Source organism: Nuphar pumila, chromosome 12, assembly GCF_984573655.1.
Source record: "Nuphar pumila chromosome 12, dmNupPumi1.hap1.1, whole genome shotgun sequence".
In the NCBI taxonomy this organism is placed as follows: Eukaryota; Viridiplantae; Streptophyta; class Magnoliopsida; order Nymphaeales; family Nymphaeaceae; genus Nuphar; species Nuphar pumila.
This window is the reverse complement of record NC_143260.1, coordinates 1,482,756-1,626,934: the sequence shown is the minus strand read 5'-3', so window position 1 is coordinate 1,626,934 and position 144,179 is coordinate 1,482,756. Positions and strand designations below refer to the sequence as shown.

The 144,179-nt window shown below is 37.6% G+C and overlaps 5 protein-coding genes across 8 annotated transcripts in view; 1 reads left to right on the top strand and 4 right to left on the bottom strand.

The window, feature by feature from the left end:
- Positions 1-8,962, bottom strand: part of LOC149819599 (protein DETOXIFICATION 21-like) — a 12,974-nt gene extending 4,012 nt beyond the window's left edge. Inside the window, exons 1-4 of the mRNA XM_089982894.1 lie at positions 8,681-8,962; positions 3,843-4,384; positions 3,461-3,547; positions 3,316-3,372 (exon numbers count right to left, since the gene is read on the bottom strand). Of these exons, the coding sequence (XP_089839020.1) occupies positions 3,316-3,372; positions 3,461-3,547; positions 3,843-4,384; positions 8,681-8,926 (932 nt within the window). The 5' untranslated portion in view covers positions 8,927-8,962. The remainder of the gene's footprint in view (positions 1-3,315; positions 3,373-3,460; positions 3,548-3,842; positions 4,385-8,680) is intronic.
- A 14,224-nt stretch (positions 8,963-23,186) lies between these two features.
- LOC149819598 (uncharacterized) lies at positions 23,187-42,748 on the bottom strand. Its single transcript, XM_089983013.1, has 13 exons — positions 42,331-42,748; positions 41,756-41,847; positions 41,579-41,604; positions 41,162-41,420; positions 40,980-41,075; positions 40,784-40,899; positions 40,598-40,678; positions 32,455-32,578; positions 30,311-30,360; positions 26,406-26,496; positions 24,569-24,604; positions 24,390-24,487; positions 23,187-23,437 (listed from the first exon to the last, which is right to left on the bottom strand). Exons 1-13 carry the CDS (start codon positions 42,639-42,641, stop codon positions 23,321-23,323), a joined length of 1,497 nt encoding a protein of 498 aa, XP_089839139.1. The 5' UTR covers positions 42,642-42,748; the 3' UTR covers positions 23,187-23,320.
- A 3,055-nt stretch (positions 42,749-45,803) lies between these two features.
- LOC149819597 (uncharacterized) lies at positions 45,804-50,791 on the top strand. Of its 3 annotated transcripts, none has more exons than XM_089982964.1 (5): positions 45,804-45,977; positions 46,233-46,381; positions 48,741-48,834; positions 49,518-49,622; positions 50,401-50,791. In XM_089982964.1, exons 2-5 carry the CDS (start codon positions 46,269-46,271, stop codon positions 50,668-50,670), a joined length of 582 nt encoding a protein of 193 aa, XP_089839090.1. In that variant the 5' UTR covers positions 45,804-45,977; positions 46,233-46,268; the 3' UTR covers positions 50,671-50,791. The 3 variants fall into 3 exon arrangements, with proteins under 3 accessions (XP_089839090.1, XP_089839092.1, XP_089839091.1); XM_089982966.1 differs by lacking the exon at positions 50,401-50,791 and adding an exon at positions 49,836-50,369; XM_089982965.1 differs by lacking the exon at positions 45,804-45,977 and having other exon boundaries at positions 46,027-46,381.
- Positions 50,792-56,966: 6,175 nt separating this feature from the next.
- Positions 56,967-64,376, bottom strand: LOC149819596 (ADP-ribosylation factor 2-like). 2 transcript variants are annotated; one of them, XM_089983148.1, is made up of 7 exons: positions 64,280-64,376; positions 63,814-63,972; positions 60,674-60,744; positions 58,882-59,001; positions 58,536-58,654; positions 57,491-57,572; positions 56,967-57,182 (listed from the first exon to the last, which is right to left on the bottom strand). In XM_089983148.1, the coding sequence occupies exons 2-7, from the start codon at positions 63,959-63,961 to the stop codon at positions 57,177-57,179; spliced, it is 546 nt and encodes a 181-aa protein (XP_089839274.1). In that variant the 5' UTR covers positions 63,962-63,972; positions 64,280-64,376; the 3' UTR covers positions 56,967-57,176. The 2 variants fall into 2 exon arrangements, with proteins under 2 accessions (XP_089839274.1, XP_089839273.1); XM_089983147.1 differs by lacking the exon at positions 56,967-57,182 and having other exon boundaries at positions 57,449-57,572.
- Positions 64,377-71,530: 7,154 nt separating this feature from the next.
- Positions 71,531-140,798, bottom strand: LOC149819595 (DNA gyrase subunit A, chloroplastic/mitochondrial-like). Its single transcript, XM_089982963.1, has 27 exons — positions 140,218-140,798; positions 139,434-139,503; positions 139,166-139,231; positions 136,701-136,802; positions 136,155-136,199; positions 135,025-135,123; positions 134,817-134,903; positions 134,356-134,426; positions 134,134-134,242; positions 133,754-133,816; positions 129,227-129,292; positions 128,988-129,076; positions 128,748-128,796; positions 94,359-94,445; positions 94,196-94,289; positions 88,828-88,898; positions 88,660-88,749; positions 81,360-81,485; positions 80,624-80,781; positions 80,210-80,291; positions 79,933-80,097; positions 79,725-79,826; positions 74,256-74,371; positions 73,813-73,933; positions 73,243-73,297; positions 73,047-73,146; positions 71,531-71,939 (listed from the first exon to the last, which is right to left on the bottom strand). The coding sequence occupies exons 1-27, from the start codon at positions 140,622-140,624 to the stop codon at positions 71,846-71,848; spliced, it is 2,784 nt and encodes a 927-aa protein (XP_089839089.1). The 5' UTR covers positions 140,625-140,798; the 3' UTR covers positions 71,531-71,845.
- Positions 140,799-144,179: the final 3,381 nt, after the last annotated feature.

The following is a 144,179-nucleotide window of genomic DNA, read 5'->3' as shown; positions in this document are numbered from 1 at the left end:
ATCACATAAAATCATAATGTATTATCATACATCACAAGGAATCAAATAGACTCAGCCTCATTACATGTTAAGAATACAATCCCGGTGCCAACCCTTTAGTAATAGGATCTACAGTCATTTCCTTCATGCCAATTGCATCAATACATACTAAATGATTCTCTGTTCTTTCTTTAACAACAAACTTCATGTGTCAATACGAAGTAGAGCTCTTATTGTTATTAGAGAAAAACACAACAACTTCATTATCATAAAAAGATATTCAATGGCCTCTCAATAGAGTTCACAATATCATAACCTTAAATGAAGTTTCTAATCCATATGACTTAAGATGAAGTCTCATATAGAGCAATAATTTTCACTTCAATGGCTTTTAGAAATTTCTTCACGGTTCTGCAGTGGGGTATGTCGCTTCGCATATTCTTAGTCACTCATGATTGTAAAACCAACATGCTAAGCTTATTTGAGCGCTTTCACTTCTCATAGTCAACCTCATGACCCTTTGTGTTATTCTTTGTAGGAGTGGGATAATTGCTCATATAAGATTCATATGGAAAAATTAAACATGAAACCCTTTATTATTCACATTTTTTAAAGCAATCATAATAGGGTCATTATCGTTCTACTTAATTTAATGAAAACAATAACATTTTGAGTTGCTTTTCCTCCTCAAATCTTAAAGAATTGAACACTCAATTGGTGAAACTAGCATATCATGTAACCAGAGATAATTCAGCACTATATCTTTTGGTATGAATATGCTTCATGGGACGGTGTACACACATATTATTATACCCTGTGTGAATTTAGAACACAATGGCCTACCTTTGGGTAGAATCATTTCTTCGTAAAGTCACACACAATTACAATACCAAATTTTGATCTTAATATGGTCCAAAGAACCCTCAATCAACACAACTCAGAATACTTTGGTGATTGCAAGAGTGAGTTCATCGAGATATTTTACTGTAAGTATATTCATATTGCAAAGCATGCCACAACAAACATGTATTGTTTTGAATTCAGTCATAATCTCATACTTAAATATCATGAACAACTCAAAATACACATGAAATAACACATAATATTATGCTAAAGTCACCATCCATGATAAGAAATACCATATAAAAATATGAGAAAAATGACTAAAACATACTTTTATAAGTATTACTCGTGATTGAGTATGAAAAACGGCTTGAACGAGTCCTTAAAGACCCTGAACCAGTCATATAAAGCCCAAAAATAGTTACAAAAAGCCCTAAATTGCTCCCAAAATGCATGAACCAATTCCAGAAACCCCAGAACCAATCTCAAAAACTGCTGAAATGGTACTAAAATACTTGAAACTAGTTTCAGAATGCCCTGAATCGACTTTGAATCAGTTTTTGAACTAGTTCACTTCCATAATGGTTACATGGTCCAGTTCAGGACCTGATCCAACCCAATATCGGACCAAGACACGGTTAAACTGGGTATCAGGTCCCTCTAGGTTGAACTTAGACCTAGTCCACCTGAAAACCATCCGGGACTCGGACTGGGTTCACTAGGTTTGGGTTTGACCCGGTCCACTCAGAACCCCATATAGGATCCGGGTCCTAGGCCAGGTCCAACGATTCGATTTTAGACCCAGTCCACCCAAAACGGGGCCGAGTTTGGCTGAGTCAGGCACCTACCCAGTCCACCAGGAACCCCAAAATGGGTTCGGGTCCTGGATCGGGTCAAACACGAGCAACCCCGATCCACTTAGAAACTTGCTAATGGGTTCGAGCTCGAATCGGGTCGAGTGCAGACTCGATCCACCCAAAAACCCATTAATGGGTCCAAGGCTAAATCGGGTCCTGCTAGGTCGGGTGCAAATTCGAACCACTCAAAAACTCATTAATGGGTCAAGGCTTCGATCGAATCCCCCCAAGACAGGTGCAGACTCGAAACCTCATTAATGGGTTCAAGCTCATATTGGATCTCCCTCGGGACAGGTGCAGACCCAATCCACCTAGAACCCCGAAAATAGGTCCGAGTTTGGATCAGGTCCCCTCCCTTCGGGTCAGGATTCACTATAGTTATTATAGTAAAACCCGACCCCTCCCCTCCTTGAATGGATTTTTTTGTTGAGAGTTATGCTCTCCTCCTCCTCCCATTGTCTTTCATTGCCAGTAGCCTCCACTAGCAATGGGCTTCAGTTGCAGCAGCGAAAACAGAAACATGTAAAGAGGGAGGGTTCCCTGCCTTCGCCACTAGTGGCGACGGCAGCTGGCCAAACTGCCTACTGTGGCCGATTGTGGCTGTTTACAGCCACAATCACAAACATCACTCTACAATCGCCATGGCTGACCTCAAGCAGCCAGTTGCTGCTTGTCGTGGCAGAGCCAGATCGGTTGCAACTCCTGGCTTATGGTAAGGGGGGGGGGGGGGGGGGGGGGCAGCGATAGTTGTCGACCTGCAGGCGATGGGTCATTGGTCAACGCCTTCGCCCTCACCGCCGACTTCCTACAAACTGAACAGGAGTCTAGCAAGGAAAAAAAGAAATGTACCAATGACTTTTTTTGCGAGTGTCGCTTGAACGCCAATACACCCATACCCCGAACATGCGCAACGAAAGCGTGATGAACTCATAACCCAATGTTAGCTTAAATGGATCAGGAAGAGCCACTTATCAAAAGCGATCATAGACGATCTGAATGACGCTTCAGTGAAAGTGGTTGGTTGGCGACCTCTTCAGCCAATCGACGAACTAAATGAGCCCAGGCTACAATGTCAAAAGGTGAGCAAGACCCTTTAACCCCAAAGAGTGATAACACATATGTAGTATCCATCACACTACCATGAGTCTCCTATTTATAGTGAGATATGGTGGAAGACTCATGATGGGTGGTTATAACACATAAAGGCCCACAGCTATTTGGACCCTTGATGTGTCGAGATCAATATGGGTCACATCAAAGTTGAATCCGACCCAAAAATCCTTGGGTCACGTTCATTCCATATAATCCATGACAAAAATAATTATTTTTTGACAGATGACCTTAGGCAAGGATCTCGACCTTGATTTTTGGAAAAAGATCATCTCAAATGTGTTGCTGCACTTAAAACACCCATCATCTGTTGTTTGATCTGACAGGCTGCATTGAAAAGAAAGATGGAGGGTTGTCAGGTGCAACAACACATAAAAATGTGCAATGTGATTGCTCTTGATCCAGCCTCTTGGTTTTTGGACAAAGAAATGTAATGATCATCATGATTAATATTGTTTACTTTAAGTTTATCCATAAAGAAGACAAGTTTACAACTTTCTCAACCACACATGCAAATTGATGGTACCTGGCTGCAGCAAGGAATCCCAAGGATATCATCATCTCCCATCCACTTATGTTGAGGTTGTACATTGACAAACACATGATGATTGTAATGTGGAGAGGAGGGTATTGTGATAACAAATGAACAAGGGAAAAATAAGATTTGATACCATATAGATAAAGCATCAATGGCAATCATAGAATCTCTCATGTTTCCAGTCAATAGGATTAGCACGGAATTGTACCACAGCTCCAAACTGCTTATATAAGCAATCAATGCTAAGAAATATCATAACTCATGAAACAGAATTTGGAAGCATGTTGAAACATAGAAGCAGGCCCATCTATACATATTAATGTACCAAAAATATATTTTTCATCCATTATAAAAAAAATCTGGGTCTAGTAATAAAAACAAATGCATAACCGCGCGTTGTTTTTGTAGCAGTTGACATCCATGTCTGCGTTGATGTGATTTGGTTAATCAGGGCTATACAAAACCATTAATCATGTGTTACAAGTTAATGCAAAATAAAAGGTGAAGGACCTCACCAGATCATTATGCCAGAAGAAGCAGATAGCTTAACCACAGGCCACAGATTGGAAAATGCACTTGCAGAGAAACCAGTCCACGTCTTTGGGCAGCCACCACAGAAAACAAATAGAATCTGTCCAATATTCGGTATCCAATAAGCAAGATTCATGGAAATCATTACCCCATTTAGTCCCAAGCCCAGCTTGGATGAAAGAAGCCATGAAAGAGATACGTGAAGCAATATGGATAGAGCCGCCAAGTAGCCAATGATCAAGTTTTTACTCTGTGCCTGCAGATACATTTGTAGAGTGAAAGAAAAGAGGAAAGCATATATGGATGGGATGAACCAGAGAGCGATGGTGCGCGAGGCCTGTGCTATTTCTTCTGTCTGTCCGAGCAGAACTAGGATAGTTGGCGCAAAGATGAACAAAGGAAGGAGGAAGGTTGTGGTGCCAAAGAGCACAATCCATGATTGTTGAAGGTAGATGCCTAGCATCTGGTATTTTCCAGCTCCATATCCCTGCCCACATAGAGTTTCCAATGCACTTGACATGCCCAACTGCAAGCAATGAACATTTCAATCGTCACTGCTTATCTAGCACAAGTTACATGTACTATACAATTAACAGATATCAGTTTGACCATACAATTAACTAACATATTTAAGTAGTTCATGCAAGCAACGATGCTTACGTTCCATGAATGTAAACATTGGTTGTACACAAAAACAGTTTTTTTTTAAAAAACTCGCCTCGCTCACTGAGTTCGTTGGCGTAAAACCTTAGGTTTCCTTGCCCGCAGGGAGTACACCCAACTTCAGCCTCCCCGTGTGTTTCGAAATTGTGACATCTTGTCAACTTGGTGACATACTGACATTTATAAGTTACCTCTATAAGATGAATGAATCCCTTGTGGCTATACACACTCATAGTAGCAATATGCGAAACTGAAAAAAAACATTAAACTTAAAAAACTTTTCTATTGAAAAAAAGAAAATTTTCAAATACCCATCAACCTTTTAGCATAATTCATGTGCACACAACTTTGGGACTTTTCATATTACCGGCAAAGTTTACGCTTTGGTTAAGCGAGTAACGCTTAACGAATAATAACTTCTGTCATTTATCTATTAAAATAGTCATGCACGTGTCCTTGTCTCTCTCTCTCTCTCTGTGTGCTGGTTGGCTCATACGTCACAGGATGCTTGCGCAAACTTCCTCCGGCTAAAATATGGTCTAATCGATTCGCTTGCTGTTCGTCGGGGGGCTCGTGGACCATACACATCGCATTTGAGGAAAATGTGGTTTAGGGCATTGCGTTTGTTTCTTGACAGGGATTTGGACGTGGGGGTAGACGGATCTTGGCTTCAATGGGCAGTCTCGAATGCGGGAGTTTTCCAAGTCCACAAGGTCTACCGTTCTCTTTTGCCTCCAGGTCAGGGCTGGATCTTCAACAATGCTTTATGGGCGAAGGGACCATCTCCGAGGACCAAGGTATTGGCTTGGTTGATTCTTCATGACCGGATACAGACCCATAACAATATCAAGAGGATGGGTTTTCAGTTTCCCAGTTGGTGTGTGCTTTGTCGACAGGCCGAAGAAACTACACAACATCTCTTCTGGTCGTGTGAAGTGTTTCAAGAATTGTTTTCAAAAACTTGGAGGGCTCCATCAGTTGTTGTGCGAGAGGGTTGCTTTGCGTTAGATCTTATCCTCGGCCCTGCTATAATTAGACGCGAAATGAAGTGGAGGACTATTTGGAGAGTTTGGTTATTTACAGGGTGGTGGTTCATATGGATGGCCAGAAATGATGCTACTTTTCGGGATGTCCCGTTCAACCTTAACTGGTTGACCCATAGGGTCTTGGCTGATGTGTATGCTATCTTACGCATATATCTCAAAGACCTGCCTCTGCCACAAACCGATCCTCATATAGATGTTTGTGGTCCTCAATGAGTGTTCTGTTTTGTGTTATTGGTGTTCTCATGTTATGCTGTTGTGTTTGTGTTTGTGCTTGTGGGTCTCAACGCTTTGTTGAGTTTCACTTTTAAGTAACGTTGATCGCTTTTCGGCTCTCTCTCTCTCTCTCTTCCTTCTGAACAGCCATTGCCTCCAGCGTGCCACCTCCCGAGCCTCCCCGTTGCTACCTCCCTCATCGACGAGCTCCCTCACCGTCGAGTCACCTGCCTCCCTCATCGTCGAGCTCCCTCACCATCGATACACATCCGCTGCTGCCATTACCTCCTCTCACGTCGGTGTCTTCTCCTAGGGTTTCCCCTCTCTCGTCGATCTCCTCCTCCTGAACAGCCATTGCCTCCGGCGTGACACCTCCCGAGCCTCCCCGTTGCTACCTCCCTCATCGTCGAGCTCCCTCACCGTCGCTAAGGCCTCCCCTGGATCTGGACTGATCGCCTCTGTTTCTGATTTGTATTTTGTGCCCTTTTTTTGGCTTATGTGTTCTTTGTCGGTCTGGGTCTTGTGTGTTTTGTTTGCCGATTTCAACATTTGTTGAACCTGTCGTAATGTTGAAATTCTTAGTTCGGCTCTCTCTCTCTGCACTTCTGGTTCCACAAGGGCAATGTGGTTTGGACTGGAAAATAAGTCGAGCCACTCGTGTCTCGGCTCATGTTCGACTTGCAAAGAGGTCGTTCAGACTCATAAAATAAGCTTGGGAAGATGAATGTGAATAATAGGTGCTCGACTCATACAAGCTCGATAGTTCCTTTAAAATTTGGTAAGGGTAAACCAGTAATTTTGATCAATCATAAAAAAAAATCCCTTCTTAGAGTTGAATTGTCTTAAGGGTAAATTAGTAATTTCAAAAACAATAGTTAGTGTTGAGCCAAGGACAAACTAAGGCAATGGCTGGAGGCATTTGATTAACGGTAACAGACCTTTGGTAGGAACCTGAAAAACCCTAAAAATTTTTGGGGTGCACATGAATTATACCCAAATCAGCAAACAATAATACGAGTTAATTCGGTTTTAATTTTTATAAAATGAAGTGCTTATGGGATTTTTCCTTGAAAATCAAGGTACCGTATAGGAATTTCAAGATTCAATGTGTTCAGAACCCAAGGTGTATTTTATTTTCAACATATATTTTTTTTGTGTTCTGAATGTTTTTTTTCTATATTTTGACAAAGTTGAAGTTTCTTTTCTTTTCCTTTTGCTTTTTTTTTCTGTTTTTGGTGTTAAAAGTTGTATTAAAAAAAGGAAGTTTGGCTAAATATGCATGCATGGGTGAGCGAGCAGACACGCACACACACTTTGTACATAAGGGCGTGTGTGCACACACACACATGCAAGCATGCTTATACATTATCTCCCATGTGATTTGCATGAGGCCGTACCAGGATGTGCAGATCAGGACAGGTCCTTTGATATCAGGGGTCCATTAGAGATGCTCTAGATGCCGTTCATCTAAAGCATCGACAGCTCTGGAAATTCTTGTGGGACCCATCTGGGTCATAATTAAAGAATTCAGATTTGGTCGTTGGGGCACTTAATTGCCATTCACGGATGAAAGGCATCCAAGGTTACCCTTGATCTGGCTGGCACTCTGGACACCCAGTACGGACGCAGATCAGGTTATGCTGAACATGCGCGTTTTTGCTCATGCCGACATCGTGGCCGTCTGTTTGCATTTTGGATGAATGACACGTGGTTTTGTTGACTAAATCTGGATGGCCATGATGTCCGGCATGAGCAAAAACGCTCACGTTCAGCATGACCTGATCTGCTTCCCCCAGTACAGCTTGATCGACTGTGTTCGGTCAATGATACCTAGGAGAAAGACATGGCCAAGACTTTTGAGTGAGGAACCACCTTCGACCCAGTCTATAATTAGGCAAAGACAAAGGCTTGACCAGTTTCTTGAGCACTGGTTGTGACTTGACTCTTTGGCAACTCTAAGAGGTTCTGCTACCACATTGGCCCGGGTCACCCGAGCGGTAGCAAGCTTAGAGAAAAGGTGCCGACTCCTTCATCTCAGGTTCGACTCCCATCAGATGTGTGGGTGCCTTTCACTGGTGGGCTCAGCCAAGGCTTGGGTGTTGGTGATCCCATACCCTAAGATTACCTGCTTCTGTGCGAAACTCGAGCCCCCTGGTCCCATAGTAATTCCATGTATGTTTTTTTTTCTGGGCAAATTGTTAAAAGTGTCTTATGAAAAAAGGAATTTAGCTTCTTCTTCTTCTTCTTCTTCTTCTTCTTCTTCTTCTTCTTCTTCTTCTTCTTCTTCTTCTTTGTAATTTATACTTTTAACAGAGTAGTAACTCTATCTACATAATCATCTCATATTTGTTTGTTAAGATCTATTCCATGTCAACTTATGAAAATAGAAGGAAAATTAATTCAATTAGGATCCTGTCCAACACTCCAAATCATCCTTCCATATATACCAACGCGATTGAATTTTCTGAGTTACAATAATCTAGAAACCTTTTTGCCTAAAGTGATCAAACAGAGATACAAGCCAAATGTTAGATTAAAAGTCTATCAAAAGTATGATAAAAAGGTATGTGTTGATATCACCAAAAATCCAGAATATCCTAATCTCCCTCCTAGTGACAGCAGGATTTGTGGCAGTTTAGAGTTTAAGATCCTGGAAGCTGTGGATTTTCTAGGATGAAGAGTTAAAATCCTTGACTTGTCCATGGAATCCAAACATGGCCGCAAGATGTTTAGACATTGTTGGACAAAATTAATGCTTCCCATGTTGATGCTATGCCTTATGGAGCCTGGTTAGGCGACTCGAATTAAGACTTCAAATTAGCCAAGCCTATGGTGCAATGAGCTGAAAATTGACGCATACATTGAATCAATGGTATAATTAAGATCATACCATCCCATACAAGGATTCCATTGCTGAACCGGACGAGGACTGTCAAGACCAGCGCGAAGGCGGCGAGCTCGGTTTCATTGATGTGGCCGACATAGGCTTGGCTGATAATTGTGATCCCAAATGTTGTAAACCTTGTAAAGATGGCCGGAGCAGCCACCACCCATAGCTTTTTGGATTCCTTCCATAGCTTCTTATGCAGAGAATGCCCTTCCTCATCAGCTGATCCAAGAAGCCTTGCGCCTAAGTTGCTCTCCATTCCTTTAACAAGCCTTCTCTTCTAAGCTTAATTTCTTGAGAGAGATGTTAAAAAAAAAGAAAGAGAATGCTGGTTTTGTTTGGAAAGTTTTTGAATGGCCGGAATTGCCTTGTGTACAATTACTTGCATGCCCTTCAATCCAAGCAAAAAATTCTTAATGAGGCTTCATTTTTTAAGCTGTTACTTGGGATATGGGACCTCTTATCTTTGATACGGATGACACCCAAAACTTTAGTTCATCGAATAAATCATGATAGACAGAGCAGATCAGGGCAGAAGACTGCCAAGGCTACCATCAAGAAAATGAACGATACCCAAAAAATTAATGTATTAAAAGCTTCATACATAGTGCAGTCACATGTACAAGAGGCGGAGTCAGAAGAGTCACTTGATGGAGGTGTGATTAGGGTTTGCTGTCAAATTAAGGGTCCGATTTGTAAGGGGGTATCCAACCCTATCCGAACCCAAATTCCTAGGTATGAGCATGAAAAATATCGATTTGAATAATATTAAGGTTGACCCTACCCAACTTGAGCAATCTGCAGGACAGGTTTATGTTTCTGTTATTACTCTCTACTGCAGTCTACAGCGACTTTTGCACCTTTAGCACCAGCCTTTTCAAGTCTGCCATCAAATCCTAGGGCTTCACCGTAGACAGGCGGTGGGCAGAGGGAATTTTCGGTGAATTTGAACTTGTTAATTTTATTATTATTATGATTATTATTATTTATTATTCAAGAATTTCATTGCTCACGAGATTCATTCATTGGTAATCCTTTTCAAAACCCCTCAAGTGGCTTTATATAGACTATTAATCTAAAGGATGAATTTTAGTCAGTACATGGGCTTTGAAGAAGATAAACCTGAGAGTGCTGGCTAGCCAAGAAGATAGATGTGAAACTTGCTTTCACTTCCCTCTTGTCATCTGTAAACACATAAGCGACGCTCCCACGTAATACCATGAATAACATAATCAGTACAAAACCAATGAAAAATGAAGTGACAGGTCAAACCATGGCCTTGATTTTTGGAAAAATATCAGGTGCAATCACATTGCACATTTCAAATGTGCTCCTGCACTTAAAACACCTATCATCTGTGGTTGGGTACCACAGCTGGCACTGGCAGTCTTCATTAAAAAGATGCACCACAACAAAATAGACTTTTAGTGTTAGCCTTTTCTGACACTAAAGGCCCCAAGATCTGTCGCTAAAGCCCCAAAAAGCCATTACTAAATGTCCTCTCACTAAATGTTTTAGTGACAGGTCAAACCATCACTAAATAAAATCTCTAGCAACTGTTACTTCCATCGCAGGGTACCTATAGCAACAGCTTTGGCTGTCACTATAAGTCTTTGCTTTGGAAAACAATATTTTACCAATGGTGACAGTTTCAGCCATCACTAATAGCATTTTTTTGCAATGTGCGTGCTTTTTCTGTAGGAGAGTGGGTTGTAAATAGCAGCAGTGTGCGTGCTTTTTCTGTAGGAGAGTAGTACGCATGGTTCTGCTAGCAAGGAGTGCGTCTTCACTTCTCTTGGGTTGCTTCGTGTGGTTTGTTCTTCAGAACATTCAGTGAGGTATTTCCTCTTATTTTTCGTTACACCTTTGTGTGTTTGTAAGGCTTATGTCATTTGGCTACTTTGTAAACTTTGTTTGAAGATAGTGCAAGGTGTTGACCTATCGATCGTCGTGGACGTACCTCAGTTTGAGGGAACCATGTAAATCTTGTGTGTTTCTTTTATTTGTGTTGTTATATTTATATTGTTTTCATTAATTTATACTTGGGAGAAAATGCTTGCTTTTCTCAATATCTGGTATCAGAGTCACGCTAATCTAGCTCTGATTCATTATATTTTTGTGTATGAAAATTATAGAAAGCAATATTGGGCGTATGATTAGTTTGAATGGCACAAATTGGATGACTTGAAAAACAAAAATGGAAGATCTTTTGGTTTGTAAAGATTTGGATGAACCCATAGAGAGTGATAGCGGCAAACCGAAAGAGATGAAAGATAATGAGTGGAAAAAGTTAGACCGAAAAGTTGTCGGTTTTATTCAGCAATGGATTGATGATAGTGTTTTTCATCACGTCTCTACAGAAAATTCAGCACATGATCTTTAGACCAAATTGGAGAGCCTTTATGATAGAAAAACGACAGTGAATAAAGCTTTCCTATTTTGAAAGCTTGTGAATCTCAAATATAAAGAAGATACTTCTATTGCAGTGAATCAGTTGGCCACTATGAAAATTACCTTTGATGATGAGTTGCAAGCCTTGTTATTTCTTAGTTCACTTCTTGAAAGTTGAGAAACCTTGGTGGTCACAGTTAGCAACTCCGCACCTGATGGAATGGTAACAATGAACCAAGTTACCAGCGGTCTGTTAAATGAAGAGACAAGATAAAAATCATCAGGTCCTTCTCTCTCTAAGGCACTTGTGATAGAAAATCGGGGAAGAGGTAGGAGTAAGAGTAGGGTTCCGCACAATCATAACAAATCTAGAGGTCGTTCAAGCTCGAGTTCAAAGAAAGATGTCGAGTGCTATTATTGTCAAAAGAAAGGACACATGAAACGGGAGTGCAGAAAACTCAAGTTCAAAGAGCAGAACAAAGAGAAAAATTTAGAAAAAAAGCAAAATAATACAAATGCAGTCACAGATGGTGAACTCATGATTATCTGTGATGATACTAGCATTAATTTTATTGGACAAGAGACAGATTGAGTAATTGATTCTGGAGCTTCATTTCATTTTACCTAGCGGGTTGATTTCTTTACTTCTTACTCGCAAGGTGATTTCGAGAATGTTCGAATAAAAAATAAAGATGTGTCAAAAAATATCAGTATAGGTGACATTTGCTTAGAAACAAATATTGGCTGCAAATTGTTGCTTAAAGATGTGAGGCATGTACCTGATATTCAACTAAATTTAATCTCTGCTGAAAAGTTGGATGATGAAGGCTACAACAATAATTTTAGTGATGGAAGGTGGAAGCTATTCAAAGGTTCTCTAGTGTTAGCAAAAGCAAAGAAGACTTGTTCTCTTTACACTATGCAAGCAAAGATTTACAAGGGTGTTGTGAATGCTGTTGAGAATGACTCATCCACCATTCTACGACATAGAAGGCTCGGGCATATGAGTAAGAAAAGATTGCAAGTTTTGTTCAAGAAAGAGCTTCTAGCGGGGATAAAAGGTATATCTTTGAAAACATGTGTTCATTGCTTTTATGGTAAACAAAATAGAGTATCATTTCGTAGAAACATTGCATCTAGAAAATCTCATGTTCTAGATTTGGTACATTCTGATGTATGTGGTCCTTTAAAGGTTAAGACACTTTGTGTTGCTCTATATTTTGTTACTTTTATTAATGATCATTCTAGAAAAGTTTGGGCTTATACACTGAAAACTAAAGATCAAGTTCTAGATGTATTTAAGCACTTTCAAGCCATGGTTGAAAAAGAAACTGGTAGACAGTTGAAATGTGTTCACTCGGATAATGGTGGTGAATACATTGGGTCATTTGATCAGTATTGCACCAATCATGGCACCAGGCATGAAAAGACAGTAAAAAGACACCTCAATAGAATGGAGTTGCAGAGAGAATGAATCACACCATTCTTGAGAGAGTCATATGTTTGTTGTCACATTTTAAATTGCCAAGATCTTTTTGAGGTGAGGCAATGAGGACAGCAGTTGATCTTATCAATTTGTCTTTTTCTATTCTGTTGAATGACGATGTTCTAGAGAAAGTTTGGATAGAGAAGGAAGTCTCCTATGATCACTTAAGAGTATTCGATTGTAGAGTTTTTGTTCATATTCCAAAGAATGAGAGGTCCAAGCTTGATCCAAAAGCAAAGCAATGCATATTTTTTGGCTATGGGTATGAAGAATTTGGCTACAGATTATATGACCCAATTGATAAAAAGGTTGTTAGAAGCTGAGATATTATTTTCTTGGAAGATCAGACAAGTGAAGACATTGACAAGCTTGAGACAACTGTGTCTAGCACTGGAGATCTTGTTGACTTAGATTCTTTTGATTCACTTGTTGTTCAGGATATCATTAAGGAGATGCAAGCATCTCATGATAATATAGAGGGAAAAAATATTGAGCCAGAGATTGAGGGGGAGCAGTTACCCCAAGAGTCACCTCTACAGTCACCGTTAAGTTGATCTACCAGAGAGAAACAACCGTCTAAAAAATACTTTTCACATGAGTATGTGATGATAATAGATCAAGGAGAGCCAGAGACTTATCAAAAAGTTTTGGAGCATGAAAACAAAACTGAGTGGTTTAAGCCAATGAAAGAGGAAATGAAATCAATGCATGAGAATCACACCTATGATTTGGTGAAGCCACCTAAAGGGAAGAAGATTTTAAAAAACAAATGGGTCTTTAGGCAAAAGAATGATGAAAACAACTCTCAACCTAAATTCAAGGCACGACTTGCTGTGAAAAGTTTTGGTCAGAAGAAGAGAATTGATTTTGATGAGATCTTTTCACCAGTTGTGAAGATGTCCTCCATCCGAACTATACTTGGTATAGCTATAAGTATAAACTTAGAAGTTGAGCAGCTTGTTGTGAAAATCATTTTTTTGCATGGTGACTTAGAAGAAGAAATTTATATGGAACAACCTGAGGGTTTTATTGAGAAGGGTAAGGATTAGTTGGTTTGCAAACTGAAGAAGAGCTTGTATGGATTGAAGCAAGCACCGGCACTGGTACAAAAAATTTGATTCTTTCATGACTGAGCATGGGTATTCAAGAACCGCCACAGATCATTATGTGTTTGTGAAAAAAATTCCAGATGGTAATTTTACTATTCTTTTGCTTTACATTAATGATATGCTAATTGTGGGCCAAGACATAAGCAGGTTTAACAAGTTGAAGTTAGAACTGAGTAAGTCCTTTGCCATGAAGGACTTAGGTCCAGCAAGATAAATTCTTGGGATGAGAATTGTACGTGACAAATCACATGGACTGATTTGGTTATCACAAAAGAATTATATTAAAAAGGTTCTTAAGAAGTTCAATATGGACAGAGCAAAGCCTGTTAATTGTCCACTTGTAGGCTATTTCAAACTTAGCTCAAGACAATGTCCTATAAGTGATGAAGAAGAAAATAAGATACAAAAAAATCTCTATGCTTTAGCAGTTGGTTCTTTGATGTATGTCATGGTTTGTACTCGATCAGATATTGCTCATGAAGTTGGAGTTAGTCGATTTCTGTCAAATCCGGGAAAAAAACATTGGGCAGCAGTGAAATGGATTCTGAGGTATCTTCAGGGCACTTAAAAGATGAATTTGTGTTTTAGAAAAGGTGAGTCAATTCTTGATGGGTTCACAGATTCTGATATGGTTGGTGATGTCGATAGTAGGAAATCTACTTCTGGTTATTTGATTACTTTTACAGGGAGAGCAGTTGCATGACAATCAAGATTACAGAAATGTGTAGCTCTCTCCACAAAGCAGCCTCATTCACCTGGTTTATTGAAACTCCAAGTCTGCTAGAGGGAGGAACAGGGGGAATGTGATTGCACACTTCTAGTGTGTTGTTGCACCTGATAACCCACCATCTGCGGCTGAGCCCCACAATTGACAGGCCATATCACAAAGATGGTTGGTGATCAGCTGCAGTGGCACAATAAAAGTGTGCAATCACATTGCAATCTAATCCTTCCTCGGGATGCTACTAGAGGAAGACCATCCAATTATCGTGGCTATCAGCCATCCATAATAGATGCTCTAGACGGCATTCATCTAGAGCATCAATGGCTCTGAAATTAGTTGTGGGGCCCATCTGGGGCATAAGGGAACAAGCAATGGTGACTGGGTGCCCTTAATCCCAATAAATGAAAAGGCATCCATGGGAGAGCGGATCAGGTCAAGGGTACCTCTGACAGTAATCCATCCAGGGTTCCTCTAATGTCATTTATCGGTGTGATGAACGTTTGAATGCTTATTTCATAGATTGTTCACACAATTTTTTTTTTCAGGGCCGTTCATGCTCTAGATGAAAAAGAATGGATGGTTGTAAAACAAAGGTAAATGGTTGTCATTGTTAAGTTTGGTTTCACTCATACCCTTCTATTAAGTTTTATAATGTAAGCTGTTTTGATCGAAGCCGACCTTATTGATAGATTCGTCATGGTTGATTTAATAAGAATCAACCTTTAGATCTTATTTTTTAGACCAAAAGATATGGCTTTTAAATCATAAGATTTTGTACTTTGTCAACCGTTGCTTTTTTATAACTAAAAAAACCTAAATACAAGTCAGATTTGAGCTATTCTGGAGTCTGATTTGATCAAAACAAGTTGCATGATGAAATCCCAATGAGGGTACGAAGATACGGGTGACTTTGGGGATGAGTGAAACGGATTTGGTGTTTGGATGTCATTCATTCGCATGGATGAACCGCATCAGAGGGATCCACTACGGTACCCCTGACCTGATCCACCCCGGTACCATTGGGACCATTTATAGCTGTCTATCCCACGACGATTGATTGTCAGTGGCAGGTCAGACCTGGACAAGGTTTAACCAAGCGTTGAGTACTCATGACCAACATGTCAATTCTATTGCAACCTCAGACTTAGGTGTGTCTGATCCTGGTCTTGTTTAGCCAACGGCCATAAACAGGGGCAGCCCATGTAAAGAGGATCCATGTCAAAGTCTGGGTACTCCCAAAAGTTGGTCGGACTCAAGGACTAGGTGAACTCCAAGACCCAGTACAACTTGGTTGACTGTGTTTAGTAAAAGACCACGGCTTGACTGGTATCCCAACTAACCCGCAAGGGGTGTTTGAATGCGCAGGATACCCATCAGGTGGGGCCGATATGCCCACGCAAATGAGAGATGTATGGATGCCTGGGACACCACGTCCCACATGTCCCTTTGGGAAGTATTTTGGTGTCCAGGGAAGTTTCTCTCTCCCACTTGGAACAGAAGAAGACAGGACACCATAGACACCTTTAAAAAAAAAGTGTTTATGAGTGTCCTTATCCAGGGCAGTCGGCAGAAAAGACAGGACATGGTGTCCTTTTTCATGGCTGGATGTGATTCAAACCCCCCTTAATGAGCAAATGGACAAAAACATAATTGATGCTCTGTGCAATTGGAGACATCAGCAGCACTGGGCATCTTTGAAAGCGAGAAAGATGCAGGAAAAGTGATGAAAAATAAAAAATTGATATGGATTTTCCAACCCTTCCAAACTAAAATGAAAATTTCTCTGAAAGTTGTTTTTAAAAAGTACATTTTTTTGATAGAAAACATTCCTCCATGAGGGGTGGAGAAATGTTTTCCACCAAGATAAACTTTATTTTTACACTCCCCACCACCCATCTCACCATATCTCACCACCACCCTCCTCCTCCTCTCTCTCATTTTTTCACTCTGTTTTTCTCATGCTACACAAACAAGCGAAAAACTTTCTTTTGAAAAACTTCTCGTATCAAAAACTCTCATAAGCAAAACTTTCTTTTCCTATGAGAGTTTTTCTCTCTTCCAAACATGCTCTCGGTGTCAACGGATCGGGTTTGATTCGGACCCAGGTGGAACAAGACTTGGACCCAATTTTTGGGTATGGTATCGGGTCCATACCCGAGTCTAATTGGGTCAATTATAATAAAAACCATACCCAGTCCCGGTAAGAACTACATGAACCAGACCCGGATCATACCCAGTAAAACCATATTTTTTATCATTTTTACATTGAAAAATTATGGGTCTTAATCAGAACTCCGGTTGGGTTCGTGACTGGTATAAAATTTTACAAGCTATACCCGGGTGTATGTATTAATCGGACCTTCGGGTCCGAACCTGGGTTTTAATCGGATCTTCATAATACCCAGACCCTATATTGTTTGGTTCGGGTCTGGCAAACCCGACCCGTTGACACCCCTACTCAAAAGTGAAAAAGGACGCATAGAATTTGATGGAAACCCAATTAAAACATGAGAGTTCTTATAATAACTTATTTTTGTTAGTTATGGACACATTGAAAGCAAAAAAAAAATGCACATATAATCATGCTTCTGTCTCTGTGTTGCCTTCTGATTCCAACTTCGTTGGACAAGAAACACCCGTGACCGTTACCATTACCATGACCCCTACCCAAATGAGCAGAGACCTTGTGGGTATTTTTTTATAATTTATATTTTTAACAGACAGCAGTAACTATGTGCAGATAATCATCTCTTATCTGTATGTTAAGCTCCAATCGGTAGTTTTCTATGTTATGAAAATAAAACCAAAATTAATTCAATGTAATATAGTCGGGTCCAAATTTCTTTCTCATATCAACATTATTGAATTTCTTGAGTTATTAAATAAGCTAGAAATCTTTTTGCCTAAACAGATCGAACAGAAATATGTGAAAATTAATGTTAAATTGGAGTCTATTTCAAGTATGATACGAAAGTATGTGTTGGTATCATTAAGAAACCAAAATATCCTAGTTTCCAACTCCTACAAACAGAAGTTTTTTTTTTCAGTTTATAGTTTAAGATCCTGGAAGCTGTGGATTTTCAGCATCATTACTAGTAGGATGAAGGGTTAAAATCCATTAGATTCTTGATTTTCTCATGGAATCCAAGCATGGTCACCAGATGCTTTAGATTGGACAAAATTAAGGCTTCCCATGTTGATTATACTTCAATGGAGCCTAGTTTGGCTACTAGAGTTAAGTCTCCAACTTGGTCAAGCACTCAAGCCTTTGGTGAAAATAAGCTGCAAATTAACACACCCATTTGATCAATGTTATAGGACGATATCACCATACTTACCAGGATTCCATTGCCGAACCGATGACCGTAAAAACCAGCGCGAAGGCCGCGAGCTCAGTTTCGTCGATGTGGCCAACATAGGCGTGGCTGATAATTGAGAGCCCAAATGTTGTAAACCTTGTAAAGATGGACGGAGCTGCCATCAACCATAGTTTTTTGGATTCCTCCCGTAGCTTCTTATGCAGACCATGCCTCTTTTCCTCATCAGCTGATCCAAGAAGCCTTGCTCCTAAGTCTCCCTCCATTCCCTCGAGAAGCCTTCTGGTCTAAGCTTACTTGAGAGAGAGAGTGTTGGTTTTGTTTGGATAGTTTTTAAATGTCCACAATTGTCTTGCATGCAATTACTTAATTAACCTTCAATTCAAGCAAATCTTAATGAGGCTACATTTTTTAAGTTGTCACTTTGGAACCGTTCATCGTTGAGATCGATAACATCCAAAATGCGGTTCATTTTTTACAATACACTACAAAAAAAAACCCACCTTTGTCGGCACAAAAATCACCCCAGTAAAGACAGAGAAAGCGCCAATAAAGTGATTTACTGGCGCTGTCGATATGTCAGTAAGTATGCCAGAGTAGGTCCTGTCGATATAGTCTTTACTGGCACAAAAATGGTTGAGACAGTAAAGATTTTCTTTGCGCCAATAAAAATATCTTTACTAGCACTGATATGGTGACGGTAAAAAGAATTTATGGTAAAAAAATATCATCTTTACTGGCACAAAGTTTTTTGCGCCAGTAAAGATCAGTTCTTTGTTCAAGACCCTTGGAGCTGATCTTCTCTTCCCAAACTGTACAAACTTCCAAAGCCTATGGGTTGATGTAGATATCTGAGTCACTTAAATAGTGTGATTGATTTTCAAAAGGACTTCTGATATTCTTATTTTTTCTTCCAGCCAAGGTTGTCCAATCAGGTAGCTCGGAGAAAAACCATTTGGGGTTCAATTCGTGAATCAGCAAGTCAATTCGTAAGACCCAGATGACTTGAAAATTTTTTATTTGTATATATTTTAAAACAAAGTTATATAAAACTAGAAAACTTATTCAAAACATCCACATAATTAAGAAAAAAGAAAAAGAAAATATGCTTAATATCTTAGAGTGGATGATTTTGGATGTCACTGGTATTTCGGATGTACGGCATCTGGATGGTTTAAAATGAACGGCTCGCAACGAGCATAGTTCACTGTTTGATGGGTGTAGTTCATTTTTTAAGATGAACCGCATCAAACGCATCCCTGACGGTGCCTCTTAACTTATCCTCTCTAATTAAAAAGGAGCCTCGAACTCTGGATCACATTCACGCCTCCCCCAAACATGCATGGAGTAAGCTTGAGTAAGTTCCATAAGCCTATTGCCTGCATCATTTTCTCGTCTAAGCTTTCTTGAGGGATGTTAAGGAAGGAATAGCAATGTGAGAAAGGTGGTGGAGTCTTTCCAAATCCCAATGTTGGTGTTCTCACTTTCCACGCAAAGTAGAGTGGATGCTTGTTTGTTTCAAAGGAATGGGCACGGATTTTTCAACTTAGCCTTTCCATGTGAAATCTTTCATAAGAATGAAGTACGAAAAGATTTACATATAAAGTGGTAGGTGATGGATGGGTTCACTTGTGTCAGCACTATAATGATTTGAAGTACATTTTGTTCAAGGTGAGAAAGGATTACATCAAGGTTGCCAGATTGTCCCTTTTTAATATAAGTTGCATAAAACAAACAAATAATGTTAAGCTTGGCTACCACCGAGGTGGTATCCCATGTGGTAAGCGGGGTCATGTGTCAAGGGATTGAATCCCTATGCCTCAGGGGGGGGGGGGGGGGCTGTTGTTCTGGTAGGGGTCCGCCTAACACCAGCTTGCCTTTCAACAACAAAAAGAAAAAGGTTAAGCTTGGCTGGTGTAAATTTTACCCGAGAAAGCATTCACCTTGATAGCCCCATTAAAGGATCATATATTTTGAAAAAATTACATCCTCAAATCCCTTTTTTTCCTTGGCTTGTAAACAGTTGTTTTGGTACTTCAAAAAGGATAATTGTGGCCAAAATATATTAAGTGACATGTTCCCTTAGGAAGGTTCCTCGTCATTAAAAAAGAAAAATCGGACTATAGATGACTGAATCAATGGTATAAGGCCATATCATCATATTGCCGAATCAGACTAGGACCAGAGCGAAGGCGGCAAGCTTGGTTTCGCTGATGCGACCAACATAGGCTTGGCTGATAATTTATATATATAGCTCAAATGCTGCAAACCTTGCAAGGATGACGGGAGCAGCCACCACCCGTAGCTTTTTGGATTCCTCCTACAACTTATTCCGACCATGCCTCTCTTCCTCATCAACTGATCCACCAAGAAGCCTTGCTCCCAAGTCACTTTACATTCCTTCAAGAAGCCTTTCGTCTAAGCTTTCTTGAGAGGCTAAAAAATGAAAAAAGAAGAAAGAACGCAGCTTTGTTTGGAAAGTTTTGGAATGGCTGGAATTGCATTTTGATGCAATTACTTACCCATCAATCCAAGCAAAAAGTCTCAATGGGTTTACAGTTTTAAAGTTGTTATTCGGAGAGCAGGTCTGGGCCAACGAACCCTGGAAACCGTTTATCTTTGAGTAGGGCTGGTAGCTGAGCAGAACGAACCAAGCTTTGGCTGTTCAGGCTCAGCTCGTTAAGGGTCTCGGCTCGTTAGCCCATCATGAGCCGAGCCCGAGCTCGTTAAAGAGACAAGCTTTCCGAACCGATCAAAAGTTGGATAATTTAAAAAAAAAATGTGTATAAAATATATAATATGTAAAACGAACCTACACGAGTTGAGCTTGCCATGTTTACCTAAATGGGCTGGCTTGTAGCTCAGCTTGCTGAGCTCAATTTCTGAGCCGAGCTGAGGCAAGCCAATTGGTGAGCTGCTCGTCCTGTTTCCCAGACCTATCTTTGAGATGGATGACACCCAAAACTTCAATTTATCGAATAAATCCTAACTGTCCATATTGTAGTCGTTGAGTGAACTGCATCACCGCACCTTTGTGGAGTCCATCCACATGTGGGGGATTCAGCTAAGAGGGGTTTTGGGTGTTGTCCATCTTGAGGAAGAACAGTTCCCAAGGTGATATTTGGTCACCATTTTGAAATTAGAAAATGATTGAACTGTACGGGTAATTTGACATATTTTTTTAAATAACCTACAATTTTTTATATTATCCTTATGTCCAAAATTACAAATATCTATATTAAAAAAAACTTTTTTTACCCTTTACACGTGCAAAATTCCTCTTATATATATATGAACTTCTCAAATATACAATTGTTGTATCTCTTCAATCATATATTGAAAACTTGTATTTTTATAATCGTTGAAAAGCTGAGAAGAACAAAAAACAACACTGCCACCAAAATCACCTTGATCTGATTAGTGGTTGGGAAGAAACATCATCTTGAAGATAAATTGTTCCTCCTAAACATACAAACAACGAATATTGGCGAGGATTAGAAATTCTATATGTAGACTTGAGGAAGTCCGCATATATTTTATGCAGACTTCAGAAAGTTGAAATATATTTTATGCGAACTTGAAAAAGTTCACAAAATATATGCGAACTTGAAAAAGTCCGCATAAAATATGTATGAACTTCCTAAAGTCGGAATAAAATATATGAAGACCTGATGAAGTTTGCATAAAAAAATGTGTGGACCTCATTTTAAGTGAGAGTTTGCAGCACTTGATAAAGGAAACAATATTTTGTGTGAACTTCATGAGTTCCGCGCATGCAAAGGGTAAAAAAGACATTCTAAAACTAGTTAAACGTGATTTTGGATATAAAAATAATATCAAGAATTATAGAGTTTTTAGAAAAATGCATCAAATTAGTCATTCGTTTTTAGAAATATAGAGAATTCCAAAACTAGTTAAATGTCATTTTCTGTTTTGAAATTGGGTGCAGTATACTCCCTTCAAGAGTTTTAACAAGCCACACACACAAGCTAAATTTCTTAATAAACAAAATCCATTTTGACAAGATTTATGGTAGAATCTGATTCAAATGAATTCAGCCGATTCGGCAGAAAAATCTGACATTTTTAATAGGACCAAATCGACCCACAAAGGGCCGATTTGATGCTAATCAGGCCAATTCAGATTGATAATAACATTGCTGTATAATGCTCCTCTATTTAGCCATCTCCGGCACATCTGACGCATCAACATGTCGGAAATCTAGAGATCCTCGTCTCTTGGTACGCTGCATAACCCAAGGGAAGGACAGGTATAACTGTATAAGGTTTCTTTGTATGCCGTTCATCATCAAGATGAACGACATGCAAAGCCTTTATAATCGATTGCCGTTAATGTGGATGGGCCCCACAAGACCTTGCAATGCCTATGAACAGCATCTGCGGCTACAAAATATGGACAGCCATGATGCTCTTAAAAAGTGAATGTCTTAGATGGGATTTTGGGTGTTCATCGTAGTGATGAACCACAGACAATAAGGCAAGGTTATTGGGACACAAGAACCTCTGACCTGATCCACTCTCGAGAAACCAAGAACAAAAAAGGAAAGATTTTGAACCAACATAAAGTCATTAAGTCTGTATGGGAGTCGGTTTCGGGAGGGATATGAGAGGAGCGATGGAGGGGCATCGACATCCACGGATTCAACAACATCCCCGCATGGACGTAATCGAAATCCACAGATTTTAAGGATGACGCCCCTCCAATCTCCACTCCTCGTCCCAAAGCAGTGACACCAAACAGCAGAGCCAATTGGGGTTTGGTGAATCCCCGTCAGCCGCTTCCAACTCGGACTCCCGAACAGAGCCCAACCCTCAAGTGCGAGTCGAGTCCAAAGCACCCTGATTGCCGTTGATTGCTAAGATGAACGGCACCCAAAAACCCACCCAATGAAAGGTCCTCAACCGGATGGAGTCCACAAACCTTTGTGATGTTGTCCACTTTCTAGATGAACAGCATTGTGGGTTAAGAAATGGATGCCTATCCCTTAATAACAATAGTTTGCATGTGCTTTTAAATAGTATCCTTAGTTCATTTGAGTTTCTGTATCAAGAGATCTTCTCAAGCATTTCATAAATCTTCACTGGTATTATAAATGACATAGTAATGACTTGTGCTAGTGGTGTGACTTGTAGCATAGCCATCTCTTGTATCAGTTTCCTATTTACATATATTAGAAAAAAAATGGATTGATAAAACAAAGATATATACAAAGTCTGATGCATGTAGGCCATTTTAACTTTTCACCTCTCCGGTACATCAGTTAAACTGATGCATCATGGTGTATACCCTAATCAAAGGGGTAATGAATTATACCTGCAAAGTTTGGTTATAGATTGCAGGAGTATCAAACCAAACAGCTAGGAGTTTCTTCAGATGATGGCATAAGCATAATGACAGCACGAATCATCATGATGAGGGGTCAGTTGTAGCTTTGGGTTACCGTGTTCGCTTCTTTTTTTTAGATAGGCAAGCTGGGGTAAGGCAGACGCCTACCAGATATCTCTTAAGCCCCATGTGGCATAGGGATTCCAACCTGGGCCTTCAGCTTGGCACAGGACCCCGCTTACCACATGGAATACCACCTCGGTGGTACCGTGTTCAGTTCTTAATTGGACCCAAATTCCCTATTCCATTGTTCAAGTTCTTCCCACTTGCTCTTCACCATGCTCGGTCTGATGACAGCCATCGCTTGCTGAAAATCTCTGTATCTCAGAGGCCGCACCTATAAGTGAAATAAACATCAACATTTGTAAGCTAGGTTGAAGGTCCACAAGGTGCCACCAAATTGTAAAGTGGATATCAGTTCAGCATGAATAACTAAAATGCATTTTAGGAAAAAACAAACACTTTTTAGAACAGAAATTATATCATGTATGATGGCATCCGAGATGTTGGGTCCTGTGTAGTGCACAAAAAAAATCATTTTTATGAGCTTTCTGAAGAAGGATCAGCACAATTATCATCTAAGTCACGCTGGCATTTTATGGTCGCTTCAAGAGGATACAACTTTTGAGGAATACAAGTCAATTAACATAGAAAAGAAAAGTTTTGGCTCTCATAAAGCTGTAGGCCCTCTTTGGAAACAAAAGCAAGAGAAACATTGAACTTAGCAGTTAGCAATACTTCCAGATAGCATGACAATTCAGTGATGCTCCAGCAAAACAATAAACAGTGTTTTAATTTACCGGAATTACAGAAGACTATCACTTGCTTGTAATATGTGAACGCAGTTAGTAATCATGTTAATTATATGCATTAAACCTACACAAGTACTACCATACAAACATCTTGTCCACAACCAAGCATGACCAGAAACCATAAGCACCAATCTCATTCTTGGGAATTTCTCAGCTGGGTTTTGATGACAAGTTCAAGAAAAACATACATAGTGGTGTTGGATAGTACTTTGGAAGAGGAAATTGGAAAAACTTCACATAAGAAGTTTATATGATCATGACCCAGTGATCCAAAGAAGAGCCATCACTTCAATCAAAGAATTCAAAACAAAGGCAAAGAGCATAGCCAAGAGCTTCAGTTGGAAATCCTCCATGGATCAGACTAAACAAATAATGTGACCCATATAGAGCATAGAATCAAACTGCACAAAAGATTAAAGCAACAAAATTTCTTCCATGAAAATTTTGTCATCAATAGGAAAGGGCAGAGTTACCTACCTCATTTGCCTTTACTTTGAGAATCTGTGGACCAAGTTCTCTAATAGGCATCAATGCAGCTTCTTCACACAATGCTTGTAGGTCACTACCAGAATATCCTACACATTTGGAACACAAGCATTTCATTACTAGAGAGAAATAAGGGAGATACAAAACATGGTATTTGCAAAGTGACGTACCTTCTGTCTCCCTTACAAGTCTTTCGATATCACCATCTGATACAGAAATCAAAAACATGGACAAATAAGTAAGATCATTCACATAACAATAAAACATATAATCTATGACAAACAGCTATTAAGCATGACCATCAAGAACAAGTCAGATTAAATAACATAGAGCTTATTAAGTCACCTTAAAATTAGAATTCTCTGTCAATTTATGATGTCCATGGTAAAAGCATGCAGTTAATGAAAATCACATTTTGTTGATAAAAAATTAAAAATAGTGCAAACATGCAAGACAAATGTACCTGCACTTCATGAGGTTCATTGCTGAAAGAATTAAAAACATTGAGTATTTTCCTGTATATTTTAATTCACTGTGTATTAACGAAAGAAGCAAAAAAAACTATGCCCACAACATTTAAAAGGTGAAATATGCTTTGACCAAGGTTTTTTTTATTTCCATTCATACAAACACCTCAATTAAAGGAAAAATCAGATATTTGCTTGCAGTCAAATCCTATGAGTTAAAATCCATTTAGGATCAGTCCCTCACCATTTCATCCATATGAACAGAAAGTTGAAGCTCTGGATACCATTGATCTAACCTAATAGAGCTATGAAAACTCTCTGATTTCTTTCCAGCCAGGTATACAAATAGGGCAGAGTATATTACAAGCATGCATCAACATCCAGAATTGAACATCATCTAGAAAAGCAAATAAAGAAAAAAATGAGATTCTTGTTCTAGATCAGATGCCCATAGTCTTTTCTGTCAAGTGTATCCTTTTGTAATTCACTGCCTTTTGTCTTTCTTGGCTTATGTGATGCAGCTTTATCAAAACTAATTCTGGAAGAGCAAGAAAATGTATTACAAAACTACCACCACGATGCAGGCTGTGTTTGGAAGACGGTGTTATCACAGAGATTCACAGCAATATAGAGAAGTTTTTTCCCTTGTCTGTAGCATCATCCATATGCGCTTCCTTTCTTATATATTATGTAGAAGAGATTCACAGAAATATAGAGAAGTTTTTTCCCTCGTCTGTAGCATCATCCATATGCTCTTCCTTTCTTATATATTATGTCGAACACTGACAGAGGTTTAATAAAGTATTAATGAGGGAAGCTTCCTACTGCCAGATATTCTCCCATAAGGTACCAACTAATTAAATTAACGCTCCTGCCCAGAGCTTACAATTGACAGAAATAGGAAAATCCATGCTGGAATGTTCTCTGGAATAGAGGATGTTATCGATTGACAAACCCATTCTAAGTCATAATCATGAGCAACCATCATTGGTGTATCATTCCATTATTCAAATCCTGGAAAGCAGCAGTTAACACTCCAAAAGCATTAACAATCTATGTAGAATCATCAAATACGCACACAGTCAAATGTTGGCATAGCCTCATAATTAAAGCCATCCATTTACAGGGACATGATAGAACTATTTACATGTTTTACCACTTACACAAACCAAGAATTCCTCATTAGCAAGGGAAAGCATGAATATTTACACTCCCAACCATTTTGGATACAGATTCCCACCATACAAAATGCAAATTTCAGCAAAAGAAAAAAAACGGTCAATGTACATCTCCAAACTACATCAAGTTTATCACTTCCTTTCCGGCAAGATTATATTTCAGTACATTAAGATTAGCCACAGCACTATTCCGAAAGGATTCTTGCTTTCAGTAGTGTAAATCTCACATTTCACTACAATCATACAATTCTAGCAAACTGTGTCATTTTGATGGAAGCTAGCAACAATCATCCTGATAGAAACCTACATGAGAACCGAAAATAGTAAGATATGCCCGATTAAAGGTAAAAGTATCATTTTACCAGGTAAAGAAAAAGCTTGACCCATAAGCTGATGTTTGAGAAGAAGCCTTCTAACTCTTTCATCGGGTAGGGGAATGTATATTCTCTTCACCTGGCCATATTCAATATGCAATTAGATCTGTTTAATGTTGAAGGCTCGAGACTTCCAAAACAAATAGAAGAATTCAAAAAAAAAAAAAAACAAGGCCACTTGTTGTAGGAGTCATGGATTTGGGGAGAGAGAGAGAGAGCATAGTCATGAATATCGCAGCCAATTTTGAAAATATTGCAGTATTGCCACAATATAACAAAAATAGATAAACTATTGTGACATTTTCAAAATATCAAAAATTTGAAATGGAGTCCACATTGGAACAAACAAAACTTTCTTAAAGAATGCATACAAAAATGAAATACATATTAGAACCTATGTAGTCAAAAGCCCCAACTAGGCACCGATTAGTCCGCCTAGTCGGTCTAGGATAAGTAAAACGCCCAGGCTTTGCAATTTCTAGGTGAGTACCTTAAAAGGTACCAATTTTTCCGACTAGGCACGAGGGCAGTTTAGTTATTTATCATTCATATATATATTGTTATTTTTTTGTATATATATATAATTATATGTATGTGTGTGCGTTTGCGTGATTCGTTCTGTGAAATCATGAAAACATGCTTAGTTATTATATTTATGTGTGTGTGTTACTTTGCTTTTGGGATTTTTCTATGAAACATTGAAAGCATGCACAATTAGTTTTAATTGATTATGTTTTTTATGTATGTGTGTGTTACTTTGTTTCTGATAAATTTTTCTATAAAAGCCTGAAAGCATGTTTAGCATTATGAATTATGTAATATGTTATTTATATGTGTGTGTTATTGTGCTTTTGTGAAAGGTTGAAAGCATATTTTGTTGATTATACTGAATATGTTATGAATAATTGAATATATATATATATATATATATATATATATTTGTACAATTATATATATGTATATTCTGGTTATGTATATTAATATATTTTGTGAAAGCATGCGTAATTTTGTATTTGTGTAATGAAATCATCTTATTAGTAAAAGAACTAAACATATTTTTATGTATATTTTGTGTACTTTTTTTATATTTAATTGGGGTACAAACTAGTCCCGCCTAGTCCTCAACTAGTCTTTTTTAGGGGTCTACCGACTAGGCATCGCCTAGCGCTTTTGACTACATAGATTAGAACATACACAGGATCTTTTCAACGAAATAAGTCATCACATGCTATTTAAAGGCACCACAATGATCAGGTTTGGATTCATAAACAAAGACACTGATGATTATCTAAGACCATAAATAGACCGCTCCAACACAATAAGCATACATTCATAACTTCATATCTAGCAAATGCTCAAGGAATATTACAACTACATTCAACTAATAATCTAATACTTGCACACAAAGAGTTTACTAAAGAACAATCTAACTCTAACCTTCATTTTATCGAAGCCTTCAATACACTATAGATACAATCATTCATGTAAGAAAGCATAATATTATGCAAACAACCAAAATATGAGTTGTACATAGTGTGATTTGCTCTGTTCATACCAGAGTTACGGAAAACACCTAGGTAAGTGGGGAAGTGTGCTTCCCCGAAGCGCAATTTTTTATGGGAAGCGTGTTTCACTTTTATGGGAAGCTCGCTTCCCCCATTTTTTCATTTTTTTTGTATTTTTGTTTTTGTTTTTTTTTCTCTTTTTTTGCTTCCCCTCGCTTCCTAGGTCGCTTCCGAGACGATTCCTGATTCGCTCCTAAGTTGTCCCACGCTTCCCGCTTCCTAAAAATTTTGAAAGTGCCTCGCTTCCGCTTCCCATATCGCTTCTCGCTCCCGCTTCCTCGACTGACAACCATGGTTCATACAGTACCTCATTTAATTAAATAATGTTGGTGGGCAGGGTTACCCTTATCAGACATGTTTCCCAAAATACCTAGCTTCTCTTTAATGAAATTTCCAAAGGAATGTGGAGAAAAGACTTGTGAAGTTGTTTGCCTCCTATCAAGGAGAAGTGGGGGAACAAGAAACCTTCAGCTTCAGCTTCAGCTTCAGCTTGGAATCAGGTCTTTCTCCCAGCTACTTTGGGTGGCCTCAGAATCTTTTTTTGATAGCAAGGTTGGGCTACTGGTTCTTGTTACCCTAAATGACACATTGCACTTTGAGACTCACTAGGAGTTTATCTCATGGTTGCCAGTTGAGGAACCGGGAGCGGGAAGTGAGGCACTTTCAAAATTTTAGGAAGCGGGGAAGCGTGGGACCACTTAGGAGTGATTCGGGAAGTGTCTCGGAAGCGACCTAGGAAGCGTCTCGGAAGCGACCTAGGAAGCGTCTCGGAAGCGAGGGGGAAGCGAAAAAATAAAAATAAAAAATACAAAATACAAAAAAATGAAAAAAATAGGGGAAGCGAGGGGGAAGCGTGATGGGAAGCGCGCTTCCCATTAAAGGGAAGTGTGTCCCCCATTAAAGGGGGGCGCGTCCCCCATTAAAGGGGGACGCATCCCCCATTAAAGGGAAGTGCGCTTCCCAAAAAAGGGGGACGCTTCCCCCCACGCTTCGGAAGCGCGACGTTTCGCGCTTCCGAAGCGCGCTTCCCTTTTTAGCTAGGCGCTTCCGGTAAGCCTGGTTTATCTAGTTGCATCCACTGCAGAGGATGGATTCTGGTTCTCGAGGATTTTAAGGAAAGAATTGGAGTTCAACTGGGTGAAGGTTGGCATATCCGAATTTGGCCAAATCTACAGATTAACTCCCTTCTTCTAAAGGTATCTTTTCCTTTGATCTGTGTTTGGTGAGATGTAAGGAACAATTTGTTGCTGAACACTGGTTGGGAAATTGGGGATTGGGATGCCAGATTAAGAGGCAGAGTGTAAGGAACGAACAGACCTTATGGTTCTTTTCAGTAAGTGGAGCCCAATAAAAAATGAAGATGGTACTGTGTGGAGCGTAGGATCAATTCTTCGGGTATGTTCTCTGTAAATTCTTGTTATTCATCTCTTTGGAATCCTCAGATCTTGCATTTCCCAGGAAAGTAAAATGTAGCCCTGTTCTGAATCCATAATCAGCAGATTTTTTTTTTTTTGAGAAAATATAAGATCAATTTATATAGGTAACAACAGGCCACCAGAACTAACATCGACAACAAAGAGTTAGAAATAGATAATGATTTCCTACTATAGATGGCACAATCCAATTTAGATCCAAACCATGCCACTTTTCTTTTGCACAAAGATAATTGTCGGCCTGGATCCTGCCATAGTCAGAAGACTCAGAACTACTATTTGAAAAGTTATCTTCAAAGGTTCTTGTCTTCATTTCTGCCTAGCACTATCACTACGACACTACCGGCATGCTTAAAATAACCACCAATGACACAGTGTCACCACTCCCCATCCAGAGAAAAAAAATTGAAGAAAAGTAACAGCTTGAGAAGTTGCAGCTTCTAACAAGTCTTTCTTTTTGGTTGCTGGATAAGTTTTAACACTTGACACTTCCTATAATAATGGAAACTATCTTAAATACAATACTACTTATATTGCTAAAGTAACAAATAGCAGAGTTCTAGGATGACAACATTTTTAATATGAATCTTTGATATAAGAAATCCTTGCAGTTTATTGCCTATCCAAATATTTGAAAATTCCTAAAGTGTTTCCTCTGGAAACAAATCATGCTAATGGCACACGTCCACTAACACTAAATTTGAAAATACAGATTGCCTACAAATCAGTATATGCATCTCCATCAAGGAAAACCTTTTCATGTAAAAGAAACAATAAGACATTGTGTTTAGGAATTTAAGCAACAGATCACGTGCCACACATGCATAACTGGCTAATGATATGAATGCAGACACATTTGAATTTAAGTTCAGCATGCAAGATAGCCAATTCTTACCAATCTCCTGAGAACAGCATCATCCAATTCTTGAGGCTTATTAGTCGCACCTGAACAACCACACAAGAAGATCCAACAAGAACAAGCATTTAGTTACTAGGCACCAAAAGCATGAGTTACATCCTGCTACAGAATAATCAGCAATAATATCAAACAATATGATACAAAGTTTAAGCTACGAAAAGGCAGTATAAATTTTATAAAACAATAAATGAAATTTAGGCCAAGAATTCTAGTGATAAACAGTGGCAGAAACATTATATGTAAACCAAAAACTCTCTAGAAAAATCAAGATACTTCAATATTAATCAGTACAGAAAAATAAGCAAGCTATGACAAAAGAAGCAAACTTTTACAGAAAGGAATCAGTAGTGAGCCATTAGTTTCCACTGGGGAGAAGCAATGACTTTAAGGGTTTTTTTTTCAGTTGCAATCACATGCAAGCTCCACAGCTCTCCCAATTCTTCATAGATAACCACAGAGTTAAGCCAAGAACTGCAGATAAAGACAAGATCCATACCATCAGACTCTAAGGGTTGATCCTCTTTTCTATGTGTTAACATCCTGAGTAGGACACTACAATTTTCTGAAATTTTCTTCCAATATTCAAAGATATTGGTATATTTGATGCTATGGATATAGGAAGCAGCTAGACTGGTAAACATCGAACAGTGGTAGTGAACACCATAGTCAGATAGGGAAGCCAGGGCTGCAAGGTTAGTTCTTCACGTATGTAGCACCAAAAAAGATTTTTTTTAAATTTCACTGGAAGGCAATGAGAAATTACAGATATCCCTATTATTAGTTCCTCAGATTTGTAGGGCATTTCTATGTTGCTGACGTATTAAACAGGTACATCAACCATTGCACTTGATGTATCTGAAAACTCATCTGCCAAGAAAGCATAAAGGTGTCCCTTGCCCATGATTAGACAATTCTGTTTATCTACTGTTGATGAAAACAATTTCATGATGGCCAATCTGGCTAATAGAATTGCATTTCCTAGTTGTTAGAATTGATAGGTGCTCAATCGTTAATTTGAATAAATTGAAACCTTTCTTATTGGATGATTATGATATTTCCCAAAGGTCGAAATTCTTGATCAATGGAGGAACAATATCAGCATTTTTGTTCAACAAAATACCAAAGTGGATGATTGACTCACTTTATACTAGGAATAATCACAGGAAATTCTTTGATAACACTGATTCCTATTTCTCAACGATATCCCACAATCAGGACAATTGGCTGAATCCCTTGAAACCATTTTATAGAATTTCATTGATATATTCCTTTTATAAAGAAAATCTACTTTGATTAACACACATCACTTTGGCTTCTATTCTAACAAAAGATTCCCTTTTTATGCAGAAAAGACCTGTATCAATTAATGAAATAAATCAAATGGACAGGCATGTTGACAAACATATAACACTAGAAAATGCCAACCATGAATTTCATAAAGAATAAGAACAAAACATATAAAACTTCATGCTAAGAATAAGGAAATCTCATTGAACAAGGATATATAAGTGGAAACACACATTATAACAATATGTTGAACTTCTCCAGAAATAGGAGGACAATATAATGACAAAACAAAATTGGAGGTGAGACATGTGAGGTTAGTACAGGAGAAGAAGCATATACAAAGAGAACATGCTCCTTGACTCTTGATGCAAAATTTGTCAAGTGTTAAAAGCTACAAGCTAAACTTTCTAACCTTAAGAACCTACATTCAGTGTAATTGCACAGCCCATGCCCAATTCTAGTCCATGAAAGCAATAGGTAGAAATTCATCTAGCAGCTCAAAAAATGTGTTACCAGATGCATGTGAAAATGCATAGGTAAACCAGCATTTCTGAAGATATTTATATTTTTTCAGTGAATACATATCTAACATAATCATACAATTAAGAAGCATTAGTTGCAATATGCAGCAGGCCTCTGTTATTGTGCCATGAAACCTTACTCAATGTAGAGGAAACATTTGGTTAATAAAGGTTGGTTCACATATGATCATAACGATATTACACTCTGAGGCTCTGAGCTTTTTAATTAGGAATTGCATAACATTAAGCAAAAAACGTGAAAAAAAGTAGAGCCAATACTTCATACTTAGGGGAATGAGTTAAGTGGCTTGCCTATGACAATTACAAGATCATTTGAATTAGATGCCACACCATCAAACTGAACTAAGAACTCTGATTTCAATCTTCTGCTTGCCTCGTTCTCATTGGCCACTCTTGCAGACAAAACACTATCAATCTGCACGATTAGTATCAAACATAAGATTTCTGCAAGGTAGTTTAATAGCACTGGGAATGTAAGATTCTCAAGACACATAAGATTTAGAGCAAGCAAATAAGCATGTTTTTGGGTATATACTAAGCAGATAAGAAAAAAGAATTCAACAAATCACACAACAGAGCAGCAAAACCTTTTAATTATTGATAAGCATAATCTAGACATCAGCTGATTATTCTCTTAAATTAACTTATATATATGAGAAAATATATGGCGGTTCTGCACCATGATACCTTATGGTGGTATACACTCTTGTTTGTATGGATCTAACCATCAAATGGTAAATCTAACCACACAGGTGTTTAGTATGGTGTATTTAATATGTTAGAAGGTTTTATCATGTCTAATACACCATCAGATTCATTTTTTAGATGGTGAAAAATCAACCGCTCACAATTCATGAAAATAGGGGTGGTTTAGAAATGGAATAAAACATCCCGTTTGAGTCAACTTTAACACATGAAATAGTAAATAGGACATGCTACACATCATCCAAAGGTTAGATTTCGTGTTTGGAGCTTAGATCTATGTAAATCAAGTCTGTAAGCACCCTATATATATAACCACTAAGAGGCGTTTTTGGGTGTTTACCTGGTTTATTACAGAAAGCCCGGTTTTGTGCACTGGTTGATTGCCACAAAACTGAGTTTTACATAAAACCCGATTTGTGAAAAACTGCCTTCCCCCAGTTTTTTTGCCCCAAAACGAAGTTTATCAAGGAATGGGTGCCCACATCCCCCCTCCCCTTCCTCTTCTTCCTTGTCACCACGAGACTCACTATAATGCAACACCATCCAGCCATTTTCTGGAAGAACAGTAAGAAATGAATCAGATGGCACCATCTGACAAGGACAGTACCATCCTGGCCATTTTTTAACTGGTCGGTGGCTGGAGGACATCCATACATTTTCTCTCTTTTTTACTATAACCAACCAGTGGCTGGCAAATGACGCAGTGGTGTCATCCACTGCTGACAGCATGAACCCATCTGTTTTCCTTGGCCAGAAAATGGCCAAACTTATCTCTTTTTCTTTTCAGTTTTCTGGCAATAACCAGCCACCCCACAAACATATTATGGCCAGAAGGTGGCTGATTAGTGAGAGACAGTAGCCACAAAGACTGGAAAACGGTAGGACGGCACCACCCATGGGTCTGACAATACCTCCCAGATATTTTGTGACCATTGGGTGGCCAGGAAACAACTGGAACAAGAAAAATATAAAAAGACCTAATTTGAAGGTTTTGTCATCCAAACACAACTCTAAAACCAGGCTTTGGTAAACCTGAGTTTGTCAAAACCTGGGTTTGGTAAACCCAGGTTTTGGAATGTGTCATCCAAACAATAGTGCCTAACTTCTTATTAACTTATCCAGCAGAACAAGAGTGATATGCAGACTCATAAACTAAGATGCAAAAGATATAAGCCCTTGCAATATATTAAATTTCATAATCTTCATTCTTCAAAAAGTGTAGAAGCATCATGCACGATGCTTAAAATTGAAGAGATAGGATGAAGAATATATAACTCCTCATTGGACCTTTTCTCTTTTACTTCTGAAAAAGCCCATGTTAAGAAGAGAAGGAAAGTCCTAAAACATGAAAGCTGCTTACAATTTGAACAAATTTGCAACAAAATCAGCTTTCAAATGTTTATTTCTCAAAATGGACACAAAGCATTAGATATGTGGCAAAAACTGTCAGATGAAATATATAAAAATTCTCCAAGTTGATCAAAAATAAATTTTCCAATTTTTTGGTTTTCGAGTTACCACTCTGTAGATCTAAGAGATCATGATATCAATCATATACAAGTTTTCAAGTTACTATCTGGAACACATATGAAATGATAAAATACAAATCTTATTACCAGTGAAAACCACAAATCCATCCAGGTGATTAAGACAAATGCACAAGCAGTTGTTAAAATTGTAATCTCATAGCTAATCTCATATGTAATATACCACTATCATATGTAATCTTATCTTTTTAGTTTAGTTTATCTTTTTAGTTTAGTTAGCTTTTCTTTTTTCATTTTTGGACATGTAATAGGCCTTATGCCTTTTTGACTAAGTCAAAAAGCATAAAGCACCATTTTTATTTTTAAACATGTAATAGGCTTTATGCCTTTTGACCAAGTCAAAAAGCATAAAGCACTAAGAGAGTAGTTGGACTCCCAACGGCTCTGTCCGTTGGGAGCCCAACGACTCCCTCTCCCTCTTCTTTATTAGTTGTATAAATATGGGGGTCTCACCCCATTGTAAAGTAATCTTTTAGTGTGGGTTATATCCCACTTGAATAAAATTATATTTTCATTTGCATTCTTTCATGGGTGGTGTTTCCATAGCCTTATTGGTTCTTGTGAGTGAGCTTTGCTTATGAACCTTTATGGTTCTTGTAGGAGATCTTTTGTGAGAATCATTTGAGGATTCGGATTGTGGGATGCATCTTCTTACATGGAATCAAAGCCGTTGGTTGAAGAGATCAAGCTAAGTTCTTTTGGTGCATCGGGAAGCGTGTCATTCGAGATTTTGAAAGAAAGTAAAGTTTCTTTGAAGTTATGATCGTGTGAAAGCTTGGAGGAATACTTGTACTCACCGTTTGTGGTAAAGTATTCTCCTCTTTATCGGCTTTTCTTGCATTTGATCTCTTTCTTCTCCTCTTTATCTCTTTCTTCCTAAAAATTGTAAAATGGATGACAATGATAATGTCACCGTTAAGCTCATCAAACTCAACCATTCCAACTATGTCACATGGGCTTCAATCATAAAGCATCTTATATGGAAAAAAGGATTATAGAGATTAGTAAATGGACCGATGTAGAACTTACCCTAATCCTTACAAAAGATGAAGGAGAAAAAGAAATATCTCTCACGGAGGTAGAAAGAATTAAAGTCATCTCTACTTACGAAAAAAAATAGAAGGAATGAATAATAGGACATGTCAAGATCATGTCTTGGCTCATAACAAGTGTCGACATAAAGAAATGCTCAAGCCTTGAAAATGATGCATGGGATTACCTTAAGAGAATGTATTATCTTAAAGATATTGCACATGTGTGCAATCTACAAATCAAAGTTAAAAATATGGTTCAAGGAGACAAAAGTATTAGAGAATACTACAATGGCTTGTCGGAATTATGAAAAAAATTGAACCAAAATGGCATTGCTCACAAGATATAGAACTCCACCAAAACCAAATAAATGCGAAACATTTTTTTAATTTATTAATGGATTAAGATCGGAGTTTGAATCCACCAAGTATATTATTCTCCACCATGGAAAGGTGTCTTCAATAGAAGACACAATAGAAGAACTAAGTATGGGAGAAAATAGACTGAGAGTAGAATTACCAAGTGTGACGATGACTCTGTTTTAGTTTTAACCATGTCAAAACCAGAAAATTATGTTAGAACTTACAAACCCCTTAACTATGGAAGGAGAAATGATGAAAGACAAGGGAATGATTTTGAGAAAAGAAAAATCATTTGTTATTATTGTCGGGAATCAGGACATGTGAAAACTTACTGTCCAAAATTGAAGAGACCTTATGAGAAAAAGGTTGCCTCAGTCATACCTCCACAAGAGTCAAATGAATCTTCCATTGGAAGTATGTCTTTGGCACAATTGGTGAAAGCGCTTCAACCTCTACTCAAGGGAGCATCTTCATCTACTGGAGCCACAATCTCTTCAGTTAGCACAATTAATCCAGGTAAATCTCTATGGCTTCTTGACTCAGGTGCTTCTTTTCATATAACCCCAAATATTAATATATTATCTGAATGCCATAACTCAAAAGGGTCAAATGTTTTTACTGTTGATGGAACATCATTAGAAAACAAAGGGATAGGAAATTTTGAAAATATTTCTCAAAACTCAAAAAAAGTTTTTATTTCACAAATTAGGTATATTCTCAAATTAAACCTCAATCTCTTGCCTATTTTCCAATTATGTGACCATGGATATAACGTTTCTTTCTCCTCTCGTGGTTGTCGAGTGCAAGATCACCAGTCAGGGAAGTTGATTGGAGAAGGAGGCCTATACTACATAGATTTTTTGAAAATTCTCAAGAATACTTTATGTTGTAATGTTCAAAAAATGGACTTGTATCTATGGCACAGGAAACTTGGCCATCCTAGCATATCCAAGATTCATTTTTTTCCAAATATAGAAAATTTTTGTAATTATGAGACAATCAAATATGAAAAATGTATTCTTGAAAAAATGAAGAGATTACTCTTTCAAGAAAGAAATTTTGTCTCTACTCGACCTCTTGAGTTAGTACATTCGGATGTGTGGAGTCATCCACCTGTCATATCAGAAGGAGGTTTTTCATACTATGTCATTTTCGTAGATGACTTTACAAGGCATACTTGGATTTATTTTCTCAAACATAAATTCGAAGTATTTTTTCATTTTCAAATATTTCATAATCTGGTCAAAAACCAATTTAAAAATGATATTTTAATTTTTCGCACTGATTCAGGGGGAGTATAAATATTAAAAGAATTTTACGATTATTTAAATTTACATGGCATTACACATCTAAGATCATGCCCATATACTCCACGGCAAAATGGTTTAGCAGAAAGAAAACATAGGCATATTATAGAAACAACAAGAACTCTACTCATTACTCATCAAGTACCAACAAACTTTTGGGTCGAAGCTACTCTAACTTCAGTGTATCTCATTAATAGAATGTCATCATCTTTGTTAAACAATATATTATCTGTGGAAAAACTTTTCAAACAAATTCGGAATTATTCAAGATTAAGGGTATTTAGTTGCAAATGTTTTGTTTTTTCTAACAAAAATGGCAAACTTTCCCCTTATGCTATTCCACGTGTGTTTCTTGGTTATACAAACCATAAAAAAGGTTATAGATTCCTTGATCTCAAAACTATAAAGTTATATGTATCACGAAATATATCATTCTTAGAAAACGAGAGTTCTTTTGAAATTAAGAATTCTAGAGAAGTAGATGAATACTCTTTCTTATTGGACTTAGTTCCAAAGATTAATGAAGTTGAAATTGATCAAGAAAATCAAAATGATATTATAAGCACCAAACCATCTCATAATAACCAAGACTGTATTCAATATTTCAGACGAGGTAATCTAGAGCAACCTTGTGCTCTAGAAAAATATTCTAAAGCACATGATCAAATAGAAATAAGAAAATCTTATAAGGTGTCAAAAGTACCCGAAAAAATTATATCCTATGAATCTTTTTCACCAAAACATCAAGCATATATTGCCTTATTACATTCCTACATAGAACCTTCTAATTATGATATAGCAAAAGAACAATCAGAATGGGTCGAAGCCATGACAACAGAATTAAATGCCTTAGAAAAGGCAAATACGTGGACTGTTCAAGATATTCCACTAGAAAAAAAACTCATAGGATGTTGATGGGTATACAAAGTTAAAACCAAGAGTGATAGCACTCTTGAAAGGTTTAAAGTCTGACTAGTTGCCAAAGACTATTCCCAAGAGTATAGAATAGACTATGAAGAGACTTTTGCACCAGTCGTTAGAATGACCACCGTAAGAACCTTAATAGCTCTTGCCTCGATAAAGAAATGGCATATTTTTCAGATGGATGTCAAGAATGCATTTCTCAATAGGAGCCTAACTGAAGAAGTATATATGAAACCACCACCTGGTATTAAGATTCCCCAAGGAAGAACCCTTCATTTACATAAAGCTTTGTATGATCTTAAGCAAGCCCCAAAGGCTTGGTATGATAAATTCAGTCAAGTTATGCTTGATTTTGGTTTTCAATTTTGTCTTACTGACACAGCTTTTTTTATTAAAAAATCTAATGCAGGTATTATTATTATTTTTCTCTATATGGACGACATGATCATCACTGAAAGTGATAAACAAGGAGTTGACAATATCAAAAAAATTCTCAAAGACAACTTTGAAATGAGTGATTTAGGATTTTAAAAAAAAAAATTAGTATCGAAGTAGTGTATTCTACCAAAGGTTATTTACTAACTCAATCTAAATTTGCTCTTGATATTGTTGATAGGTTAGAAATCACAGATGAAAAACATGTTGGCACTCCTGAAGTTGTGAATATTAAAATGAAGATTGATGATGTAGAACTGCTTGAGAACTCAACACCTTACAGACAACTTGTTGGAACATTATCTTACCTCTCCATCACAAGACCTGACATTGCACATGTTGTCCACACAGCAAGTCAATTCCAGCATGCTCCTACCACTGTTCATATGGGAGTTGTATTATGCATTATTAGATATCTTAAAACTTTCATCTTTCGAGGACTTTTCTTGTCTGCTTCTTCCTTATTAAAATTAACTATTTATACTAATGCAGATTGGAGAGATAACCTTAATTATCGACACTCAACTACTGGACTTTATATGTTTTTAGGAGAATCAATGATTTCTTAAAGATGAAAGAAGCAACAAAAAGTCTCTCTTTCGTCAACTGAAGCCGAGTAAAGAGTCATGGCTACAACTACCATGGAAGTAGTTTGGTTAAGGCGATTACTTCAAGATATGGGTGTTATGAGTACGGGAGCATCACAACTATGCTGCGACAATAAAAGTTCTATTTATATTGCTAGCAACTGGACATTCCATAAAAGGACTAAGCATATCAAGATGGATTGTCACTACGTACGAGAGAAATTTTTATACGGCACCATTGATCTTCCATATGTCTCATCAGAATATCAGCTGGCAAACTTCTTTACTAAACCTCTCGTTGCTCCCCAATTTCATTTTCTCTTAGATAAACTTTTGGTTGTTCAACCATAAGTTTGAGGGGGAGTGTTAAAATTGTAATCTCATAGCTAATCTCATATGTAATATACCACTATCATATGTAATCTTGTCTTTTTAGTTTAGTTAGCTTTTCTTTTTTCATTTTTGGACATGTAATAGGCTTTATGCCTTTTGACTAAGTCAAAAAGCATAAAGCACTAAGAGAGTCATTGGACTCCCAACAAATCTAAATAGAGCCATTGGGAGCCCAACAACTCCCTCTTTCTCTTCTTTATTAGTTGTATAAATATGGGGTCTCACCCCATTGTAAAGTAATCTTTTAGTGTGAGTTATATCCCACTTGAATGAAATTATATTTTCATTTGCATTCTTTCTTGGGTGGTGTTTTTATGAACCTTATTGGTTCTTGTGAGTGAGCTTTGCTTATGAACCTTTATGGTTCTTGTGGGAGATCTTTTGTGAGAATCATTTGAGGATTCGGATTGTGGATTGCATCTTCTTACAGCAGTCACCCACCTTGTACAAACATTACTAACTTAGATAGGATTTGTAACCTTGTTGATATTTCAATGTGCTTTGAAAATGAGGGACTAGGATTATTTTATTCTACTCCAAATCAACCTATTGATTTAATAAATTTAATCTTATTTCAAGAAATAAACCACTATCTCTTCATTCAGTAAAGAAATCCTTATACAATTTTGAACAAAGACAATTCTCACATATCTCAAAAACAAGCATAGATCATCAATCCATGTGGACAGAAACCATAACACAAGACCAACAAGCTTTCTCACACATTTTGAAATGCAGTAGGGTTTGAAAAGTAAGTTCGCCAAATTTTGATTTTCTGCTCTTTAGCCATTCACAAAATTGATTTCTGAAGCTTAGTATGTAAGCTCTTGATCAGATATAGATTCAGGGCATTCTCCATGAGATCCAAGTAAGAAATGCATAAATTGGTGGGTAGATATGAATTATTGATGGCCTGGAGAACCAAGTAGAAATGCCTCTATTGGTAGCCTTGTAATATTACCAAAACATGCAACACATTCTCAGGAATAACTCATGAATTCAATGACTTGGGTTTTTTTTTACCAACAAAAGAAAAAAGATTATTAACATTCAAGCTTCGATGTTCAACACAATTGAAGTTGGTAAACTACATGGACATGCTATCATCAGGAATAAAAAAATAAAAAACGACATGGACACACCTCATCCATAAAAATAACTGACGGTTGCCTAGCAATGGCAACTGAGAAAAGAATCCGCATAAGCTTTTCTGCCTCTCCCACCTGTTTCAGTGCCATAAATCTAATAAAATATCTGTACATAAGAAATAACACTCTATACATCAATATTCAGAGATAAAGGGAGTGACTATGCAGTAAATGCCGCACCCATTTTGATGTCAAGGAAGATGCTGAAATATTGAAAAATGTTGCCTCTGCCTCAGAGGCAACAGCTTTTGCAAGCATGGTTTTTCCGTTTCCAGGCGGACCAAAAAGAAGCAATCCTGTATGTGGAAAAGGAATCTTGCTTAGAAATGTAAATCAAAACAGACTTTTCTGCAAATATATATTTGACATTGAATACCTCTAGCCGGCCTCCGCAGGCCAATAAATAAGTCTCTTCTCTTTGTTGGAAGGATAACCATTTCTAACAATGCTTGTTTTGCTTTATCAAGACCAGCTGTACAGAAATGGAGAAGAGAGAGTTACTACTAGTTTGATCTCCACATCCAACCAGTCATAGCAGACAACATGCACGTTACTCACCAACATCATCCCATTTGACGGCAGGACTTCTGTCCATGATCACGCTATTTATCATTTCAACAAGTTTAGCATCATAGCCATTAAAAGATTCTTGTTTAGAATGCGAGCTCCCAATAGAATTCACATTTGAGCTCCTAGTGGTATTAACTGATTTTGGAAGAACACCTGATGTGGCATCAATGGGTTTCTTCAATGAAGTATTCCTTGGGGTAGACTTTGTAGATGGAGCTGTACTTGAGGATGTATGGCCAGAGACTCGCTGCGATAGGAACTCCCAAAAGAATTAAATCAACAAACTATTGAGATGAAATTTCCATAAAGAAGTAAGAAATTTCCATATTACACGAAGAAAGTCTGAACTATACGGCCATAGTTTACACACAAATCTCAAAATCAAAGAAAAAAAATTCTATGTACCTTGTCTATCCTTGTGCCACCACGAACTAATAATCAACACATGAAAACAAGAAAAAGTAAAATAAGTTTAACTCCTGTAACCAGAAACTAAGTAAACAAACAATAAAATCATCCGGGAAAAAAATAAAAAGGTCTTTTGTTTTCTAATGGCGGAAAGATGGAAGATTAATCCAAAACCTGTCCGTTTACTAAGAACTTTCAGCCTGTCTAAAACTTGTCCTTCCCACTTCAATATCTTTTGATAATAAGAGTTCACCTTCTCCTGCTCACTTCACCAAAACACCATTAATGAACTTCAGTGACATGAAACTTATGCTTAAACCCTTAAACAACAAAACTGAAACAGAAACTCGGATTAATCTATATAGAATCTACAGCCTCCGAGACAGGAAGAAACTGTAAACGGTGAAAACCAAAACCCTAATGGTATCTTTGCATTCGTCACAGTTGATGAGAACGGAATCCAATTCCACCAAAACTCTTCATCACAGGGAAAGAGGAATTTCGATAGAATTGGAGTCCGATTCCACCAAACTCCGCAAATTGGAACGCGATCGAACCGTCGGATTACTTAGAGGAGTGAAAACCGAAACCTTTAGGATGTCTTTGAATTCGTGGCGTTTGATGAGATCGGAATACAATTCCATCAAAAAATTTCATCGCAAATGCGAGGAAAAGAATAATTCGATCGAATTGGAGTCCCATTCCGCCGAATTCCACAAAAACGAAACGCGATCGAACCGTCGAATTACCTAGAGGAGACGAAGGAGGAAGCCCTCGCGGACTTGGCCTCGGAGAGGATCGATCGCGCGTTGTTGTAATGAACGACCGCGTCGTCGACCAGACCCCATTCCTCGGCGCGGACGGCCTTGTCCATCTCCTCCTTCGCGAGGTCGAAGTACCCCTTGAGCTTGTACGCGACCCTCTCATTCGAGACGGGCGGAGGGACGCCGTCCATCCTTTGATCGTGCGCGGGGGGGCGCTGCTCATCCGAGACCGGATCGGATCGACTGGAGAGTAAGGAACCCAGGGAGTCGACGAGGCCTCTGAGATAATAGCTCATCCCTCACAACGCAAGCATACCGAAACAGACGCCCTTCTCTTCTTCTTTTTTCTTCTTCTTCACGCAGGCGAAGACGAAGAGGAGAGTTTGATTCTCATAATTACGCGAAATGTAAGACGTGTTCTTGTAAAATTTTCATTTTATCTTAAAAGAAATATAAAAAAACACGCCTAACTTTGGACTATTCACAAACACACAAAAAAGTTTTTAAGTATTACACATACATGCCTAACTTTTTAGAATTGCTTTAACTGGGCGTGTATTCGTAATATCTCAAAAGATGAGCTTTTGTGCTGATAAATAGGCCAAAGTTAATCATATTTTTGCAAGTGTTTTTTGGTTATTCAAGTGTATATATATATATAAGGTAAATATTAGTTAACGGAACTAATGAGCTAAAAATTATGGATGCAAGTTGTATCGATTTTGAGTTATAAAATTTTGGCACATTGCGGGCCATTGATTTTTGGACCTCTTTAAAACTTGATTACTTGTCATTGGATGTTTTTGAAGAAAACAGTGATTGGATTTACAAAAGTAGATCATAGATCATATGTATATGGTATTGTCGGACACCCATCTCTTCCGACAGTAACAGGCACAATTGTGCCGCTGATCAGGCATGCAATCAGTGGTAAAAAAAAATTGTAAAAAAACAACCTTTAGCGGCGATTGCAACTGTCATTAAAGGTCATTTTTGCAGAAAAGAATTGAGGTTAAGATTTGTTACAGTCGTTTGTATGTGCAGACAATGATCTACATGTTTTGTTTAGTGGGAACCAGCTTTTGGATTGTTGAAATCCGATTTTTTGATGATCAAAAAAATCAATGGCTATGACGGCATCGATTTTTTCTGGCTCATAAAAATATATTTTCTTGTCGAAAAAACATTATCCAATAGTCGAGTCCTACTAAATTACGTTGTGAAATTCAAACTAGACTGTAGGACTGAAAATGGATAGGATATGGTCGGATATCCAATCCAAGTATGACTTGTTATTTCTAGATATGGATCCTTTAAGTAAAATCCGAATGTAGATTAGGATAAGATTCAGATCACTTTCAGATTCAGTTCAGCATTTTAAGTTAAATATGAAGTTAATCTGAATCAAAATCTGAAATGCATTTTTTACATGTAAATAGCTTGTTAGGTTCTATTATTTTCTGGATCTAGCATTACCAAATGTATTTTGGATTCGGATTCAATTTAACCTCCTTGGATATGATTTGGATTGGGATCTACTGTTTGCATTTCAAATTCAGATCTAAAAGGATCCGACCCGAATTTGACCCATTTGCAGCCCTACTAGGTTGTAGGTAAAATCTTTTGTACCAAATATAAACCTGTGTATATATATATATATATATATCATTCATGTTAAATGAGGCGCCCGTCCTAAATGGGACATGCTCTTGGATTTCCTATATTTTTTTCTTAATTTTGTGTTGTACAAATGTGTTCAGCATGATTGATTTACCATATATCGCCACTTGGAACATGCATTTTGGATAATAAAAAAAATGGTATTTAGAGTCTCAAAATTTTGTAAAAATTGTAGGTCACTGATTTTTGAAACCTTATGAAAACTATCCATGCATCGGAATTAAATGCTCCAAGAAGTGATTCCTATAAAAACAAGCATATAGATCATGTATATGTATGTTCAGAATTTTGAAAAAACATCAAAAATTCAATAGCATATGAAGAATGAAATTAAATAGAAGCAAAGGTCTACAATTATGTGGCTGTCTCTTGGGAACCAGAATTCTAAATTTTTTCATCACTATGCTTCTCATAGGCGTTTAACTAATCACATAATGACCAAGTCCGTCAAGGTCCAGACGTTCTTCCTGCTCTTAACACATTTCTTCCATTCTAAATTCAATGGTCGACCGGCCATCTCTGTGTGGCTCATTCATTCACCATTACATCCCTTAGCTCCTAAAGAAGCGTTCCTGTGTTTTGGAAGAATTGAAAGTGACGGTTTGGTCTCTTGATTCGGAGAAGGCACAGCCTTGATGGTTTCTCGATGCATTTTTTTTCAAGGATTTGTGAGAATGTTGCAAGGAAGAACTTTTCCGTAATTTTTGCATAATGGTGTCCTCCTCAAGGTCTTCAACAAATGGGATATGATACTCATTCCCTAAGATAACTCGACTTGGGGATGTTGGTAGTTTATTGGGCAGTGTTTACATACTTGTGGCCAAACTATTGGCTAATATGCTCAAGCCAATAGGATTCATGACTGTGCAGTCTTTGAGAATGAGATTGCCCCATTCTTTTTCGAGGTCGGGTCATCCATTTTTCGGCCTATTAACAAGGCTTTTGAGTTGGTTAACTCAGCTTCTCTTCTTCATTCAATGGAGTTTATGGGTTTCTACTGCCCAACTTGTTTTTGAGATGAGTCCTTTGGGCTTAGTCGGAGCCTCTGTCAGGGCTGTCCTCTATCCCCGGCATGGTGGGGAAATCTTTTGTCATGACACTTTTTTAAGAGATCTCTAGAAATGGGTTTCAACACGACGATTTGGTGTTTTGGGTCTCCCTTATTTTTCCACTTTACAATATGTAGACGATTTTTTCGTAATGGGGCAAGGCTTCTGTTCAAGAGATGGCTACAATTTGGTTGGTCATCAAGATTTATAAAGCCATCTCTGGTCTCTTTATCAGCGCGAGGAGAAATGTCAATTACTCCTTGTTAAGTTAAAGTTAGAACCACACAATAACATGGTTCGGCCAAGGTTGGTTTACGTCCACGGTGCATGTTTTTTATCCGTATTTTGCATTCAATAAATCGTCTCTCTCTCTCTCTCTCTCTCTCTCTCTCTCTCTCTCTCTCTCTCTCTCTCAAAGAAATAGAGAGAGAGAGAGAGACGATTTATTGAATGCAGCCGGTAATGGGGAAAGGGGTGTTCCCTAGGATTATCCCAAAAAAAAAACTTTCGTCTTGAACGCCAGCAACAGCAACTTTAGGTTTTGATAAATCATAAATCATGGACCTTAGGTGTCAATGGATCACATAATGTACTTGTTTGATAGGATCCAAACCAACTCTCTCTCCAAACCCGAACTGAATATGAATCCATTGGATAATTTGACCCGGTTACTTATAAAAGATGTTGACTAGCTAATCGCATCATCCGTATGAATATTCGAGACTTGAGCTGGTTTCGACTCTACCCGTTAAACATTCCCTGGTTCCGATCCATCGACGTCCCTCCCACTGCTCAAGCCAACACCCTTTGCCTCCTACGCCGTTGAGCCCACCAAGCGACTCTCTCTCGTCTTCGTCACCGCCATCACCCCTCTTCTTTCTCCATATCCGCAGTCGATCAAAGGTCCCTTCTTTCTTCTCCCACTTTTCAATTATGGCAAACGGTTGAGATTTCTGGGTACATCTGAATCATTGTTCCTCTCGTCTCTTTTCTGGACGATGAAGATTTGGTTGTGGGGTTATGATCGATTGCGATTTTCTTTCGTTTCTTCTGTGACTTCTTCACCCTCGAATCCCCAATCGTGTATTTCTTCGTTAGTTTTATAAGCATGTGTTGAACAAATTACGGATACTCTGTTGGTTTTGGAACAATAAGCAGGCATAGGTAGGACCATCCGGCAAGGTGGAGGAGAAAATGGAGGTGGGTGGGGAGGAGATGAGCTCTACATCGTCCCGGCTGATTGATTTGCTTCGTCGATTCCTCGGCGTCCAACAACGCAGGGCAGCTGCATATGAAAGACTTCGGAGGTATTCAGAGCACAAGCTGTAGCTAAGATTTTTTTGTACTTAGTGGTTGTTTGGAAGCAACCCCACTTAACCGAAAAAACGGCATAAATTTGTAAATTGCATTGTGGAGCTCAATGCGAGTCTTAAACGTATCCTGGCTTCTAGGATAAGTGGGTGCACCCAAACAGGAAATCTTTTATTGAGGAGTATTTGAGGTGCAAGATGTTAGCTTTAATTTGGATTCTTACTGGTGATGAAATTAATGGGAATGTTAGGAATGTTATTTAGCTTAAGATCCGATTCTTTCTGGTGATTAAATTAATGGGTATGTTGATTCTTATTCATTCTGTGTTTTTTTTGGGGGGGGTATTAAATCCGCTATAGTTTTGCTTATTGATGTTCACATGATAAGCAACAGACTCACATGATCTTGTAAAGCTCATAATTGATGGGAATGAAGGTCGGTAAGTTTGGTGCTAGCGGCTTAAGCTTAAGGGGTGTGCCCTTGTTGCACAATTCTTTCAAGAACAGATCAGCAGCTCACATCGTTAGTATGTAATGAATTACTTAAAGTACTGACTTTATGGAATTAAAGACAGCTACTGAAAAGCTTAGGTATATGCTGATGTCCCTGCATCTTAACTTGAATCCTGAATTGAGCCGACCTCGGCCATATGTAGATGAGGCCTACAAAATTTTATCATTTGACATGCGAAGAGACTTTGAATAATTCCTTACCCATCCTGAGTTTTTTGTATCAACCTATCGAATTTCATGAGTAGATGCCTAATCAATAACTTTTGAAGAAAATTCTGTCTGGGTATTGTTCATCTTAGCACAACTTCTGCATAACCAACAACGTCCATGTTTTTTCCATCTGAGCCATAAAATTGTTTAACTGTCCAAGGTCACCGGTAAGGTGAGGTCCAATGATGTAAAAGTCCAAGTTACAGTGGCATGGACTATGAAATAATTCACAAATCAAACCTTTTCTTTGATTGTTGTGGCTTTTGTAGTCTGGAAGTTGAAGATATACTCTTGCAAGAAGGGAAACTTTTGCATAACTGGTTGGAGGGTTTCAACCTAATGAAAACAATTGGTTGTTGGCCACGTCGGAATCATTTATAGTTTTGGTTCTTCTAGAATTTTCCTCTTTGGAATTCCACCTGATATTAAGGTATGCTGAAATTACCTGATTGGGCCACACTGAGCTGGTCTAAGTTATGCATTCCAAAGCCTTGATTATAGTAAGCCTTTTTTCATCTTTTGCCATGACTGGCAGCCACACTATAGCGTATGCAAGCATATCAAGATTCATCTAGTTGAAATGATCCTAGCACCTAGCAACACAACCATTTTTTCATGGACTTGATGTCCTTACACTTTTGTTTAAGCCTCTCCTTTTCTCATTTCCACTTTTCATTTTTCTGGTGCTTGTCAAGAATGAAATTATTGCTGAAATTTGTGTGCAGGTCTTAAATATCTGTCTAGTAGTTGTGCAAAAAAAATTGATAAGCCATTCCTTGAGGTTCCTTTTTTTTGTGATGCCCATTTAATTATTTTGGGATTGGATTTTTTTTCTCCCTTTATGTGTTTTCCTTTTTCTGTGTGTGCATGTGTAAGTCTCTGTGCATCTTTGTATGGCAGCGTGTGTTTCCTCGAACATATCACTCCCCTATTGTTTGATTATTACCTTTTCAGTAATTTGAATCGGGAAACAATTTTCCTATGGGAATGGAATATGGTATCTTGTCTTACGCAATTTCTAGATTGTAGATGTAAGATGTGCAAATAGATTAACAATTTATGCCAATTGTTTAAAGGGAAAGGAAAAAATCACTAGCTTTATCATAAAAATTATGTGATTGTTTTCTCAAGATAAATCTTCTCATACCAATCGTTGAAGGGGAAAGGAAAAAATTGCTAGTTTCATCATAAAATTTATGTGATTGTTTTCTCAAGATAAATAAAGCCTCTCATTCTTCTCAAATTTTATTCAAGTGATGCTTTGGTTAATTGTGAGAATGTTTATATTGAGCAATGTCACAATTCTTGGAATCGGGATTTTCTCAGCAAGGGAAAATCTCATGATAGGTCTTAATTTTTTGGGGAAAAACTCAGAAAATATTAGCACACATAAGATTTTAAAGATTTACGAAAAGATGTAAAACATAAAGATTTCTTTTTGTGTATTAAAACTTTAAGTGTTAATACCATGATAATGTTGTAAAAATAGTTGTTACTTTGAATTATTGTGATGTCAGGATTTTATCATTTTCCAAGTATTGTGATAAAATCATGATAGTTCCAAAATATCTCTGATATTTATGGACTATTGTATCCAGACCTCAATTTGTTACTATATTGGAGTTTTTGGCAGGGGTTTTGCTGAATATATGGTGACCGGAGGTGATGCAACCTATCAACAACTTTGCAATGAGATCACGCTGGAGTTTAATGATTGTTCAAAACAAGTGAGTGGTTCTATTTTCTCATGTTATTGAATGGGTTGGAATTTTTTATCTTTGCAAGGCCCAAAGGCTGTTTTGGCCAAAGCGTTTGGAGTTGTATTATATTCAGGAAGTTGGTTTACAAATCCATCAGCAACCTATTTCTTTATTCACATACACCTCTGAGACTCAAGTACGCTAGGTAGCAAGTATCGATACCTAGGATTCTGTTGTTTCCCATAGACTTTGCATAAATGTTATTAGGTTCACCAGGCCCTTGTCCATTAAAATTTCTTAAAATATCCTTGGTTGCACCTGCCATCAAGAATAACCAACGTGATTTCTGTGAAGTGTCAGGGTTAGAAATTTAGTGAATCTCTTATATATGAAGATGTGAGAGTTAATAGGCGTTTGTGCATGCATGTCCATGAGTACACTGCTTGGTTTTAGTGAAAGGACTGCATCAACCATATCAACAACTTGAGGATGACCCATTAATTGCCCCAAGATTTTTACTCCACTATTACTGGATTATCGACTTGAACACTTCCGATATACGACAAGCAGCAGCAAAGAAAGTGAGTTGCAAGATTGTTTCTCCATCATTGTGAGTAATTGTGTTTGTATCAAACTTCATAATGTGTGCGTATGTGATTGCATTTCTGTTGGTGTGTGAGAGGAAGAATGTAAGAACATGTATATTTCAGGTCCTTGAAATGGAATCACTGCTTTCAGATCCAGTGTTCCGGCGAGATGATCTTGCTGATCTGCTGAAAGCAGTTCAGGCACATGAAAAACAGAAGTTGCACCTGGTATGCCTCTTACACTGCTCTGGCTTTTAGTTGCATGTCTGCAGTAGTATTGTAAAACTCAAAGCATGCTAATATACTATGACCTATGATACTTTAGTTCTTTTCTTTGTACCTAGTGTAAGTATACTCTTAGGTGCCAAGTGATGGCAACAATAAATTTTTTATTTTTTTTTTGACGTGTGCTAAACATACCATTTTGCCTTTTTGTGGCAGTGAGCTGCATTCGCTTGAACTGGCTTTCAGAGTTTGTTGTTTTCCTAGAATTGTAAACACAATGTAAAAATCTGCTCAAGACTCGGATCAATTACCAAAGTATCTTTAATTTGCATCAACGATGAATGATCTAATTATTTATGATCTCTAGTGATCTTGATGAGTAGATTTCTCATTTCCTTTTATGATAGGGTTTGTTGTCATTGTAGCTTCCATGTATTTTCAACCATTACTTTAGGGTATCTTTGTGCATTGTGGAAGACGTCTTTGTGGCAAGTTTCGCAGCAGAAAGAAAATAGTGCCTGCACGCACCCCTCCCCCCTCTCCCTCGGGCGTTGAAATTTGGGGTTACTTTCTGCAGGAAATTGACCTCCACATTTGCATTGCCACACTGGGGCCCATGAAAATGCATGGATTTCCTGCATTTCTGCAGGAACCTTCAGATTTACACGTCCCACAAATCTTAGTCCTCTAAGATTATATATTTATTGCTATCTAGAGAGAAACTATTTGTCTTCCAAGTAAACTTCCCTGTTGTGATCTGTCTTTTATCTTTCATTCGAAGACAGCAAGAATACAAGTGCTAAAGAAGGCTGGCAGACCATCAGAGCGGCTAATAAGCCATGAAAACTGTAAGTTTACCAAGCCCATGGAGCATGAGTGCGTACATGTTCATGAGATAACAGAAGCCACTGGAACTGAGGATGCTGAGGCTGATGCTGAATATGACAATTCTTTGAACGAAGCCATAAGGGGTGTGCAGGATGTTGTTACAAATATCAATGAACACTTGGAGGAAGTCAGATATGAAATCGAGGCTCTAGAGGCCATTTGATTACTCTATCTAATAGCCAGAATGTAAAGTGACTTTCTGAATTTGGTTCACAGTGGTTGAATGATTGAGACCCATGTATTCACCGGTTTCAAAGTTAGCTAATACAGATGCATTTTCATCCTATCATTGTAGTAATTGTGTTACCAGCCGTTGCATACCTTGTAATGAAATGGTGGTCTTCCACAAAAGCACTTGAATCCACTAGAAAGACACTTCAAGCAAGATCCATAAAGGGTATAAAAGAAAAAACATAATGAAATAAATAAATCTTTATTACTAACAAAAATGCTTAAAAAGCATTGAGTACAAAGGAGAGGAGATTACCCCTATTTATACAAGAATAGAGAAAGGGGAGAAGAGCTCTTGAGGAGCTCTTCTCAAAGAGTCGTTGGACCTAGTCCAACGGTTCTATTTGTAGTTGTTGGACTAGGTCCAACGACTACTTTTCTAGTCAAGATCTAATGTGATCTTGACTAGATAAATAGTTTAGTTCAAAATGAACTGGATGAAAAATAAAAATACAAAAAAAATAAAAATAAATAATATATTATTATATTATATATATTACATTTTAACACTCTCCCTCAAACTTACCGTACAATGAGCGAAAGTTTGTTTAAGAGGAAGTGAAATCTGAGAGCAACGAGAGGCTTGGTGAAGAAGTCTGTTAATTGATGCTTTATTGTAACATACGACTGATCAATAGTTCCATGCAAAAATTTCTCTATGAAATAGTGGCAGTCCATCTCAATATGTTTGATGTGTTCATGAAACGTCTGATTGCTTGCAATGTAGATCGCACTCTTGTTGTTATAGCACATTCTTGAAGCTTGTGTTGTTTCAGCTAGCAGTCGCCTAAGCCAAACAACTTTCATTGTAGTGGTCGTCATGGCTCTATATTCGGTTTTGTGGAGGAAAGAGAGACCTTCTGCTGTTTTTTGCATCTCTACGAAATTAAAGACTCATCTAAGAAAATACAAAAATCAGTGGTTGAGTGCCTATTTATTAGGATCACTTCCCCAGTCAGCATCAATATAGGCAATTAAATCTAATAATGATGATGCAGACAAGATTAGACCTCGTAAGAGAGAGGTCTTTTAAGCATTTAATAATATACAAAATTGCTCACATGTGTATAGCATTTGTTATATCTAGTCTAGTAATGAAAAGATAGAAAAGTACTCCAATAAGCTGTATGTAAGAAGTAGGATCATTAAGAAGCTCTCCCTCATCAATTTTCATTTTAACATTGACAACTTCTAGAGTATCCGCTTTGTTATCATTTGTAATGTCAGACCTGGAAACAATATCAAAGGAAAATTTAGATTGAGATATCAAATACCCACGAGGGGAATAAGCAACTTCAATTCCTAAAAAATATTTTAAGAAACCTAGGTCAGTCATGTCAAATTGAGTTTTAAGAAGAATTTTAATATTTGCAACTCTTTGTTTATTGCATTAGGTGATGATCATGCCATCCACATAGAGGAGAAGAAGAAGAATCCATGTATTAGAGTTCTTAACAAACAAAGCAGTGTCAGTCAAACAGGGTGAAAAACCAATATCATCCATTACATGACTAAACCTATCATACCAAGCTTTTGGTGTTTGTTTAAGGCCATAAAGAGTTTTTTCTAGACGAGGGACTTTACCTTTGGGAATGTTAATGTCAGGTGGGGGTTCTATGTACAATTCTTCAACTAGGTTTCTATTCAGAAATGCATTTTTGACATCCATCTGATATATAGGTTATTTTCTAATGAAAGTCAAGGCAATTAAAGTTCTAACAGTGGTCCTACGAGCCACTGGGGCGAAGGTTTCTTCATAATCGATGATGTATTCTTGGGCATAGCCTTTGGCCACTAATCGGGCTTTATATCTCTCAAGAGTTTCATCACTCTTGGTCTTAACTTTGTAAACTCATCGACAATCTATAGGTTTCTTACCTAGAGGAAGATTTTAAATAGTCTAATTTGAAATCTTTTCAAGTGCATTTAACTCAGTTCTCATGGCTTCTACCCATTCTACATTATTTTTGGCTTGAGAGTACGATGATGGTTTCTCATATGAATGTATTAATGCAATAATTGTCCTATATGTGGGTGAGAAGGACTCGTATGACACAAATTTTTGCAGGAGGCCTCGATACTTGGGATGACCTTCTGGTTGGTACTTTAGAATATTTTTCAAGTGCACATGAAAGATTCAACTCACTTCATCTTGAATATTGTAATCTAATATCCCTATGCATTTGCTCTTCATTGTCATCATTGTGTTCAATATCAATAGTACTTTGATTATTGTCAAAGTCATATTCAATATTAGGTTTTGATGTTAAATTTATCTAAAAGGAGTATTCAGTGATTTCTTTAGGTTTTTCAAAATCAAAGCTCTTTTTTTCTAAGAAAGAGACATTTCTTGATACATACAATTTATCATTTTTAAAATCAAAACACTTATAGCCTTTTTTATTATTAGCATATCCGAAAAAAGCACAGGGAATCGCACGGGGAGAGAGTTTGTCATTTTTGTCAGTGAAAACAATCATAAGTTTTTCAATAGGAGTTATATTTTTCAAAGAAGAAGATGCATTCGATTAATTAAATAGGTAGCAATTAAGGCAGCTTCTGCCCAAAAATCCTTTGAAACTTGGTTTGCTATCAATAATGTCATAGTTGTTTCCATAATGTGTCGATGTTTACGTTCAGCAAGTCCATTTTATTGTGGTGTATATGGACACGACCTTTGGTGTGTAATGCCATGTAAATTGAGATAATCCTTAAATTCTTTGGACATAAATTCTTTCCCTGAATCCGTGCGAAAAATAGAAATATCATTTTGAAACTTGTTCTTAATCATGTTATGAAATGTTTGAAAGTATGAAAAGACTTTAGATTTATGTTTAAGAAAATAAATCCAAGTATATCTAGAAAAATCATCGACAAAGATGACATAATATGCAAAACCTCCATTTGAAATAATTGGTGCAGGACCCCAAACATCCGAATGTACTAGTTCAAGTGGTCTAGAAGTAATAAAGGTTCTAACATGAAATGGTAACTTTTTCATTTTGTTAAAAATACAATCTTTGCAAGTGAAATTCTCATAATGACAAAAATTTTCGAAACTTAAAAAATATTGGATTTTGGCCATATGAGGATGATCAAGTCTTTTGTGCCATAAATTCAACTTTATTTTCTGAACATTATAACAAAAAATATTCTTAGGCAATTCTAAAAAATCCATGTAATAGAGTCATCTTTCTCTATGGTTTTTTCCAATCAGCTTTCCTAATTGGTGATCTTGTACCCAACAACCATGAGAAGAAAAAAAGATATTGCATCCATAATCAGATATTTGAGAAATAGATAAAAGATTTAAATTTAGCTTAAGAATAAATCTGACTTCTGAAATAAAAAACTTCTTGGTTTTATGGATTCTTTCAAAAATTTCTGTTTCTTTTATTTCAAGAGAAGTTCCATCAGCTTTAAAAACTTTTGACACACTTGATTTATTTTTAAAATATTTAGATAAACTATTGTCATTTGGGGTCATGTGGAAAGAAGCACCATAGTCAAGAAGCCAAGAAAAGTTATCTGTTTTGAAAAAGGATGAAACCGTTGCTCTAGTTGAGACTTCTGATGAGGAGGAAGCTTCTTTGATAAGAGGTTGAAGAATCTCCATTAATAAAGCTATACAAACCGATGCATCTTGATCTTTGAGTTCTGATCCAGTAGTCGTAGCTCTCTTTTTCTCTGAGCTCTTTTAGTTTAGGACACTGAGGCCTATAGTACCCTGGCTCATGACAATGGTGGCAAATGACTTTTTTGTTGTCAAAGGCACCATTCTGTCTGTTGAAATGAGCAGGCATGTAATAGCGTACATGATTACCCGGTGTAGATACAGCTAGAACGGAATCATCTTCGAGTTTTAGAGTATTCTTTCTAATTTTGTTTTCCTTCATAGTTAGTTCCTCTATAGTATCAACGATAGAAGGAACTTTTTATCGATGAAGAAGAGTCGATTTAGTTGACTCGAATTTCGGTCTTAAACGGCTTATAAATTGGTAAAAATGCTTCATATCAAGTTGTTTTGTACGGAGCTCAATATCTTCAAGGGAATGTCATTTTTGCTCTAAAAGAGCCAATTTTTTCAAAGTTTGGACAACTCATTATAATATTCTTGAATGGTTTTGTCTTTTTGAGTCATTGTCCAAACTTTGTCTTGTAAATTGCACACATGTGCAATATCTTTAAGGGAATACATATTTTTAAGGTATTCTCAAGCCTTATCGGTGTACTCAAACTTAGCAAGGCTAGAGCATTTTTCAATATCTACGCTATTGATTAGCCATGACATAATTTTTGCATGCCCTATCCTCCACTCTTTTCATTTCGTTTTATAAGTGGCTAACGCCTTGTTCTTCTCCTATTTTGTTAGAGAAACTTCTTTACCATCCTCTATTTTGGTGAGAGATAGTTTAGATTCTGAATCGGAACCATCCACTATACCCCACAAACCTTTTTTCTAAATGTGGTGCTTCATAATCGAAGCCCACATCACATAATTAGTATCGTTTAACTTCATGGGTATGATGGTGATCTTATCATTGTTATACATCATTTACAAAGGTGAGAAAGAAATAAATAAGAGAAGAGAAAGAAACAAAAGAGGATAAAAGAACATGAGAGGAAAAAATACAAATTGTAGCAAAAGTTCTTTCAATACCTTCATTTCTTCAAACGAATCATTGTGAGCCAAGAACAAGGTGATAAAACACCTATTTGCAAGGAGGGCATGAAAAACGAGGCGAAATCTCTTAAGACTCTGATATTATGTAATGAAATGGTGGTCTTTCACAAAAGCACTTGAATCCACCAAAAGAGTGTCTAGAAAGACACTTCAAGCAAGACCCATAGAAAGGTATAAAAGGAAAAACACAATGAAATAAATAAATCTTTATTACTAACAAAATTGCTTAAGAAGCATTGAGTACAAAGAAGAGGGGATCACCCCTATTTATACAAGAATAGAGAGAGGGAGGAGCTCTTTTTAAAGAGTATTTGTAGTACTTTTCTAGTCAAGATCTAATGTTATCTTAACTAGCTAAATAGTCTAGTTCAAAATGAACTAGACGAAAAATAAAAATACAAAGAAATAAGAAAAATAAAAATAAATAATATATTATTATATTATATTTATATTACATTTTTACATACCTGAGGGTTATGCACTTCAACCTGCTGGTGCCTGTGAGTGCGCAACGGGCCAAACAGCAGGTGCCTGATCCATTTAAGCAGCTGGGCTGTCCTGAAACAGGAGTAAACTGGGGCAGGGATTTTCAGTGGGCCAGTCCTGTTACCCAGTTGGGGCTGGGTCAGGGTGCAAATTATTGGCGAAAACCGGCCTTGTGATCTGAATGGCTGATCTGCCAACATGATTGGTTATCCTAGGCCTTACTAAGCATTAAAGTGGCATATACAGTCGTGCAAATCGCTTGCAGAAGTCGGGTGCGATCAAGGCCCTGGAGGCCGTTCTATTACGTTGTATGCTTTTTTATTTAGTGTCCACAACATAGTTGCCATAAGCTTCTTGCTACATGAGAAAGCTCGCTTAGGAAGCAAAGCGGGAAACTCCTTGCTTCTCCGAAAGGAGAGGAAGCTTTGGGAAACCCACTTCTGAAATATGGAAAAACTTGATTCCCTTCAGTGGGAAGCCCGCTTCCTCCTTGCTTTCCACATCCATTCTCTTTACTAGTGTTTCCGTCTCACATGTCGCTTCTCACTCACTTTTCCCTCAGTTATGTTTTTATATTAAAAAAATATTTTTTTTTTATAACAAGTTTGCATGTTGGTTATATCGTTTTATACGTGTTTGTCATTTTTTATTTGCTTCCACCTGCTTTTCATATTGATTTGTATTAATGAGTGAACGTTCGTGTAGATAGACGGCATCGGAGCTGTCCCGTATCTGAAACAAATGGCCATCAGTGATGCAGCGACCAATTAATCAGGCCTCTTTATTTCAAAAAAAAAATAATCAGAATCTGGGTTTACCAAGAGGCAAGACTTTGGCACTTCTCTGCGTTGTGTCAAGATCATTGAAACAGAACATGCAGAGAACAATCTGACATATCAAAACTTGTCCACGGTCAACGTAAGCGTGCCCTCGTGTCATTCCCATGTGGGACGCCATGATGTATCTATATCTGATAGTTTGAAGATCAGGGATACACACTGATGTGTCGTTAAGTAAACAATACCTTCTCACAAAAATCTCTTGGAAAGACCAATAAGTTCCAGACAATCCACACAAATCAATTTCATTAATAAAATTGAGTTTTTCTTCTGAACAAAGCCAGCAAAAAACGAAAAAGACAAGAAAAACATGAGATACGCTATGGATGCCCGAAGAATTGGCCTTAAGACTGTTGTAATCTATAATGCTTCCTATCTTGCGCAATAGAAAAATGTCTGCAACATCATATCGCCAAGCGAGCTGAACAGTCATGCCTGAAAAGATCAGCCAAGGAACACCATTAAGATGGTTCGCAACACACACACAGAGAGGTTGTTGGGTGGGATCGGGTTGGGCACCGGACATGTAATTGACAATGGATGACATAACCGCAGACAGCATTATAGCTGGTCTGGTTGCAGAGTTTGGGCTCAACCTGAACCACTTGGAAAAATGGAGCAAACTAATTCATGCCAAGTACATTAAGGCAATTATCTTCCATTAGATATTCACTCAAGAAATATGATTTGAAATTAGATACCTTGTTGGTATTCATTCAAGAAATATGATTTGAAATAGATACCTTGTTGGCAATGTTGTTGGAGAGCCAATCCAGTCCCTCGTACAGACCCTCACCAGAGGTAGCGCATGTGCTCTGAATATACCTGAAAACAAAAACAAAGCAACTGTTTTTATATCGATCCATCAAGAGACACACATTCAACCAACTTGCATATAAATGAATTAAAACATAACGCAGCCTCATACTTCTGTAAGCATTGACATGGTTCATTCAATTTGTACAAAAGAAGCTGTACGAAACTAAATAGTAGTCACATCCCCAAATATGAAACTAAATGTTGTTCCATCTTAATTTTGCCAGAAGCAGACCTGAAATAAATTGAGAATTGTTGGAAGACAGCACGTCAAACATTATGTAAAACGGGAAGGGTAGGTTCCATGCCTCAACAGCTTGCCATTGCAACAATCATGAGAAGTGCTGTCCCATCTAGATGATGGTAAGTAGATTAGAGGATGCATGCAACACATTTTCTTTGTTTATGAAAAAAGGAAGGTTTCTGTTGTTGCTGGATGGCACCACTTCTTGAAGACATCTAGGATGCGTTACCCATCTTCAGAAAACAAAATGTAGGCCCTGAAGTTTCTATAATTTTAAATATACTGAAGTATGATTCAGCCTGACCTTCAGTTTTAGACTTAGTTCGTAGAATGCAGGCAACACCTCCTCAATCTTCGGATGACTTTTATCCAAGTTCAATTTTGCATGTCAACACTTCTCTCACCACATCATGCACAATTTCACACCGACAACCACTTTCAAAATACAAACTGATCTTTTTTTTTTCAATTAAAAGGCCATGAATCATTCTATATCCATTAATAAAAGAAGAAAGGAAAGATAAAACAATGTTCTTTGCAATCCCGATGCGATCACCAGTCCCATCTGTAAAAAACAGTATTTTTGAAACCCAAATCTTTACTTGTGGGTTTCTTCAAGGGATATGTAACTATAAGTACACGTGCCCATTGCCATAAAAGCAACAGCTGCAATAACATAAAAGGAATACAGTCAGCATTTATCTGAGTAGCAAGTTTGCATCTCTTACCAGTGTCGCTGACGAAGGGAATGCAACCCAAGCTTATCAGTGATATCAGCAGCATTCATTGCATTTGGAAGATCTTGCTTATTTGCGAAGACAAGCAAAACAGCATCACGCAACTCATCCTGCAAACAACGGTAGGTTCCTAATCTCTCAAGACAGATATGAATGCTTTCACATAGACTAGTCACACCAACTTTAAAGAGCGCGCATGAACAGAGAAAAGGGAAGCTCTCATCACAGACTAGAACTGCTTCAGTGGACATTAGTGACCCCAGCTCTATAGAGATTTATAAAACATGCATCATCTTCAGAAGCACTAATTAAGTCACTTAAATTCTCAAGAAATTACCTCATTTAGCATCCTGTGGAGCTCATCCCTTGCTTCAACAACACGGTCTCTATCATTGCTATCAACAACAAAAATAAGGCCCTGGGTGTTCTGGAAATAATGCCTCCACAGAGGTCTAATCTGTTGTGCAGAAAATATTACAAAAGTGCATCAGCAAAATATTATAGCAATAAGCAGCCATTCACCCACTCCTACATAATACAGCCTAACTAGACTAAACTGCAGGATATATTCCAAATGAGTGCAGCACATGCAACAGCATATTATAAGACAGGAATGTGGAGAAACAGTTTTCTATATTAAAACTCCATTTAAGCTTAAAACCTACTTCCTTTCATGCATGAACTAACATAGAACAAATAACAGCAACAAATGCATAAACATATCCAAGCCTATCTCTTGAGCAGATACCTCAAATACTGAATATAACCTATGTCACAGGGATTCGGCCAACCAGGTGCCGCACCTGCGTCGACGCGACGCGACGTGGGTGCGCGTGCGGGTGCGGCACCCAGTGCGGTCAACCCAACCCTGGGTGCGGTCAACGCACCCAGGGTTATTTTGGTCCAGTTTTTAGATTATTTTTTTAAAAAAAATCTGCCCGATGAAATGGGCTGCAGGGGGGAGGATTAGGGCAATTTTTTTTTGCCCTAATCCTCCCTTCATCTCCTCTCTGACTCCCTCTGCTCTCCGCCGCCGCCGACCGCTCTGCCGGACCTCTTCAGGTGTGCCCCCGACTCCCTCTGCTCTCCTCTCCAACTCCCTCTGCTCGCCTCCTCTCTTCTCTGTCTTCCCTCTCTCCCTCTTAGAATGTCGGGGAGGAGCCCGATGTCATCGTGGTTGCAGCATTCTGTCGTTGTTGGTTCCCTTGCCTCTATGTGGGCTTTCGGATGTTCGGCATGTGTTGGCTCAGGTGGGGGGGGGGGGGGGGGGGGGCGAGTTGAAACAGCTCTCCTTCCTGCACTGATATTTTCAATGTCGGAATCGACGGATGATGCTTCACAGTTGCGCGGCCTTCGGGCCAGTGTTGCAACATTTACGAAGGATGCTACCTGGTTGATCCTGCCATTAGTCATATGCTTGTCTCAAAGATTAAGCTATGCATGTGTAAGTATGAACTAATTCAGACTCTGAAACTGCGAATGGCTCAGTTAAATCAGATATTGTGATAATTGTTTTTTATTTCATCAGTGTTAATGTTGTTAACTGATAAAACTTAAAAATTATATTATATATAGATATATATATATATATATATATATATATATATTTATTTGCCGCACCCCCGCACCCAAGGTTTTTGAAAGTGCCGCACCCCCGCACCCGCACCCATGTGACATAGAATATAACTATGCCAAAATCAACAATCAAGCGTTATGAGTGTTGTTTTTTAACAAAAATAATCCATGCATATATTACACAAGCCACTGAAAAAAACTACTAAATGGATCCTTGCACTATATTTTAGAATAAATCAGAAAAGAACCCCTTTAATAGATAGCTAAGAAAACCGGGGCTAATAAGAATTAGATCGCCTTTAGGTTATATTGATATCTATAGTAATCCCCTGCAAAATTTTCAACATTGATAGTTTCTCTCACCACATTTTTCTGAAGTTTTAAACAGTTTGGCTAACAAAAAAACAAAAAGAAACTGAAAGAAAAAAAATCCCTAAGCATGGAACTTGCTAGTTAATATCATAGATGATCTTAGGAGATAACAGAATCCAATATTTCCACCATAATATTCAGAACTCAAGAGTATCTGCAAGAATGGAAGAGTTATTACAAACCTTGTCCTGGCCACCAACATCCCAAACAGTGAAGCTAATGTTCTTGTACTCAACAGTCTCTACATTGAAACCTGCACATAAAATTCAAACAAATAGAATATTGTTTAGTAACTTCATAGACAGAACAGGTGAAGCACAAATACAGCAAAAAGAAACATAAAATATACATAGCATTCAAAAGTGCAGGAGATAACAATGTCAAATGAAATTCCTGTATTCTTTTTTCTCATTCACAAAATTGAATACATGACCAAATATGAGTGGAATGTAGAAGCAATATAAGTCATTCTCTAAATAAACATTAGACTGCCAGTTTAACAATTTCACATTTTACTGGTTCCTTGTGTTTAGTACAGTTTTTGCTTTCAAGGCAAAGTCAAACTGTAGAGGCACCATCTAGTCTTGCAGAATCAGACAAGCTGTAATGTTTTAGAAGTTAAAAGAAGTGCTCCAGATAAAATACAGGTCTGAATTTTAGTTCATTCAAAATGTTAAGTTGCTATACATAAGTTGTCATGTGACAGAAAGAACGGCAAAGATCCAATAGAAAAAAATAGGAATACCATCAAGTGCTCCACTGGACAATGTTTTCTTTGCAGCTACAGGCTAGAAAAGAGCCTTGGGGTTCTGCAACAGAATAAACTACTACTTGTTTATTCAAAGCTGGAAAGCAGAGGGCTGAGAACCCACCGAGCTTCTTGCTTGTGGCTTTTCCTATTACTGCTTTGCTGGAAAGAATGGATAGAACATAAATAACCACATAGGTATTATGTATCATATATACCCTTATATCATGAAACCATGATAATACTACTTGATTTTCACAAAAAGGGATTAAAAAAAACTTTGGTCCAACTTTTGAAAACATTGGTACTTTTCAATACATTGGAGAATTCAAGAGGATATTCTATTGAGCGCACAGAAGAGTTATCTTGGATTGGCCCAACTAGGATTTGGAATGAACGTGTAAATTATTAAACGTTCCCTTTGCAGCGACTTATTAGCTCTCCTTTTCCAGAAAGAAATGGAAACTGATGATCACTACGGCCATGCAATTGTCACATTTATTTCATTGTTCAATAATAAATTCTTTTTTCTAAAACAGTTACTCATATTATTGCAGCAGATTTCCATGCTTTCAACATTTATTCAATATAAAAAATCTCTTAGTTTCCTTTCTTATTTTGTCAGTCTCCTATTTATGTGTATCATTTCAAAAGACCAACATTATTTGACATTCTATAGTTTGTTCTCTTCATTGGGAAAAGTAATACATTATCAAATCCAACTGAGAAATTGATGGTACCAACATCTCTGACTGTCTGACACACACATGCATGTGCATGCACACTCTGAAATTCCAACAATGTGACAATAATCAAATTCAAATAATAATACACAATTAGAGAGATGGCCCATATCAGGTTATGGAATCTGAATAGCAGTAATTCTTACTCTCCCAGTTTATAATCAGATTAAACCAGCAACATGATATAATGTATCCAGTCATACCGATGAATGTCACTGACACTAGAATATGCCATGCACGAAAATGCATTGATCTTGTTAAATCTCATAACCTTTCAATGCAAGCACAAGAATGCAGGAACGACAATTAAAAGAATTTCATAAAACAATAATGGTATAGAAAGTGCTAAAGTATAATAAGATCCTCCTAAGTTTTTCCCATGGTCACATATGGAGTATAACTAAGCATAATAGAAAGACTAGATTGACAAATTTTTAGAAATTCAGCCATCAAAACAATGAAGATACGATGGGAACCTGTCACATGATGCAAAAGAAGGGTCAAATCACTGCAACAAGTGCAAGTATCATTGACAAACAGCCAATACTATTAAGATACTGTTTTTCAATCAAACAAAACACATACTTACCAAAAAGTTTAAGATGGTAATTACGCTTCCACGTTTGAAATTTGATCATGTCACACATAGATAAGCATTTTAATTCATTTTCATTAAAATGTAACAATAAACAGAAAGAAGAATATGGTGGCGTTTCACCAAGGATGAACAGGAACAGGATTACAGAATAAGCAATATTATGCTCACAAAGAAGAGTCATTTCAGCAGTGTTTAGAACTTCAACACAGAAAAAGTATCACAACAAAAAGGATAATCAAGTTAGCTTGGATTGGGTGACACAGTGGTGATGGTGAGGAGTCGATTGATTGACAGCATCAATGAATGCCAAATAATCTATATTATGCAAGAGGCTGCATGAAAAGCAGCCAAGCGTCAATATCAAAGAAACATGTCAACTTCATGCCAAGGCAAAAAGCTGATCCATATGGACCCTTACATAAAATTGACCAAACAAAACAATTCTTCCCAGAAAAGATGAACGTTCTTTCAACAACGGTCAATATCGATCATTTTCTTATAGTAAACCATGAAAAGAAATATATTCCACAGAAGCAGACGACAGATATAGCACAGAAAAGGCGGAAGGCCAGATCTATGAAAAGTTCAATCCGAAGGCAATTGGAAAAAATAAGAACACTGCAACCTCCACCAACTCTAATGGACCTTTATGATCCTCAATCATTCCTTAGATCTATAGCAGTTCTTCAAATTCCAGCATGGACAAAATTTAAAACTTCCCGCATGAATAAGGAAATTCACTTCATTTACCAGCAGAACTCCATTCCGTTTTTTCAGACATATCCACGTGAATGAAATATGAACAGATCCAATAGAAAAGATGACGTTAATTGATGCACTTGTCACGAATCCAGGTTAAAAGGCAGTTAAAGAGTTCGTTAAGAGTGCAAAAAGTCCTATTGCGATTGTCAATGTTAAAAATATGCAGATGCAACCACCATTAACCAGATAAAAGTAACCAAAGCCTTCACACCGAATTTCCAAAGAATAATCTTTAGTAAAGGGGAAGAAGCGGAAAGGAATCGTAAAAGAATGACCAGATCCATAAAATCAACTATGGTTTTCAACAAAAAAGGTAAAAACACTAAATTTCCAGCGTTCATCTAGAATTCTGCAAAACTGATGGAAATTTTGGAATTCATAATCGCATGTACATCGGAGAAACTGCTGATTCTGAGAAATTCAAAATGAAGACTGAAGAATAAAGCGGAAGGAGAAAGACGAACAACTCACCAATGGTCGGGATCGTTGTAACGATCTCTCCAAGCTTCAGCTTGTACAGGATCGTGGTTTTACCCGCAGCGTCGAGCCCAACCATCAGAATCCTCATTTCTTTCTTAGCAAAGAGGCGGCTGAAGAGCTTCGTGAACGTGAGCCCCATTTTCTTCGCAGCTAAGACAAAGAAAACACAGATCGATATAAAAAATCGTCCGATCTCTTCAATCTCGCAAAATGTAGAAAAGAAAAACTTCGGGAGAGCGGATCTAGTACAACATCTTCCTCGATACCGAAAAACCTACGGAGGAACTCCATAAAAAAAGGAAATTCTGTAGATCTACAGATCTGTCTCGATAGCGAGGAAAAGAACATTTTAAAAACGTGAAAATCTAAAAAGATTCGTAGATCTCTTCGGTATGGAACGGAATTCGGGAAGGAATGAGAGAAAGAGATCGCGTGATAGAAAAAACAGGTGAGTTACCCGACGAGCTCCGAGATTCCGGCGAGTCGGATCGGAAGAATCGGTCGGGAAAACGGAGGAGCCGCAGCTGCGTTCTTCGGGAGTCCGGGCGATGGGGAGAGCAAACGCGTGGGTCTCCTGCCTTTTATATGTAGTTATGCACCGCTCCAGAGATCCGCGCACAGTAGAATGGGTGGGAGCCATCACACATGTGAGGACACGTATCAGCCCTTGAGGGTCCATGCGTTCCCTCGCACGCTTAGAGCGAGTGTTCGCGACTGCAGCACTTGTCTCCCGTGTCATCCCTCGTCTTCATATCCATATTAAATCTTATCATGTTTCATCAAATTTGACACGGTTGATTTAATGGAAAATGACGGTACTGTAGAGGTATACTTTTTTTAAATGCCTTATAATTTTTGTTATGTTTTTCATGTCCAAAACAGAGTTTTTACCCTTCGCAATTGCATATTGACGAGTTATTGTGATAAAATTATAATGTTCATCGGCTAGTGTAAACTTATGCTTAAATTCAGAATTGTAAACTCGTATAAATTTATTTGTGAATATTTGGTGAAACTGAAACCTCGAATATCATAAATATTCTACTTATTCGCATATATAATATGAATCTCGCATGAATTTATTTGAGCACATTCGGTTGTGAAACCACTAAAATCACAAATATCGTACTTATTCGCATATACTTCACGAATTCGTATAAATATACGTGTGAACCTCCACTTAAACTAAATATCGCAACATCGCAAATATCTTACTTAAATATTTGTAAATTTATGACATATATGTGAATTTCTCTATATATGCGGACTTTCTGACAAATACACTAAATTATTTGATTCATCTCATATGTTTGGGATGAATACTATGCAAGTTTTCTTATTATTTATCGAGTTCACGAATCATATATAAACTCGTTTTTGTACCTAGGGTTTCCTTTATCGTTTCTGTCTACAAAGAACTTTTTTATAGAACCCTCTGCATTGTTCCTCTCTCCTTTTTCTTATTATTTAGCATTGCATTTCGAGAAGGTTGTAGTATCATCTTTGTCATCGACTTTTCCATTTACAGGTTTGAAAGGTTAATTTCATACAAAGAATATATATATAGTGCTAGTTGCGCAACCCTTAGGTGTGCAGCTACCAGCGAGACTCCGTTAGCCATCCATCGCAGCCTTGATAGACAACCAGCGAAAAAATGCAGAAAAACTTATTTGTTTGGCTTTAAAAGTGGTCAAAAAAGGCAAATTGCGAAAAAAATTATGTTTTGCCCCTTGTCACTTTTTTTTTTTTGGTTCTCCGTTATGCTTGTGATGGATGCCTAGCGGAGTCCCGCTGGTAGCTGCAAACCTAAGAGTTGTTCAGCTACCACTCACTAAATACATATATATAATTTTCTTTTACTCCAAACATTTTTCTTTTTTTTGTAAATATGATCATTTAAGAGCCCTATGTGTATTTCTCTTTGGTTATTGCTATAGATATTTTTTGTTGTCATTGACTTTTCAAGTCACTGGATTTACCATTTAGGGTTAACTATGTTTAGGGTTTTTTCCATAGATATATATATATTTGTTTGTATTGTATATGATTTATAATTTTTTATTTGTTCTTTAGTTAATATTTGTTATTTTTATGTTGGTGTAATGAGGCTAAGGTTCATTGTACACAAAAATTGAAGAGCTATAGTGATTGTTGTCGGTAGTCAATGATGGCGTCTGAAAGGGCAAAAGTTCACTATCGCAGGACTGATTACTCTAATTGAAGATCTATAGTAGTTTCCAAAAATAGTGGCTTTAAGAAATTTACATCTTTGATATCTCGTAAAACCAAATATATAAAAGACTTATTAAGCCTCCAATATAGTTATTCTCTAAACATAAACAACCAAAAAATATGTATAAATGTTTTTGACAATAATGATACAGAATCGATGATATTCAGTGGTGATGGTTACTTGAATGTTTGCAAAGTTAATCAATGAGAAATTAAACAGGAAATAATTGATTAATGAAATGGTGTGAATCTTGTAAAAAATGTGTATGTATCTCAGTCATCATTTGTCGAGTTCAGTCCTTTGCTAATCATCCAACTGTCGTAAATAGTAAACAATATTGATGTTGTACATGATTAAAAGATCACTGCAAATGATGTAGAACCACGTGGGCAAACTACTAATGTCAGTGATTTTTATCGCAATAATTTAAATGACATGCAGATCTCTGAACTTGAATGTGTTGATTTTCGGATTCCAAAATTATACGACAGCCTCTAAGAGGAGGGTGATTGATAAATCATGATGTGATCTCCAAAAATTTATGAAAATTCATTTGATGCAAAAACTCCTTCGCTTCCTCCACTAATGTTACAAATCAATGGTGAGCTTGGTCTTAGTAGAACTGGAGCATGTGGGATGTTAGTTCTTTTAAATCAACTGGATACAGATCTTGCAATCAAAATTATTTTTTTTGGAATTAATCAAATTGATCATTGAATTATATACATGCAAATATTTATATTTAAAAATCTAATTATCTTAAAAATATATTTCACACATACATGATAAACTAATCGAACAATTACAAAATTCAAACCAGTTGAAATGAATATTGGTAACCTTAGCAACATTTAACTATTTAATTGCATTCATGGATAGTAGTAACATTTCACTAATTGAAATGATTAAATAATTCAATTAGTCGTATGAGTCACTGATACTTTTTAACACACACACATATATATATATATATATAAGATAATTTAATCAATAATTGAATGTAAAATTGATAATGTACAAAATAATAAATGAACAAAGTAATTATCCATGAGCATTGGACCTTCTTCGTTGTGGCCACTTTTTTAGAGCTTGCATTTCTCCTCCGTGTCATCAACTTTGGACTCCTGAAGAGAGTCTACATTAACCTCAACCTTAGGGCTCGCATCTAATCCAATCATATGACCATCACTTACATCCACTTTCTAAGGTGGGTCCACATTAACCTCAACCTTAGGGTTCCCATACTCCCCTTTGTGAGGTACCTCCTCCTCCCTCTTCATCTTCATCTTGATCTCGCCATTGTCATTGTAGGTGACCGCATCTTCAACTTTATCTATATAGGTATTGAGGTTAGCAACAACCTCAGTGCAAGCCAATGGGTCACCCTCCTCCTCCTTAGATGCTTTTTAGATGGGAGACAAGAATATGCCCACAAGCTGACCAACCTTTTAGGCACATGATCCCTTAAATATAGGTCACTTTGAAATTTGTAGCTACTTGTTTTTATTGTTTGTTTTTTTAGTACAGCTTTCTCTGTTTATTGAGGGTGCATTTTTTATAAAAAATATCAGACACCCATATTTTTGGCTTTGGCTATAGTTTTTTCTCTACCCACTTGTCAACACTAAGTCGTGTTTGCAAATATTCAGGTTCATAATTCTTTGTTGGCTTTTGTTATAGTGCTCCAATACTAGAAGATGATGTGGGTGTGGACCCTTCCAACAAAGTTTTCTTAGTGGTTATATTGTATTAAACAAGTTTAAAATTTCATACAATAACAAGACAAAGATTATTAAAAAAAACTTTGCCAAAATCAAACAAATTATTTAAGAAGATGAGTAAGTCCCCTAATCAAACAGTGTTTTTTAATCATGCTTATAATATAAGTTAGACAACATATAAACAAACAAAGAACCAAAGGTAAACATGTTGGGGTACATTGTTTAATTCAACCATTAAAGATGGTGTTAAAAATGTGCTTACCGAAAAAAAACATTGTCGATAGTTCAATTTTGATGAAATGTTGTCTATGAATTGCCGAAAATAGTTGATGAAACAAGTCATCGAAGGGAAGCAGGTTGAGGACCACAAAGAACCCTAGTTTATGAAAAAATAGCTCTAGGGTGTAGACAACAAGTTTATATATGATTCATGAACTCCACAAATAATAAGAAAACTCATATGCATATCTTAAATTTGCAAATATTTAATAGTATATTTGTGATGTTGTGACGTTTCATTTAAGTGAAAGTTCGCACATATGTATGTGGATTCGTAATGTATATGCGAATAAGAAGGATATTTATAATGTTATGTGTTTCAGTTTAACCGAATGTTTGCAAATAAATTTATGCGAGGTTCGTATTATATATGTGAATAAGTAGGATATTTATGATTTTAGTGGTTTTAGTCTAACCAGATGTAAGCAAATAAATTTATGCAAGGTTCATATTGTATATGCGAAAGTAAGATATTTGCGATGTTTGGGGCTTGAATTTCATCAAATGTTCGCAAATAAATTTATACTAGTTTCATAAAATCTGCATAAGAAAATGTGTTATTATGGATTTAAGTGAGAGTTTGCACTAGGTGACGAGCAGTATAATTTTTATCATGTCAGTTCGCAATCGCGAAAAGTAAAAAGGTCCTAACGAAGTTGGATATTTATGATTTTGGACATGAGAAGAATAGTAAAAATTATAGGGTATTTTGGGAAACATGTCAAATTAGCCATACAATACAATCATTTTTCGTTGATTTAATGATAATTGACCATTGAATTGTATTTTTTGCATGAAAAATATGATTTTTTAAATCACAAAATTTTACGTCAATCATTTTTCATTGATTTAATGAAAAATGACCATTGAATTGTATTTTTTGCATGAAAAATATGATTTTTTTAAATCACAAAATTTTATGTTTTGTCAACCATTGAATTTTTTAATCACCAAAATATACTGCACACAAGTTGGACTTCAGTAATTAAAATGTTGATCTTCACTAAATGAATGACGCAGATCACATCTGTGGAGTCCAATTTGATCAAAACAACTTGTATCAATGAAATCTCAAGGAGAGGTATGAACATAGAAGATGAGTGAAACCGAGGAGCCCGGAGGGACAGAGATAGGGCTGTCAATGGATCGGATTCGTATGGAGTTTCTGATGTAATCTGAACCCAAATTAAAAGGCATTGGCATAAAAAGTGTCAGACTGTGTATTATTTGGGTGGACCATAACAATATAAGGGCCAGGCCTTGGTTATGATTTTTACTGAGTACCCGACCCGACTCAGCTTTTTAGCTACGTAGTTGACCTAATCCGAGTGTTTTATATGTATTTTTAATAAAAATGAAGTTCTGAAATTACAGGGATTTGGGTTTGGGAATTTATTTGTTGTGATACAAGAAAATTTGAACCTGATAATTTGTTATGTGGGCGGGTTTGGATACACTCTGATGGGTTGGGTACCCAACCCGTAGACAGCCCTTGACGAGCCGAGACATGGCTTGCGCCCTTGTAAACCAATGTGTGACTGAGTTAACCACAAAACTAGGGCTCATTGGACTGAAAAACACCTGCAAATATGATTTTTAAAAGTGATTAAAACGATTAAAGAGGTTGAGGAACCTTTCATAGTGCTTACTTTCAACCCATTTAAATACGCAAGCGTACAAGCATACATCTAAAGCTTCAGTTTGAACGAGCCAAATGGACATCATTTGATACGCGGAACACAATGGTCCAGCACAGCTCGTTCCATCGTCCTGTATTTGATGCAGGATGTGAGGCTCGGCTCATATGAAACAGGACACAACTTGTCAAACAGAGCTTGAGAGAGACAGATTATCGGTGCCTCTAGCGAAATATGCCCACCATCACATCTGAAATTGATTTGAGAGTCCACATCTTTAGCGCCTGCCCTATTTGACCTACTAATGAGAAGTAGACAACGGATCATATTGCCGTACATGAAACAGCAGAGCCAACCATCTTCAGCGCAAGAACAGCATGTCAGTAGCTGACCAGTTCAACCTGTCCTACTAGGGCATTAAAGGTGTGATTAATTGTGCATCCTGCACGTCGCACGAGACACACTTTCAATCAAACAGCAGCCACAAAGGACGTGCGCATCCAACCGTCCGCTTGGACAGGTTAAAACCATAACAAATTGTAATCCCTGTCAAAGCATCTCTCCTTCTCTCTGAGAGGACCTAGGGTGGGGGTCACCGACATCCAAGCCCTTTCAGCGAATGCATGAGTTGTAATCCCAGCTGTCAGTTTCCAAACATCCACCTCAAAAAAATATTTTGACCGTGATTTTACTAATTAAGTAAACTCATGTCCCAGCTACCATTTCCAAACAGAGCCTTGTGACCCGGTTCTTGGTGAGGGTTCATCATCATTGAACAAAAAAAAAAAAAACCCAGCTACTACTTTCCAAATGCATAAACTCTCTCCAACTATCAGTTTCCAAAGCGAGACCATTATTTGACACCCTGCACACTGCCAAGCAGGACACCCTTGTCCTGGCTGGCAGTGTTCAGGACACAATTTGTACAGCCTGCCAAGGGAGGACGTGCATTACATATGCATCTCCATGCGGCAGGACTCACAGCTAAGGGTGGGTATCAACATCAACAGATCAGGTTTGGTTCAGACACAGGTGAAACCAAACCCAGACCTGATTTGAGGTTATGGTACCAGGTCCAGACACAGGTCTAATCACTCACCATAAAAGAAACCATATCCAGTAAAATAATATTTTTCATCTTTTTTACATCTAAAAATTGTGAATCTTAGTCCGAAGTGAACTCTGGTCAGGCCTGGGTCTAGTATGAAATTTCAAAAACCATACCCAGATCCATATACTAATCGGGCCCAACTCGGATTCTAATTGGACCTTATTGTTTATCACCAAACCCTGACCCTACAGGGTATGGTACGGGTCAGGTCCCGGTCAAACCAACCCATTTACACCACTACTCTGGGCACATTTGGTGCAGGAACATCAGTGGCCCTCCAAGGGTGGTGCCGCAACGAAACCTGCCTTTGTACAGAGGGAATATAGCCAACAGGGATGCCAGGACCCAATGCATCCAAGGCCCTTCTTCAATCTCTAAACAAATCAATGAATAAGTTTGAAGCAGATGGATAGGCGTTTTTTAAGGCCCAGCACTCTCCGACGGTATGAACCCCAAACGCGTCCTCAACATACGGAATGATTGAGCTCTATCCATGCAACAATAGCTACAGGATACAGAATCTCATCCAAGGCACGGACGCACACATTACTGCTCATTGCATGTAAAGGCCATCTTGACCAAACAATGGCGGCATCGAATGCTGCGCAGGAGCTGCAAAAATCGCCTAGGCATTGTGTTTAATTAAATTACGAGGCAGCAGACTTCTCCATCAACAAATTTTTCAGTTGCTTACGCACATCTACATCTGCATTGAATGCGCAGGAGCTGCAAAAATCGCTTTGGCATTGTGTTTAATTACACAACAGCAGACCTCTCTATGAACAAGTTTTTCAGTTACATACATCTACGTCTGCATCGCCAAAACAATATACATATCGAAAACGAATCTTCGGAGACCACAGACTAGCAAGTTCTTGCAGTCCTTTACAAAACTGGAAGATTCTGCTGATACCGACTTAAGTTCAAGTTACAAAAAGAAAAGGGTTCTTTCAAGCCTGTGATCAGCAAAAAACCCTTGGACATAATTTCCTGCTCTTTTTCTCACCTTTATACCACCCAATTGGCACTTTCATGGCACAAATTATTCCTCTGCCTCTACGTCATTATCCATTGCAGATATCAGGGACACGGATTGAATCCTTCCAGCATGTTCTAGTCTCATAAGAATAACACCCCTGAAACACCACAAACAAATACTGAGCACTCCGAATCCTACCAGAAACATATGTAAAAGCATGAGAATATACAAGGAAATAGAATTATATCTATACAGGTAAACATACAGCAAAAAGAAACCAATACTTAAAAAACACAACTTTGTACTCCAGGCATGCAGAATGCAACATCACATGAATCTGTAGTAAGTGTGGATGCGACCCTATTTCGTCCTCATCAACATCACAAAGAGGTTCTCTTGATATATGGGCGTGCTCAGTTCAAGAACTTTAAAAAAATGAAGCTGCACCAAGTCAACAAATGGACCATGGATTTAGTGAAGCTTCTAAACAGGCTAGTTGTTTGGTAGCTGGGACGTTCGGATAAGAGGGCATACCACCATTTAGCTATAAACCGGTAGCCGTTCCAACTTCCAACAAATTTGTTGCTAGCTTTTTCCTTTTCTATAACTAAATTATGCCTAGTCAAAAGCAGCCTAATCCACTCCCATTACAACTCCAAGGTTCTTGGATTTGTAAGTACTAGAAATTCTCCTATAACCAACCTTATGGACGGCTAAAAGGAATTTATATCAGGGGTATGGTCACTAGATTACTGTGGATGACAATCAACAAGAGGTTGTCCATTCAGGTTAAGGCCAAATAACCACCAAATAACCACCAACCATGCGAAGCACTACCAAACATTATGATGAATGGGCCTCGAGAGGCCAAAGGGGTGCGACACAGAGACCCTACAATGCATTATAAATGTTGGGGAACTTCGATGTGTAGGATGGTTCTCAACATATGAAGAATATCTAACAAGGTCCCGCTAAATAGACATCTAGATCTCTTTAGTGGGACTATGGTATCATAATTCATCAAAAAATTAGGGGATATCAACTAAGAAGTTGCCCATGACATGATCCTCATGTCCACTTTGATGCATGCCATTATCACTTGGCCAGCTCAAGTCCGCTAAAACTGTGAGCTGTTATAATGCTGAATATCAAGATGAATGCAGCAATGAACATAGACACAGTAACAAACATCTGGCAACCAGGGTCACTAAAATGTTAATGTAAACCTAACAAAGAGGGGAGGGAAAAAGACCTTCATTCTTACCTTGCAAAACGTGACTGAATTGACACATCTCTAACCTTGATTCTATTGACTGTTCCACTTTGACTCACTAAAACAACTTGCTCATCACTTTCACCATCATCTGACAAAGAGGAACCACAGTTATAAGCTACATTTACTTATAAACCAAAATATGGCACTAGAGAAAGTCGTGATCAAGATATTGAAAAAAAAAAACCTGATAATGAAAACCCAACAACAAAGACTGCAGCAAGTCGGTCATCTGGGTTAAGCTGTCAAACAAGAAAAGCAAAACAAGGACTAGAAGTTATAAGGAGCCTTCACCAGCATTTTATGTGCAGTCAACAATCAAAATAGATGCATAACCTGGAACAGGGTGGACACGTTTTGGGCCAGGTTCCGAGTTGAAACTAAGTCAGTTCCAGGAATGCATGAAAAGGGGGGTCAACCTGGCATTATGCCTGATTAGCCAAGCTTAACTGTTGGCAAATTGGTCATTTCCAGAGCCCCCACACATGCCACACAGACACTCCAGATTGACTCCACTGGAACTCCATAGAACTAATTTTCAGTGTGCTTATGAAAAAACTAGTATCCTGTACCCTCTAGTTGTATCCATGTGACATGGATCCCTGAAGACTAGACCAGGTTCTGGTTAAGATGCCAAAGTCCCACATTCAATCAATGACACTTTTTACCAGTACACATCAATGAGAGGTCAGAATGTCCAAGTTGCAGGTTCAGGATGGCACATAATCACCACACAGAAGATCGACACTAAACTTACCTTGTAACCCACCAAACCAACTCTCTTTAGTGGTGACAACCGAAAGCTGCTCAGTGGTACACGCTTGCCATAACCACCCTCTGATACAAAGAGCAGCCATGGAGCACTGGCATTTTTGACCCTGCAGTGAAAAAATCACCTAAAATGAATTTGATTTCCTCCATCATTATAAAAATAATGAAATAATAAAAGCATGAGCATAATGAGAAACAAGAAGAGGCCTATTGATTATAAGACATCCATAAGTCCCATGGTAAATAAGCAAAGTCAATAAAAATGTAAACGCAGAATCCAGCTTAAGTTGGAAATACAAAATAAATTTCAAAAATTCCAGGCTTCCAGCTACCGGATATTAACCAAATACAATTAATTTAAGCAACAAGAGAAAGAAACTAATCTGCAGCAAAAATTACAAATATGCCGTCAGTTTTGCTATTTCTTACGCTCTCTGCAAGTCTTTCTGCATTGATGCTGGTATGATGTCCATGGATGCCATGCGGTCCCTGTGCTTTAGTTTCATTGAAACCACACCACGTGTGTTTCTCGAAAGTGCTCGAAGCTGAAAAACAAAGATTGCAAAAATAAGCACTAAAATCTGTACAGAAGGAATGTTTCTGTGTTTCGATGTGAACTGTCACATTTCCTGAACTACAAAAGCCAAGCTAGAAGACTCGTAACCAGGAAATGTAATACCCACGATTTTTATCAGATAAATAAATTTAGATTTTTAAGTCATTAAGGTGATACACGAATATTTTATTGTTTTAATTGGTTATTCGTAATTGGATATCGAATATTTTGTTTGGATCTTCAATATCAGATTCATAATATCATGTTTGGATTTTCGATATTACATTTGGATCTTAGATGTTGGATCACTAAATTGGATATTTAATAATGGATTTCGGTCAAATGGATTGGATCTCTGGTATTGGATACTCATTATCAGGATCAAATTTGATATCGGATCCGGGATGAATGAAGCGAATCAACGAAGTGTAAATCAGATTCTTAATAAGAAGAATTTCTATATTAGACATATAGCATTTTAGAAGGATCTGAAGTAGCACTGGTGATGGTTGGATCCACATTTGGATACTGGACATCGAAGAGGTAAATAGCGTAGAATCCAATCAAAATTATGGGTGGATCCATACTAGCTTTGTCTGGATCCAAGTATCTTAATTCGGATCCATGGTGTGAAGAAAACTCTGGATTTCATAAAGGGTTGCATGCGCAAGATGGATCTTGGATCCATAGTAGTTTATGGGAGATCCATAACAACGTCATTGCACCCAAATAAAAATTTTATTTGGGGTTACATTCAAAAATTAAAAATATAATACTTTAACCCCTAAGAAAGAGATTCAGATCCATGAACGGATCCGGATAAGTCAAGTAAGGATCCACAAAGGAATCACATATATATATGTATAATAGTATGTGAATATATATATATAACTGTACAAAAAAAATATATATATATAATATAAAATAAATTTAATGTGTGGATTCGTTGTTGGATCTATTTGGATCCGACCTTCGGATCCACTCTGCAAAACTGTTAAGGATCCATATTGTCTGAGACACACGGATCCAACACTCGGTTGGATCCCGGGTCTCGGATCCAGACCCGAACCGCACCCCACTATGTATATTGGGGGCACTATACCTGCCCGATAAGATCCTGCTAGGGTTCTTTCAAAACCCTAGCGGGAATCGATAACGATGGAAGGGGAGGAGCGTAACCGTCGGGGGTCGCCTATCGTTAAAAGGGGATGGACACAGGTCTCAACCCTCGTCTTCTCGATCTCCCTCCCGAAGCCCTTCATAGCAGCGGAGCAGTCGAGGTCGGCGGTTCTCTCTCTCTCTCTCTCTCTCTCTCTCTCTCTCTCTCTCTCTCTCTCTCTCTCTCTCTCTACCTGCGTGCAGCAACCTCGACCATCGCTGACGCCGGTCAATGCTGCCGGCGACCTTGCACGATAGCCGAACCTGCCTCTCATCTCGTCTCCCTGTTCCTCTCGATCGTGCTTGGTAGTGGAGCCGTGAACGCCGGTGAAACCTCCCTCTCGCAGCATCAACCACCATCACGCTCGAAAGAGGTAGGTTTTACTGTGATTACGTATATTTACTAAGTTTCAAGCATCCTTTGGATTTGCCGTAACTCCCAACTCGAAAAAAAATTGGGGTTTTTGGGTTGCCGTGAAACCCTAATAAAAAAAGAAAGGGGATTTGGGGTTTAAGCTACCAAAAATCCATATAGGATTTTCTATTGTCCCAGTTTATCTGTGCGCACTCATACACGATTGTTGCATAAGATCATGTTTAACTATCATTCAGGTTGGATTCATATTAATATGTTCAAGTGACTAGGAGGGATTTGGGTTTTTGGGTTGCTCAATGAAGATTCAGGCCCATTTCTTTTATTCAACTATGTCATCTGTATAGGATGTTGTGTAATCAATGGGTAATACTTGCTGTAAAAGTCTAATTAGTGTTTCTTTTAATTCGATACAAGAGGCCTTTGTTCAATCAGTCATGTGAGTAATTTAATTCAAGTATATGCGTGTAAGAGTGTGGCTTCATAAAATGTTAATTTTCCAGTATTGCTAACTTCTGAAAGTATTAGTTTTAGCTACAGTGTTATGTGACTTTAATAGGTGGATTGTGTTTGATGACTTTCGTTTTTCCTTTTTAGGTTCTGAAAATCTTGCTTTATCAAGGGATATCAAACATTGAACTGTTACTAATTATTCCCTGCTAAAAGAAAAACATGATTGTATGTTTTTGAGAATATGTGTTGTGATTGGAAATAAAACAATGCTTTGTAAGTTCGTTAACTAATTTATAATCGATGATGTATGCACTTAATCAGAACTGTGGGGCTGAGATCGAAAGACAAAGTTATTTCTGTTTCTTGCGAAACTGTCCAGTCAGTGTATAAGCATGTACAGGACATACATATACTAATTCCATGTTGAGAACTCTAATTGTTACTATACATACATAGTTGAGTTATGAATAATTAGTGACACAGGTTAGCATGCTGGTATGCCCTGCATTCTTTTTCAATAACTCGATATGCAATTGGTTCTGAAGACAGCCAATGAGCGTTTGAATCTCCTGTAGCTGACTTGATTTTATTTTTGTTAGTAACCACTCAACTAGTGACATATTTTACTGAACATGCCACTGCACTGGAGCCTACATGTCCAGGTGTTTTGTATGTCCTGATTTTTCTCAGGCACAGATAACTGCATATTCTAAAATTGTTATGCCCAGATTACTGCGTGGTTTAGAATAGAAGCATTGCACATACTGATTTATTGATAGACAATTCTTTTTAGCTTTGGTAGAACAATAACCTATACACACCTGTCAACCTGTTAGGCTGTACAAGTATATGCCTATCCATATGCAGAACAATATCTACATGTATATTTGGGTAGTTATAATAGAGTTTGCCCTATGTATTTCCTTGCTAATGGTTGTATAACCTGAACGATATATGTGTTATAAATTGTGAGTAAATTGAGCCTTGGCTATAACCTTATGTACACAAACAAATGGACATGCACTTTGTGTTTAAAATTTTATGTAGAACAAAGTGTGTTTTAATCTTTATTGCCATTATGAACATGTATATGATATCCTTATTGTAGTGGGAAATATGTGATGCTACATATTTGTGAAACATTATGTTTTATGCTTTAGTGATAGAAGGAATTGTAACTGGATATAAAAATGGGCGTATGTGCAATTGGTTTATATATGAAATTATGGCATGTAAGCTACTGACATCCAAATATGGAAATGTCTGAGTTTGATTGTTTTATGTAGGAGAGTTGTGAGACATATTAAAGAAATGTCATTTATTGAAAATGTTTGTTGCATGCAGTCAAGTTATGTGAATTGTTATCCCTTGTCCACTGAGAATTCAAAATGAATGATAGGGAGTTTGGGAATTTTGCCTAATTGGGCAATATGGTTTGGGTACCTAATGCAGGTATTTTGGGTTAATGAGCGTGTACTCAATGTCAACAACATTGGTGAGAAAATTAAAGGTTAATTTCTGTGAGCCTGACTGGTTGAAAGATACTGAGGCATTTGTGTCCGATTGGTTTAAAAGTACCACAGCATGTAGAATAATGATCATAATACTGATAAGAAACTTAAATTTAATTCTTGTTGCCCGACTGGTTTAAAGGCACCGGGGCATTCGTGCTTGACTGGTTTAAAGGCACCAGAGCACTTTGAGTGGGTTTAAGAAATCAATATGGAAAAAAAGGATTTGGATGGTTTATTCACCTTGGTAAAATGACTAAGTTTGGGATCTACTGCTAAGGTAGTAGAAGAGAGTTGGGGAAATACCCCATACTTCGGGAAAATAATTAAATGAAAAGATTAACTCACTCAGATTCGAGCTTACCTTGGAGAGGGTAGGTGGTACAAAACTCCGGGGACATGTTTATTTGTTTCGAGCTAAAGTGACTCGTTGGTCCCCAGTCCTCGGAGTTGGGGGACCCGAACTACCAATATGTCCTAGGTGGTAGCTCATTGCTCTTCTGCAGAAGTTAGGGATGCATCCTGTTTTGGTTTTGGCCTTTGGGAGTTTCTCTCGGTCACTGGCCGCTCCCTTGGGATTTCAGTCACAGTTAGAATGTTCGGGTTAATAAAACAATTTTGAATAATATACCCCCGAACGTTCTCTTCTGTGATGGTTGCCTCGGCCCGTGTGTACCCGCGGGATAAGAAAAGATAAACATCAATTAAAACATTCTAGGTATCACAGTGAGTGGAGTTCTAGGGAGACATGTTTATATTCTTCCAGCATGTTCTGAGCTTGTGATGAAATGAAATACTGAAAGGTGTAGATATGAGATAATTGAATTCATATTGTGGTTGTTACCTGACTGTTATGCATGTTGCTGTTGTTGCATAATCTGCTTTACTTGCTTATGTATATGTTTGTTATAGTTGTTGCAGAGTCTGCCTCACTTACTTTTAAGCATTCAATGGAATCAGGGTCATGTTATATTTAAATGCTGCCAATGATATTACTTTATCATGAGATGAATTTTGTACTCCTGCAATGGTTGATTTGGTCTTGGTAATGTTCATATACTCTAGCTAGAAACTTAAATTAACAATGCGCAATAGTTTAGTAATGTCATATTTTCATGCTATGTTTTATTGTCCGTAATTAAACAAATCCATTGCATACTTGTTACTTAGTATATTTGCCAAATTTACAGTAATTCCTACTTAGACGTGGTAGTCTAATTCCAATCAATTTACTATTTTTCAGGTAAAGAATAGGGTTTATGAGCGGCTGCGGGATGAGGCATCGGATCGAGATTTTTGGATTTATTGTTCCAGGGATCGCTCGAGTTTATTGTAAATTTTAACTGTTCATATCATTTAAAACTCTGATGATTTTCATTAATATTGAAATGAAATAAATGTCTTGGGTTTCTCTCCACCGTAATGTCTCGAAATGCTTAACCTTATTTTATTTCTTGTTTCCGCTGTTTAAAGAAAAAAAATCCTCTTAAATTTGGGTTAAACATTTTGGGGTGTTACAGGAAATCACTCCTTTGCTTGAGGGTCGCATCTGGTGCAGGTCCCATGCCAGATCCCACCTCAAGTTCAGAGATCCGAGAATCTCCAGGGCAATCAACTGTGCCCTAAAGGAATACTTCAATCTACTAGCTAACAGAACCAAGGTTTCATGCAGATTTCTTTGAGACAGGGAATGGCTAAAATCCACCTCATAAATTTATAATAACTGTTTCAGTTATTATTTATATTCTCCAAAGAAGTTATAAATCATCAGGTAACATGATGTTTTACTTTCAATCGTTGCCAGAAGCTATGGATAAAATTGCAAAATACAAAATAACATGACTTACACTATTACAGGAGCTTAGAAGAACCATCCCACATTGGGAAGCCATAGCAACGAGGTCATCATTTGTGCAGCATCGCACCCACTTTAACTCATCACCAGGCACCTGCTCAAGTAAAACATGCCAGACATTTTGGACAGAGAACAGCGAGATATCAGAATCCTCAAGGGCATAATGCAAGCACAGATCAGAAACAGGTAACAGGACTGACCAGCTGAATTGATATTATCCCAGTTGATCTTATTGCTGAGAAAAAGGCTAAAGAAGTTTTCTTGATGTATCCATTTGCTGTCAACATTATAAGATATTGATCTTCAACAAACTCACTCACTGGAATAAATGAGGTTATTCTCTCCCCATCGGATAAAGATAGTATCTGCCACGCACATGATAAATGAACAAAGATATATTAGTAATATAATACAGTTACTTGCAGGCAGAAAGAATGAAACAGTAAAAGAAATTAGTGACAACTTACATACTAGTACCTGAACTAATGGTGTGCCAGCAGCAGTTCGAGAACACTCAGGTATTCGATAAGCACGAGCAGAATACACTATTCCCCTATCACTGTAGAAGTAATTTAGCAGTTCATTAGCCATTTGAAAGAAAAATGAGAATGGAAATTTTTCTGTCTATAGGTTTAAGAACTCCAGTCTCTCAATTTTATTATGCACATGCATTACAGATAAATCACTTGAGTCTCTCAATTTGCATGGGACACACAATAGGCACTGGCATATTCCTTGAACCTATAAAAAGAATAACAAAATAAAATAATGAAGCAGATAAATAAATGGGCTAAAATTTACCAAAACCAGAACAGATGATCAACAGGAGTTCAACACATGGAATGTCACCACATGGTTCACAAAAGATTCACCATAGAACATGTTAATTACCTAAAATAAAGAACATGATCATGTGCATGACAGACAAGGAAGTCAGACATGGCATCATTAACTCGCATTTTCCCAACAGATTTTCCAATTGTTCCACGATGTTGTAGATTAAAGGTGCCAGGTTTCATTCTTTTCACATAACCCTTCTCACTGAGAGCCTATGAACAATGACAAAGTTGTAACAAAGGCAAGATATTATTGTTAAATAACTTCCAACTAAAGAATTCACAAGTATGCACACAAGGATATTTGTAATCAAAGCATGGCACATAATGTAGAAAAATCTCTAGTTTGAACCATAGTCACTAATATCAGCAATATTTTGAAAATATTGAGAGAAATTCCAAGAAATTAAGGTATCGTTATTATCGGGAAAATCTTGCAATATTTTCAAAATATCGCGACATGTTTGCACATTTTTTTTAAATCTTATTTTTATATATATGAAGTTCAGTTTATCTATTTTTTGCTCTTTTGTATTTCAAAAACTTTCAAAACTTGTTTCTTTATATTTTTGTAAGAAAAATAATAGAAAAGGAAAAAGTATTATTTCTTACTATTATTTATATTTTTCAATTTTTTAAGCTTCCAAAATTTTCCCAAGATCTTTCACCTTTTGAAAATATCTCCGAGAAAAACCCTCGCCGGGAAATTACCTTGAACACTATAAGTGACTATTGTTTGGACAGACGTCTAAAGGAACATAGGACCATAATATGGAATTAGAAACTCATACCAATATAATTTCTTCATTAGGGATAACATCTATGTCTTCTAATTGGCTACCTTCTGCATCTTCCAATGTTGAGCGCCTTGATGTTCTAAACTTGTTCTTCACTTCCATTGCTTCTTGTTCTACCAACTAAAAATAAAAAAGAAATTAGAACTTTTAAAAGGAGAACAAAGACTTTAAACGAATATCTAAAAGAACATGAACAAGAACAAGTACAGAAACAAATTCAACAAAGAGACACGATATCAAAAGCATCATCAAGAAATATCTACAAGATAATCAATCAAATAAAACTACGATAGAGGATGATTTATGCAACATTAGACAACCAAAGAAAAAGAGAAAATGAGCAATTAAATGCAAGCTCGATACTAATACATCATAGTAATGATAAGCAAGAACCAAAGCTAAAGAGACAAGAAAACCTAATGATACCACTACCATAGAAAAAAAATACAATTTATGCCACATGGACGCTTCACTTTGTTAAGAAGTACATGTGTGTGTGTGTGTATATATATTATTTATAATGATGTAATAGGTAAATACCCTCTAAGGGTATTTTCAACATTTTACTCATGTAATAGGAACTGTTCATTAAGAACCTTAGTTGTCAAAAGCGGTAGCCCCACAGCCTGGGCGACCAGGTTTGGGAGGTGGGGCCCTATATTACTGCCTAGGTTGCTTAGGAGTTGCCTAGGTTTTTTTCAGAGCCTAGGCTTTCTTTTTTTTAGGATTTTTTTTTAAGACATCATTTGTTTTCTTCTTTGAGGAGAAGAAGAAGAAGAAGACATGTTATTCGTCCATTGCTCGTATTATGTCTATTGTTGAGAAGAAGAAGAAGAAAAAGACATATTAATATATTATTTGTCGATTGCTTGTATTATGTCTATTGTTGAGAAGAAGAAGATATTATTTGTCTATTGTTGTTAATTTTTTTGTATACATGATTTTATGTTTGGTATATTGTTCTTCACATTGTTAGTTGTATTGCTTGTTTATTCAATTGTTAATTTATTCTTAATTTGTTTGAGTAAGTTAAGGTTATGTAATATAATTGCTTTAGAGTGTTCAACGGCATTCTATTTGCCTATTCCTTATTGTTGATTGTTTTTATATTGTATACATGTTTCTTATTATGTTTTTTTATTTTTTATTTGGGGTACCGCCTAGGCCTTTTTAGGGGCTCACCGCCTAGTATCCGCCTAGCGCCTATGACAACTAAGTTAAGAACAGTTTTTCATTTTTTTGTATTTTCCCATTTAGAGCATGATTTCTATGGTCTTTTAATTATAAAGTCATTGGGGGCTCCCATGGGACGACTCTATTAGGAGCTCCCATGTGGTCTCCCTCTCTCTTGTATGTGTATAAATAGAGGATTTGTCCCCTTTCATTCTTTAATGTTTCTCTTAGGCATTCATGCTCAATAAAATATTTTTTTTATAGAGACATCATATTCAAAAAATGAGTGTAGCTGAGATGCGTATGCTGAGATGGATGTGTGGAAATACAATAAAAGATAAGATTCGGAATGAGGAGATACGTAAGAAGGTAGGCGTTGCACCCATTGAAAATAAGATGAGAGAGATTCGTTTATGGTGGTTTGGACATATTCGACGAAGGCCTAATGATGCTCCAGTTAGAAGGATGGAGAAATGGGAAAATATATTAGTTAAAAGAGGTTGGGGTATGCCTAGGAAGACATGGATGGAGGTGATAAGAAAGGATATGAATGCTTTGAACCTCACCGAGGACATGGCATTGGATAGAAATGAATGGAGGAGAAGGATTCATGTGGAAGACCCATAATGATTTTCTTTGTTGGTTCATATCGCCGACCCCAATTGTTTTGGGATGAAGGCGTAGTTGTTGTTGTTGTTGTATTCTTGTGTTCTTCCTTTTAATTCCTTAATGTTTTGTATACACTTAGTGTTTGTGTAGTGCCTTAGTGCTATTGTATTGTCCCTTAGTTGGACTTGTGTATGTGCATGTGAACTTTGTATTTATGTAAGCCCTTAGAGGCCTTTGATTTTATATTTTCATGTATTTCATTGCATGGTATCAGAGTCGAAATATTTCTTGGTATTTTTGCCTTTTTTGGAACTTAGGATTTTTTGGTTCAAGTTAGTGCTTCAGGAAGGTTCGTGATCGTTGTGTGACTTTGATTAAAGGAAAATCTTGACCCAGTATGTATCTTAAATCTTTAATGTTACTTAAGTTATCTATCCCATGTATTATGCATGAGAAAACACTCATTATTCTTATCTTTTGAAAAGTTATTTGTTATTTTTTTGTTAAAAAATAAAAGCTTTTCAAATTATTATCGGGTTTATTTTTATTAAAATGTTTTATAAGGTTTACAAAATTTGTTTGACCTTGTGAAATGATATATGTGTATGCTTTTATGAGATCTAGTATTTAATGTGTACGTATATAATCTAGTATTCTTGAGCATGTGTTGTTAGCAATTAGATGCTTTATTCGAACACTTCATGATTATAAATGTCAAATCATGTTCATATTTATTATAATATTTATTTTTGAAATTTTTTCAAATACTTTAAAATTATTAGAAATATTTATTTTTAAATGGTTATATGTGTCATTCACAAGTGTGATTTACGAGTCTTTGCTTAACTTGGTTTTTATTTTTCTTTTGATGTATTCTTATGTGAAAACAAAAAATTTTGTGAAGTATTAAATATTACATGTGGTTAGGATCTTAGTGATCATGGACACCTTGTTATTTTTGAAATTTGAATAAATGATTTTTATTTTTGATATATGTTCCTTGTGCACTTGTGATTGTCTTACATACACATTGATTAGGAATTTTGAATGTATATAATCTCACTCATTCGCTCGTGTGTGTGCACCGCACATATACACAAAGGCATGTGTGGAAGCAAGCAGGGAGGAATAAAGCTTGCGCTACAAGCTCGACCAACAATCTCTCAATGGAAGGCTGATTTCAAGCAGGGCCACAATGCAAAAGACTAGCTCTTTCTCAACATTAATAATGGCTACATTAAGAGGGTGATGGGCCTTTTCTGCACACCGGAATGGCCAAAGTCTAGTGGAATATATCGTAGCTCTAGTGCATGATTGCTTGCCTATGATGAGCTTGATGTGTGATCTAAGACTGTTTTGTCTGGATATTGGAAAGATGGAGCCGCTTACTAACCCAACTTGTTGTATGCATTAATTTGCTGGCATGGGGGGGGGGGGGGGCACAAATGCATGTCGATGACTGACGTGGCTCCAAATTTGTAGGTCGCGAGCCCCATATCAAACTTTGATTGTTTCTTTCATTGTTGCAACTGCCTTCCTTTCAGGGCATTGACACGGGCGAAAGAAGAAGCAAAACCTCTTTGACTCAAAACGCATTGTCACTTCTTTCTCACTAAGCAGGGGCAAGGAAGCATATACAAACTTAGAGAAAGAAAGAGAGTTGTTCACCAATCAAGTTGCTCAATCACTTGTTTTATCGTAGTGTAATCATTAATGTGACATCACGAACTAAGATAATGCTAATTTCATTCCCATGAGGTCAACTCCCCTAAGAGTCAAACTAGTTGTCATGTCTTCCTCTATATATTACTCATCCTTTTGTTTTATAGGTGAGAGAGGATGGTGTGAGTTTGAGTGTTTTGTAGTGAGGTTCATTTGTAATTTTTGTTTATTTTGTTATTAATAAAAATTATCTTTTTTTATTTCTTGGTGTTCTTGTAAATGTATAAATATGTTATGTCCTTTTTTGGTTAAATAAATTATGTTTGTGCTTTAGTTCCTTTTTTGTTCATCTTTCGATCGTGACTCGGGTTTTGTGCCACTTCATGACAAATTCATGCAATTGTCAAGGGATTATGTGATCGTAGATCTCGATCCATATGTAGTAGCGGAACAGTTTTGAGACGGTTTATTTATAGCATGAGACAACCTGTAGAATGGGTCTAGCTTATTAATACGTTATAAAAACTCCCCTTGAATCCAATTGATTCCTCTTTGCCGACAAAACCCGTGCGCATATTTTTATGATCAAATCAAAGTGTATCTTTACTACGAGTGATTTTAATTGGTTAACAATCATTGTAGTTTTGCCAATATCTTCAGTCGCTATCGCTCCCTCAATTAAGTTTAATCTTTACCACTTGGTTGCTTTGCTCCTAGGTCGTGACATATTGCATGTCAATCTTAATAAAGCTAAGCTACATGAGAAAGGAGTCATAAGCAAGCAAAGTGGTTGTTAGGGCATTCATTTGGTTCTGACATGCAAGCTTCCATTGTGCTCACCTCCCTCCAAGTCCAGACTCATTGTTGTATTCGCGGAAGGCCAATGTGTTAGTTTCGATCTTATGCGTGAAGTGTCATTCACTTGCATCTGTTTATGTCAACCTTATCAATTGACAAATGAAGAAATCAGGACAAGCAATCTTTCATTGAGAAAGAAATGTGATAGCCTTATGTTTGTTTCATTCATAAATGGGACATTGCTCTATAGCCAGATCTCAAAAACGGTTGGCATCCCATTTAGATTGGAGAAAGAAATGAAAAGAATGACGCTAACTACCTTGTCCAATAGTGAGAGTTTTGATCCTGCACCTCCAAAGCAATTACCAACGGTACCAGAATCCATTGTATTTCCCCAGTTTCCAGACACATTGAACTTCCGCCTGAGTCAAGGTTGATACAACCCAAAGATGGATCAAAAGCCCATTGTGTAAGTGACAGACACTTTTAGAGCTTGGGATTGATTAAAGCAAAAAAAAAAAGTTGGCTTGTAAAGTCTGTTTAACAATACAGTATTTAGGCTTTGCCCCTTAATTGGATGTGGTTTTCCGCAAAGCAAAGAGAAGATTAGTATGCCTCCTCCCATTGGGCGGCAGCTTTGTTCGAATAGTAGCACGCCGATAATATACTTGTTCGGAGAGGCCTTGTTGAGAAGTTTTCACCTGTCAGGAGCAACATGGCATCATCCATCAGCTGAGGCCTATCTCGTCGATTGCAAAAAGAGAAACCATGTTGTGTCACTTCTATGCACCCTGAATGTTCTCTTCAAAAAAGCACATAGACGGTTGGCTAAATGTAGTCCTCAGAGAATAACTAAGAGAGAAAAACTAGGAAGAAATAACTCCAACAAAAGAGAAAGAGAATGTATGATCATATCCCTGTGTTGTTAGATTTACACTTTTAGGATATTTTATAAATCAAAAAGGCCATGAGTGTTATAACCCTGTTAAAAGGAGAAAATATGTTTCCTTGGATGTAACATTCTTTGAGTCCAAATCCTACTATGATAGTAAGGGGGAGACTAATAAAGAAGTAGAGTAAGATACATGCTTACCTCTTACTCCCTTAACCATATGAGAAGAGCATCAAGACTGTTTAGATAGCAAGGATCCTACTAGGATAAAGACCTACGTTAGAGGAGAGAGGAATGTTGTGATGCCAAAGCCTACCATTACTGTGATTGACGAATCTTCTCAGGATTCAGGGACAAGAAAACATGACAGTGAAATCTTGGAGACCAGACCTAGTCTTTTTCATATTTGGACCTACCTATAGCACTCAGAAAAGGTAAAAGAATGTGCATCTCACATCCTTCATGCCATTATGTTCCCTAAGTTGCAGTTTCTCAAGTTTATCAAGTATTTGTAGCCAACTCCCAATCTAATCCAATTCCTAAGAATGTGGAAGAGGCAATGAGACATCTTAAGTGGAGATAGGCTATGTATCAAGAGATGAATGCATTCAAAAAACATAGGGAGTGATACCATTGCCAAAACGAAGAAACACAGTAGGGTGTGAATGGGTGTACACACTTAAGAATAGGCTTGTGGGTCTATTGAGAGATACAAGGCTCATTTGGTGGCTAAAGCCTAAAGGGTAATATCCAATCATACTATAGACTATCAAGAAACTTTTTCCCTTGTTCCTAAATTGACATCCATGATCCATCAGAGTTTTGGATAACATGGCAGCTCATACAGGATGGATATTACACCAGCATAGCTTGATGTAAAAAATGCATTTATTCACGAGAATTTGAAGAGCTATACTATAAGCTTTCCTCTAGGATTCAGTTTATCTAGTGAAAAGAATTGAGTTCGTATATTGCATTCATATATGGTTTGAAGCAATAACCTAGAGGATGGTTCGAGAGATTTATTACAACTATTATTCAATTTGGCTATAGAAGCACATGTGATCACAACCATTATGAAAGGAGAAAAAAATGCTAATTCTAATTGTTCATGTTGATGATATTGTGATTACAGGAGATGACAAAGAGGAAATTCAGAACCTGAAAAAATAATTGCATAATTATTTGATATCAAGGATCTCAATCTGTTGCACTATTTTTTTCGGGGTTCAAGCGTTGAGATCTAAGAAAGATATATTGTCGTCCTAGAGAAAATGCGTACTTGATTTGTTCGATGAAGTAGGAATGCTTGGATGTAAAGTTGTGGATACACTAATAGAACCAAATCACAAATTGCGCTTGTGCAAGGATGACAAAGTTGAAGATATGGGAAGATGTCAAAGGCTAGTAGGTAAACTTATATATCTCACCACCATTAGAAATGATATTGTTTATGTTGTAACTGTGGTGAGCAGATTTATGCATGCACCCTCACAAGCTCATATGGATACAATATATTGTTTTTTGAGATACTTAAAATAAAATCCACAACACTGATTACCACAATTTATATATTTTTGTTTGATAAAGATCAAAGAGGACACTATTAAGTCATAACTGGGTGTCGAGTTGTTCCAATTGATTTGATGCCCCAATAAACCACATTAATTAGATCCCACAATAACATTGCAGCTTATTTGAATTGTTACCTTTCCTCTGCCTAATGGTAAACTTCATCCTTACCGTTCAATAGTGCTTGCTTGAGTTAGCAAAAAATCATGAAGATGGATAAGAAAAAAAATGAGACAATATTACACATCCAGACCATGGGACCCTTGAAACATTTAATAAATTTTACATTCATGAACCAAAGACCTTTAGGAATGGACTAAAATTCATTTGGAAAACAAACAGGAACACTAACTGCACTGCATCAATATGCAGTAACATAAACAATGAAGCTTATAGCTTTCATAAGCCTGAACCAAACCACAATATGAACATAAAGTTTTTTACTGAATACCAAGAAGGTTATGAACAACCAACGGGTTGACAAGCATTATTCATTCCAAACAACAATTCCATCGAAATAATGCAACTACCACACCTAGATTCCCCATCCAGAAACTTGAACAGACAAATATTTGGCATGGTAGTTACCTGTAATATGCGCTCTTTGCTAGACAAAAGTTCAGTTAATTTACAAATTTTCTCCTTTAAGGATTTGCTTTCATCCACAAACTTCTCCCTCTGCAAACATCACATTACAGTTCAAACTAAGCAAGCCCTAAGAACTTTTTAAGTAACTTGTAGCTTCCATGCTCATACCTCAAAAAGGGAGAGCTTCCGCAGGGTTATGTCTAAGAGAGCCTCAGCTTGCTTTGGAGTTAAATTAAAATCTGGAAAAGAAAATGTACTGTAGCTTGATGATTTTCTACAGAATTCATCAGGAAAATGTAACACCACAACAATTAACCATATATCAGAACAATACTTGGACATAATTAGAACGAAATCCGATGAATTACCAAGAGATAAACAAACAGCTTAACCATAAAAGACGAAGCATAAAGTTCAAAATCAACCTATGTATATTATCTTATGACCAAAGGAATAAAATGGTTTTCTAAACAAGTGAATAAGCATGCAAACTGATATTTCCTATCAAGTTATTTGGCATCCATGCTAGAATGAGCAACTTAGGACACCACAAAAAAAGAGAATAATCCCTTACTAAAGAAAATTTAGATAAGAATAAAAGCAACACAACATCGTCCTAATTTTGCAGGAACAACCAAAGAAAGACAAGAACAGGTAGGCTATGGCGTAAGAGACACTAACGAGGGATATTCATGTAATACAAGCATAAAGAACAGCTTCCAATTGTATACATCAATGCTGAAAAAAACATAGTATAACATGCATGGCAAGGGTCAATATAGACACATAGAAAAGATTTAGAATAAAATATAAAAACATCAAAAACTTGTAACAACAAACAACAACAACAACAACTACGCTTTCATCCCAAAACAATTGGGGTCGGCGATATGAACAAAAAAAGAAAATCATTCTGGGTCTTCCACATGAATCCTTCTCCTCCAATCATTTCTATCCAATGTCATGTCCTCGGTGAGGTTCAAAGCATTCATATCCTTTCCTATCATCTCCATCCAAGTCTTCTTAGGCCCACCCCGACCTCTTTTAACTAATATATTTTCCCATTTCTCCAACCTTCTAACTGGAGCATCATTAGGCCTTCGCCGAATATGTCCAAACCACTGTAAACAATTCTCTCTTATCTTATTTTCAATGGATGCAACGCCTACCTTCTTACGTATCTCCTCGTTTTGAATCTTATCTTTTATTGTATTTCCACACATCCATCTAAGCATACGCATCTCAGCTACACTCATTTTTTGAATATGATGTCTCTTGGCAGCCCAACATTCTGTACCATATAGTAAAGCGGGCCAAATTGTCGTCCTATAAAACTTTTCCTTCAACCGCAATGGCATTCTACGATCGCACAACACTCCAGTTGCACTTTTTCATTTCATCCACCCAACCTTTATCCTATGATTTACATCTCCATCAATTTTTCCATACTTTTGAATGATAGATCTCAAATATTTGAAACAGTCATCCACCGGTATTTCTTGCTCACCAAGCTTCACTACACTCCCATCACTACTTTGTTGCTTACTAAACCGACATTCCATATATTTCGTCTTACTCTTACTCAACTTAAAACCTCTTGCTTCTAATGTTTGTCTCCATAATTCTAACTTAGCATTAACCCCAGCTCTAGACACATCAATCAAAACAATATCATCAGCAAACAACATACACCACGGCACATTTTCTTGAATTGATTTTGTAAGCTAATTCATCACTATAGCAAATAGGAAAGGGTTTAATGCAGATCATTGATGTAACCCAACCGTTATAGGAAAATTGGTTGTCACCCCTCCACAAGTGCGGACATTGGTTACTACTCCTTCGTACATATCTTTAATTATACTAATGTACTTGAGAGAAACACATTTCTTCATCATTATCCAACAAAGAGCATCCATAGGTACTCTATCGTATGCCTTCTCCAAATCAATAAAAACCATATGCAAATCTTAGTTCCTCTCTCTATATCTCTCAATAAGTTGTCTAAAAAGATGTATAGCTTCCATAGTTGATCTTCCAGGCATAAAACCAAATTAATTCTCCGATATCATGACAACCTTCCTCAACCTATACTCAATCACCCTCTCCCAAAGTTTCATAGTATGACTCATGTATTTTATACCACGATAGTTTGTGCAGTCTTGTATATAACCCTTATTCTTATATAGAGGCACCAAAGTACTCATACTCCACTCATTAGGCATCTTATTTGTCAGCCAAATCTTGTCAAAAAGTTTTGTCAATCATTCTAAACCTTTCTCACCCAAGCATTTTCAAGCCTCGATAGGTATACCATCTTGGCCAACTGCCCTTCTTGATTTCATTTTCTTCAAAGCCTCTGCAATTTCTTTCTTCTAAATCCTGCGCATGAAGCCACGATTAATCTCATGAAAAGGAACGGAGAAGTCTCCAAGATCCCGAGCATGACTTCCATTAAATAGCTTATCAAAATAATCTTTTCATCTCTCCTTAATCTCCTCATCTTTGACTAAAACCCTTTGCGTTTCATCTTTAATACATCTAACGATACCCATATCCCTTGATTTCCTATCTCTCATCTTTGCAAGCCTATAAATATCCTTCTCGCCCTCTTTGGTATCCAACTTGTCATAAACCTCCTTATATACCTTATCCCTCGTGTTTCGAACTACTTTTTTAGCTTTCTTTTTTGCTATCATATACTTCTCCAAATTCTCATTATCACGACTCTTACTTAGATTTCTATAACACTCTCTTTTAACCTTAATAGCTACTTTGACATCCTCGTTCCACCATGATGTATCATTACCTAGCGGTACACCGCCTTTAGACTCACCCAATACCTCCTTAGTCACCTTTCTCATGCATCTTATTCACATTGATTCTGAATCCTCCTCGAGACATCAATCAACTTCCTTAACTACCTGCTCTATAAACATTCATTGTTTAGCTCCTTTCAGTGCCCACCACTTAATTCTAAGATCTATCCTATGTCTATCCCTTTTGCGGCATTTTCTAATTCTAAGATCTAAAATTAAGACTCTATGTTGTGTAGCTACACTTTCTCTCGGTATAACCTTACAATCGATGCAACAACCCCTATCTCTCTTTCTAAGTAGGAAAAAATCTATCTGACTCGTATTAACCCCGCTTTTAAATATTACTAGGTGAGACTCCCTCTTCCTAAACCAAGTGTTTGCTAAGATCATATCATAGGACAAACCAAAATCTAAAATTATTTCTCCACTTCCGTTTCTTTCTCCTATACCATAGCCTCCATGGATACTCTCAAATTCATCCCTACTAATGCCTACATGTCCATTAAGGTCACCGTCGATGAAAAGCTTTTCTCCATAAGATATCCCTTGTACTACTCCATCTAAATCTTCCCAAAATTGACGCTTAATGGAATCATCTAAACCTACTTGAGGTGCATAAACACTAATAATATTAATAATATTCGTACCTAATACTAATTTAATAAGTAAAATCCTATCACCGTTCCTACGGACCTCAACTACATTATCTATAAACTCACGACTAATAACAATCCCTACTCCATTCCTATTCCTATTTATTCTCGTATATCAAATCTTATAACACCAAGGTTCTATCACTTTTGCTTCCTCACCTACCCATTTGGTCTCTTGTAGACATAAAATATCCATTTTTCTCCTACACATAACATCTACCAACTTACCAGTTAAAGACCCTATGTTCCAAGTGGCTAACCTAATTTTATGGTCTTGAACTATCTTCTTTACCCCCACCCGTCCAACAAAGTGAGGGAACCCTTGCCTATTTGACACCACACCCAGGCGTCGGAGTGACGCGTCGCTTCTGGGCGACCACCTAGCAACCCTTGCCCATTTATCACTGCCTCCGAGCCTATAGAGTACAGCGCATCGCTCAGTAGGGAATGCCCCAACGAAATTCTCATATTGGTTCATATTCATAGGGTGTGACTAAGTTTTTATGTTGGCTGTCACTGGCCTACCGCAACCCTCCTCCTTTATTCGGGCTTGGGACCGGCAATGTATAACTAAAAAAACTTGTAAGAATAAAAAAAAATGTATATATATACAAATAGATATTTTTACAACAACAAAGATCATTTTAATTAATAAGCAACTAATAAACAAGCAAAAAACATAATCATAAAGAGATAAAGCACAATCTTAACAACCAAAACCTGTACGTTATAATCCATAATCCTTTAAGAGAGATAATCCTGCAGGAGTTTTTTGCTAAGCAATCTCATTATGTGAATCTTTACATCAGAGTTTTCTAAATGAGCATATGGTGTCTGTGTCAGAGGTATTTTAATCTTTACACATATAATCATCTTGTCTTCTTAGTTGAATTTAGTCTCTGAACTTTTGACCAAGGTCTTTGACAAGATTGTGTACCTTGACCTTAAGAAGAGATGTACGGCTTTACAAGTATACTTATAGTCCTCTTCTTAGCAGAATTAAGGTTCACAATCTTTTAACCAAGAAGTTCCATAAGAATTGAGTTTCCCAATCTTTGACCAAGAACTTCCATAAGATTGTGTACTTTAGCATCGAACGAGATGCAATATTGATTTACAAAGCTGACAACTTTGTCTCTAGTCTTCCAACTGTACTCAATCCAAGTCTTATAATTGTACAAGCATTGCTCTTAAAGATCTAGGATTATAACTCAATAACTAAAAGTTAGTGGATGAATTTATTTATTTATTTATTTATTTATTATTTGTTTTTAAACTCATATAGAATACATTTACTTTCATTTATATATAAATATTTATTTATATTCATATATTTATATAATATATATATATATACATTTATATGTGCATTTTTAAATTTCAAGTATGTGTAATCAATGTCATCTTTTCATCAATTTTTACTAAAACAAGGCATCTACAAGCTTTAACAAGCCTATATGATTTTTATTTTGAGGTCAGAACGCACCATTTAATTATCAGGGAAAACACAACCAAAACAAGTAGAACGAGTCACAATGGGCTTACCTAACAATCTGAAACAAGTAGAACGAGTCAAAATGAGTTCACAAGTTCACTATTTTCGTGAAAAAAATGAGCCGAGTGGCTCGTTAACGACTCAGACTATGTATGCAAGCTATATGGCCAAGCTGAGACAAACACCCATTGTTTGTACTTGGCTCGGCTATTTATATGAGGAAAATAATTGCTCAGCTCAGTAGGCAAATGAGCCGATCACGAGTGAGCCATTGGTAAGCTGAACAGAGCCAAACAATGAGCAGCTCGCTTTGTTCCACAGCCCTAACTACAAATAACTATTTTATATATTTAGAAAATCTTACAGGACATAATGATGCAACTTCCACAAATATCATCTACCACATCAGCAATGCCATAAATATAGTACTAGAACTAGCATCCTATTAACAACACCCACAAAAAAATAAAGCAAATCCTGCAGACAAATACATATAAATAAATGTGTGATGAAACATGTTCAGAAGCTCCTTAAAATCACACAAATCTCACTAATTTACCAGGCTTTACCATTTTGCAAGGCAGTTGAAGCAGCCTTGTGGTTCGGGGTCTCCTTAATCATATGAATGACAGCATCCAAATTTTCTATCCCAACAATAATACCCTGTGAAAGCAAAGGGTTATTCAACCACAGACAGTGAATAATGTCGTATATGGCAATATAAGAGAATACCTCTATGATATGCTCTCGTTCTTGAGCTTGAGCAAGCCTAAACCTTGCACGCCTTTCAACAACAGAACATCTAAAATCCAAGAAAGCCTGAAGAAAAAAAATATTGATGTGAATTATTCCGCTGAAATTCAACATATACTGTTCAAATATGCACAGCACATCATTCAGGATACGAACATTCCAGAGACGACATCAATAAGGAGATAAAGAAGTACAACATGCTGTACAAAAATTCAGGTGCAAATGCACTAAAACCTCACTCCACAAATTTTATAGGGACATCATAGGCAAAGAACTTGACAAAGAAAGCAGCACAAATATAAGTTGTGCACGCACCAAACAAAACACACTGCCGACTAGTGGCCTTTTGGTGAATCACGAAGTATGTCAAGAGAATTGAGAATACCGGACAACTCAAAGACAGTAGCATTGACTTTCATGTTGACCCATAATTCCAACTGAATATTATTAGGTTCATATAGTAACCAGACAATAAAAAAGCCAGTAGCATTGAAATTCATGTTGAACCGCAGTTCTGCTGACGTACAACTGAACGGAGGTAAGCCGGACCACCAGAAAAAACTTATGCTCACAAATGATATCTTAACCCATTTGTCAGTTTAAAAAATAAGTCCTGACCATTAAAATTTATAGGCTATCATATATATTTCACATGTATATGTATATTCATATATAGTTTCATTTCTGTCTTTTGTGATGCTCACTAGGGGCAATTCAGTCTTTTTGTACCTAGGTAACATTTTGGGGTTTCTTATTATTTTTTCTTCTTTTTCTTTTCTTTATTAGACCAAGGGCAAAAGAGTCCTCCCCTTAGATTCGTTGGGACCCTCCCCAACAGTCATAAATAAGACCATTGGGGAACCCCCAACGACTCTACGGGAGCGCCCCTTGGTCCCCATAAGGTGTATAAATAGGGGTGTTTGGCCCCCTTATTCTTAATGATTTTCTAAACATTTTCAATACATTATTTTTTATTTTTAGTCCTCTAAGCTCTCTCATATTGTGAGTGTTTGGTGGTTTGCCCTTTGTGGCTTATTGTATTTTTGCCCATTAGTGGTATCCTATTTATGTGTTTGTGCCTATGTCATAGGGATTCGGCTAGCAGGGTGCGGGTGCGGCACCGGGTGCGGTCAACCCTATCCTGGGTGCGTTGACCGCACCCAGGATCATTTCAATCCATTTTTGTTTGGATTTTTTTTTTTAAAAAAAATTGCCCTACGAAATGGGCTGCAGAATTTAAAAAAAAAAATCTGGACAGCTGCTTGCTGTTGCTGCTCTTGTTTTATAAAGGGGCACTTGTGTCCACAACATCTGACGAGCTTTGTTGGCATCCCATGCTATTCCTTCCTCCAAACAATTAATTCACAGCATTGGAAAACATACTGTTAACTTGGAAATGATGATCCATCTTCCTCAAAAATTAAAACCAAAATTCAAGAGCCTTTTGAAGTCTTTATGCTTCAACCAACCAAATCCTTTTTCGCCAAGGATTTTCTCTCTCCATAATAAATGACAATAAATGATAATGATGGTGGTAGAGTAGAGCCTTGGTGGCTATTAGTATTCACTTTTCTCCTGACGAGGTGCTCTAGTCGTAGCCTTGTGTAGACCTCTCTTTTCCACATGTCAAATCCAAAATATTTTTTTTAGTTGTCATATGTGTGCAACTGTATATAAAATGAAATTTGAAGAACCCTAGGCAATGGCGTTGTAGGCCTCGTTAAGACTCTCTCTCCAACAAACCACGTCAAACCTTTCGCTTATATTTTTTTTCGTGAAGACCAGGGAGTTTCAGACATGATTGAATCATGACAGTCAGCAGAACGCAGCAGACTGGGTCGATCAGATTGTCAATCCTTTCGGTTCATCAAATTTGTCTCGTTGAGCTAAAGTACACAACAAGCAGAACGTGGGTAACAAGTCTTCAAACAAACACACCAGCAAAAAAAACTGAACCCCGACCCGCGTCGGGGGAACCCCCGACCCCGTTCTATCTATCTATCTATCTATCTATCTATCTATCTATCTATCTATCTATCTATCTATCTATCTATCTATCTATCTATCTATATATATATATATATATTTACATTTTTGCCCCTACCGCACCCCTGCACCCGGGTTTTTTGGAAGTGCCGAATCCCCGCACCCGCTCCTGCACCCGCACCCATGTGACATAGGTTTGTGCCCTCTCTGTAGTCACTTTGTGACATTGTTCTTGACACTTGTGTTTCATTTCACCGACAGCTCGCAGATGCTGCCTGTAAAGCTATCAAAGTAATCTCGCAAAATTCACTTTCACTGTTTTAGTTTCCTCCAAATAAATCTCTGGTTATGTACAACAGCAATAATACCACGGGAACTTGGTTCCAGAATTATCTTCTTGGTCAACATAACATTAAACTTGTTTATATTATCATTATTCACACAATTTATTACCCCAAAGTTGTAATTTGATTTCACTTGGTTCACTGTTTTCACTGGAAGATGTCAAAAAAATTCATAAACTTGAACTTTATTCATTTTTCCCTCAAAAACATAAGATATGACCTATGTCACATGGGTGCGGGTGCGACACGGGTGCGGCGCAATTTCAAAATTTTTTGACACGGGGACTCAGCTATATATATGTATATATATTTTAAAATATATATATATATAACAATAATAAGACTCGGTCAAAGTTGGGTGTTAGAAAATAATACATATAAGTGTATACTTGAATATATATATATACTCTTCTTAATACAAGAGTACGTATATATTTTTGTACATTCAAGTATATCTATTTGTAATCTTTTCTTTAATTCTGTAATTTTTCTTTTTTTATTTATTTTTACCTTTTAAAATCTTTTTATGTAATCTGTCATCAGCTGAACACTGTCAGCTAATGACCACAGTCTGTCAATGACAGACTACATGCAGCATTGACTGTCAACTAATGACAACACAGTTTGTCAATGTCTGTCAACTAATGACAGTGTGCAGCATTGACTATCAACTAATGACAGCACAGTTTGTCAATGCCAGACTGTGTGCAACACAGTCTATCAACTAATGACAGTGTGCAGCATTGACTGTCAACTAATGACAGCACAGTTTGTCAATGACAGAATGTGTGCAACACAGACTGGCAGCTAATGACAGACTGTCTGCACAATCTGGCAGCTAAGAGACGTTGGGACTTTATTTTTTAAAAAAAATATATAAAAAAAATTGATTTTTTTAGTTTTTTGCCCCAAAAATGGACTCGGTCAAAGTTGACCGAACCCAAAATGTGGACGGACTCGGCCTTGACTCGTTGACCGAGTCCGACTCGGCGTTGACCGAGTTTGGGCCGAGTCCGAAGCCGCACCCGTGTCGGGGCGTGTCGACTCGGGTGCGGCACCTCCTTAGCCGAGTCCGTGTGACATAGGATATGACCAACTTGATACGATTAAACACTAAATTGAAATAGAAATTGTCAAAAGTGTAGGGTGTAATATATGTATTACAAGTGTGCTGGTGCTACCCTTCTATTTGGAAAGAGCATTTCTATACTTGGCCAGGAAGTTAGAAGTTAACAGTTCCTATCTTTTCAAGTAGCGAAAGGGGTCGACCGCTATATGTTGTAATTTCTCTCATTCTTTATGTTAATGAAGTTTCACTTTGTTTCCTCTCTTCTTATTCTTCTTTCTTCTTGTGTATGCTCCCATCTTGATTGTAATATGGTATCAAAGCCATATTAGAGTGTGAAGAAGTTTGAATGTAGATTTTGAAGCAAGAAGAGACTTCATTCTGGACTGCACAAAAGCTTGTGCAAGGAGGTGCTGATATCAGCATCTACAGCTTGACCATCAGTTTTTGGGGTTTTGAAGTATGAAATCAATAGTTCTTGATTTTATAAGGATTTAGAATCAAGAATTTTGATCATCAGCTCATATTTGGATTTTTTGGGTGATTTTTCAAGCATTTTTCTGTGTGACAAGTTTTTGTGGCTGTTTTGGGAAATCTGCCCATATCAAGGGTTTTGATACTTGAGATTGACTTCATCTGGATCTTTTTTATGTTGGAAGTGTGATGGAAGCAATTTAATTTTGGTATTTCATCATCTGGCTGAGATTTGAGGAACTTTCGTGTATTTACTCACTAGCGGTAACTATTGTTTGACTTGTTGTCTCATTGGGTTTCAGTAGTTTGCTTCTATCTTGGCTATACTCGCCTAACTCTGTTGGAATAGGAGTATATCTGTAATATGCATGTGTGATAAGCATGGTTGGGATGATTTTGACATAAACATTGCAGATTCTTGTGAATCGATGGACTGTTTCTCTATAGTGACTTGTTGGCTTGCATTGGTGTGATCTTTTGGACTGCATAGTTGCTTCTTTCCAACATATTTGGTGTTATTTGGTTGTATTAGTGTTTGCGTGCAGCACTCAAATTGTAGTTTGGGGGTTCGGTGAACATGGAGGAGACTATACAAAATATTTTAATCAAGTTTGATGGGAATAATTTTGCATATTGGGCTGAATTTATGACGATGGTGGTTAAGGGTTTTTGCTATATTGGATACCTTGTTAGTACCAAATCCAAACTCAAAGGGGGATGCCAACCCTGACTCTGAAATCCTAGAATGGGAAAGGGATAATGTGAAGGTAAAGTCATGGCTTTTGGGTTCAGTTGAGTAGAAAATTTCAGCTAATATCATGAAGTATGAGGCAGCCAAAGATGCTTGGGCATATCTCAAACAAGTTTATGAGCAATCCAACTGTGCAAGGAGGTACCAATGGGAACAAGAATTGAAAGCACTGAGGTAAGGAAATGAGTCCATTTTGGCATCCATGATGCCTATCACTAAGTGCAATAGGTGTGATGAGTGTACTTTGTGCAAAAATCATGATGTTAAGGCAAGATATCAGCAGACTATATATTTCCCCATGGCACTTCCCCTAAGTTTGACAGTGTACACAGCAGTACTTTTCATCGCCCTTTCCAACCCATATTAGTCCAGATATTGGGAGAAATGTTGGCAGAAGATACTAAGACCAATTCTCTTAATAGTTAGTCTTCTGAGGAGACCATTCTTGCAATTGATCGTAAGTTTGGAAGCAAAGGGGGAGGTAGAGCATGTATTAGATTTAATGGTGGCAGAAGAGACATGAGTTCTATCCAGCATCCTTATTGCAAAGGTTGCGAGCACATGAACTTGTATCTTGTGCTGAAGAAAAAGGATAGTGATTGTAGTGTCTGTTGGAGAGGAGGGCTCTAAACCTAAGGATGTGCAGCTTGATGGTAGTAGCATTGATGCTCACTCCAGTGCTTCCTTTGTGGTGAGTCCCCTGAGTGCATAGTGATGCTCAATTTCAAATTTTAGAGCAGATGTAGCAACAAATCCATCAGTTGCAGCTCCTCACCCAGACTGCAATTGCTCCCTCTTACTATATTTCTTCTTCCTCTTTTGGTATTGCCTTTCCAGGTATCTCTTATTGTTCTCTAGGATGGTTAATAGACTTAGGAGCATCATGCCAGATGACAACTCATGAATCTGATTTAACCAACTGGCACCTTTGCAGTGGTTGAAAGATTTTGGTATCTTGTTGTAGTTTCAGAGATGCTGCAGAGAAGAGGCAGAGGAGAATAGGGCTGGACCGAATTCTGAAATCACATTTTCCCAATGTGGGAACTTGTGGGTCTACTTTCAATTATACATGAACTTACCTTTTTTGTAATGTTACAACATTACCCCATTAACACAAAAAGGAATTCACAGCAACCCTATATATATATATATATATATATATATATGTGTGTGTGTGTGTGTGTGTGTGGCGGGGGTAAATATTGGCTACTAATGAAGGTAAAGAACTAATGAGCAAAAATCTTTCTTTTCTTCAAAAAATTCTAATTTTTTGTAGATCAAATGTCACGGATGTGATCTACATGGTTTGTTTAGTAGGAAGCTTGGTTTGAATCATGTAGTTATGACAAGTAATTAGGTTTTTTAAGGATTTTAAAAATCAATGGCCCACAATGTGCTAAAATTTCATAACTCAAAAAATCATGTTTTTACGTCCGAAAACATAAATAATACTAAAGACACATGAATAAACATAACATCAGGCTCGATGTGTTGGATCTAGATATGGATCTGATCCAAATCCAAATCATGTCCCAATAGCCTCCCTCAAGTTGTACATGGTCTTCACCATGGACAACTTGTTCTTGAAATACCAGAATCATTGTGTTGTAAGGCCTTTTGTGAACAAATCAGCTATCTGATTCTTTGTTCTCACAAAGTGCTTCGTTCTACCATGCTGAACTAGATTTAAAGATATTTGTATAGCACTTTGTTTGTCACAAAATAATATTGACCTTTGTATTTTCTCTCATAGTTCAATCAAAAGATATCTTATCCAACTCAATTCTAATGTAGTTGTTGTCATGGCTTACAATTTAAATCTCATCTTAAGTTCGAATAATATTTTAAGATTAGCCTTTATTTCTCGTAAAATATTGAAATTCACGAGTTTTACAAAAACATTTTAATAATAGGGTCAGACTTAAGTCTTCAGTAGGAAAGCGTTATTCAATACGCATAAATTAAAACAAGCATGCAAAAGCATATTTCAACACTTACACATGCTGAATTCAAACACCACTTTAAAGATAAATACGATGCAATGCTTACGTAGTTTTCAATCATTCACATTAGCACATTTCTTTCAATCAGAATTAGTTATACATTCATAAACATGCATAAACAATTAATAATGCATGCACTTACCATTGCAGAATTAGAATTGTATGCATGAGTGGCATAGATTTTTTTTAAATGATGCATGACATGCCTAACTAAGTGCACAGTCAAATTAGGTTTCAATTCTTAGCCCTGTGGATACTAATACAAGTAATAACCTAGATCAGGACCATGACGCAAGCAGTGTTTTCATACAATTGTGGCTTTGGCCTGATCGAGCACCATTCACCAGTGTCGGGTGAGGGACGACTAAAGCAAGAAAAGCTGTAATACCCGCGATTTTTATCAGATAAATAAACTTAGATTTTAAGTCATTAAGGTGATACAAGAATATTGTATTGTTTTAATTATTTATTCGTAATTGGATCTTGGATAACCTATTTGGATCTTCAATGTTGGATCCCAAATATCCTGTTTAGAACTCCGATATTCCATTCGGATCTTAGATATCGGACCACGAACCTTAAATTGAATATTTAATAATGGATTTCAGTCAAATGGATTGGATTTCTGGTAATGGATCCTCATTATCAGGATCAAATTTGATATTGGATCCAGGATGAATGAAGCGGATCAACGAAGTTTAAATCAAAATTTTAATGGTAAAATTTCTATCTTGGGTCTACAACACTTTAGTGGGATTGGTATAGCCTAGGCGATGTTCGGATCCATAACATTGCATTTGGATCTTCGACATCGGAACTTCAATATTAACCTGGATCCTTGTATGGAAACCGTAAGGATCGATGTATATTTAGTTGGATCCATAGTTCCAAATCATATAATTAAAACTTTAGATTTCTGGATCCAAATTATTAAAAAGATTTACGAAGCACAATGGATCCTGGATCCATATTAAGTTATGTCAATTTTTGATTAGCGTAAACGGATCCATATCAATTGGGGGGGGGGGGTACATATATATAATATCATACATATGTATTAGAAAATAAAATAAAATAATAAATAATAAAATATATTTGGATCCACAGTTAGATCCATATGGATCCAACCTGCAGACCCAAACGATGGTTGGGTCACGGATCCAAATCGCGATCGGATCCAACTGTGGCGGGTCACGGGTTCGGGTTCAGTCGAACCAAACTTGCACCCGTCGGTGCGTTAAAAACCAAATCACGAAAAAAAAAAAAAAAGGTTTTAAGTTAGAAAGGGGGTGGGGCTGCTACAGGCCCTACCCGATAAGAAGGGGCGTTAGGGTTCTCTCAGAACCCTAACGCAGGTTGTATCATCTAGAGGAGGAGGCAGTGATGGTGCGCAGCCGCCGACAGCGATGCTGTCGTTCCTTCTTCCCTCTTGTACTCCCTCGACCTCCTCGGCTCGTCGGAGGAGACCCCACGCTGGCAAGCTTTTCATCTCACCCTCACTCTCTCTCTCTATCGGTGTCGCAGTAGTGGAACAGCAAGGCTGACCGACCATCGTCTCTCGACAGCAACCTCTCCTCGCCGGACAGGTAGGATCCTGTGCTGTTATTGTAGGTGTTGATTGATATCTTGAATGAGATGGGGTTTGTCGAGGGAAGGAGTCTGGGTTTTCGTAGGTAGTTTAGAAAGGGGTTCTTGTAGGGATCGATACCCCCTTTCTGATTAGATATCAATTGATCTATTGTTTGTTGGTGTTTCTGTCATGCCGGAAATTTCTGTGTATTGCATGCTTCGATGCAGGTGTTTGAGATTCCATTGGCTGCTACCCAGATTTGGGGGGTTTTGTGTACAACTCTAATTCGAATGGAATATGGGGGTTATGGTTGCTGAAATCTAACTTGATTAATATATTTTCGGCTGTCATGGAACCCTATTTGATCACGGCTGTGCGAAAACCCCAAAAATCAACAAACTTGGGGATTTTCGGCAACAGTGAAATCCAGATGTTCTTGTTCTAGTTTTATAGGCTTGGAAGATTCGATGGGATGTTTCTGTTTTAAGTTTGGAGTGAAATGAGTGATGAATTGTTTTGGCAGGGGTGTTTGGTAGGAAGGATCTGAGTAGTTTAGCTGTTGGTTTGGTTCAGTATGGTATGGTTTTGTCTCTTCAGTAATTTGTGTGTTTTGTTATACATATTATTAGATCAGTCTATTGTTACGTTCTGGCAAATTTATATGAAGGTGACACTATGATTGTGCTGATTTATTTGAATTGTGCCTGGAGATGGACTTGATATGCATGTGTTTCTTGTATTAATTTCTTTTTGCTACTAAGATGTGTGCAATCAACATTTTAGACATGAAATATATAATGACTGTAAAAGGATTACCTTACAGAAATTCCTTGTAAAGCATTACAGTTTATTTCCGCATGTAAACCCTGTATGATTTTCTGGTGAATAAATGTCCAAAACTCATGATTTATGGTAAAAGTTACAGTCATTATTGAGATTGTTGTCTTTAATGAAAATCGTGAATTAATCAACAAAGGTATTTTGTCCTTGATGTGTTGTAGGCTTTCAGCCTACTGGCTAATGTTGATCAGTTTGTTCATGTTCTGTACAATGATGGTGAAATAGTGAACGTGCCATTTAGTTAATCAAGTCTATGCTAATGACAATACTGCGAGATCTTGACGTTCAGCATTCAAATGACATGTTTTCTTGTTTTATCATCTTTTCCCAATAAAAAAGACTTCAACCCTTGAAAGATAATATAGGTTGTATAACACGGGTTGAAGTAAGACAAATCCTTAGCATTTGACCCATACAATGACTACCTGTTATATTAATTCTGTTCAAATTAGGAAATCTGGTCCACATAATTTACGGTTCTGTTATTATAAACCTGATCCAGACAGCATAAGGTTCTGTTATATTGTGTATTTGAGAATGTTCAAATTTTTGCAGCGAATCCACACAGCTTAGGGTTCTGCTATGTTTACCAATATATTTGAGAAGGGTCAAATTATAAAACCAGATTCAAACAGATTGTAGTTCTGTGATTATGCTATATGGCTTTTAAGAAAAACTAAAATTGGGTCTGCGTGTTTTTCAAGGTTGAAACAGCAAATCAGACTTTGTAATAGGTTAAACAATAAATTGCATCCTTCCAGGTTTCTATAGTGTTGTGACTGATCTACATAAAATACCACGTGCTTAAACTGCTTTTTGTCAGAAAATGTATGATTTGAATTGCTTGTATGCAGCATGTTAACTGTGTTTGAGGAATGAGGTTATATTGGTTCCAAACATATGATGATGCACTTAGTGACATATGGACATGTGCCTTTCCGCGAGGCAAACACTTGGAGAAAACCCTGCCTAATGGGCAATATGGGTTGAATACCCAATACGGGTATTTGGGCTATTAGCCTGTGTGTTATGGCAAGAAAAATGATGAAAACTTAATCATAAAGGTTGTGCGACCGACTGGTTTAAAGGTACCGGGGTCTTGGTACTTTACAGTTTAAAGGTACCGAAGCAATTAGAACAATGATCATAATACTGATAAAAAACTTAAATATAATATTGTTGCCCGACTGGTTTAAAGGCACCGGGGTATTCGTGTTTGACTGGTTTAAAGGCACCGGAACAATTTGAGTGGGTTATGCAATCAATATGACAAAGCATTGGGATTGTTCTATACCCCTTGGTAAAATGACTAAGGTTGGGAATTCTACTGCTAGGATAGTGGAAGTTGGGGAAATACCCCATACTTCGAAAAAATAATTAAATGAAAAGATTAACTCACTCAGATTCGGGCTTACCTTGGAGAGGGTAGGTGGTACAAAACTCCGGGGACATGTTTCTTTGTTTCGAGCTAAAGTGACTCGTTGGTCCCCAGTCCTCGGAGTTGGGGGACCCGGACTACCAATATGTCCTAGGTGGTAGCTCTTTGTTCTTCTGCAGAAGTTAGGGATGCATCCTGTTTTGGTTTTGGCCTTTGGGAGGTTCTCTCGGTCACTGGCCGCTCCCTTGGGATTTCAGTCACAGTTAGAATGTTCAGGTTAATAAAACAACTTTGAATAATATACCCCCGAACGTTCTCTTCTGTGATGGTTGTCTCGGCCCGTGTGTACCCGCGGGATAAGAAAAGATAAACAGCAATTAGAACAGTTAGGTATCACTGTGATGGAGTCATTAAAGAGACATTTGCATATTTTTCAGCATGCTTTATATTGTGAAATGGTAATGATCTAAAATCCTGAAATGGGTAAATACGAGGTGATTGAACTATTACATGTAAGTTATGCATGTTATTGTTATTGCTGTTGCATCGCCTACCTCACTTGCTTATTAATGTTGCATACTATGCCTTACCTGCTCAGTTATTGTTATTGCATAATTGTTTACCTGCTCAGTTATTGTTATTGCATAATTGTTTACCTGCTCAGTTATTGTTATTGCATAATTGTTTATCTGCTCCTGTATATGACTGTTGATTTCTGTTGTTGCTTACTTGCTTATGTATATGTTGAAAATCACCCATGACACCCACATCTCATACTGGACTCATGATATACCTGCATTAAGAGTTACAGTTTTCCTACTTAGACGTGGTAGTCTAATTCCAATCAATTTACTATTTTTTTCAGGTAAAGAATAGGGTTTATGAGCGGCTGCGGGATGAGGCATCGGATCGAGATTTTTGGATTTATTGTTCCAGGGATCGCTTGGGTTCCTTTTATGATTTTAACTCTGATGATTTTCATTGATATTGAAATGAAATAAATGTCTTGGGTTTCTCTCCACCGTAATGTCTCAAAATGCTTAACCTTATTTTATTTCTTGTTTCCGCTGTTATAAAAAAAAAATCCTCTAAAATTTGGGTTAAAATTTCGGGGCATTACAAAAGCTCCCAACACTCACCATCCCGATGCATCAGACTTTAGTCATTAGACTTTGTCTTCCATGCTGCAGTCTAATATAGAGGGTTCATCTATCTTCGTGGTTGGGGAGGAGCAACAATCTGTGCTCAAATAGGAGATCCACAAAGCCAGAAGTACCGCTTACCCTCTCCTTGTAAGCATCAGTATTTAGTGTTAGATGTTTAACTCTTTTTAATTCGTTGATTTTATGCAACACACAATTCAAATCAATTTACAAGATTCAGGCATCTTCAAGGCTCATGGATGCACATGTTTCAAATATAAGACAATAACCATGCATCAATGCATTTTTAACTTTAACATTCATTCATGAACATGCAGCGGTCATACATAATTAAAGCATCCATTTTCAAATTGCAATTCATACTCAATTCAACCAGTTCAGTAGCAAATTGTGACAAAAGCCAATTAGTGCATAGGCACTTCATTTAGTTCGTGCCCCATATTAGACACTCAATCCTTGCATAAAAATTACTCTAACAATACATATGCAGCGTTATACAATTCACATAAAAGTACAATCGAAAGCCTTATACAATATCGCACGTATTGCTAACCAGGCCTTTAGCCGATTCGAGATTCGTCGGACCCCTAATATGTCTGACCGTTACGATTGTCAAAGAGAAGTGTACAGTCTATGAATAGAGTTGAAATTTTGACAAGTTATAGGAAATTCAGTCGGCTTTTCGATGTCACAAACCGTTCATAAAAAATCCTCTGTACAAGGGAAATATGATCGATTTAGTACATACCTATACTTTTTTGTTCCGACTGTCACAGTTCAGTACTCAATCCGAAAACAAAGCTTAAAATTTCACAGATTTCACAAATTGTATGAAATTTTCTTAGCATCCAAACGCAACAAATTGTAAGAAGGTAGGTGTTGCACCCATTGAAAATAAGATGAGAGAGAATCGTTTACGGTGGTTTGGACATATTCGACGAAGGCCTAATGATGCTCCAGTTAGAAGGATGGAGAAATGGGAAAATATATTAGTTAAAAGAGGTCGGGGTAGGCCTAGGAAGACATGGATGGAGGTGATAAGAAAGGATATGAACGCTTTGAACCTCACCGAGGACATGGCATTGGATAGAAATGAATGGAGAAGAAGGATTCATGTGGAAGACCCATAATTATTTTCTTTGTTGGTTCATATCGCCGACCCCAATTGTTTTGGGATGAAGGCGTAGTTGTTGTTGTTGTTGTATCCAAACGCAACAAACCATTCGTAAAAACTCCTCTTGACGAGGGAGATATGAAAGATTTACCAGTCAGGTGTCAGGCCAAAAATACGAAATAGCAGAAAATATGCATTCGGGTGAGCACAAATAGGCCACCCGAATTGATATTTCTGAAATTTTTTAATAACAATGCTTCAAATATTATTTCAAAAAATCTCAATTCATGATATTACATATTTTATTACAAACAAATCTCATTTCCACAGCCATTTGGTGGAAAAATTAATTGGTCTTTTCGAAAACTATTCCCTCAAAAAAGTTTTCGATGTTTTCTTTGATTCATGCAGAGTTATATGTTTTTCATGGCAAAAATAGCAAAATCTCAATTAACAGCATACAACATGAATGAGAATATTAAATCAAGCAATGTAACTAATTTTTTTCACAAAGAACTACTTATATGTTATCCTATTGTATTTCAAAAACGGTTTTTATTTCTAAAAAACCCATAACACACAGTTGGCCTTAAATCTTAAGTTTTGCAATACAATCAAAACATTTTCTAGAGATTGAACTGACTTCCCTCCGGGAAATTAGCTCAGTCCCTCATCATTAATATATTTCAAGGTTTTTGAAGGGCTTTCACTTGAAAACCCTTAATACATTGAATCCGAGCTAATCGACTAGGCCCGATTTGCATTCTTCACACGTATATGTGTGTGTACACCTCTGATTCAGAGTGCATATACACATATTAGTGTTATAACCCAATTTAAATTAAGATCCAAGAAACTTGATTTAGCAAAAACCAATTTTTGAGAGTTTTTCTTTAGAAAACCATCTCTATTCTAATTTTGACGAATCCGATATCGAAGACTCGCATGGGAGGTTCGGTACAAGATTCATCTAATTAGAAATTGGAATAAATTTGTGCATACGGGTTTCGATCTACGTGTAGAGAATAGAACCCCTTACCTTTTTGCGAAAATTACGAATCCGATCACTGAAAGACCGATTCTTCTACTCGATCCGTCTTCTCCCTTTCGTATGATGGTTGCAGCCCTATGATCAGCCTAGGTTCAACGTGGGGTATGAATCCCCTTGCTTAGTGAAAGAGGAGAAAGAAAACTCAAAGAAGAAGAAGAGGGGAAAAAGAGAGAGAAAGAGGGAGAGAAAGCGAGAGAGAGAGAGACCCCTCCCCAGCCCTTATATGGGCTGGCTTAATCCCCTTGTTTCCAAAAAAAAAACTTTCCCAACTAAAGTAGGTTTGTACCTTCCTTTTGTTTCTTTTTTTTCCTTAAATTCTCCTTTCTTTCTTTCTTTTTTTCTATTTTATTTTATTAAGTTTTAAATATGGCATGGTAGGGGAAGTCCCACCTCCCTGGCCACCATTCCCTTGATTTTCTTTTTTATTTTCTAGATATTTCTATTGTTTAATATGCTTATTACATATTCAAATCCACTTTATCTAGCTTGTCGTCTTGACTCGAGTTAATTGGTAACTTCATTTGAACTAGAATTTGCAGGTACTTTGGTACTTGATATAGCAACAACCCATTGTTTTTTACTACGCCAAGACATCAAATTTTCACTAAGGTAAACACAATACCCGAAAATAGACCTCCTTTCATCTGGATCTCCTACCCAATCATTTGTCCTTTCTCATCTTTTTCTTCCCGCAAAACAAACTCAGGTGGAATTGAGACAGAGCCATCCAAGTGTTTTGATAGATTCTGACTCTTTATAAAATGAGTAATTTGATTTTTCCAGATCAAAAAATTGAAATTATTGAGCTTTTCTGAGACTAACTGTGGAAGAAAATTAGACGAAAGATTTGGAGAAGATTGAAGAGAATCCATGACAAGATATAGGTAATAATGACAAATAAAAAGAAAACACAAGGATGATTCAAGAATAGAAGGGAGAAAGAATGAGAAAAATAACTTATTCCATGTGAAACATCATTATACAAGAAATAAATGGGATAAAAAAATCTATGTTTTGTTTTGCTCCAAGCAGTACGAAAAAATCAGATCCCTTGTATCAGCAACTTGGTTTTAATCAATATGGATCAATTTTTAATGCAAAAGGATGTAGGCTACACAAGATTAGAGAAAATACTAAGATTCTAGGGATCCAGGATAAGATTCATGCAAATCGCAAAGAAGGTTCTTTAAAATAGGTTGATCACAAAAGAAAACACGCAGATCGGATATGATATGCTGTATTTTAATATATCAAATCTGATCATTGAAAGAAATAAGGAGAAAAGAATCTAACCTATGCAGCAAGCTAGTGTGATAAGATATTAAATCAAGAAGATAGGAGTAACGATTGGGGAACAGGATGAAAATCATAATAACATGCAAAAGTAGCATGAATGCAACAACTTGATCAATCTAAGTATCTAACAAAAAATATGAGTATTCAATGAAAAATTAAGTAACAAAATCACTAACAATTAAATAACTCAACATCATGTCATCAGCATATAGCACATATTAGCATTAACAACCAAAAGTTAATGTATATCTAGCAAATTTTTCAAGCACTAGAACAGGCAATAATGCATATCTAATTATCTATACTTGGTCTCACCAACAAAAATGCTTAAACTTATTTTTAATTTCCATGATCTAATGACACAAACTAAAAGTCACAAATTCACATTAATCTTTATATGTAGTCATGTACATGTACAATCCTACACATACACAGTCAATTACATGCATATCCACCTATCAAAAAATTATTTTAAAATAATGACACAAACCAATGTTGTATTGTATCGTTACCCTTATCAGTCGAGCCCAAAGTAACACCGTATCATATCATACCATATCGTATCATAAACGTATCGTACACTTTTAATAAAAAATTCTAAAATATCCAAAAAAAAACAACAGAAAAAAAATAGCAAAAATTTTAAAAAATCATTTCACATAAAACAATGATAAATTGTACAAAATACAATCATAAAATCACAGATGAAGCATTTGCGTCTATATGAGCTGCAATAGACATCATCAAACATCAAACGATACAGAATCATAGATAATATTACATTCATATCTTACAAGAACAATGCAAAATATTAAATATCTTACAATTAAGAACATGTCACAAGACTCATACTTTCATACTATATAAACAAAAATACTATGGCAATAGTTGCACTCTATGTCACATGAGTGCGGGTGCGGGGGAGCGGCACTTTCAAAAAACTTGGGTGCGTGGGTGAGGGGGTGTAGCAAAAATATAAAAAATTATATATAAATAAAGTCCAAAAGTTGGATATAAATGACCCTGGGTGTGTTGACCGCACTTAGGGCCAGGTTGACCGCACTTAGGGCCAGGTTGACCGCACCGGGTGCCGCACCCGACGCGGGTGCGGCACTTAGTTGGCCGAGTTCCTGTGACATAGGTTGCACTCAATTTTCAATTGGTTTTCACTCATTACTTGAGTGCCTCATTGTCATGCCGGATCATCTTATGTCATCTTTGTCTGATGAGTGTGGAGCCTGATTTTTCACCTTGATATAAATCTTTAATTTTCATGGATTCAACCCCCGAGGCTGATTTTCACCTTGATATAAATCTTTAATTTTCATGGATTCAACCCCCGAGGCAAAAAAAAATTGGAGAGCTTTGTAATTTTACTCATAATAAATATTTTTTACCTTAACCTATTTTTTTAGTGAAAAAATGGTGGAAATGCATTTTTTACCTTAACCCACATCTTTGAGTAAAAAATGATGGAAATGCACTTCTAATGGCCTCTACACAAATAGAGAAGTCGGTCCTAGAAAGGTATTTAAAACCCAAAATGAAAAAAAATTAAATTTAAGCCTTTTTAAAGTATGACAAAGGTGTATCATATGATACGGCACGATAGAGGGGTGTATTGTACAATACACACTCGTATTGCGATACAAGTGTGTATCATATCGCAAAACCGAAAAGTAACGATATGTATCATATTGTATCGTACAATATTGTGATACTTACAACACTGACACAAACTAACATTCACAAATTGATATACACAATCTTTATAAAAACTAACACATACACAGTCAATTACATGTACATACATAATCCCATGCACAGTCAATCAATTCAACAGAGGAAGAAAAAGAATAACGGAGGAAGGAAGGAAGAAGAAGAAGAAAAAAAGATGAAAGAAGTGGCAGCAGAGAAAGAGAAGGTGAAAAAAGAGGGAAGAAAAAAGGATGAAAGAAGCGGCAGCAGAGGAAGGAAAGGAGAAAAAAGAGGGAAGAAAAAGAACAGAGTAAGGAGTTAGGGAAGAAGAAAAGGAAAAGGAGGAAGAGGGAAGAAGAAGAAGAAGAAAAGGAGGGAAGAAGTACCTGCCGCCGGTGGTGAAAAGGGTGGGAGTTGGGGACCTGCCACCAGTGGTGAATAGGATGGGAGTTGGGGACCTGCCGTCGGTGGTTAAGAGGCTGGGAGCTGGGGAGAAAAAGGGAGGAGACGAAAGGGGGTTGTGCCCAAACAACGGGCCACCCTACCCCCTTTTTGACTTTTTTTTAATTACAAATGAGGTGTGCGCTTGGTGAGGCACACGCCCCATACATGGTTGAGCCTCAAGGCAAAAAGCCCCTTGCCTTGAGGCGAGGAGTGATTTTTGTGGCTTAAGGCACACTTTTTACAACATTGATTATATATATTGATATTTACATATGTGTATGTGTTTTAAAAGAAATATTAATTCAAAAATTATAAAGTACAGGGACAAGCACTGAGCGATGAGGCATCACTCAAGACCAACCAATAAAGAAAAGAAATGAGGGAACACCATAACGAAAAGAAACAACCCTCTCAAGAGTCGATCATGTAAGGACAAATCCAAGACAGGTCTGATCTCGACCATCTAATGTGAACCCTTTCGCGAAGGTCCCACATGATTCTGCACTTGATAACCTCGATATCACAATTGGTGCTTCTGGAAACCCGATTGCTTCGCTTGAGCCATAAACACCTCCAAGAGAATTCAAAAGCCATGGTAGCCACTGAACTGAAGGGATGCATAAAGCCCTACAGGCAGACAAGCAAGAGAATTCCACATTACTCATATACTTCCATCTGAGAGAATCTCCCCCATTGGTGAGAGAAGTGTGTGATAGTAGGTCCATTAGAGAGCACCATTCTGGCAAGGCAAGTTGTGTTGGTTCTCTCCACAGAACAATATCCCAACCTTTATCGTCAGACAAGAAAGAATTAACCATAGCAAACTTACCTCTAGTGATACAATAGCTCCCAAAAATTGTCTATGAGAAGATCCTCACCCAATCATAGGTCTTGCCAAGACCTAGTGGTATGGCCATCTCCCATCTAAACTCTCACTGCTTGCATGAAAAAATGCAGGACCCTCAACCATCGCTTCCATATGCATGAACCTGATCACCATCTGGAAATTATAACCCACTCCCTCGGCCACCCCTTCACCTGATACTTTGATCTTAAAAAAACCACGAGTTGCCCATTTTCCGTAAAGATTCTCCACCATCACGTCAAAAGAAAGGCTATGTTGAACAGTTCGATCTCCTTTATGCCCAGCGCACCCCCCCCCCACACACACACACACACGTCCTTAGGCCTAGCCAATGATTCCCACTTCATTTTGCTCTCTGAACCCCCTCAGCCTTACTAGACCAAATGATGCTTTGAAAAAGCCTGATCAATCTCTTCTCGACCTTCCTAGGGATCAAAAAAACCCTCATAAAACCTAGTGTGTGTATCTGTGTTAAAATCAATTTTTCTGTGGAAGGGTGAAAGCATATTTTGTTAATTATATAGAACACATTATGAATAATAGATTGTATATATAATATAAATATATATGTGCGTGTACAGTTTATATATATATATATATATATATATGTACATTCTGGTTATATATATTTTGTGAAAGCATGTGTAATTTGTACTTGTGTGATGAAAACATCTTATTACTAAGAGAAATAAACTTACTTTTACACATATTTTGTATACATTTTTATTTTTTAATTGGTGTACCCGCTAGTCCCACCCGATCCTCAACTACTCTTTGTAGGGGGCTATCAACTAGGCACCGCCTAGCACTTTTGACTTCATAGGATATAAGTGTTATGACCTAGTTGAAAGGAGAATTATATTTCATAAAAATGCATCCTATTTTAACTAAAGAAAAGCATTCAGTTAATTTCTCTTTCTTGATACTATTTCCTGTGAAAAAGGGAATTAACAAGAATGTAGAGGTTAGGGGGGAGGCAACTCAAAAGAGAGAGAGTAGATTTGGGCAAACTTACTTTAGGAGGCAAGAGAATGTTGTTGAGATACCATTCTTGGATCAAGTAGAGATGGAGGAAGCAAGCAACTTAGATCCCAATTTTGATTCCCTTTTGGATGATCTAGAGCAGACAAGTTTAGAGTCTCTGTCCACCTCAGGTACATCGAAGTTCTAGAATCTTTGTTGCTCCTACTTGATTTGTGACTTGTTACTCATTTTCTCCTCAGCATCGCACATATTTGACCTTAGTCTACTTCTATATTGAGCCTAATTCTTATGTGCATATAGCCTCTAAAGAGGAGTGGTAGCAGGTAATGGCTGATGAGTTAAGCACACTAGAGAGAATGCATGCTTGGGATCTTGAAGAACTCCCACCTAGTAAAAATATGATTGGGTGTAAGCAGGTCTACAAGATTAAGACTAAGGCGGATAGGTCAACTCAGAGGTATAAGGGGAGATTAGTTGCAAAAAGATATAGCCAACAATTTGGAATTGATTTTGCTAAGACATTTGTTCATGTCGCTCACATGACCACCATAAGGATTCTGTGCTTGTCGTTGTTGTAGTAAGGCAATGGAATCTCTACCAGTTAAATGTGAAGAATGCATTCTCGAATGGGGATTTAGATGAAGAGGTCTACATGGAGTTGCAGCAAGGTTACTAAGATCCACAAGACAGAGTGTGCAGATTGAGAAAAGCCATGCATGGGCTCAAGCAGGTACCACAAGCATGGTTTGAAAAATTCAATATTGTATCGCTTGGATTTGAGCAAAGTTATCATGATTTTGCTTTGTTTGCGTCTTCTTCTGTTCATGTGAAATGCATATTACTCTTGTATGTGGATGATAAGATTACTACAAGAGATAATGTGCAGAAAATAGAAGACACCAAGAAAATGTTGGTATATTTGAAATGAAAGACCTGGAAAATTTGAAATATTTTCTTGGTCTAGAAGTTGCATACTCAAGGAGAGGCCATTACATGTTGCAGCACAAGTATGCAACTGGTTTCGATGTAAAAGCAGGATTTGCAAATGACCCTAAGAGAGTAGTTTCTCTAATGGAGGCTAATGTTAAGCTAAGAGTTACTGATGGGGAGAAGCTAAAGAATCTACTGAAATATAGGCAATTAGTGGGTAGCTTAATATATCAAACTATTTCCAGACGTGATATCATGTATGCAGTCCACGTTGTCAATTAGCATATGAGCTCCCTACTTCAGTGCATCTGGCTATTGTGCTCAGGATCACTCGGTATATGAAAGACACCATGCACTTTAGCATGTTCTAGTTTTTGTATTTCTCTACAGACATTAGAGCTTTTTGTGATTCAAACTTTGGAAGATCGACTAGAAATCATCTCTCGATTACAGGGTTATGTGTTTTTCTAAAAAACACTTTGATAAGTTGGAAGAGAAAAAAGCAACAACCAGTTGTGTTATCCAAAGCTAAGGCAAAATATAGAGCTATGGCATAAGTACAATTGAAAACATTTTGATAAGGTGGCTTTTGGAAGAGCTAGGTGTTTCAGTTTCGGAGAGAAACTCCTTGTATTGTGACAATATCAGTGTGATTCACATTGCAAAAAATCCAGAATTTCATAAAAGAACTGTAGAATGATATAGGATGTTGTACCGAACCCTGGTTAGAGAGAGAGAGAGGAGGAAGGGAGAGAGAGAGAGAGACGGCAGCACATAAAGAGAAAACTTAATTCACTTAATCGACATTAGGGCTCTCTCTATGTTAAATAGAGAGAGTCCAAATTAATAAATTACATCCAAGTCCAATATTTAATAACTTTTCAAATAACCTCCAAAACTAAGAAGATTTAACTTTAAACCACCTACTCTCAACACTCCCCCTCAAGCTGGAGCATAGATATCAATCATGTTCAGCTTGTCACAACATTTTGAGAAATTTGGTCTAGCAAGGGGTTTTGTAAACATATCTGCAACTTGATCTTCTGACTTAAGATATTTGGTATTAATATATCCAGCTTGGACCATATCTCTTACATAGTGACAATCAACCTCAATGTGCTTTGTTCTCTCATGAAAGACAGGATTGTTTGCTATATATGTTGCAGCCTTGTTATCACACATCATGGTCAAAGGAGATGAAACCTTCACCTGAAGATCATGAAGAACAGTACGAACCCACATCATTTCAGCAGCTGTTTGGGCCATAGCCCGATATTCTGATTCTGCACTTGACCTAGAAACCACATTTTGTTTCTTACTTCTCCATGAGATCAAGTTGTCTCCCAAAAACACACAGAATCCTGTGGTAGATTTTCTATCCACTACAGATCCTGCATAGTCAGCATCAGAATAGGCCACTATCTCCAGAGTTCCACCTTTCCTGAACAATAACCCCTTTCCAGGAGAAGATTTTAGATATCTGAGAATCATAATAGCTGCATTTCAGTGTACCTTAGTTGGTTTGTCCATAAACTGGCTAACCTTGCTTACTGCTAAAGCAATATCCGGTCTGGTCACAGTCACATACAATAGCTTCCCTACTAGGGAGCGATAGCTTTTGCTATCAACCGTTTTTGACGCTTCTTCAAACAACTGAACTTTATGGTCCATGGGAATATTTGCTGGTTTGGCTCCCAACATTCTTGTTTCCTTTAATAAGTCAAGAACATATTTCCGTTGAGACAGAACCATCCCTTCACGGCTCCTGGCAACTTCTATACCCAGAAAATACCTCAGTGAACCAAGGTTTTTTGTAACAAAATGTTTTTGAAGATGAGCCTTTGTGGCTTCAATGGCTTTCACATCATCTCCTGTAAGAATAATGTCATCCACATATACCACCATAACAACTATGCCAGAGCTAGTTTTCTTGATAAATAGTGTATGATCGGCTGCTGACCTATTAAAGCCAAAGCGTGACATCACTTCAAACAACTTTTGAAACCATGCGCGAGGACTCTGTTTCAAACCATAAATCGCCTTTCTCAATCTACACACTTTCTGACACTCCCCCTCAACCTCGAATCCTGGAGGTTGTTGCATGTAAACAGTCTCAGATAGATCCCCATATAGAAACGCATTCTTCACATCTAATTGGTACAAACTCCAACCATGCTGAACAGCTACTGAGAGAACAAGACGAATCGTACCCATCCGTGCAACAGGGGAAAAAGTTTCAAAGAAATCAATTCCATATGTCTGAGTATACCCTTTTGCTACTAATCTGGCATTGTACCTTTCAATAGAACCATCAGATTTGTACTTTATTGTATATACCCATTTACATCCAACAATGTCAGCATCTGTTGGGGAATCAACTAGATCCCATGTATGCTGAGATACTAAAGCATCCATTTCTTCTTGCATAGCCAGTTTCCAGCGCTTATCAAGTTCTGCCTGCCGATAGTTCAGTGGAATAGTTTCAGCAGATAAGGCTGAAATAAAAGACTTCATCTGATTTCCAATTCTGACATCGGAGACAAAATGAGATATGGGATATAAGGTACATTGTCGTGTCCCCTTTCGTAGAGCAATAGGCCTGTTATCATCATCATGAAGATCACTATTGTCAGTAGAACTTACCTCAGGGGAAGAAGAAGATGAAGGCTCTTGCGGAGATGGAGCTCTACGCACATATACCAATGGAGGATTATGAAATCTGGAAGCGGATGAAGTTTAGTTCGGTAGTGAGGGCACAGACTCCAACGGAAAAGGAGGTATATGTAAAGGAAAAGACTCAGCTGGATCAACCTGCAGTAGAGAACCGGTACTGGAGTAATATGGAGTGGATTCCAAAAAAGATACATCCGCACTGACATACTCTCGGCGAGAAATAGGATCATAACATCGATATCCCTTTTGATTTTTGGGATAACCTATGAATATGCATTTTGTAGCTTGAGCAGCTAATTTATCACGGTCAGGGCCAAGTTTGTTTACAAAACAAACACATCCAAATATTTTGGGTGAAAAAGAAAAGAGTGGGGCATTAGGTTTTAGGATATGAAATGGAATTTGATCGCCCACAGAAGACGAAGGCATGCGGTTGATCAGATAGCAAGCAGTGGTAATCGCATCACCCCAGTATAACGCAGGAACATTGGATTGAATCATAATAGTCCTGGCAACATCAAGCAAGTGCCGATGTTTTCGCTCAGCCACACCATTTTGTTGAGAAGAATAGGCACAGGAAGTTTGGGGTTGGATGCCATTATCTTGGTAAAATTGTAACAGACCTTTTGATTTAAACTCGAGAGCATTATCAGTGCGAACAATCTTGACAAAAGATTCAAACTGAGTTTTTATTTCAAGAATTAAAGATTGAATAATACGTGGAACTTCATATCGTTCCTTTATTAAAAACACCCATGACAACTTAGAAAAATCATCAACAATAACCAAATAGTAACGACACATCTTACTAGGACCCCATACATCTGCATGAAGAAGTTCAAAAACTTTATTACTAGACTGACTCTGACTTGAAGAGAACGAGCTTCGATGATGCTTGCCCAGTTGACAAGCTTCACACTGAAATGATGTGGTGGAAGGAATTTGAGGAAAGACTGAACGAAGCTTTGACAATGAAGGATGGCCCAGACGACGATGCCACTGAACAGGACTGGATGAATGTTCCACGGCAGCATGAACATTACCCATTGGATGATGTAGGTAGTAAACTCCATTTGCTTCATAGCCTCCACCAATCTTCTTCCCCGTCAGCAAATCCTGAAAATGACACCCCATCGGATCAAATATTACTCTACAGTTTTGTTCTTTTATAAGGCAACTAACATAGAGTAAACTTAGAGGAAAGTTTGGAGCATGAAGAACATTTTGCAACTGTAATGAGGAGGATATAGAAATATTGCCCTGACCAACAACAGGGGAGGAACTCCCATCGGCTAATGAGACTCCTCGATGAGCATTAATATCCTTTAGATCTGAAAAAACAAGAGAATTTCCACACAAATGTCTGGATGCACCGGAGTCAATAATCCACTTACTGTTTGTTGGATGTAGGTGATTTCCTGTTGAATAGGCAACACCAGCTACAGGAGGGATGGAACTCACAGAACGAAGGGCTATCAGCTCATCATATTCAGCACGACTGAGGGTGATACTACTGTCACCAGCAGAGATATTTTCCTGTACCTTTGTTGCCTCCAGAGTAGTAACATTTGCTTTAGGAGCATAAGAATTTGATGATGAATAGGTTGGCCTGCCATGTTTATTCGAGCACCGATCTTCTAAATGTCCAGATTTTCCACAGAATGTGTATTGAAGCTTTCCTCTGCCTCCTATACCTCGTCCACAACCTCGTCCTCTGATATTCTGAATATTTCCACGCCCATAACCAGAGGAAGCAACTAGAGCAGATGACTGGGTCACAGGCTGTGATTGTGGAAGAGATATCGCAAGTCTACTAAGGCGATTATATGCATCAGCAAGAGTAGGTACATCTGATCCAGTCAACATTTGGACTTTTGCAACAGAAAATTCTGAAGATAAACCTGTAAGAAACCGAGCAACCATAGTCTGTTCTTGATGATCTTTCTGCTTCGAGCAACAAAGAGGCCTGTGAGCATTGAGTCTTTCAAACGCAGCTTTTACTGATGCATAATACTGGGCCAAGGTCTGATCTCCCTGCTGTAAACTATATATCTCTTGTTCGACTTGCAGGATATGACTCACATTGGTCTCTTGTGAATACGTATCTCTAAGATTGTCCCACATCTGCTTGGCTGTATTATAATAAATTAAACCATCTGCAATGTGGGTTTCAACACTATTCATGATCCATGACATAACTATGTCATTATCTTCATCCCAGGTAGCATATTTTCCCAATTTTTCAGTGGGTTCTTCTTCCAGCAAGATATGCTTTCTACGATGTCCAGATACTGACATCATGAACGTTCTGGACCACCTGGCATAGTTAGTTTCATTCAACCTTACAGAGGATCCATACGAAAAGGGATTGGCAAATGCCTTATACTCTCCAACATGTTCCAATTTGGAATCACATTTCGAACTTTCAGCCATACTGAAGATATACTTCTATTTCAGCAAACAAAAACTAGAGAGACTTCAACCAATACAGGGGATAGTGTGTGTTACATTCACACGACAACCAGCAGCTGTTCACACACACAAAACCACGACAATAAGAATCCACAGCCCACAACAAAGTTACTTTCTCAACACAGTTTCCACGACATTAGTGAACAGCAGCCCATACACATGAGTAATAGTTCCAAAATATATTTTTTCTTCAGCACATCATGAAGTCACGACCAACACAACTCTGTATATGCATAAATTGAATCATACCAAAGGCTGTTCCCAGACATATAGGGCTCGACAGTCATATCTTAATCACCAGCAAAGCACAACAAGTGCAATTGCTGTTTCTCCCAAATAGCAGGAAGTCACGACAAGAAATAAACAAATATCGACAAGAAGATTGCAGGAAATCACAGCAACAAGAATCACAGCAATAGGGGATCACGGCACCAGGAAATCACGGCAAGGAATCACGGCAGGGATTCACGGTACCAGGGAATCACGGCAACAGGGAGATCACGGCAACAGAGAATCACGAACGGAAAAAAAACAGGAAACTAGAGGCACGCATCCTGTTCCTTAGATCTGATGACAGATCTGGGCCATGACCTTGGTCAAATCCCAGATTTGTTATCAGATCTTACACAGAAATCACAAGCAGCTAACCTGAAGAAAAAAAAAATCTTCGTTGGTGCAGGGAGAAACTCGGCAACAGTTTGATCACGATCGAGTAAGATCCCACGATCGATGCTTTGATACCATGTAGAATGATATAGGATGTTATACCGAACCCTGGTTAGAGAGAGAGAGGTGGAAGGGAGAGAGAGAGAGAGAGAGAGAGACGGCAGCACATAAAGAGAAAACTTAATTCACTTAATCGACATTAGGGCTCTCTCTATGTTAAATAGAGAGAGTCCAAATTAATAAATTACATCCAAGTCCAATATTTAATAACTTTTTAAATAACCTCCAAAACTAAGAAGATTTAACTTTAAACCACCTACTCTCAACAAGAACGAAGCATATATATAGAGATAGATTGTCACTTTACTAAATGGGCATTTGAGGATAAGATCATATCCTTAGAGCATGTGGGCTCAAAAGAGCAAATTGCAAATATTTTTACTGAAAGTCTTGCTCCATTACTTTTTCAGCTATGTAACAGGGACTCACCTAAAGGGTGTTAAATTGTAATTCATAACATTGTATTCTTTATATATATTTTTTATATATATAAAGGAAGATACATATAAATATATATTTCATATATATGTACATGTATCTACCTACTTCTATATATAAAATATACATTTCTTTCTTGTACTAGTCGTAGGGGTATTTTAGTCATTTCTCCATTTTGCGCATATTCATATTATTGAATATGATTGTAATTCTTTTGCTTTATTTTTTTATTTATTTTTCTTTTAAATTGAATGTCGTGTACCTTGGAGGGGGGGGCACCTTCTAGTCGTTGAGCCCCTCCAAGGGTCACATTTGTGACCGTTGGAGGGGCTCCAACGACTAGAAGTGGAGCCCCTCCAAGGCCACTTCTTCTCTATATAAAGGCTTTGAGTCAAAGTCATTCACTTCAATAAAGTTTTTTCATATTATTTTTATGCCTTTGTGCATTTGTGAACCATTGTGGGTAGTGCCTTTGTGCAAAGTGTTCTAAGAGTTCTTATTTTGCTTTCTTGCTTACTTCATTCATCAAGATCTGAGTATCTTGATTATAGTGTCTTTTTTTAAGACACTTTCACATGGTATCAGAGCAAGGCTACTATTGAAGGAGATCGTTTGCCACCTCACTCTAGTGTGTGCCTCGAAAGTCGTGCACATATTTTTTCTCTTGGATTTTGGCGTGAAGACTCTTTGCAATATATATATATTGTGAGACTCATGTCACATCAAGAAGGCTCTACGTATCCGGGTGTGGTAAGATCTCATTCACTCTACATTCTTTTTTTCTTCTATGGGAGAAAAAGACTCTCAGTTCTCTCTTGGGTTTAAACTCAATGGCTCAAATTATCATGTTTGGGCCGGGAATATAGAAGCTCATATGAAGCGTAAGGGACTTTGGGGATATGTCCAATGCTCAATACCGAAACCGAAACCAAAGATTACTTTGGTGAGAAAGGAAGAGATAAAGATTCTTGAAGGAGAGAAAGAACCAAAGCCCTTGAAAATTATAGTAAAAAATATGAGGAATGGGAGATAAGGAACTTTAAAATCCTATCATGGATTTTCTCATCCATTGAGACACGGACCAATGCCAACATTATTAAATTCAAAAAAGCCTCTCAAGCATGGCAATATCTTGAAAAGATGTACACTTCAAGGGACTTATCCCACAAATACTATCTTTAAAAAAGGGCTTTGACCCTAGAACAAAGCGAAATGACCATTAGAGAGTATTTCACGGAGCTGTCATATATTTGGGATGAGCTTGCTATGCTTGAGCCCAAATGAAGTGAAGAAGCCATTGAGCTTAGGAATAAACAACTAGAGGAGGATCGCTTTTTTAATTTTCTAAATGGGCTTAGACTAGAATTCGAACAAATTCGATCATCTTCTATCCTCCTTTACTTCTCATTCTTTTGAAGATGTAATTACAAAACTAAGTGGGGAAGAGACATGTATGGGTATAAGCAAAAACCACCCAAGTGTTCTTGCAACACCTTCCAACCAAGAAGAAAGTGGTGTTAATGTCGTTTCAAGACCGAGGAACAATTTGAGAACATACAAACCTCCCCACTTCAAAAATCAAAACCATGGTTGTCAGTCGAGGAAGCATGAGCGGGAAGCGATACGAGAAGTGGAAAGCGAGGCACTTTCAAAATTTTAGGAAGCGAGAAGCGTGGGACGACTTAGAAGCGAATCATGAACCGTCTCGAAAGCAACCTAGGAAGCGAACCGGAAGCGGCCTAGGAAGCGAGGGGGAAGCGAAAAAAGAGAAAAAAAATAATACAATTTTTGAAAAAAGGGGAAAGCGTGAGGGAAGCGAGGGGGAAGTGTTTCCTATAAAAGGGAAGTGTGCTTCCCATAAAAGGGAAGTGTGCTTTCCAAAAAAGGAAAATGTTTTCCTGCGCGTTTCAGAAGCGCGAAACAAGCGCGATGTTTCGCGCTTCTGAAACGCGCTTCGGGGAAGCGCGCTTTCCATATGCCTAGGCGCTTCTGGTAACTCTGATCAAAACCAAGGAGCAAGTGGATAAGGCGGAAAAAGAGACTATAGCAAAATTTTGTGCCACTTTTGTAAGGAACCGGGACACATCAAACCGGTTTGCCCAAAATGGAAGAAGTTGCTAGCTATGGCCACCATATCTCAACCTCAAAAGGAAGAATGTTCATCATCTTCAAATGAAGGTCTCTAGCATTAAATTGTGGAAGCACTTCAACCTCTTCTCAAAAGGGCAATTTCTGGAGCCGCAATGTCAACTTCTTCTCCTCCCGATAAGACTTCTTGGCTCTTAGATTCCGGTGTCTCTTTGCATATGTCCCCAAGTATTTGTACTCTTGGAAATATGAAAAGGTTACCTTTTTATCAAAGATCTATGTTTACAACAAGACCATTTGAAATTGTCCATTCAGATGTATTGGGGCCGGCACAGGTTTTATCAAAAAGGGGATTTGCGCATTATGTGATTTTTGTTTACGATTACACTAGATATTGTTAGATATTTTTTCTTAAACACAAACATGAGGTTTTTACGACATTCAAAAGCTATTATATGATGATAAAAAACCAATTTAATAGAAACTTGAAAATTTTTGGAACTGACTCTGGAGGAGAATACCTTTCAAATGAATTCAAAAATTATCTTGAAAGTTATGGCATTCTCCATCAAAAGTCTTGTCCAAAAACTCTTCAACAAAATAGATTGGCAGAAAGAAAACATAGACATATTATTACCACTCGAACTTTTCTTATCTCACAAAACATCCCAAAAAAGGTTTTGGGCCGAAGCGGCTCTAACATCTGTCTATCTCATAAATCGGCTTTCATCCAAAAATTTGAACAAAATTTCACCTTTTGAAATATTGTATACGAAAGAACCTGACTATAGTAAGTTAAGACTTTTTTGATGCAAATGTTTTGTTTTACAGTTAAGAAAGACAAGCTTTCACCAAAAGCTATCACATGTGCTTTTCTTGGATATTCCGAAACTCAAAAGGGGTTTCGATATTATGATATTAAAGACGACAAATTATATGTATCCAAAAATGTGAGTTTTCTAAAAAATATTAATGGTTTTGAAAGATGTGAACCTCATGAAGAAAATATGGATTATTCCTTTTTATTTGAGCTATTGGCTCGAAATGATGATAGTGATGATGAATTCACTCATAATGACTAGTGATAACGAAGATGAGGATAATAACTCCTTTCATCCATCTACCTACCCACACAGTAATGAAGGAACATCTAGAGATCCTATCACGTATGCTGATAGAGACAAAAACAGTTTTAGGAGTGCAATGGAAAAATATAGTGAATCTAGTGGAACTATCTCAACAAATGAGGAAAACCCACGAAGAACCGAGAGAAATAGGAAGGTTCCCTCTAGGTTCATCTCTTATGATTCATTTATACCTAAACATAGAGTTTGTCTTAGTGTCATTCACTCATATGTAGAACCCAAAAACTTCGAAGAAGCCAAAAAGAATATTGGATGGTTAAAAGCTATGGATAATGAACTTAGAGCACTCAGAAAAGCCAAAACTTGAGAATTTCAAGATCTCCCTAAGGGTAAAAAACCATAGGATGTAGATAGGTGTTTAAGGTCAAAACTAAGAGCGATGGATCTCTTGAGAGATATAAATCTCGTCTAGTAACCAAGGGATATAGCCAGAAATACGGGATTTGCTATGAAGAAACATTTGCTCATGTTGCCCGAATGGTTACTGTTAGATGCCTCGTTACCATTGCCTCAATTAGCAAATGGAGCATCTATCAAATGGATGTTAAAAACGCATTTTTAAATGGTGATCTAAATGAAGAAGTATATATAGATGCTCCTCCAGGAATGGAGACTTCTAAACGAAAAGTTCTTCGTCTCCAAAAAGCACTTTATGGACTAAAACAAGCCCCCAAGGCTTGATATGACAGATTTAACTCTGTAATGTTAGAAAATGGTTTCTCGTCATGCTTCACTGACACTGCTTTGTTTGTTAGAAAATCCAACACAGGGATAGTAATATTACTTCTATATGTTGACGACATGCTAATAACGGGAAGTGATATTATAGGAGTTAAAAGCATAAAATCTAGTTTGAAATGTTCGACTTAGGTTTTCTGACCTATTTTTGGGGAATTGAAGTTGCATATTCTCATAGAGGTTATTTTTTATCTCAAACTAAACTTGCTTCTGAGATTATTGACAAGTCAGGTATTATAGATGATAAAGTTTGTGAAACTCCTGCTATAGTAGGAGCTAAAATGAAAATTGATGATGGCATTGCTCTCAATGATCCCACTCCCTAGAGACAGCTTGTGGGATCCTTGATGTATCTAAGCATTACTCGACCGGATATTTCACATGCAGTCATACTGCAAGTCAATTTCAACATGCACCAACATATGTTCATATGAGTGCAATTATGAGGGTCATCAGATACATAAAGGGATCATTAAATAAGGGAGTGTTCTACCACTGGATTTTGTGTACTTTTAGGAGATTCGTTGATCTCATGAAGATGTAAAAAGCAACAAAAGGTGTCGTTATCCTCTACCGAAACTAAATACTGAGCCATGGTGACTACTACTATGAAAATTGTATGGATTCATCAGCTATTAGAAGATATGGGGATTAATGTAGAAGGGCCCACCAAGCTATGCTGTGATAAAAAGAGTGCGATTTATATTGCCAAAAACCACACATTTCATAAGCGGACCAAATACATCGAGATAAATTGCCACTATGTTCGAGAAGCATATCTGAAAGGAGTTATAGATCTTCTGTATGTAACTTTAGAATATCAGTTGGCAGATTTCTTCACCAAAGTGTTGTGCTCTCCGCGATTCAACTTCCTTCTTGACAAACTTTCGGTCATCATGCCCTAAGTTTGAGAAGAGTGTTAAATTGTAATTCATAACATTGTAATCTCATATATATGTATATGTATCTACCTACTTATATATATATAATATATTTCTTTCTTGTACTAGTCGTAGGGGTATTTTAGTCATTTCTCCATTTTGCGCATATTCATATTATTGAATATGATTGTAATTCTTTTGCTTTTATTTTTTTATTTATTTTTCTTTTAAATTGAATGTTGTGTACCTTGGGGGGGTCACCTTCTAGTTGTTGGGCCCCTCCAACGGTCACATTTGTGACCGTTGGAGGGGCTCCAACGACTAGAAGTGGAGCCCCTCCAAGGCCACTTCTTCTCTATATAAAAGGGCTTTCCCCTTGTAATTGCTTAAGGCTTTGAGTCAAAGTCATTCACTTCAATAAAGTTTTCCATATTATTTTTATGCCTTTGTGCATTTGTGAACCATTGTGGGTGGTGCCTTTGTGCATAAGTATTCTAAGAGTTCTTATTTTGATTTCTTGCTTACTTCATTCATCAAGATCTTAATATCTTGATCATAGTGTCTTTTTTGAAGACACTTTAACAAAGGGCTGCCACAACCGAGTCGACGTGATGTGATGCGACGTGGGTGCAACATTAGGTGCACAGGGACGTGGGTCTTGCCGCACCCAATGCAGTTAACATGAACCTGGGTGCAGTTAACTGCACCCGAGATTATTTTGGACCAAAAATGGACTCGGTCAACTCTGACCAAGTCCATTTTCATCCTAACTTTTTAAAGTAAAAAGAGAAAAATAAAATAAAAACCCAAAAAGAGGGGGTGTTTAGGGTACAATTCCCCCACCCACCCTTTCGGTGCCCCTCTCCTCGTGGCTCCACTTTACTCTCACCACCATCGGCATTGTGCCGCCAGTGCCCCCACATATTGCTCCACCACCATGCCCCTCTCTCTTTCTCTCATAATTATGAACTGTGTTAACACCTGGCCCTGTAGGGGACAAGTGTTGGATTCATTTGACTTCAATCAGACCTGAGCATTGACCCAGGTCTCATTCATTCTGAATCAGATCTGGGTCCACACCCAGGTCTGATTTGATCAAGTGAGACTTAGGTCTGAACCTAGGTTTGGTTTAGAGTTTATCATACCTGGGTCCAGAACCTGGTCTGATTCAATTAATTCAGATCTGGGTCTAAGCCCAGGTCTGATTAGATTATATCAGACCAGGGTCTGGGCACAGATCTGGGTGCACACCCAGGTCTCATTTAGTCAAAAAGACGTGCCCAGATCCAGGGATGCACCTGGTCTGAGTTAATTCTAACAGAATCTAAATCTGGGCCAGCTGATTGAGACCCAACTGTGACTAGGTCAGTGGGATCAGATTAAACCCCATATATATAGACATACACACACACTACCAGCACCCCCGCACCTAAGTTTTTTGAAAGTTCCGACACATCCACATCTGCACCAATGTGACATAGATTTTCAGTCATTTCTTTCTAAACTTAGGATGATTCCGCTTGCATCATCTCAAATTTGAGGGAAAGTGTTGAATAGTGTAATGCATGTGTAGGGTGTAATATATGTATTACAAGCATAGTTAAGGATAATTTCTCGGCAAGGGAATTTCTTGAAGAGTTTTTCAAAAGTTGATAAATCTCGGGAGTTTAAAAAATTAAAAAATATAAAGAAATAACAACAAAAAATCTAAGAAAATAATAAGTTGCACTATTTTTCTTCCAAAAATATAAAGAAACATGTAAAGGTTTTAAAATATAAAAGAAACAAAAAAATAGGAAACGCAAACTTAACAAAAAAATAAGAGTTGTTTTCCAAAAATTATTGTGATATTTTGTCTTCTGGAGATATTTTGAAAATATCGTGAGATATTTTGAAAATATCGTGAGATATTACCTTTAATATCGGCTACCTTAAAATATAGGTATTTCTCACGATATTTTCAAAATACCGCCGATATAGGTGACAGTGATTACAAGTATGTTGGTGCTACCCTTCCAGTCTTGTACATATAATTATTTGAGAAGGTCATTTCAGTACTTAGCCAAGAAGTTAGAAGTCAACTTTGTCCTTTTCTGAAAGGGGCAAAGCCCTTTGTGCTAATAAAGTTTCACTTTGCTTCTTCTCTTCTTATTCTTTATTCTTGTGTATGCTCCAATCACGATTCTAATATTTGTACATTTCTTACGTTTTCCTTAAATAGGAAATTTCTTTTTTCAATAAAAATTTGAGATACATGTATTATACAAATTTTTTATTATTTAAAAAACTAAATTTTATATATATTTTTAACATTAAGAATGTAATGTATTAGATAAAACTGAGAATTTTCAAATTTTAATGTAACCATATTTTTTTCTTATTTCTTGATTCTATCTAAAATTTATGTTGCATTGAAACACTTTATCTATGTCACTTAGTATTTTATCTAAAAGTAAGTTGACTATGCACTAGTTTATATAAAATATAACCAACTTTATGCATATTGTCAGTATTTGCATTTTTCTCTCCATACACACACATTTTATATATATATATAGTCATGTTTCCAGTTTCACATGGGCTTTAAAACGTCTCATTTCCCATTTCCATTTCCTAACATGTTTCCTGTTTCCATTTCCCATCCTGGCAACCTTGAACAAAACACTCAGAAAAGAACATAACCCCTCTAAACAGTCAATAAGGTCGTGCTTGAGTCGTTGGACATGTCCCTTGCATGGAACTTGTCATGTGTTTGAAATGGGAGGCCAGTTGTTTTTACAACAGGCCCTGATGGACAAATGAGTTGCACCGCTAGGGATGCAACTTATGGACCTTGGACAAATGCCACCCAGTGTGTCCAGGTGGCGTTCATCCAAACACATCAAACAGCCTATAAAGGAGCAAAATTATATAGCATGTTTAACCTGCTCCTGACTAAATTTCCCATAAGGCATGAAGAATAAAGTGAAGCCTTCACCAAAAGCTTTCAAATACTATTATTTCAATAGCAACAAAATAATAAAATAAAGAGTATGATGATGATGACTGAACACACAGTAGGACCGATACGAATGATGGAATCAGTACTAGTCCAAATCTCATATGAAAAGGAAAATGTCAGCAGAATAATAGGGGCATATTGTAAGCCTTCAAATTTTTCACAATTGAAGAGCCTTGAAACCACACCCAAATCACATAAATGGCAGTAAACTGCAAGCGACAACTAATGCATAAGAGAGATGAATATCACCTGAAGCAATTCCTTCAGTCCCATCAGTTTTGGCTGCCCATCAAGGATGCTGCAAACCGATAAACAAAAGAGATGAATTTATTCATTCTTGGATAAGAGACTTTTATTCTCCAACTCAATAAAAGAACATTGACTTAAAACTAAAGAACATGATGGTTTCAAAATACAACATGGTCTATTCCACTACAAAGCATCATATCCAAATACACAAGTGAACAAAATTGAGGCATAGAAACTCACCCTACCATATTGCAGCTAAAGCTAGATTGCAGGGAAGTAAGCTTGTATAAATTGTTGAGAACAACAGATGGATCTGAACCCCTTTTCAACTACCATAGAAGAAAATTCTTTCAAATGGCAGAACGAAAAAAAAGAAAAAGCTCATCCACACTTGGCCTTCAAAGGCAAGTAAACAAACATTATATTCCAAATGAAAAGATTACATTCCAACTTAACCAAAAGGTGTATGTTCTCAGTACCTCAATCACTATTCTCATTCCACAGCGATCACTTTCATCACGTATATCACTTATACCTTCTAAAATCTGATCCACACAAAGAAGATGCTAAGGTTCATCATGCTTGCTTCATCATATATCAAAGCCATAAGTCAAAAGAACTAAATTTTCCATATGCCTTGAAACGACCACCAATAGAAAACTTAATGAGACAATAAAAGAGGCTAACTGCAATCCACTTAATTTCCCACAATATTCAAATGAACAACAAAAGAAGAAAGAATCTCCAATAAACCATTAAATAAATAAATAAAAACTTTACATTAGAGAAAAGTCAACTTCCGTGGATTGCTCCAACTTAACACCCATTCTTTTAAAGTTCTGATAATTCACTATTTATGGATTCTAAAAAATCCAATACATGGTTCACATTACTTTGAAGTTGTGATAGGTTCTATTCATGGAATCTAAAAATGATGTCATGGATTTGAACACCAGATGTTCAAAAGTGGCACCTGAAAAATTGGAAAAGTACAACTAGAGATTGGGCAAAATAGTGCAGTCAAATGTTACACAGGCATCCGACAGATTAGGAACTCCCTCTTCAAACATAGGCAATCATTTCCACATTCCCCTTGTTTTCAAGTTAAAGAAATGGGTCCACTGATGCACCTTATTATATCTTTGCTTCTTCAAAATATAGGCCATATATAGGGCTATCAATGAGTCAGGATCGTCTCAGGCAGCGAAGACAACCCGAACCCAGATATCTGTTAAGAATATGTATGGATTGGATCAAGATCCAAATCCAGATCCAAGTGTAACATCTAAACTGTATTTATCACCCAAAGGATATTGATGTAACTTCTCGCATATTTTAATATAAAAAGGGCCGACCTCCCCAAGGCTGGGATAAGACGTCTCATTTCAGATCTGATCCCTTCTACTATTTTCTTCTCCCCCTTTCTGCAGGTTGTGCAGGACACGTCTTCCAAAGGTTATTCTCACATGGTATTCAGAAGAGGTAAGTCCTGTTAAATCATTGGCTGCAAACTTCTCCATTAAAACACCTTTTGCAAACTTCTTCTCCATTAAATCCCTTTTCTTCCTTCTAAATCTCTTCTTTTTCTTCATCTCACGTCTGCCAAAACTTTCCTTTATTTTGGTCTTCTCAGATCTGATCCATTGCGTTGCAGATCTGAAAATTTTATTCTTCCAGATCAGATCTGACGTCTGGTCTCAAATTTCTTCTTCATTAGATCAGACGTCTCAAATCTGATTCTACAAATTGATTCTTATCCCTGCGTCAGATCAGATCTGAATCTGAATCAGATCTGGTGACATCCGCTTTGTGTTTTTATTCTACAAATCGATTCTTATCCCTGTGTCAGATCAGATCTGAAACTGAAACAGATCTGGTGACGTCCTCAGTGATGTCTCACATAAAAAAAGAAAAAGAAAAATAGAAGAGAAACAGAAATGCAGCACAGATTTCATTTATAATCTGTAGCATCTAATCATCTGCCAAAAAAAAGGGATGATCCAGGATACAGTCTGTTGCTACATATCTGTGAGACGCTTATATCTGTTTATTCTATTTTCTTTTCTTGAGTACCTATGCCTTCTTTGTTAAATTTCCTATTGCCGCTATTAATGCTTCATTACTCAGTCATCTAGTTACTGAGAAACTCGATTCTTTTAACTTTGGAAGAAACAGATTATCCCCATTCCTTTGCAGTCATGATTTAATGGGACACCTTGATGGGTTGATTCCTGTGCCTTTTGAATTTGTTTCCCAATCAACCCCAGAACAGGGTGGAAGTACAGAGAAGGGCTACAAAACTGTGATAAAATCCAGATTTTATTTCGTGGCGAAAATGTGATCAATCTGTTGTTGCATTCATTACAGCCACACTTTCACGCAAAGTTCTGCTGCATAGTCCATCAAGAGTCCTTGCAAAGAAGTTGTGGAACATTCTGCATCAATGGTACGAGAAAATTTCTACTCCAAGGGTCTATCGATTAAAAGCTGAGTTTATTGATTTAAAGAGAGGTGATTCCCCTGTTGTGGAATACCTCAACAGGGTCAAGACCATTGTCGATCAACTTGCTGCCATTGGATCTCCATTGTCAGATGAGGATATTTGTACGAAAACAGTTAGAGAGCTTGGATCAGAATATAACATGTTCATTACTGTCTATACTAACACTGTAACACGTTCATCCTTTGATAAGCTCAAAACTATGGTACTAGAGCATGAAGCTATTTTCAGTATATCATCGGGTCGCAAGAAGGATGAGGTGAAACATGATGTCATGGTTGCTACCCAAGGTTTTACCTCATCGCGAGGAAGAGGAAGAGGTCATGGACGCGGGACAGATATATTACACACCTTTCAATCAAACAAATATTATATGTCAGATGTGTGGAAAGAAAGGGCACACATGCTCTAACTGTTACTGGAGATATGTTCCATCATATCGACCACCTACTAAAACGATTCTTCCTCAATTTCACGCTCTAGCTGCTGCTGCCCCACCATTGGTTGGTTCTATTTCGCATGTTCCAACCAATTTTGTTCAGGCTCCTACCAACAATTATTCTCCTTTAAGAATATGTATGGATTGGATCTTGATCCAAATCCAGACATATGTTTAACAATATCCAGGTATGGGCATGAATATGCTGACCCAAATGTTATCCAGGTCAACCCGAACCCAACCTGAGTAATATGTGGGTTGAGTTTGAGCTATCAGTTTTGCAAGATATAGAACCTGACCCAGCTAGCCCAAGTGCTCTCTCCTATACAATTACGTAAAAATATATTATAAATACCACCTAAATTATGTGGATTGGGTTTGGGCTTCCATTTTGTTGACCTGACATAACCTGAACCCGACTGCTTGGCATTTGGGCAGGTTTGAGTGCAACTTGATGGGTCGGATACCCGATCCATTGACAGCTGGAGGCGTACGTAAAAAAAAAATCTTTCCTGACCAAAATGAAGAGTTTCATCTTTTTTTCAAGTTTCTTTCTATCTTATACAGTAAAATCCTGAAAATTAAGAGACTGGTGAGAGCTTTTCTTGAAAAACAGTAATTGCAACCAATTTCCTTTGTAATGCACAAAAGAATATATAGATATAAATATGCATGTGTATGTAAAAGAGGGACGGCTCCTTCAATCCTAAGCAAATAATGGTTATTGTTCCCAACTACTTGCTTACACGATGGTTGTGAACTCCTTATAACACAACCAGTACTTTCTGATAGCGACGCAAACGGGTCAAGATTAGGTTTGGAAGCAGGCATTACTGAAGCCAATATAACTGATCCTGTTCGGAGTTTGAATTCGAATATGGACAGAAAATGGTTATTGGATCCAGATCCAGTGTGTTTAGATATGAATGCTAGTGTAGTTTAGGTTTGGATGTAACTCAAAAATCAAATCTAGTCTGTCCAGTTAATCAGATGCGGAATGCTTTACTGTATCCAACTAAATGGCAAACGGTCAATCAGAGATCTGAACCAAATCTGTTTCATTGACATTCCTATTTTTCGATCAGTCATGTTAAAGTAGTACTAAACAAACACAAGCAAGTGATTTCAAGTGCAACTGTACAAAAAGTAAATGGGTTCAAATGTGCATCGTTCTGTAGTCACAAATATCGGTCTCGGATATATCTCGGCAAGGCATTTTCTCACAATAATATAGGTTTAGTTGATAAATCTTGGAAAAACTTGGAGCTTAAAATAAAAATTAAAATAGAAAAACAGCAGAAATAAGTAAGAAAATAGCATACTTGATAATAAAATACACATATACTAAAGGAAATAAGCATAAAATACAAAAAGGAGAAAAACATATTTAAGATATAGAAAAGAAGTAAAAAAATAAAACTGAAAATATCATGATATTAGAGATGATATTATATATAAATTTCTGATATTTTGAAAATATTATGATACTTTGCATTTAATATCACTTTATGAATTTACAGTGATTTGACAACATTTTCAAAATATCAGATACATTTGTGACTAGATCTGCAAATTATTTTGAACGTTGGCCACTGAATAAGGTGCAGAACAAGATTGCCTATTGTGGAATTCCAAAGCAAGAGGTGGGAAATTATAAAGTTACAAGTAGCCTATGTACAATGTGCAGGAGCTTATCATATATAAGAATAAACCAGAACTCCTTATAAAATGAGGATAAAATAAAAAGGAGACCTACAAAGAAAATGTTTCAAAACTGCTGCAATTTATACAAAAAACAAAATCAAAGTTAGCAAGTTGTGTGACAAGAATCAGCAACACAGGTTTGAAAATATAGGCATATGAAGATGAAAAGTAGCGACACCCAACAAGCTACCAGGTATGGTAATATGTCTGCAAGACTTAATGGAAAGGAAAATCAGTTTTGTTTTTAATTAAAGTTGCTTATCATTTAGTGAATCTCCTCATGGATTAGCAATATCTTTGGCCCATATTATAGTACAGAATATTGGATTAAATAAACATTCGTTAGTCTAACAAATGCATTACCTTACTTTCTGCTAGCTCAGCAATTTTCTCAATGAGAGAAGCCTTATTGTTTTGATATGGAATCTGCAAGTGTAGAAGAGAAAAATGCCTAAGCAACAATCTTATTCTAAAGCAAATCTTTTATTTGGAAATCTAATATAAGAAGGAAGAAAGCAGACATCATGATTAGCTATGTATTCTGCTTTGGGCCAAAACCTGCAACCCAAAAAATGGTAACATAAACATGCAATACAAAAACCACACAAACAATTTTAACTAAATACATCAGAATCTGTGGGCGCCTTGCAATTTAGAGCTGTGCAGTCAGGGCCCCACAACTAAACTTGCCATAGAAAGGCATACAGCTAATCTTTTGATAGCATAGGATTCCAACACACTACCTCTGTAATAACAATTGCATTCCTCTTAGTTTTTTCCTCAATCGATTCTATGTCTGCCTTCCCTCTGAGTATGACACGCCCTCGTCCAGTTCTATATGCTTCTAAAATCCTGAGGGAAAAATAAGGGACATCAGATACCAGTCTAATATGGAGATATAATCACATTTTGAATTTTTCCCTCCACATGTTAGCAAATGGAAAGAAACACCAAAAGATGCATACCCAGCATTTCCCATTATTTGCCCTCCAGTTGGAAAGTCAGGTCCGGGCATATACTCAAGCAGTTCTTGAAGCTTATTCAAATAAACCAAGAAATAAGCATTTTGCTAAAAATAAAGCTACTCTAAATATAAATAAAGAATAAGATCAGTTGACAGGTGCTAATCAGTGTGCATGAAAAATGCCAAAACAGAGTACATGAAACATTAGCAGAATTTCTTTGCTATCCACAGTGCAACAATAGATCTATCAAATTGTGTACCAAAATGTAAGGGACACGATATTTACAAACTACCAATCCATCCATGAATTACCAATAGCCACTACAAATCCTCCAAAAAATTACAAATTACATCAAACATTAGGATGCCTTTATCTAGCAAATAATCTTTTATCTTTAGTGAAAAAAGTGCATAAGCTCCAAACAGCCTGCAAAAGTCTTAAAGAGAAGGAAAATGCCTTACTGTAGCTTCAGGATTACGAATTAGCACTGAAAGAGCATCTACAAGTTCCCCAAGATTGTGAGGAGGTATGTTGGTCGCCATTCCAACCTGACAAGATTAAAAGGAAAAAAAAAAGATAAAAGCACTTTGTATACTGAACTAAGCTTGGAAATTCGTAGAAGGAAGAAAATATAAGCTTCAACTACAAAATCTTGAGGTATGGTATTACCGCAATACCAGATGAACCATTCAACAAAAGAGTTGGAATTCGAGCAGGCAAAAGAGATGGTTCTTGTTGGGATCCATCAAAATTTGGAACAAAGTCCACCTGTAAGCAGAGGAATGATAAAGGCAGGAAGAATCACATAGGTTGAAAACTGCTAAAACTACAAATAAATTATATTTTGATCAATATTTACTATCAAGAAAATGTTTAAATTTTCAACATAGCAAAGAATTCATAAAAAATACTACTGATTTTGCACCTTCCAAGTAAGCAAATCTTCATATGAAATCCTAGTATATGCCTAAATTCTTTCTTAAATCAAATAGAAGAGCCATAAGAAGTTAAGAACTATATGCACTCCAAGTTGGCAGCAGCCAGTGAAAGACGCACCCTGGTTACGTCAGAAAATGGCTACATATTCTCCAACATGGTAGTGTGTATGGATGTTAACGGAGCAAAGAGAAACACCAACATCAATGAAACATCCATAAATCAGCATACTATCCACCGAACGACCTTGATTCAGAAACTTCAAGCGGTTCTACTAGATTTTCTTTTGACAGAACCCAAGAGGTGGCACCACGATCCGTTCCTTAATTGATTTGTCATAGTCTATATCACACAGACACTTCACTTAGCATGTGTATCCCATGTCGACATGACATGACACTCAGACACACCAGGACACTTCACTTAGCATGTGCATCTTGTGCTCTTCAGTTTTCAGATTGATTACATTTATAGGTTGTATATTGACCTTTTCCTCAAAATTACACCTTAAATCATCCCAAGGATTACACCATAACATAGCCCCTTCTTCCCTCGTCAAATGGACTGATTTGGTATTTCCAGTTTCTGTTAACAGTATCTGCCCAAGTGTCCCATGTATCACAACCCCTAATTGTTTGCAATTGTTCGCAATGCGTCCAATGGCTTCTTAGTGGTTAGTTGTTGCATAACACAGAAATAGCAATCTCAGAAGAAAACGATGTACATGGGTGTATTTATCTATCCTTTTGTTTATAATTGCTATATGAAAACAAAGATTCACATCTTTTTCCCCAAAAAAAAGGTCAAAACTATATGTAAACCAGGAAGAACATAAAAAAGGCACAACTACCAATTTTGCTCACCGTATTTTCTTCAAGATCAGATAACAACACAGCCTCAGTAAGTGCCTGCAAATTGAAGTCAAGTAAAGGATCCGTCAGACAATTTGGAACCAACTTTTACGTAGAGCAGTACCAGGGTTCTATAAATTCTAAAATACCTATTCAACTTTAGTAGTATAAGTTGTTAGTAGACCAAAGAATAAAGTAAAAGCCAAAAAAACAAACCTGTTGACACCTAAAAAATAACCAAATCATTTAGTTGCTGAATATAGTCATATACTTAAAAAAAACTAACACAGAGCTTCACAAATTATGAGAAATAACAGGCAATTCAAATGACTATTAGGCCTCCAGTTGATAGAAAATTAAAAAAAAAATCAGAAAACTGAATAATGGGGAATAACCAGCAGCAAAAGCAAAAGTTGCCAGGTAGATCAAGGGCAAGCCTAGTGATATTTTTCACTTAGCACCACCGTGGTAGAAGAAAAATCAAGATTAGAAAACCAAAAAAAAAAGATCAAACAAAAATCAAAGACAGCCTCGTATAATGCTAGTTATGAATCATACCTCCAATCTGCACTCTGTGTATCGCATTGCAGCAGGAGGATCTGCATCAATTGATCCAAAATTCCCATGACCTTGAATAAGTGGACAGCGCAATGAAAAATCCTGACCAATATGTGTGATTAGTAGGCATTTCCACAAATAAACGGCAGCAGAGATTAAGAGCATCTCTGTGCATATGCAATAAATATTTACAACATTTTTTTAATGTTGCTACAACATGACATTTATAATTGATGGGCAACATACGGATCCTAAACAGTGCCTCAAGAAAACCCTTAATAATCATAAGATGATTCAAACAGAACTGAAGTCCAATGTGTCAGTCTGTCAGCAAACAAGCTTAACCCCAAGTACCAACATAGGAGAGGTGGCACTTGCGCCACTTTCCAGAAGGATAATAGGCTAGTTATTTATTAGTAAAATTTGCATTTTTTGAAGAGCATCTTGTACAGAATGCATCAAAGCAGAAACAAGTTTCATATAAACCCACAATCACAGGGAATATCACGAGAACTTCCCATTCAATCAGAATCCATCAATTATGCCTTTTGCCAATTTATGCAGACCACACATAGCCAGATAGCCTAGACCTTCAATGTCAAGCAAGCAATATCCAAAAGAATTACACATATACTAATTTGAGATCCTTGTTGCCTTTCCTAAGAAATTCAGCTTTTTTTTGTATATTCATTTCATAAGGGTTTATTTGAATGCCATGGATCTCACACCGTGTAGTGAATCTACTGCAGGGACACACCAAGACCAAGGTAAACAAGCATTGAATCTCAGATCCACCAAAAAAAGGGGATATGAATTTCATAATTCCATTGTGATTCATATATCTCTTGTTTGGGTCTCAAGTCCAAGTTTCAGAACCAAGTGATCAAACGCACCCCAAGAGAGACAAGAAGTGCATGCAGAAGCATGTCTGTCCAGATAAAAAAAAACTACACCAGGTTATTAATGGAAAATGAGATCCCCAGGTGACTAGACAAGGCAAAGCCACAGAAAGGTGCAAAGCTCAGCTAACGCTACGCAAGCCTATGAAATCCCAGAAAATATGTGATCAGCTAGACAATTTACACAATTCTTGCCATGTAACTACAGTGGAATACACAAGCTATCTAAGTACAACTTTTCTCGCTTCTCTGGGGGTTTGTAAAGCAGGGTTCTTTTCTATCCTTGCAGCCTGTGAAACTAGGCATTGCCAGATAAGTCTTGGAGATGTCAGTAATCAAGACTGCCAAAACAATCATATGCAGTATTGAAGCAATATGCATGGAAACTACCAAAACATGATTATTTATTTGAGGGAAAGTAATGAAAACTTTCAAGTTAGTAAAAACCACTTTTGTATTTCAACCTATTAGCCATTAAGAACCTGTTTTGAAGATTTATGCTTCTTAATCTAAGAGCCAGACCCAGCAAGGCTTAGGTTCTGATTGTACTAGTGTTAGTCTAAATATAATGTGGCCAGAACACAATAAACCAGGAGAATCTTAGATTTTGAACATCTGTCCTGGTTGTCTCACAATAGGTAACATCTACCTGTGCTAAATTAAGTTGAGTTTTTCATGAAACAGATCAATTGCCAAAAAAGAACCACTGGACAAACATCTACAGCAAAAAAAACCTTTAAAAAGTTATGCACAAATCATGCACCTATTTATGCCCCTTTACTGTGAATGATAACAGGGACAAGAAGAAGCTTCTTTCCTCCCGAAATGCTAGGAGTCCTTCCAGACATTGCAGAGCCCAGTCCAGGAAAATCTCTCATTCTTCTAGCAGATATACAAAATTTGGTTGGGACCAAATCACTAGCACTAGCATTATATGGAATTATGGATACAAAAAAACTTGTGAACTGAATTGTTAGAATTCCAACCATTATAGGTGAAAACCAGTTCAGTGACGAATGAAATAATCTATAATAAGCTCATAATTCTTCAATTGTTATGGGACAAAGGCAGAGAGTTTTTTAAAAGTGAACTCTTAGAAACTGTCAAAAAATAATCCAAGACATCGGGAAGCTTGCAGCTATACAAGGATTATCAAATGCAAAAGAAAATACTTGCAACGCTAGACATAAATGCCTTGACAGTTACATTAATACTAACAAATAGACCACCAAAGCATATGGTAACTGAAGTTAACCTAAAATGACCTATCTTCAAAGTTCGAAGGTATGAAACAGCAGCAAAGTTCATTAATCAACAAGACCCAAACACTAAACCTGCCCAGGTCACCCGAGTGGCAGCTGACCCCTTCATCCCAGGTTTGACTCCCATCGGGTTTGAGGGTGCCTTTAATTGGCGAGCTTCATAAGGGCTTGGGTGTCGGTGACCCCACCCGGGGTTTACCTCGCAGGGGGGCAGGCCCATTAAGTGACCTGGTTCTCAACGAGGGTTTCCCATCATCAAAAAAAAAGATCACAAATACTATACGGACTTCATTATTCATATTACCTGTGCCATTCTCACCAAGGAATCATAAACAGCTGTATCACCATGTGGATGATATTTCCCCAGTACCTGTAAACAGAGTGCCAACCTTCTTGTTGTAAAAGCATAAAAGAATAATATGCATATTTTATGTAATATGCAAACATACATTGGCATGAAATTACTGCAAACCAGCTCATTCCCAAATACCATTCCAAAAGTTTCAGATTGGTAGGAAGAGAGTCCATGACTCTATGCACTGTAAAAAGCAAAACGGGCTCAGGTTGTTTACCTCCCCCACAACCCTGGCACATTTCTTGAATGGCCTTCGAGATGAAAGTCCCAGCTCATGCATCGCAAATCTGTTACCAATGTCAAATATCATAAACTTGAGAAAAAAGAGATAATAGTTTCCTTATTTCACGCATTAGCAACTGATACCAAAAAACAGTATTATTAGGGGAAAACTTTTGGAGTTCAATCACCCTTTCAACAACTCCAAACAATTAAATACAGCGTCATCGGATGATGTACACTGACAGAGAATAAGCACTCTCCACCTGAAATGAAGCCATGTTATCCTACATCGCAGGACAGAATTGATACAGCTCCACACCAAATTCAGCATGCCCAACATAGAGATTGCCAAACGATAGAATAGTGAATCTTCATACATCAAGCAACAAGTGAAAACAAACTGAACCAAGTTCAAACTTGAGCCTCTATATGACTGTCAGCCAGGACGAATTGAAACCCATAACAAATACCTGATAAATCCAAGTTTACAGCGACCTAGAAAAAAACGAACCCAAAAATCACCTACATTGTATAGATTGACAGTTCTACGAGCTTCCTGTCATAAACTGTTTATTGCAGTCCTAATTTATGAAAAATTAACTTAGAAAAAACAGGTGCAATGAGCAACAAATTGCATGAATCATTATAATTAACCAGATATCAGTCGTATACTATACAGAAACAGCCAGAAATTAGACTCGGAGAATAAATTTCAATTCCTACTACAGGCAAATCAAATTGGGTAAGCCTCAACAGATGGCAAGATGATGAATACTAACAGTATCCGGCGATGAACTGGCTTCAACCCATCGCGAACATCCGGCAATGCCCGTCCAACCAATACAGACATCGCATACGCCAAATACGACTCCGTCGCCTCCTTATGGAGCTCTTCGGTAACGATCCTTCCCTCCTTTACGGCCAAGCTCCCATTCGTTGTTCCAGACACATCGTCCCTCTCCTCTTTCCCTTCCTTAGCCTCCTGTCTCGCTGCCGAGACACTATCGGTGTCCCTGCGCCGCGCTCGGATGAGCCGCCGCCGCGGCTGGACAGAGAGGAAGCGAACCCTGGAGGCAGGGTCAGTGAAGGAAAGCAGAGAGAAGGTGGAAGCGTGAGTGCGGAGGGTGGAGCGGCGGAGTCGGGCAATCGAGGCAGTGGTGAAGCGGAGGCTTGTCGAGAATGCCATGGGGGAAAGATGTTCGGACGTTAACGGGCAGAATGGAGGACGCCGAGCAACACGCTATACAGTAACGGATGACCGTTTCCGCTTTTTCTGCTTATTCTAGATTGCGGGTTTTGCGTTTCTTCCTCTTCGTCTTCTTCGTCGACTTCTTACAGAAGCCGAAACCCTAGCGCCATAGATTTTTGTGAAAACTCGCGCCAAATTTTTGGGAGGGTGGTGCGTGTTCTCTCCCGAAGATTGCTACAGTGCTTGTTCAGGGGTCTCACTGAGCGCCACGTATGTAAGCTAGGGGTGGCAAAATCTGACGCGATCCGCCAACCCGTTTTTTAGACGGGTTCGGGTCGTAAATGGGTTGACCCGTCTAACCCATTTATTAAATGGGTCGGGTTCGAGTTAAGAGTATGCCAACCCGGCTGACCTGTTTAATAAATGGGTTAGGCCGGTGGGTCAACACGTTTACTCGAACCCGACCCGCCAACCCGTTTACCTGATCCGACCCATTTACCCGATCCGACCGTTTATTAAACGGGTTAACCTCTCACGTTACACGTTTAATAAATGGGTCGGGTTCGTGTTTGCCACAGCTGACTCGTTTAATAAACTGGTCAGGTTCGTGTTGAGCTATGCTAACCCGTCAACCCGACCTGATTGCCACCCCTAATGTAAGCACATGGGGCTCGTATTCTCGTGTGTCAGCATCACTTAGCATAGGAGTCTAGTGTGATTGCAAAGACTTAAGTACCATTTCTTGCTATTCTTGTCATGAAACGACGGTTCAAGAAAATGACAAAAATATCTTTCATTCAAAAAAAGGGAAACGTTGATTGAAAAAAAGACAAAAATACCTTTCATCCAAAAAGTCGAAGATGATGTTAACTCTTCAAAGTTCAAACAGTGAAACAAACATGAAACACTCTCTTTCTTTTCCGTTTGAACTTTTCGGCATCATCTTTTTCTTCTTCCTTCTCCGTGAAACACTCTAACCCACCCACCCCCCCCCTCTCTCTCTCTAAAGAAGAAATTAAGAGAGGCAAGGAGTCGACGATCCGATGGTGATCGTCGTCCACTTTCTGCTAGCAATGGTCAGAACACTGCCCTCGACCAGTGGGCAACAGACAGTGGCGGTCCCTTCGTTGCCTTTGAGGGACACTTACAACAGAATCTTCCTTCAATACACCTACAACGGAGTCTTTCAAAGTACAATCCATTTACCCCTACATTGGCAATACTTCTGATCAGGGCTATGTCTTTTAGGCCACCCTAATGCTGCTCAACACGGGTGTTCGCACCCTCAAGCCTTGGTGGGCATTCGTCGGGTTCTGGCACTGCGAGGTCCTCATCTCGACCTCGGGTGTCATGCTCTCCGACGGGACCCTCCTTCTTTACAACGTTAGAAATGGCACATTTCTCTCTGACTTCCCTATCACAAACGTCAAGACTACCATCGGGATGGCTAACAACTACAGCCTGATCACGACGAAGATCGTGCTCAAGAGGGCAATGTTCGACATCACGATTTATGATTTACACATAGTAGTGATTTACAAAAATCATGTAGCGCAAAAAAATGGTAAATCACAAAATTGAGTAGCGATTTATGAAAATCGCGTAGCGAAAAAAAAAATGGCAAATCGCTAAATCGAGTAGCGGTTTACGAAAACCGCGTAGCAAAAAAAAAATGAAAAATCGTTAAATCAAATAGCGGTTTACGAAAACCGCGTAGCGAACAAAAAAATAAAAAATCGCGGGAAAGGGTGTTACGAAAACCTAGAACAAGAAACAACCAAAAGAAACATATGAGCGTCACGATCAAACAAAATACTTTATTGCTCTTTTTGGACAGTTACAAGAGTGAAAGAAAAGAAAGAATTTATACAAGCCCCCCCACAAAAAAAAAACATTCTAGGGGCGCTGCCTCCTAGAGACCCCCCCCCCCCCCCCCGCCCACTGACCGCACTGGGGGAGCCCCCAGACCCCCCTCCTGTAAGGGCAAAAACTCTGAAACAGGCTCCACAACTCATCAAGTTGAACCGTGCTACAGTCAGTGTACAGGTCAGTCAGTGCTTAATGGAGCAGTGTAGGATCGTCTGTTGGATGTGCACAGAGGCAGAAAGAGAAGGGAGAGAGAGAGGGTTGATGTTCACAGCCTTCTTCATGAGGGATTCTTTTCTCGAATAATCCTGCAATGTAGGGATTGGGTCTTAAATAACCATCTTTGGGGTACTTAAGTCTTTGCAACCGCATCGGACTCTGACGCTAACTGATGGTAACAAACATGGAGATATGAGCCGTATGTGGTGCTCAATGGGATCCCCAAACACGCGATGTAGCTAACGGCCACCTTCGGGGGGGCATATAACCTGCTTTGTAAATTTTTGCTTCTTTGTATCATGGGGGATTTTAGATGGACACGCTTTCACCCGTCAAAGCCGTTAGGATTTTACGCTCTTATGCACCAGAAAGTAATGTCAAAAACAATCCCCTAACCGTTATAGATGACACGTGTAAATATACTTCTCTAGTTAATTCAGCAGTTTCCTAACTCAGATTATACAGTCGACCGTTGCAGATATTTATCTGAATGCCCGTAGACCGTGGCATCCTAAATCGATTGTACAGTTCAAGATATTTATCCTGGATGTCCGTTATTAGAAGCTAGGATAGGGGGACAGGTTTCACACAAGTTCCCAACCCAATTGAGCAGTCGACTGTTTCAGATATTTATAATGGGTGTCCGTTATTAGAAGCGACTCAGCTAGGGTAAGGGGACATGGTTTCCCAACACTATTTGTGGACTCGACAGTTGCAGATGTTTATCGTGGGTGTCAATTATTAGAAGCAAGGGTAAAAGGTTGCAAACGGTCGAATACGAGCAAGATCGTGGTCTATTTGAATTCGAATATTTGTTGATTAACAAGTCTGTATCAGGGTAAGAGCTAGTCAATGTAGTGGAGTTGAACGCATATACATGTTTCAAATGATAATACAGGATCCATTAAAAAGGATTTGAATCGATTGTTCTACATGTAAAAAGTGAAAATGTGGATCCGGATCTTATTGTAAACCCCGCAATTTTCTAATCCGTCTTCGAATTGGATGTGAAAGTCTAAGAGTAATCCATATCCTACAATGATGTTTGGGATTTACAAGTGGCCGATTCTGGTTCATTAGCACCACGGGTGTAAAGGAGTCAGATATGCAACCCATTTGGATGCACTCAGACTCAAACAGATAGTCTATTAGAGAGAATCGCAAAAGTAACATCTCGACTCCAACACGTGCAATCGTGATAAATCTTAAGCCTTAGATTTTTAGTTTAAGAAAACTATATGAAATACGGAGTTAGAGTTGGGGAGTTTGAATACCTAACAAAAAGCATACTCAAGGGTCCCACTCCCACCAAAATCCGAAATGGTTCCATTGGAGCTTTCACATAAATGCGGTGAGGCGACTCAAGCCTAACGAAATCACGATCCAGTGAAAGATTATAGTTTTAGGTTTGGTAGGGGTGCTCTAGGCCCGTGGGGCAGTGGAACCCATGAGCGACGCTCGAGGAGC

Excerpts from the sequence above, each read along its gene's own strand:
- LOC149819598 (XM_089983013.1), bottom strand. The coding sequence starts at position 42,641 with ATGAGCTATTATCTCAGAGGCCTCGTCGACTCCCTGGGTTCCTTACTC. Across the intron at positions 24,488-24,568 it reads ACTTGTAAGGGAGACAGAAG|GATATTCTGGTAGTGACCTA; the intron begins GTACGTCACTTT and ends CCAAATGTGTAG. Across the intron at positions 23,438-24,389 it reads TCAAAGTAAAGGCAAATGAG|GTGCGGCCTCTGAGATACAG; the intron begins GTAGGTAACTCT and ends TTTCACTTATAG.
- LOC149819597 (XM_089982964.1), top strand. The coding sequence starts at position 46,269 with ATGGAGGTGGGTGGGGAGGAGATGAGCTCTACATCGTCCCGGCTGATT. Across the intron at positions 46,382-48,740 it reads GCATATGAAAGACTTCGGAG|GGGTTTTGCTGAATATATGG; the intron begins GTATTCAGAGCA and ends AGTTTTTGGCAG. Across the intron at positions 48,835-49,517 it reads TTAATGATTGTTCAAAACAA|GTCCTTGAAATGGAATCACT; the intron begins GTGAGTGGTTCT and ends TGTATATTTCAG.
- LOC149819596 (XM_089983147.1), bottom strand. The coding sequence starts at position 63,961 with ATGGGGCTCACGTTCACGAAGCTCTTCAGCCGCCTCTTTGCTAAGAAA. Across the intron at positions 58,655-58,881 it reads TCCACAGGATGCTAAATGAG|GATGAGTTGCGTGATGCTGT; the intron begins GTAATTTCTTGA and ends CGTTGTTTGCAG. Across the intron at positions 57,573-58,535 it reads TCCCTTCGTCAGCGACACTG|GTATATTCAGAGCACATGCG; the intron begins GTAAGAGATGCA and ends TTTTGTTTTCAG.
- LOC149819595 (XM_089982963.1), bottom strand. The coding sequence starts at position 140,624 with ATGGCATTCTCGACAAGCCTCCGCTTCACCACTGCCTCGATTGCCCGA. Across the intron at positions 134,243-134,355 it reads CAAATAATGGGAAATGCTGG|GATTTTAGAAGCATATAGAA; the intron begins GTATGCATCTTT and ends TTTTTCCCTCAG. Across the intron at positions 129,293-133,753 it reads CTGAGCTAGCAGAAAGTAAG|ATTTTAGAAGGTATAAGTGA; the intron begins GTAATGCATTTG and ends TGTGTGGATCAG.